This window comes from Bactrocera neohumeralis, unplaced genomic scaffold, assembly GCF_024586455.1.
Source record: "Bactrocera neohumeralis isolate Rockhampton unplaced genomic scaffold, APGP_CSIRO_Bneo_wtdbg2-racon-allhic-juicebox.fasta_v2 cluster09, whole genome shotgun sequence".
NCBI classification, from domain to species: domain Eukaryota; kingdom Metazoa; phylum Arthropoda; class Insecta; order Diptera; family Tephritidae; genus Bactrocera; species Bactrocera neohumeralis.
Window position 1 is genome coordinate 11,052,886 of NW_026089622.1, and position 144,179 is coordinate 11,197,064.

General features: G+C 36.6%; 2 protein-coding genes and 3 long non-coding RNA genes across 9 annotated transcripts; all 5 read right to left on the reverse strand.

The window, feature by feature from the left end:
• Window positions 1-18,418: 18,418 nt before the first annotated feature.
• LOC126764491 (uncharacterized) lies at window positions 18,419-21,809 on the reverse strand. Its single transcript, XM_050482199.1, has 5 exons — window positions 19,336-21,809; window positions 19,092-19,273; window positions 18,922-19,026; window positions 18,663-18,861; window positions 18,419-18,591 (listed from the first exon to the last, which is right to left on the reverse strand). The coding sequence occupies exon 1, from the start codon at window positions 21,336-21,338 to the stop codon at window positions 20,412-20,414; it is 927 nt and encodes a 308-aa protein (XP_050338156.1). The 5' UTR covers window positions 21,339-21,809; the 3' UTR covers window positions 18,419-18,591; window positions 18,663-18,861; window positions 18,922-19,026; window positions 19,092-19,273; window positions 19,336-20,411.
• A 19,334-nt stretch (window positions 21,810-41,143) lies between these two features.
• LOC126764515 (uncharacterized) lies at window positions 41,144-77,829 on the reverse strand. Of its 5 annotated transcripts, none has more exons than XR_007668028.1 (6): window positions 74,275-77,829; window positions 74,104-74,206; window positions 71,878-71,943; window positions 70,546-71,812; window positions 70,375-70,477; window positions 41,144-41,231 (listed from the first exon to the last, which is right to left on the reverse strand). It is a non-coding gene; the product is annotated as an uncharacterized LOC126764515 (long non-coding RNA). The 5 variants fall into 5 exon arrangements; XR_007668024.1 differs by lacking the exon at window positions 41,144-41,231 and adding an exon at window positions 44,424-45,131; XR_007668026.1 differs by lacking the exon at window positions 41,144-41,231 and adding an exon at window positions 44,424-45,131 and having other exon boundaries at window positions 71,868-71,943.
• A 6,875-nt stretch (window positions 77,830-84,704) lies between these two features.
• LOC126764524 (uncharacterized) lies at window positions 84,705-89,784 on the reverse strand. Its single transcript, XR_007668042.1, has 4 exons — window positions 86,847-89,784; window positions 86,762-86,779; window positions 86,658-86,695; window positions 84,705-86,600 (listed from the first exon to the last, which is right to left on the reverse strand). It is a non-coding gene; the product is annotated as an uncharacterized LOC126764524 (long non-coding RNA).
• A 6,163-nt stretch (window positions 89,785-95,947) lies between these two features.
• LOC126764490 (uncharacterized) lies at window positions 95,948-97,761 on the reverse strand. The gene is made up of 2 exons (XM_050482198.1): window positions 96,480-97,761; window positions 95,948-96,415 (listed from the first exon to the last, which is right to left on the reverse strand). Exon 1 carries the CDS (start codon window positions 97,583-97,585, stop codon window positions 96,650-96,652), a length of 936 nt encoding a protein of 311 aa, XP_050338155.1. The 5' UTR covers window positions 97,586-97,761; the 3' UTR covers window positions 95,948-96,415; window positions 96,480-96,649.
• Window positions 97,762-113,840: 16,079 nt separating this feature from the next.
• LOC126764533 (uncharacterized) lies at window positions 113,841-115,569 on the reverse strand. Its single transcript, XR_007668052.1, has 2 exons — window positions 114,024-115,569; window positions 113,841-113,963 (listed from the first exon to the last, which is right to left on the reverse strand). It is a non-coding gene; the product is annotated as an uncharacterized LOC126764533 (long non-coding RNA).
• Between the last annotated feature and the right edge of the window lie 28,610 nt (window positions 115,570-144,179).

Sequence of the window (144,179 nt, forward strand, 5' to 3'; positions counted from 1 at the left end):
TCGTGTATTTCGTACCAAGTTTCCAGTTGCATGTGGAAAACTGTTGTGATATTTGGATTTATTATTTTTTTCAATGTTCCAATTAAATCATTTTGTATTGTAAAGTGGACAATGAACCTTTTGCGTTTTGGAAATATCGTGCCTTGTATTAATTGTGGTTTGCTTGATTTTTTAGAATTATTTAATTTTTAAATTGATTTATAGGAGCGGCTACTTCCTTCATTCTTACTGGAGCTGAGTTTATGCAGAGTGCATGGACTCGTTGGTTGTTACAAAGACTACACTACATTTTGAGAACCTGGTTTATATTTTAATTTGGCTCTATATTCTTCTATCTGATTTTTCCATTTCTTTAGTTTAGTGTTCCGATTTTTTTGTGATATAAATGCAATTGGGTTTCTTCCCCAGGCAAATACAGCTCCTATTGCATAATTGCTTGCGTCAGTCGTGAGTTCGAATTCTTTCTCGAAGTCTGACTGATATAATTCTACTTGCTCTTTTATTCTTTAAATATTCAATTGCTTTAATATCTTCTTCATCTAATTTTATTTTTATGTTTGAGCTTTTGGTTTTAGATATATTTTCATTCTCGCCTCGCAAAAATGTTGTGAGTGGTTTTGTTCTTTGAACGAAATTTTTGATAAATTTTCTGTAATAAGAGGTCATGCCCAAGAATGATCGAAGTTTTTTTCGGTTTTCGAGGTTTTGTACTTATCTATGACTTCGATTTTTTTGGGGTCTACTGTATTCCTACCGTTTTTAATAATGTGCTCTGTTTGTCTCTGAAAATGTGACTTTTCGTCTGAGATTTTCATATCGGCTTTCTGTAGTTTGTGTGATATTGGTAATGTCTTTCATATGTTGTTCAGGTGTAACAGAATATATTACGGGGCATCTCGACAGGATAAAATCTATGTCTTGCGAACTGTATTGCCGTGCCTATTGCCTGTGGAGACTCCACATAGCTTATATCTTACAATATATCGCAAACTAATTCGTATGCCATATATCGTAAGCTATAAGCTGTCACTTCAGCAGTTTGACAGCGCAGTTTTCATTTCTATGAAAATTTCGAAGATGCAACATATCCCATTTGCACATATGCCGACGGCATTTTCATTTCGGTAAAATGAAAATTAGAAGAGCGAGTATTGAGACGGTTGTGTTATATTATAAAAATAAAGTACATTTTTAAAATAATATTTTTTCAAAAATTACTATTTAGTTTAATATTGTTAATTTACAGAAAAATTATGCAAATTAGTTTGGGAATAAGCGAAATCTTAAATTTAATAAACTTATAATAGCGAAAATCAAAATATCATTGCTCATTTTAAATTTATTGTTTTAATTGGTATATAAAATGTATGCCACAATTATGACATAGTAGTCCAAAAATATGAATTCTTATTTTTCCCAGAAATATACATTTAAAAAAAAAAGGATCTTTATCCTTTGTTATTATTTAATTTTTACCAGAAATACATTTGTAAACAAAAGGATCTTTATCCTTTTTTTATTTTCCACATAAAAGATTTAAACAGTTCAAGGGCTCAAAACATGGGTTACATCAGCTACCTACCCAAATGCTATCTTCGCAAATGATAAAATAAATTTTTCAAGAGCTCAAGCATGGTTCGAGCTGATGTAGAACCTACCTACCCTACGCCTTTGCGCAAATGATTATCTTATGATAACAAATGCCCACATACAGATGTGGCAATGGCAATAGCAATAGATTTGACAGTTCGCAAGACATAGATTTTATCCTGTCGAGATGTCCCGTTAGGACATCATCAATATGTACATATGCACAGGGTTCTCATTTACTACTCCGTAGCAGCAAAATTTCTAAAATTATTGCTATGCTATCGCTACCGCTCTCACTTTGTCGGGAGCCACAGCATAGCCTTAGCATAACAATGTAAAGTATGTGCTCTACTCTGCTCCGAGCGGTAGCACAGCAGAGCTAATGCAAATTTTCATGTGCTACAGCTCCCGCATGTGTTTGTTGTTTTTTTTCTTTTTTGCTATTTTCTCTCATAATATTTGAATTAATTGAATAATTCAAACAAAAAAATGTTATGCAAATCATTTTGGCACTTGTTGCGTCAAGTGACTTTATAAATCTAAAATCAAATATTTTAAGAAATATATTAATAAAGTGAATTAGATAATAATTGAATAAATTATAAATTTTTTTTTATTATGTAAAATATTTACCATTTTTATATTACCAAGAACATCATCTATTCCAAATGTATTACAATACACAATTACTGTGAATTTTCGAAATTAATTTTAACTACATATAGTTTCCCCCTTTTTATATACATTAGGGTGTTTTTATTTTTTTGAATTATTAATTTTGTTCGGTCCCGTCACGAAATTTCCTTGGAAATACCCCAAAAAAAAATTCCATGAAAATTTTAGCCCTACATATTAACATTAAGAACTGGACCGAGGCATGTAAAAATTTTCCATAGAAAATACACTACAATCTTGGTTTTTTATCTTTAAATTCCTACAGATCAGGGGCCCTATTCTGTATCTCGATTCAAAAATGTATTCTATTCGAAATTCGGATCTACTTTATAATTATCCGAAAATTGTACCACCCTGTGCCAGAGTAAATACGTACAATTTTCGTTTTTGCTTTCTACAACTCAAAAGCTAACGAATATTTTATTCCAAAATTGGCTTGAAAATCCGAAAATCGAATTACAGAATATGAAAAATCCGAATTCGAGTAAATTGTTTTTCGAATCGAGTTACAGAATAGGCCCCCAGAGGTATTTTATGGCATCGCTTTGACTTTAGACGCTGTAGCTCTTGTCAGTTATACAAAAAATGGGAATTTCGTGGAAAAATCAGGTTTAGATACCTCGCCTTTACCTTTTGCAATACACGTGGTTAATATTCATCTACTGATTACCAGTACCAGTTTTAATCCATTGCACTGCGTATTTGGAGTTCTATTCTACCATTCCCAATATTTAGTAATTTTATCATTTTTAGGAAGAATTAGTTTGAAATTGTACGCATATACTTACTTCAATGTATATTGCAAAGAATCGAAAAGATTTCTGTATATCTAAAATTATAATAAACCTTTTTATCAACACTCCAATTATTCCGCTATATCTTTATGTTAGATATCCCGTTTGGTTGCTAATGAATGCATTTGCGTCCTTGACCAATAATCTAGCAAAGTATCCGCAGTGCCTTGACGATGAAAATTTCAATGCCATTTTTTGTTGTGATATTAAATATATCGGACGGGTTCGTCTTAAAAGAAAACTACCTGGTTAAGGAGCAAAATCAGTATAACCCATATACTAAGCATGTTTGGATATGAAAATTTTTACTTATTTCTTTCTATTTTTGAATTGCTAAAATTTTCAAATGATTCTTACTACATAAATTTTGAACAAATGCTTATGATTTGAAATATAATTTTTGTATTTATGAGTTGTATTGAATTTTAGCATAAAGAGATAAAATGTATCCTATGTCCTTACCCTGCTTCTACGCTACCTCCCCACCAATTTTAAGCCAAATCGGTTCAGCCGTTCTAGAGTTATAAACGACTTTCTTTTATATACCAACTTGTACCATACTTGTAAATGACAGAAAATAGCAAAAAAGAAAAAAAAACAACAAACACATGCGGGAGCTGTAGCACATGAAAATTTTCATTAGCTCTGCTGTGCTACCGCTCCCAATTTTTTGCTACCGCTACGCCAGAGCATAGCGCAAAATTTAATTTTTTGCTCCCGCTCCAGCTATAGTTTTTTACCTAACAAAACTCGGAGCAGAGTAGAGCACATACTTTACATTGTTATGCTAAGGCTATGCTGTGGCTCCCGACAAAGTGAGAGCGGTAGCAAGAGTAAAATGAAATGCTACGAGAGTAGCGTAGTTTTTCAAACGCTGCATATGCACATTTGCCAATGTTAGGCCTAAGTATCTCATCAACACATCTCTTAGAGATGAGGGGGCGAATGGTAAACGAAAACTTGGTATTTCGCGCTATTTATTGAGAAGGCTGGATTGCTGAAATAATTAGTGTTACTTAAATTCTGTAGCATCATTATTATGTCTGGGATAGGATATCAGTCTGAGTTGGTTAATTTATTTAATTTTTGAAAGTCTATTATCATTCTCCTTTTTGCTTTCCCTCTATCGTCTGTACCTTTTTTTGATACTGTCCAAATAGGCGAGTTATATTGACTTTTATTTGGTTGGATTATTTTATTTTTCAATAATTTATTTTTTTCTTCTTCTACAAATCCTCTACATATCTGTCTGCAGGTAGTGATATTGTCTTACCCATACTGGTTCATTAGTTTCAGCTTCAACTGTAGATACGTATGGTAGTAATTCATTGTTATGATTGTCTTGCGTTAAAATTTGTATCTCTTCTTCATATTTTTGTTCTCCTACAGTATAGTTTAGGTTAACTGAATCTGTAATTTGTGAGAAACTAATGGAGTAATCGAAAATATTTAAGCCTTTAATGCCTATAATAAAATCATAATCTTTGAGTTTATCTAACTCCAAGAATTCCATATCGAAGCCTAGTAAATTAACTTCTCTTTTATGGGTTATTACTGAATTCTCATGCATTGTTTTTGTATTTAATTGTTTCACTAACCTAATTCTTTTAGCATACGGATAATTTATACTCACAAAATCTTCTTATGAACCGGAAAAAACTGGATTACCATCCGGAGATGTTCTCTGTAAAATGGGTAAGCCATTCCTGTTTATAAAAAATGTTTTTTGATTGTTGTATTCACTTGTAGTTGGTTTATGTATAGAGAATCGTTGTCGGATTGATCCCTGATGATTTGATTTAGTTTCCTATCCTTTATAGTACAGTCATTTAGTATTTTTACTTGTAAAGTTTTCCGGGAGTTTTGAAATTTGGCAATTTTATATATTTTGGTATACTCTTGCCAAATTTCAACTTTGCCACCTCGTATGGCGCCCAAAAGTAGTTTTTTGATAATAACTGGTAGCGACGCAATATTGAATTTTCTCTTATGTGCTGATGCTGTGAAGCATGCATATCTATATTTATTTAGAGACGTACCGACTTTTCACATCTCTGTAGCTGTATAATGCGACAAGGAAACGTTCTCCAGCTTTAGCAATGTTTTCTGTATCTGCATTTGGATTTTTAAATACTTCGATAACTTCGTTTAAATCTGGGTTTTTGGAGTACTTTAATAAATTTCATTTTTCCTTGATAAAATAATGTCGATGAGGTATCACAAACACTGAAGGCATGTAAAAATGAAATATGATTTGAGGCTGTTTTATCTTTTATACTGTTTATGGAGTATATTTGACGTGAAATTTTTCCTTTTCCTTGTTTAAGGATGTATATATTTGGATTCGTTGATAGCGCTGTCAAAAGAACGAGAAGTTTATTGCGATATTAATTATTAACGTATCCGCATCTTCGGTGGCTTGTTTAACCATGAAGTGTTCAGCTTCAAATTTTATCTTCAACATTTCAATGAGGCGGTTCTATTTGCATCGTTACCCAGTAATTTACTTTGGGATACAGTTGGCGTCATTGTTTCGTCGTAAAGTATGTCTACTGAAGCAGTTTTTCGTGATATACTTTGTACTACGAGCTGCTATAAATTCTGGATATCCGTCGAATACTATAATGACATTGGAGGTATAGTGCGATCGGACGTAATCAATGTATTTATTGCAAATAGATGAAAATGATTAGCCCTGTTGCCAAACGACTCGGTGTAATAAGTATACTCCATTGATGTGGTATATCGTATTTTCAAAATTGATATCGCCAGAATGGTGTTCAAATGCCTGATACATCGTGGATTTGATACATTTGCGCATGCCTTCGTCATTGAAAAGGGATAACGGAATTGGAGCAAGTTCGTACGTAAGAAAATTTTCAAGTTCATCTTCAGAATCTTTAGCGATGCACATTCTTTGGAAAATTAACAAAGGATTAATCGACACTAACTCGTTTTCTATCCGAATGCCTGTACTCATAATACGAAGCGATTTTAATCTGTCATTACGTTTAAATTTTACAGTATGGAAATCACTGCCAATGATTTTCGAAATGCTAGCACTGCCAATTTCTTGAGACATATGACAGTTAACTTTTTCATCTCCGATAATTCCAGTGCTTATTGACATGATTTCCTTCAATTCTGGAAAAGGTGGATGATTGGACAACCAATCCACCAATTTTTTGACGTCATCATTGTCACGTTTAACTCGTAAAGTTCTTATTTCGACATGCTGCTCGGATCTGGAAAAAGCCACATCGCAAAATGTCTCAACCTCGTCACAAATATTGTACAGAAATGCCATTCCTAACGTCCACTTGGATAGAACGCTTTCCTTGACTCCTCGACCATGAGTACGCCCACCCAGACATTTCATCGTCCTCAATAACGACTGCTCCGTTGTCATATCTGACCACGTACCTGTTATGAAATATTGTACATCTGGCATCACTACACTTCTTATTCCTTTTACACTGTTCTAATGTATGTATATTATATTCAATAAAGACAGTCCTCATCTTATATTGAAACTGCGTGTACGTAACTCTGTTCAACAGTACCACACCAAAATTTTTCAGAACGTCTAATTGTAAAATAACCTTTCCTTGTAAATAGTTCATATTCATATAAAAGTTCTAATCGGAAAAGTTTCGTTGGTTGAATAGTGGTCAGGAAGGCCATATGCGTAAAGAGTGTCGCAAGTCTCTGAAATTAAAGAAAGTAAATGAGAATGAAGGTAAAAGCAGGACGGCAATGTTTTCAAATTCGGTGTTAGCGAATTCGTGTAGGCGAAGTCAGCCTGGTTTTAAATGTAAACAGAAACAAATATAGAACAGAAGTCGAAACAAATATTCGAAATGCCGAATATGTTCCCAGTCTTTGGCAAATCTTTTGTCGGTTCGGCAAATAACAAAACAAATCAAAAGGGAATGTATGTAAGATCTTTGATGAGAAAAACAGATTAATTGCTAAAGCGTATACAGAAAATGGTTTGTACAAATTTATATTGATAATTTTGGCATCGAAGGTTAGGACACATTTGCAAAAACAGCATGAAGCAGGTACAGAATTCAACGCTTGGAGTTAATTAGAACTGCGCAAGTGAAAAAGAATGTATTGTATACGTATGTTGTAAGGGAAAGCAAACTAGAATAACAACGAAATCATCTGGTACTCGTGGACGTTGTACATTCGGACGTGCTTGGTCCAATTGGCACAAAATCGTTCAGCGGTGCAAGATTTTTGTTGGTGTATGTTGATGATTTTTCAAGAAAGGTATTTGCTTACCGATTGTATCCAAATCAGACGTATTTGAAAAATTTAAGCAATTTAAAAGCGAAGTAGAAACGCAATGTGATCGTAAAATAAAGTGCTGAGAACAGATAATGGCACTGAATATTGTAATTCTCAATTTATAAAATTTTTGCGTGAATGTGGTATTGTTCACCAAAAGACAGCTCCATATACGCCCGAGCAAAGCGAGGCGGCTGAGCGGATGAATGGTACGTGAATTGAATTGTGAGATGCATGTTGCTGGATTCTGGCCTAGGAAACATATTTTGGGCAGAAGCTGCAAATACAGCAGCGTACTTAGTAAATCGTATTCCATATAGAGGTAACAGTCGAAGTCCAGAAGAAATATGGTCTGGTGTTAAACCAAATTTGTAATAATTACGCATATTTTATTGTACAGCGATGGTTCATATACCAAAGCAAAAACATTTAAAGTTAGATGCGAAATCAGAAGAGTGTATTTTTGTTGGTTATGCCATGGAGTCAAAAGCATTTAGGCTTTACTAATAATCTGACTACAAGTTTATTGTAAGTCGTGATGTAAAGTTTTTAGAAAATACAGGCAATAAATACAAACGCACAGAGCCAAATCTAATAGTTGATATTATTAATGAAAACGAAGCTAATGACATTAACAATTCAGGGAAGCTAAATGAGAGCGAATTGTGTGATGTCAGTATATCTTCGGAAAGTGAATACGATACTCCTGATGATAGCGAGGTAGCTGATCAGTGTGGCGAAAAGTATGCAGTTCGTCGATTAGAGCGTATTGCTAACAAGGCTAAAAAGAGCTTATTGTTAAGCGTGGTGTCTGATGCTAATGATTCTGTGAATCTTGAAGAAGCATTGAATTGTCCAGAGGCAGATGACTGGAAACGCGCAATGAAAGAGGAGATAGAATCTCATAAGACAAACAGAACTTGGGTGCTTACGAAGTTGCCTGAAGGTAAAAGAGCAATAAGTTCGAAGTGGGTTTTTAAAACTAAGCGCACTGCTGAAGGTGCGCTGGTTCGTTATAAAGCAAGGCTCGTGGTTAAAGGTTGCTCACAGAAACAAGGCGAATTTTATACGAGAGAAGTTACGAGATAAGTCATTGCAGCTGGAACATATTTCAAGCGAAATGTTAGCAGAGGGCTTAACAAAGGCTATACCTGCAGTTAAGAATGAATTTATTAATGTTAAATTAGGCTTAATGTAAAGTCATGTATCATTTAACATAATTTTTGATTTAACTAATATTGTTAGTGTTGTCAGATTTTCCATTAAAAGGAAGTGTTATGAAAATTTGTATATCTGACATAACTATACTTCTTATTCCTTTCACACTGTTCTTATGTATGTATATTATATTCAATAAAGTCAGTCGTCATCTTACATTAAAACTGCGTGTACGTAACTCTGTTCAACAGTACCACACCAAAATTTGTCAGAACGTCTAATTGTGAAATGCCCTTTCCTTGTAAATATTTCATATTCATCAGCTGTCATTCCTTGCTTCAAATGAAACATATCTTGCAAATATAAATGACAATATTTAGCATATAAGAAATGACCACTGGCATAAAAATAAGGTATCTCTACCTCATGGTGGTGTGGAAATGAGTATTTCTGTCGAAGCGTGTATTGAATTACACTTTACGGTTTTTTTCTACCCATTTCAAAAGATGTATATTTAACATTAAGTATAGCATATCAAAATATCTTCTTTTTTACACAAATAAAAAAAATTAATGCTAAAGCTTAAAATGCGCCTAATTCATATCAAAAAAGTTTACATACACCAATGATTACACTGGTCAACAAATTTGTAACGTTGTAAGTGTGCGAGTCTGCAAGCGTACATTCCTTAACATCGAAAATAGCATAACTTTTCTCATTTAACACTGAAAATGCTCAATTCTGCAATTTTCGTGTCCCCTGATGTTAAATGTGGTGAAACACGCTAATAATTTTTCTGTGGTGTGGTGAAATACGCTCATCCAAAACAGTAAATATCCCAAAAGTGAAATATCCCTATTATAAACCTTCTCTATTATTTTACGTTCTCTGCTACATATAGACTACATATAGAATGCGTATCGCCCATATGTATATTCCATAATAATAATAATATAGCATGGTGATCGTAACCACGGCCTGTATCGCCACGGCGACAATCATATCTATACTTATGCCATTAATATCGTTCCTGCAAGAAGAACTTCAGTTGGAAATAAACAACAATCCGAGAGAATGTACTATAAGATATGGAACAACAATAGATATTGTATTTATTAGATATCTTGATAATGTGATGTCTAATACTTTTGTAACATACATACTTAAGTTATCATCGACCAATTGTAACAGTAATACCGTCAGAGGCAACTTCGAATGTAACTATTACGGAAGTCACTGATGAAAATAATTGATTTGACGTTATTTTAAACAAATATTTGGATAAAATTTTAAATATAAAGAAAATAAATGTTTATTGAATAAACTATCTGTCATCGTTTTCTGGAAAAAAATTCATAATATTGTATTATTTCACTGTGTACCATTTTCCTGTCATAATCTGTACTTTTTAACCCATTACTTGTATAAAATAATTTCGATGTTTCACATCTGCCAGCTGTCAACTGACAGCTCACTTTTTTTCTACTTGTGATTAGCACTGCTTCTGTTTTTTAGCTGCTAATTGGAGCTTTTTAGTTATGAGCCAGTTCTTCATCCTTTCAGAGGTTTCTTCACATAGGATTTCTAACTGGTTTAGTTCTTTTCCAACCACAGTTACCGCAATAGCATCGTACCCGATAATTTAGACCCCTTTTCCTAGTGGGAGTTTAAGCACTCCGTCATCTAGTATATTCCACAACAGTAAACCCAGAACTGATCCTTGGGGTTACCTCCCCCGTTACCATACACTCTTTGGGTCCATCGCCGGTATCAAAAAGTAACAGCCTATTCGACAGGTATTTGGAGATGATTCTAGGATGGTGCGAGCTAGGGTCTCCAGCCGGTTTGTTTGGTTTCTTCAAAAGAACCAATCGCTGTTTCTTCCATAATTTCAGCAGCAAAATCAATTTGCAACAGGATAACGACCCAAAACACCCATCTTATCTTTTAGGTGAATGGTTGTTATGGAATTAAAAATAACTCCATAGGTCCCGAAATCACCATACATTAAACCTATTCAAAGTATCTGGAACTTTTTGGAAAACCGTATTCGAAAACATCGAATTTCATCAAAATAAGGGCAAAAAACTGGATCATTGACTCAGAGGGTCAAAATATCCGGAAATAATACCAGAAATTGAGTGGGGAGCATACAGCGATGTCTAGGGACAATAATAGCAACAAAATGTAGGCCAAAATCAAAATTACTTTTGATTTATATAAACAATCATTAGTGTACATAAACTTTTTTGATATCAATTATGCTCATTTTAAGCTTTAGCTTTATTTTTTTTTATTTGTGTAAAAAAAAAAATATTTTTATATGCTAAATTTAATGCTAAATATACATCTTTTGAAATGGATAGAAACCCGAGAGGGGTTGCACTCCGGGAGTGCAGGTAGAAGTGAAAACTTGAACTTATATTTTTATTGTGTTCTCTGTCTCACATACCCAAGAATATGAAGACAATATAAGTATGTATGCATGCCCATGATGATACTCCCAACCACAGCATTGTGATATTTTCATGCTTAAATTTTTGCTTTGAACCAGGCAATCGCAATGTATGCAAATATGTACATATACTTTTGCGTTTGCCGTCGGCATTTCCATATTGGCATGTAAACATAATTATGATATGCGTACAATTTTGTATGAATGAATGAATAGTAATATTGATCTGCATGCTCATATACATTCATTTACACTTATATGTACATATGTATATTTGTATACACTTCCGAACAAATAATGCACAAGCATACAAACATACATATGCGTACACATGTGAATATGTCACCAACAAAAAATTGAAACATTGTTCTACAAAAACAATTGTCTCAAATAACAGAAGCATCAGAAGTCAATATGGCAGCCAAAGGACAAATGTAGTAAATTTTACAATAAAAACGATTCCATTCATAAACGCAGGCGCAAATTCCATAAGCGACCTCGCTTCATTCATAAAAACAGACGCCGTAACATCTCCCCGAGCATGCCATTGTCAACAAGCGTCTTTTCGCGACATTAGCGAATGCTAAAAATCATAAATTGAAAAACTTTCTGATGCTTCTTCACAGAAAGAAGTGAGAAAAGTGGCAACAACGCAGTTGTCGATTTATAATATTTATCTATTCTAAAATATTTTTCCGTAACTCGCAAAAATCTGCGTCAATATGTATTCACGCTCATACGTATACATGCATACATATTTACGCACGTTTGTAGGCAAAGCTGTTACAGCGGCAAGGGAAGCGTTGACATTCGGCGGTCATTCGTTTATTTTTTTCGGCACAGCTTGGATTTTCTATCATCACACAAATGCTGAACACAATGAGCGCGACAGACTGCAAACGACATCTGTCAAATATTAGAATACACACGTTCTTAGGGACACAGTTATTGAGGCAGCTGCACAACTACATATATTACTACATAATTAGCACCTTTTCTATGTCTTTATGTTCTCTGTCTGAGTATATATATATGTAGGTATGTAATCTCGTCTGTCGCGAAAGCACGAACGAATGCCCATGCAAAGAGCGCGTATAGTATACATACATATATTATTATAAGAATACATGCGGAGAATATCTGTGTAAAATCTCATCTGTCGCGAGAATGGCTGAAAATGCTCACCCACAAAAGTGCCCAACGCGCCATAAGAAGTTTTCACTTCAAAACCCGCAAAATTTATTCATTTTAAAACAAATAAACGTGTCGGAATTTAATAGAACTAGGTGTATGTAAACTTTATTGGTCCACTGTATATTTTCTATATACATATGTATTTTATATCAGAGCACACAAGCATGCACGTGCAAATTGAACTATTTCATGACGAATTCCTTAACGTCTTTGGAAATATATAATAAAGTCATGCATGCATTATTACCTAAGTATTTAATTAATGTAGGCTTAATAAATTATATATTTACATATTTATTTGCTGGGCATTATATGTTTGATGACATATTAAAATACCAAGCGGTCGCGCATATTCACGTATGTACATATGAATGTAATTATGCGTGCATGTAAGTAAATATGACAGACCCATACGTATAATATTTGTAAATTTGTCTATACACAACTTTGTATGTAAATGTGAACACTTATTCCCTACAAGAACACTGACAGTCAGCTGAACGTACATTTGACTGTCAGAGCTGAAAGAAATTCAGTCAGCGCGCAGAACAAAGTTTCTATCATTTTCTTAAGTGCCTAGTGAAAAAACTGATGTAAACAAACGCATGCGTGTGAGCTTGCATCTCTCTTTAACACACTGGTATTCGGAATTAAATCAGTATATATCTCTACTGCTTACCCTCATGCTTTTCTTGGTTCATTGCTGACCACAAATCTGTCAAAGCTGAAAATTGTCAATAATGACTGAAAAGCTAACATAGCTGCAATTTGTCATTTATGACTGTAAATCTTTCAATGATGACACATTTTTTTTTTCAAATTAGTTTTATCTTTATTCATTTATAATCTGAATATTAAAATAACATTTATGTCAAAAATGTTATACAAAATTAATATAACTCTACATAATAAGATTAATTACATCAGAATTAAATTCGATATCTTTTTAAGTCTATTTTACATTATAATATACTAAATCATAATAATTCATATTTCAAATCACAACAATTCATTAATTTTCAATCATATAATTCATGTTTCAAAATCATAATGGTAATAAAATAAAATTAAATTATTGAAAAATTATATTGATTGTTTCTTTTCCTATTAATATATTTTTTTTGGTTATTTCGGTGGTGACCCCGTTCAATAGACCTCCGTATACTCTTTTCCAAATTGAAAGAAAGATCCTTGTGGCTGGTAAACGACTATAAAATTGACATTAAGAAAGCATAGGTTAGATTATAAACCTTAAAGTTAAGTGTAGTCAGTTTTGTAATAAAGCTCAACAGAAGCACATAGTGCTGCTTATAAAAACGCATTGTTTTATTTTTTATGTGGCGCCCGAGCAGGGACCGTGAGGAAAAAATAATAATATTTTTTATACTCGCGGACGAAACCTAAATAACATTTCGTACTCGGCCCCTTAGTACCTTTCGGAAAAAGGACGGGCAGTATCAACCCAGCCGAACGAAAAGCATAAGCTAAATACAAATACATTGAACAAAAAGTGCCAACCAATACAACAAATACAACTCCTAGAGGAAAGATTTAAGTTAATTCATCAAATACAACCAATACAACAAATACAACTACAAGAGGAAAGATTTAAATTAATTCATCAAATACAACCAATACAACAAATACAACTACTAGAAGAAAGATTTAAACTAATTCAGCAAACACAAGAGGAAAGATTTAAATTAATTCATCAAATAGAACCAATACAACAAATACCACTACAAGAGGAGAAATCTAAATTAATCACACAAAGGAGGAAACATTATCAACACAGGAAAATGCAAATGATATTTATGTAAGTTTGATATTAAGATTATTAGTAAGTAAGGTTATGTGAAAGGAAATAATTATTGTTATAACAAAAGAAAAGTTAACACTGTAAAAAAAAAAAAAAAAAAAAAAAAAGTTTAATTTAAATAATCAGAAACAAGTGAACAAAATGAGTCAGGAAGAACAAATAGCATCGACATTGTCGAGATTAAATCTGCACTCATCCAGCACTAACGTTTCCCCTCCTAACATCCCTTCCACTTTCACTCCTAATCAAAAAAGAGAACTCGTTTCGTTAATATCGGAAACAGTTTCGACCATATTACACCCACAAATCGAAGAAGAAGTTGAACATCCTGTAGATTTTAGCATTAACGTGGACGCATCCGAAAGAGTTCCGGATGTGGTAAAATGTTTAAGAGAATTTTCGGGTAAAAACGGAGAATTCAGTTCATGGCGGAAATCGGTAGATAGAATATTATTAATGTACGGACAGAATAAGAACACCTCAAAATATTTTGCTATCCTGCATACAATAAGACACAAGATAGTTGGCGAAGCTGACACGGCCCTTGAGTCTTACCGCACCCCATTAAATTGGGGTAAGATAAAAAAATGTCTGATGTTACATTACTCAGACAAGAGAGACGTTAGCACGTTGGAATATCAAATGACAACACTTGCACAACGGGGTAGCACTGTTGAAGAATTTTATCAACAAGTTTATCAATATCTCTCGCTTATCCTAGACAAAATCGATTGCCTGGAGTTAGGTGAAGAAACTTTGTATGCCATGACAACGACATATAGAGAAAAGGCACTCGACACATTTATAAGAGGTCTGAACGGTAACTTACCCAGTCTGTTAAGTGTAAAGGAACCAACCAGTTTACCACAGGCTCTCAATATGTGTCTCAAATTAGGCAACATGAATTACAGGACGAACCATACAAATAGTATCAGTCGCTTACCGACCAATACCAAACCTATTAGCCACAATCAACCCATCAGCCACAATCAACCAAGGTCATACTTCTTCAAACCGCAAGTAAGACCCTTTTACCCAGAACTTACAAATGTTCACAACCAATCCCTTAGACCAAATTCGTATCAAAAGTACGAACAAAACCGACACTACGTCACAGTGCAACCAAACTTTAGACCACCTCTTCCTCCAAAACCTCCTACACCAATGGAAGTTGATCGCTCTGTTCAAACGAAGCAAATAAATTATCAGAATAGGCCTCAGTATCAACAAAATCAACGATTTTATAATAGGCAGCAAACATTCAGTAACAAACCACAAGCATTTAGTAATGGACCAGCGCAGGCTAATAATAATCAAGCTAGTAAGAGACCACCATCACAGATAATACAGACTCCTAATAAAATGCAACGGATCTACAATACTGAAGTTACAGAAACTGACCCAATAGAATACAATAATGAAATATTAGAATATCCTGAAGGGTACTACGAGTCTTCACAGGACTACCAACCCGAATACAACGAAGAACAAGAAGAGATCGAAGCAACCCCTAGTGACAATATCATTTTTTTAGACTAAACTCCTCATTGCCATACTATCGTTTCAAAATGAAAAATGGCAATGAACTAAAATTTTTATTAGATACCGGATCAAACAAAAATTATATTAGTCCAACTTATATTAGGAACCCCATTCCGAACAAACCCTTCATTGCAAATTCTGTTGGTGGACCCGTCAAAATTACTCATCATGCTAATATCAGTGTTTTCGGTGATGAAGTAGGTAAATTAAAATTTCACATTTTGCCCAAGTTAAGAACCTTTGATGCCATAATAGGTAACGATACAATGAAAAGTTTAAACGCAGTAATTTTTACTAAGGAGAACTATTTTACATTACTCAATAAATATGAATACCCCATCCACCAGTTAGCAATTAACTCTATTGCACACACTACATTAAGGCTAAATCATTTGAGTCCCGAAGATAACGAAAGATTAAAACAACTCTTTAACTCTTGCCCAACATTATTTGCTGAACCAGATAAAAAATTAACATATGTCATGAACGTTAAAGCCGAAATTAGGACTAAAAGCGATAGACCAATATATTCCAAAACTTACCCCTATCCAATGCCTTTAAAAAAAGAAATAGACAAACAAATTGAGGAATTACTTAAAGATGGCATTATTCGACCATCGAAATCTCCCTACAATTCTCCGGTATGGGTCGTACCGAAGAAAGAAGACGCCTCAGGATTAAAAAAAATTCGTATGGTTATCGACTATCGTAAATTGAACGAGGATACCATACCAGATAAATATCCCATTCCAGATATTACCACTATTCTAACTAATCTAGGATCAAATAAGTATTTTTCTACAATTGACCTTAAGAGTGGATTCCATCAGATTGCTCTCAACGAAGCAGATATTGAGAAGACCGCCTTCTCTATTGCCAATGGGAAATTCGAATTTACTCGACTTCCATTCGGCTTAAGAAATGTGCCTGCCATTTTCCAACGCACTTTGGATGATGTGCTACGGAAACACATCGGCGTTCGGTGCTACGTTTATGTTGACGACATAATTATCTTTAGCAAAAGTAAAGAAGATCATTTTAGAAATCTTGCAATTATATTTGACACTCTCGAAAAAGCGCATTTAAAGGTACAGTTCGATAAATGTGAATTTATGAAAAAGGAAATCGAGTTCCTCGGTATAATAGTTGGCCAAAATGGAATTCGCACTACACAAAAAAAAGATAGAAGCTATAATAAATTTTCCACGGCCCAAAACTGTCCATGATTTACGCTCCTTTTTAGGAATGACCGGACATTATCGCAGATTTATAAAGGCGTACGCACAAATTGCAAAACCCCTGACTGAAATACTGAGAGGAGAGCTTGGAAGAGTTTCCAAGAATCAGTCTAAAAGGACACTTTTAAATCTAACAGCACAACAAGTAGAAGCTTTTAAAGACCTGAAAAATTGCTTGACGTCAGACGATGTTATACTTCACTATCCAGATTTCGAAAAAGCTTTTGCGCTTACCACGGATGCTTCAAATTACGCTCTAGGAGACGTACTTTCCCAAGACGGTAGGCCAATATCCTTCCTGTCAAGAACTCTAAGCAGAGCAGAGGAAACTTTTGCCGCCAATGAAAAAGAAATGTTGGCAATAATTTGGGCACTACAGTCCCTGAAATGCTTCCTATACGGATCAAAAAAGGTTAAGATTTACACTGATCACCAACCATTGACCTTTGCTCTCAGCAACAAAAATACTAATGCAAAAATGAAGAGATGGAAGGCACAATTGGAAGAATATAACCACGAAATCATTTATAAACCAGGCAACACAAACATTGTCGCAGACCTACTCTCACGACCACCAATCGCTAACTTAAATTCAATGACTGTCCACAGTAGTGACAGCTCTTCCGAAAATTTAATTTCTTCAGTAGAAATACCCATTAACGTCTTCAAGAACCAAATTTTCATATCAGAAGATTCCAAAAATTCATACAAATTCGAAATAGTTTTCCCTACGTACCATAGGCACTTAATAACTGAAACAACCTACAATGAAGAATCGCTAAAATCGCTTTTAAAGAAATATCTTAATCCATCGGTAATCAATGGTATAAAAACCACAGAGCACATTATGCTAAAAATCCAATCAATCTACCCTCTACATTTCGCAAATTACAAAATTCGTTTCACACAAATAGTAGTTGAAGATATTACTCAGACCGAGGCCCAAGATAAAATAATAATACTAGAAAATTAAGAGGATCATATTTGATAAGAATCTTTAATGAAACTATAAGAATAAATAACATGAATTTTACAACTTTAGAACAACATTGCTTGAGACCACTGCCTGCTTTAATCCAACATTCAAACTCAAATTCAGAGTTCGAGGAAGTTCTATCCTTAAAACTTATGAAAGAGCTTAATATAAAAAACATTAAAAAAATAAGTTCTATGAATCTTTTAGTGAAATCCAGTTTATTCACTCATTTTGGGCTATTAGCCCTAGTACTTACCATAATTGCAATTTTCAGATGCAAAAAGCGCGTAAAGCCTGAAATAATTATTAGCAAACCGGAATCATTTCAAATGCCAGTAATTAAAAGGACGCAGCATAGAAGTCTTAACGACATCCCATTTTTTTAATTAATCAAGCGGGGACGCTTGATATTTCGGAGGGAGGAGTTAACACAATATTTTATGAACTTCTACATAAATTCCATTCCCACATTATATGCTAGAAACATACAAACCGTTTGCATACTTTGGAGTCCTATTGCAACCAAAAGTGCGACTGCGCTAAACGCGCATCCGCTAAATTCTTAAGTGAGCGAAACACGCGCAACCATGTCTTCTCCCCCAAAACCAAATAGCTGCAGGTGAGCGCTACACGCGCAAACCCTTTTAGCTGACCAAGCATCTTTGGTCACGTAGGCCGGCTCAAGCATAGGTTAGATTATAAACCTTAAAGTTAAGTGTAGTCAGTTTTGTAATAAAGCTCAACAGAAGCACATAGTGCTGCTTATAAAAACGCATTGTTTTATTTTTTATGTTATATTTGAAAGAGTTTTCAATATTGTCCGATGTCCCTTTAAGTTTGTGGACATAACTGGTCTGTAAAATAATAATATATAAATGTAAATAGTAATTTTTAAGATGTTGATATTATAAATAATGTTTTTTACCATAGATTGTGCGAACTCAGGTTTCTCTAACATTTCTTCCCTCAAAGTTTTGAATAGGTAAAAGGCTTGCTACCTGGTCGAGAGCCTCGTCTTTTTCCTCTCCGGTCATGAGGCACACCGATCGCTCAATTTTTTTTAAATGCACCTTACATTCCCTAATCAGGGAACTCTGTGCTAGCATTTCCGATCTATCTATCGACTGTGAAAATACAAATAAATTATTTTATTTGTAATTATATCTTTATATATAAATATTTACTTTTTGTTCCACTGTTTCCAATTTGTCCGTAATTTGTTTCTGATGCCCTGTTATCAACACTTGTCCATTATTTAGTGAACCTAATGTATCGAATAATATCTGTTGCTATGAATTTTAAAAAAGAGCCGCATTAATATCTAAATTGTAAAACTTATAGAATATTTACTTACATTTGATTCTAAAGTATGTATCTTATCCAATATTTCTCTCTGCTTTCCCAGAATTTGTCTTAGAATGGCCGTCGTATTTAATTTTTGAGTTGGTACATTCTCCTTATCTTGTGAAGGGGTTGAGGTTGTTGATACGTTGTCTTTTATACTATATAACTTCCTTGGGATCAATATCTGATGATCTGAAATATATATTTAAATATTATTAATGGAATACGACTGCCTTATATTTCTGTTTTCTCACCATTTTCTTCTTGGCTTTCAAAGATTGATTCGCCAAACATATTGCTTGTAGAGCTCATGTAAAATTAAAATTTTTATTAAATTTATGTTATTAAAATCATTTAAGCAGAATGTGCGGGTTGTTGCGAAAAATCGTGTAAGAGATGATGCAAAAGAGGAATGAGAAGAAACTGTTCGACGTGAGGAATGCAAAAATATTTATAATCAATATCTTCTCTTGAAATTTCAATAACGTCAGCACTTAACTGACTAGCCAAAACAATTCCAAGACTATTGGCAGACTCAAAAGGAGTCTCAAAATAGTTTTCTAACTTCTTAAAAGCGTTACATATATATTTATTAGCATTGGATGAAGTTTTAATGTTTATTACTTTCATTGGTCCAAATTTTTTGCTAAAAAATAAAAATCCTTTCCTTTATTTGGATTAATTTCAAATGATCTTACTTCTGAGCCCATATTAAAATCCCCGCTGAATATATGCCTTTCATTGAGGTGTAAGAATACTTGTTGCAAAATTTTGATTGGCTTATTAACTATTTTTTTAAGAAATCGCATATAATTTTCAAACTTATATGCTGAAAAGGAATCTAATGGACCAAACTGTTTTACACACTCAGACAAATGGAGCAAACCATGGATAGTAAAACTAACCAACTCATCTCCATATATGGTCCCAAAATAATTTACAAAATCATTTAATACTTCTTGATGCAACAGTAAAAAATGATAGTATGAATCGCCATTAACACAATCGTTTAGGAGATAAATTCCAGTTTATAATAAAAATTGCCGAAACTCAGTTGATTTCCAATGATTAATTTCGTCTAAGCTTCTAACTATACGGCCAAATTCCGAGGGGATAAATTGAGTGATATAGTTAATTTTTTCATTAATCCCTTTTATATCACTTTTTTTAATAGTAACTTTAAAAGTTTTTTAGTGACTCCTAGATCAACTAAATGCATGGAATCTAAAGGAAATTGTGACACCATTCCGAACCCCGATTCTTCCACAATACATTTTTTTTGTTTTAAATTCATTGAGATGATTAGATGGACTAGTCCTTAAGGCATAAGTTAAATCTGTCCGAGGTGAACCAACTTTTTTTGAGAAACATACTCGTCTGTCTTTGTATATACCCTCCTGACAACATTTTGGGCAACCATTTTTACCATTATGTGGAATAACACTTGTAACAAAACCCTAGCTGGTGTATCACATGAAAATAAGCTAACATAAAATTTTTTTAAAGTGCAGTTTTGACCAACTTGAATTCCCTTTTTCCTTAACAGCTTTACTTCTGAACAAAACGCTGCCATAAACGAATTGATATTATCAGGTTTTTTAAAACCAGAAAAGCAAGCAATCAGAAATGGTGTCACATTTGGTAAGTTTGAAATAGCACCAATTATGGGCCATAAAACTCGGTTAGAACTTTTAAAAAGTTTTAAACCATCAATACCTATATCAATTAATATTTCTTCTAAATTCTCAAAAATATTTGCGGTGTTAGAAAGAAAAAAGTTTTGTATGCCAATATAGAGGAATTCTCCATTAGACATAGTTTTAATGTTAGCTCTTTGCCTGCCTGTGTTCAAAAGGGGTTTTGCAGAAAGGGGTAAATCATTAACTCCTATCTTACGCAAAGTTTTTAATAAGTCTTCTAAAGAATTTTGAGAGATATTATTTCTAATAGCCCACAACCTAATCTCATTTGCTTTCTTCTCAATTTCTAACTTGCTATCTTGGGACAAAGAATCTCTTAAGGAAACTGAAGTATCTATTGCTAAATGTCTAAAAGTTTCATTTGAAATTTCGCAATTCACAACATCACTATTTTCGTCATTTTCTTTTGCAACATATTTCATCGTATTTATGAGTTCACTATTCTGCGCACTATTTAACTTCCCCGCACATTCCACTAAATTTTTATATTTTATTATTTTGGATTTGAAAATCCTTTTTTCTTTACATAAATGATTTTGAAATGTCGTTTTTTTCATTTTTACTTATCTTTTCTTGATAATATAGTAAACTGTAGATTTAATCACACAACATAAATCACTTAAACAACGCACGAAATATAATAATTCGATTTAGAATTCACTGAATTAACGCGCAACACTTCTCGTTTGTGGCAAGAATAACAGTAAACATTTTTTTGCGCAACATTTTATAAACGTACATATATTTAATTGTATGTATCTCTTTTTACAGGGTTGCTTTTCTGCATACAGATCAGTGTTGATAAACGATGTTTAGTGTTGAAAAGTGTTTATTTAAAAAAAAATCAACATTGACAGTCATTTTAAATTTCATTTTACTGTCAATGATGACAGTGTTGAATAATTAAGCTATTTCATCCTTACATATATACCAACCAATGTCTGAATCTCACGTTTTGTCGAAGAGTCAATGTGTCGAAGAACTGACGCGACGACAAAGCGTCACAACATTGTGTTGTTGGTGGAAAATCTGAGCTGTGCCGAAAACACAAACGAACGATCGCCAATTGCCACTGCTTCCCTTGCCGCTGTAACAGCTTCTCCAGCAAACCAGTGTAAATATGTGGGAGCTTACATACATATCGACACAGATTTTTGCTAGCGTCGTAAAAATATACATATGTATATATACATATATGCTACATATAGACTACGTATAGACTACTAAGTATAGACTGCGTATCGCCCATATATTCCACAATAATAATAATAATATAGCGTGGTGATCGTAACCACGGCCTGTATCGCCACGGCGACAATCATGTTTACCCGCGTCTATAGATGTTTCACATCAAAAAGTTAGAAAAGGCTACTCTTAATATCGACGGTTATAACATAACTTGAAATACCTAGGCGTTACAATAGACACTCGGCTCAACTTTTGCACTAACATTGAGAAAACATGTGAAAAAGCGGCTCGAATATCTTTATCGAGAATGATGGCTAATATTGGAGGACCAAGCCAGGACAAACGAGCACTCTTAGCTTAAGTCAGTTAGTCGGTGCTAATGTACGTGGCGCCTACATGGGGACTAGCAATACAAAGTAAAACATACGCTAATAAAGCAAAATCTGTGACGCAGCTGAATGCAATGAGGGTGATTAGTGGAAAGGTAGAGAGACAGAAAAGCATATTTGAGTGGCAGAGGCGCTGGGAAGTGGCAGAAAAAGGAAGGTTTACGTTCACACTAATCAGGAAGATCCAAGAATGGGTGGAGAGAAAACCGGACGCGGATGATTCCGACAATATTTGTATAAATACGGTCACGATGACGGAACAGAATGTTCATTCTGCTGAAATGGCAGTGAAAGCATGCAACAAATTTTCTCTTCCTGTTCAAACTATGAGGTAGAGTGGCAAACATAGAGACTCATATAAAAGAACGACTGACCGCAGAAAATATCGTGCACCACATATGTATATGTATGTAAATTACACATGATACAATGAAAATTCGTGTAGATAGAGTGAAAATTTGGTCAGCAATTGCTTTCCAGGAATTGAGAATCAGACGAGAAAAGTACCCATGAAAAGCCAACCTTGGCGGAGCCAGGTTCTAGGAAGAAATGCCGAACGGCGGTAGGATCAGTGAATTGTAGTCGGAGTTAAGGGTTTAGTACGTAGGTGTCATGTTACGCAAGTTCAGCATAGGATGATATTCTATGCCGGGCGTGGTCCGAAAAGAGGTGTACCTTAGCGTGTAGAAAACCTATGCTAACACATACTTAAAAATATGTCGCCCAAGAAAAACTACAAACATTCTTCTACAAAAACAACAATCGTCTCAAATAAAATCATAAACTGAACAACTTCTGATATTACTTCTATAAGGAAAAGTGTCAACCTCGCATACCCCACAAAAAGAAATGTCAAAAGTGGCAACATAGCTCGGGTCGATTTAAAATATTTTACAATTCTAAAATATTTTTCCGTTTTCTGCGTTTATATGAATGCAAGCTCGTAAATAAACATACATACTTACGCTGGTTTTAGGCAAAGCTGTTACAGCGGCAAGCGAAGCGGTAACAATCGGTGTTCGTTCGTTTGTGTTTTTCGGCAAAGCTACGGTTTTCTATCAGCAACATAATGGTGTGACGCTTTGCAACACTCTTGCAACCAGTTGCGAAAGAATATTATAGTTTTTTTTTACTAACGGTTGTACATATGAGCTAAAACTGATCGAGATAGCTAAAGAGTTATATATATATATATGATTAGAAAGACGAGAAAAGTTGAAATCCGGTCGACTGTCTATCTGTTCGTCTGTCCGTGCAAACTGTAACTTGAGTAAAAATTGAGATATTTCGATGAAACTTGGTATGTGGGTTCCTTAGTACAAACAAAATTTCGAGTTCGTAGATGGGCGTAATCGGACCACTCACACAAATCGCCATTAACCGAAAACGTATAAAGTGCCATAACTAAGCACTAAATTAAGATATAAGGCTTAGCTGTAATTTGGTGCCGAGCAACGCAATAGAAACAGGCACTTGCGGGCAAAATTTTTAAAAAGTGGGCGTGGCCTCGCCTTCTAACAAGTTTAATTTACATACATATCTCCTAAACCATTTAAGCTACAACAACAAAATTTGCTAAATACAAATTTTATAAGAACTTCTACCGACAGTGTGAAACGGAAATCGGAGGCTAAATCCCATATCTCGGGACCCTACCACCCGATTTCGATAAAATTTAATACGTGGCATTTTCTTACATTCTGATGTCACAGTACACAAATCAAGATCAAGACACCGCTTACGCGATTATAGCCGAGTTAACAAAAGCGCGCCAGTCGTTTCTTCTTTTAGCTACGTGGTGCCAATTGGTTATTCCAAGCGAAGCCAGGTCCTTCACCACTTGGTCCTTCCAACGGAGTGGAGGCCTTCCTCTTCCTCTGCTTCCTCCGGCGGGTACTGTGCCGAATACTTTCAGAGCTGGAGTGTTTTCGTCCATCGCTGTCTTTTAATTCGCTGAACTATGTCAATATCGTCATATATCTCATACAGCTTATCGTTCCATCGAATGCTATATTCGCCGTGGTCAATGCGCAAGAGACCATAAATCTTTCGCAGAACTTTTCTCTCGAAAACTCGCAACGTCGAATCATCAGTTTTTGACATCGTCCAAGCCTCTGCACCATATATCAGGACGGGAATGATGAGTGATTTATAGAGTTTGGTTTTTGTTCGTCGAGAGAGGACTTTGCTTCTCAATTGCCAACTCAGTTCGAAGTAGCACCTGTTGGCAAGAGCAATCCTGCGTTGGAATTCCAGGCTGACATTGTTGGTGGTTTACGCTGGTTCCAAGATAGACGAAATTATCTACGACTTCAAAGTTATGATCAATATCATCGACATACGCCAGAAGCTGTACACTCTTATAAAAGATTGTACCAGCTCGATTAAGTTCTGCAGCTCGAATTATTTTCTCCAGCGAATTATTTTCCCATTATCAGTTCTTCGCCGCCGTGTTTCAAAAGCTCGGCCGGCAATTCATCGGCTCCGCCGCTTTGTTGTTCTTTAGGCGGGTAATTGCTATTCGAACTTCTTCATGGTCGGGCAGTGGATTGTCTGTTCCATCGTCATCGATAGGGATCGGGTTCGCCTTCTCTTGGCGTTGTACGTTCACTACCATTCAGCAGGCTGGAGAAGTATTCCCTCCATAATTTAAGTATGCTCTGGGTATCGGTGACTAGATCACCTTTTTGGATTCTACAAGAGTATGCTCCGGTCTTGAAACCTTCTGTAAGCCAACGCATTTTTTTGTAGAATATTCGAGCATTACCCCTCTCGGCCAGCTTATCAAGTTCTTCATACTCACGCATTTCGGCCTATTTCTTTTTCTGTCTGCAAATGCGTCTCGCTTCCCTCTTCAACTTTCGGTATCTATCCCATCCCGCACGTGTTGTGGTCGATCGTAACGTTGCGAGGTTGGCAGTCTGTTTTCTCTCCGCTGCCACACGGCACTCTTCTTTGCATTTTCCGAAAACCAATGGTTGCGGTGCAGCTGTACGTAAAGAGTTTGAAACGCCGTCCCACAGTTCCCTTATACCTAGTTGTTGACGAGTGCTCTCAGAGAGCAGAAGTGCAAGCCGAGTAGAAAATCGTTCGGCTGTCTGCCGTGATTGAAGCTTCTCGACGTCGAACCTTACTTGTGTGTGGCTGGTGCGAGTCTTGGCTGCAACAAGATAGTGGTGCGAGCTTGATAGCTTGGTATATTTTCTTGTGCTGGAATAAGCATATTTCGGTCCCCGGCCAAGCCATTTGGGGATGTTTCGTCGTGGAGGCAGAATTTACCGACCGTAGTGCCAAAGATACCTTCTTCGCCCACCCTGGCGTTAAAGGCGCCAAGCACGATTTTGACATCGTGGCGTGGCAGCTCGCATAGGTGCGCTCCAAGCGCTCATAGAAGGCATCTTTGGTCACATCGTCCTTCTCTTCCGTCGGGGCGTGGGCGCAAATAGGCGATATGTTGAAGAACCTCGCTTTGATGCCGATTGTGGCAAGACGTTCATTCACCGGAGTGAATGATAGTACTCGGCGACGGTATCGGTCTCCCACCACGAATCCCACACCAAACTTGCGCTCCTTTATATGGCCACAAGGACCTACTCGTCTCTGTCCTTGTCCCGTCCATCGCATTTCTTGGACGGTGGTGATGTCAGCCTTTATTTTTTTGAGGACATCAACCAGCTGGGCAGCGGCACCTTGCCAATTAAGGGACCGGAAATTCCAGGTGCATTCGCCTCAATTCGTAGTCCTTATTTCGTTTGCCATGGTCGTCATCAAAAGGGGGGTCTCTCATCCGAGGCTGACTGTTAATTTTCATTTGTAAGATTTTGTACGTGTCCCAAACCCAGCGCACAACCCTGTGAAGGGGATGTTTCGCCTTCTCACTTTAGCTCGCGTTCAAACGGATGTTCTTGGGCTACCCAGAGGATACTTGGTCAAAGACCGGAAGTCGTGAATTGCTTGAGTCATATGTAAAAGAATCGTTTCTGGCCACTCCCTTAGCCCTTCCTTACTTGTTTTAAATTTGATTTAATATTTTTTATATGAAAAAATTATGTAGCATTACCAAGACGACCACAGACAGCAGCTGCACGAGAACAAACTAATGCATCGCAGCGTGAACGTAATGCATGAAATAGATCTGTACTGAATCGTGGAAGGCGATGACGAATACGTCGCGTAGATCATAAATTCTTGCAAATTTATTTTATTGGCGATTAAAATCGTGAAGTGGATCACGCTGTGCAATTGTTTCGTGCAAGACGAGAAATTTTTCGTGAGCTACAAAGGTTTTTCCATCAGCATTAGATCAATTGTTTAAAATTTTTCTCGGTCGTATGCCATCTGATAATCACAAAATCGTAATAAAGGCTAATAGCAAGGCGATTCAATGCAAAGACAATTGATGATGTTGCTATTCTAATTATTAGAGATCAGTTTCAATCCCGTGATCTAGTACTTCATCGCAGAAATAAGCAATTGCAACGTGTTTCGGAATTTCATTGTAATTACGATGCATTGCAAAACCCAATATTGCATTGGAAAGGTGACGATGGCTACCATATAAATGATTAATCCACGACCAGGTAAATAATTGCCTATTTTCAGTGTGTTAACATTGGGTGTATAACGTAATGCCGACTTAGAATCCCGACAGTCAAAATACCGAAATATCAAAATGCCGACAAATCAAAACACTGACAAATCAAAATACCGGCAAATCAAGAAAAGGTGGCGGCTTTCGGCTTTCGACCACGAACACGATAATCATAACCCTTAGCCACTAGAATTCTCTTTCTGCGTTTCGATTGAAATAAGGGCGAACAGGATAAACTATTTTTCATATGTCGGCATTTTGGTTTGTCGGTATTTTGATTTTTCGGTGTTCTGATTTTTCGGTGTTTTGACTTTCGACATTTTCATTTAGCTGCATATTTAAATCGTGTCGGCATTTCAAATTTGGGTATTTTAAGTGTGTGCCGTTGACATTTCATTTGTATAAATTTCTAAAGTTACATTTCGCACTTATTTTCAGGTCGGCATGTACAAAAAAGTTAGTGCCATAAATTTTTATTCGTACCGATGGATGCTTCGTCCATAAGAACAAAATTATATCTTGAGATGTGGTAAACTTTATCATCTTCATAGGTTTGCCAAAATAGGAAACGCGCCTTAACTTAGTGCGTTTCAACCAAGCAAAATTAAGATCTGAAGTGTATGTATGTACATATATTCATTTACAAGATGCGATAGCGAATAATGCTAATGTTAATGACATCGAATGTTTAACTACATATTTTGCCATCTTCGTATATTGGTAGCCCACGGCATATGAACAAATACGCACAAGACGCAACATCTTATGTACAAGAATATCTAATAATATTTTTATTACATTTACATGTAATCCGCAGTGGGATGATATCAAAAATAGTTTATTTGAAGGACAGTCGACAACTGATATCATTACTTATGAATTTAATTGTTAAATTATGTGTATTTGTACTCCATAGAATGGCAAAAAGGGGCCGCACACACATTCACCCTGTCAGGAAAGTATCGGGAATTCTTCATTTCCCTCTCTCATCTCCCGCTTATGTGGAAGGCAGGTGCATTTTCTTTTCCTAGGTTGGTACAACTGTCCTTAATTATGATGCCAAAAATTAGCGCGATCTGTCAACCAGCTGTTGTAAAAGCTGTTTATGTTAGTCGACTTCAGTAGTGTTTGACGAATTTTACAAAACTGTTTAACGTTTTTTTGTTAACTTTTGGCCAAATACTCAACAAATATCATTGAGCAAGCACCGTGCTCACCTGATTTAGCTCCATGTAACTCCTGGCTATTCTTGTAACTCAAAGAATCGCTCCGGGGAAACCGTTTTGAGTTAGTTGAAGACATCAAAATAAATTCGACGCGAGAGCTGAGGTCGACTGATGCATAGTTTGTTTGATGGTGAACTGCAACGTGAGCAAGAATTCAATTCTAATGATTTGCGTTTATTTGTACAATCGAATTTAACCAAATTAAATATTCAGCAAAAACATATGTATGAGACAATCATGCGAGCCGTTTCCAAAAATACAGGTGGATTTTATTTCTTAGATGATCATTGATTTTAGCGATTATTCGATCGGAACAGAAAATTGCATTGGCACTTGCACTTGGTGGTCGGACCGCACACTCTGCATTTAAAATGTCATTGAATGTACCGGTGATTTAAACTCCAACTTGAAATATTTCGAGAAATTCTGCGATTAACGTAAATTATTTTATGGGATGAGTGTACAATGGCGAATAACAAAGCACCAGAAGCATTTAATCGAACAATGCAAGATTTACGTGGTAATCAAACAGCTTTTTAGTGGTGCTTTGATATTACTGTCCTTGGATTCTCGTCAAACATTGCCTGTCCTTCCTCGATTAACCTCTGGTGATGAAATAAATGCCTGTTTGATGTCATCAGTTTTTTGGAGATATGTACAAAAATTGACACTGATAATTAATATGCGCACCTACAAAATGATCCAGCTGCCCTTGAGTTTTCAACACAATTTTTTGAAATCGACAAAGTACCAAGGGATTGATCCCTATACCGAACAATTTTTGTACAATTGCTCAATCGGCAGATGAACTGATTGAATGCGTTTTTCCAAATATTAATTTTCAAAATCAAACGAGACTGTCAGGAGTGGTTACGACATATAAATCAATCGACAATGTTATGAATCAAGATGAGGCAATTGGGGAACTCACAACGTGTCATAAAGCATCGTAAAATCACAAAATTATAAACTTTTACACTAGTTTACAAAATTTTTTGTTGGATTGCATACTAAAATAAGTTTACGCAAATACAACTCTGCATGCTATGTTTTCGGATCGTTATAACTTATAACTTTATGAAACTATGTGAAACCCCTAAATGAATTATCCAATTGCATTTTTAAATTCGTTGGAACCAGCTGGTTTGCCATCGAATTGCTTGAATCTGAAATTTGGTTCTTTGATTATATTATTGCGAAATATTAAAACACCAAAACTGCGTAATGGCACCAGATTTTTTTGTTGTGCAATATTTTTTTATTTATTGAATCTGCTTTTTGTTTTAAAAGCCGAACAATATGTAATAAAATCTTAAATCTATTTAAGAACTAAACAAATTCAAGCAAGTAACTGAGCTGTTTTGGTGATACGTTGCTCTTTAGTACGCAGGCATATCTCTTCTTTTAAGGCGTGTTTGATCGCCAAAGCATTAGCCAAAGGGTTTGCATGATCTCGGAGTTTAGATATATATTTAAGTCAACTGTCCTCTACTTCTTTCTTTACCATAGGAATATCCATATCTCTATGGATATTTTCATTACGCATGCACCATGGTGAACTTGTAATTGTTCTAAGCAATTTTGATTGGAAGCTTTGTATTATATCAATATTAGTTGCACAGGTCGTACCCCACAGTTAAATGCCGTACATCCAAATCGGTTTTATAACAGCATTATATAAAGAGCACTTTGTTGTCTAGGCTAAGATTGGAGTTTTATTTAAAAGTCGATTTACATTTGCAGCTCTTATCTTCATGCTCTTATCTTCACTTCATCGCTTGGGGTTCTAAAATAATGTTCATTTTTATTGCCGGGCATATTTTCGGTCTAAGCGAAAATGTAACATGCTTACACTTTTGTTCATTCACATTCTTACGCCAGTTGGCTAGCCATTCTTCGACAGAACTTATGTGCTCCGCTTTTTCTAAAGAGAGTGTTCCAGGTGTACGGCTGTGCTTTTATTTCTCTCCGTGAATTCCGTGTTTAGAAAAAGCAAACAAACAAAAAGTAAAAGAACAAAAAAAGTATTAAATTGAAAACCAACAAATAGCAAACAGTGCACACAAATTTTTATTCTTCTTCTTAATTGGTGTAGAAACCGCTTAAGCGATTATAGCCGAGTTAACAACAGCGCGCCAGTCGTTTCTTCTTTTCGCTACGTGGCGCCAATTGGATATTCCAAGCGAAGCCAGGTCCTTCTCCACTTGGTCCTTCCAACGGAGTGGAGGTCTTCCTCTTCCTCTGCTTCCCCCGGCGGGTACTGCGTCGAATATTTTCAGAGCTGGAGTGTTATCGTCCATCCGGACAACATGACCTAGCCAGCGTAGCCGCTGTCTTTTAATTCGCTGAACTGTGTCGATGTCGTCGTATATCTCGTACAGCTCATCGTTCCATCGGATGCGGTATTCGCCGTGGCTAACGCGCAAAGGACCATAAATCTTTCGCAGAACTTTTCTCTCGAAAACTCGCAACGTCGACTCATCCGTTGTTGACATCGTCCAAGACTCTGCACCATACAGCAGGACGGGAATTATGAGTGACTTATAGAGTTTGGTTTTTGTTTGTCGAGAGAGGACTTTGCTTCTCAATTGCCTACTCAGTCCGAAGTAGCACCTGTTGGCAAGAGTTATCCTGCGTTGGATTTCTAGGCTGACGTTGTTGGTGGTGTTTACGCTGGTTCCAAGATAGACGAAATTATCTACGACTTCAAAGTTATGACTGTCAACAGTGACGTGAGAGCCAAGTCGCGAATGCGACGACTGTTTGTTTGATGACAGGAGATATTTCGTCTTGCCCTCGTTCACTGCCAGACCCATTTTCTGTGCTTCCTTGTCCAGCCTGGAGAAAGCAGAACTAACGGCGCGGGTGTTGAGGCCGATGATATCAATATCATCGGCATACGCCAACAGCTGTACACTCTTATAGAAGATGGTACCTTCTCTATTTAGTTCTGCGGCTCGAACTATTTTCTCCAAAAGCAGGTTGAAAAAGTCGCACGATAGGGAATCGCCTTGTCTGAAACCTCGTTTGGTGTCGAACGGCTCGGAGAGGTCCTTCCCGATTCTGACGGAGCTCTTCGTGTTGCTCAACGTCAGTTTACACAGCCGTATTAGTTTTGCGGGGATACCAAATTCAGACATCGCGGCATAGAGGCAGCTCCTTTTCGTGCTGTCGAAAGCAGCTTTGAAATTGACGAAGAGGTGGTGTGTGTCGATTCTCCTTTCACGGGTCTTTTCCAAGATTTGGCGCATGGTGAATATCTGGTCGGTTGTTGATTTTCCAGGTCTAAAGCCACACTGATAAGGTCCAATCAGTTTGTTGACGGTGGGCTTTAATCTTTCACACAATACGCTCGATAGAACCTTATATGCGATGTTGAGGAGGCTAATCCCACGGTAGTTGGCGCAGATTGTGGGGTCTCCTTTTTTATGGATTGGGCATAGCACACTTAAATTCCAATCGTTGGGCATGCTTTCGTCCGACCATATTTTACAAAGAAGCTGATGCATGCACCTTATCAGTTCTTCGCCGCCGTGTTTGAATAGCTCGGCCGGCAATCCGTCGGCCCCTGCCGCTTTGTTGTTCTTCAGGCGGGCAATTGCTATTCGAACTTCTTCATGGTCGGGTAATGGAACGTCTGCTCCATCGTCATCGATTGGAGAATCGGGTTCTCCTTCTCCTGGTGTTGTGCGTTCACTGCCATTCAGCAGGCTGGAGAAGTGTTCCCTCCATAATTTAAGTATGCTCTGGGCATCAGTGACTAGATCACCTTTGGGGGTTCTACAGGAATACGCTCCGGTCTTGAAACCTTCCGTAAGCCGCCGCATTTTTTCGTAGAATTTTCGAGCATTACCCCTGTCGGCCAGCTTATCAAGCTCTTCGTACTCACGCATTTCAGCCTCTTTCTTCTTCTGTCTACAAATGCGTCTCGCTTCCCTATTCAACTCTCGGTATCTATCCCATCCCGCACGTGTAGTGGTCGATCGTAACGTTGCGAGGTAGGCAGCCTGTTTTCTCTCCGCTGCGACACGGCACTCCTCGTCGTACCAGCTGTTCTTTTGCATTTTCCGAAAACCAATGGTTTTGGTTGCAGCTGTACGTAAGGAGTTTGAAATGCCGTCCCACAGTTCCCTTATACCGAGTTGTTGACGAGTGCTCTCAGAGAGCAGGAGTGCAAGCCGAGTAGAAAATCGTTCGGCTGTCTGTTGTGATTGCAGCTTCTCGACGTCGAACATTCCTTGTGTTTGGTGGCGCGCGTTTTTTGCTGCACAGAGGCGGGTGCGAATCTTAGCTGCAACAAGATAGTGGTCCGAGTCGATGTTAGGACCTCGGAGCGCACGCACATCTAAAACACTGGAGACGTGTCTTCCGTCTATCACAACATGATCGATCTGGTTGGTAGTTTTCGATCCGGAGACAGCCAGGTAGCTTGATGAATCTTCTTATGCTGGAATCTAGTACTACAGATAACCATATTTCGGGCCCCGGCGAAGTCAATCAGCCTCAACCCATTTGGGGATGTTTCGTCGTGGAGGCTGAATTTTCCGACTGTAGTGCCAAATATACCTTCTTTGCCCACCCTGGCGTTAAAGTCGCCAAGCACGATTTTGACATCGTGGCGGGGGCAGCTCTCATAAGCGCGCTCCAAGCGCTCATAGAAGGCATCTTTGGTCACATCGTCCTTCTCTTCCGTCGGGGCGTGGGCGCAAATCAGCGATATGTTGAAGAACCTCGCTTTGATGCGGATTGTGGCTAGACGTTCATTCACCGCAGTGAATGATAGTACTCGGCGACGGAGTCTCTCTCCCACCACGAATCCTACACCAAACTTGCGCTCCTTTATATGGCCACTGTAGTAAATGTCACAAGGACCTACTCGTCTCTGTCCTTGTCCCGTCCATCGCATTTCTTGGACGGCGGTGATGTCAGCCTTTGTCTTTACGAGGACATCAACCAGCTGGGCAGCGGCACCTTCCCAATTAAGGGACCGGACATTCCAGGTGCATGCCCTCAATTCGTAGTCCTTATTTCGTTTGCCATGGTCGTCATCAAAAGGGGGGTCTCTCATCCGAGGCTGGTTGTAGCTCTTCACTGGGGGTGTTTTTATGTGGCGGGTCCCAAACCCAGCGCACAACCCTTGTAGGGAATGTTTCGCCTTCTCACTTTAGCTCGCCTTCGAACGGATGTTCTTAGGCTACCCAGAGGATACTTGGTCAAAGACCGGAAGTAGTGAGCTGCTTGAGCCATGTGTAAAAGAATCGTTTCTGGCCACTCCCAAGTGAATGGCGATCAGAGAACTTTCCTCACTTGCGTGAACTTCTACACATGACTCCATCCTCCAATAAACACAAAAATATTGTGCACGAAACAAAAAGTAAAAACAAAAAAAAAAAAAACATCAAACCAACAAAAATGAGTGCTGCTCAGCCGCACCAGCAAGGCCGTAGGTATTCTTTAAATGTCTACTTTAGCTTTGTCGAGCCAACAAAAGCAACTCCTGGCAAAAACAAAACTAAGGGTGATGACTCAAAATCAAAATTTCAATCAGGCACGCCAAATGGTAAAAAGCCAGAAATTTTTAATGGCAAGAGATTTGCCTTACTGAGCAAAGAACCTCCAATATATATACGGTAGCGTGAGCATAGCTCAAATGCGCTTGTTTCCAAAATAAAAAATATACTAACATAGATGAAACAAAAATTTAAACATAAACTGAAAACAGTTTCATGGATGTTGTAAAATGCTTTTGAAATAATAACAAGAATTACTACTCTTACCAACTGAAGAGCTCTAAAGGCTTAGTTGTTTTTATAAAAGGGATAGAGTCTTCAGTAGACTCTAACGACGTTAAAAAAGCATTCGAAGAATCCGATTTACGTATACAATCTAAAATATCTGCTCCAACGCAGAATATCAGTTGAGGAACCAGATAAAAGAAATGATCCAGTACACTGTACAAACTGTAAAGAGTATGGACATACGAAATCATATTGTACCCTATGCAGTGTCTGCGTGGTGTGTGGTGGTCTACATCCTACTTCAAAACATAATTTATGTCTACAATGCAAAATATGATTCAAGAGATATTCAAAGCACAGAACCAAATGTTGCAAACTTTTTTAAGTAAAAAATGAGTGTATTGAACATTTGTTTATGGAATGCTAACTGTGTTAACCAACATAAATTGGAACTTTTTAGATTTTGGATGAAACTCATCTTACGAATAAAAACAATTTCTCTATACCGGGTTTTAGACTTCATGTTACAAACCACCCAGATGGAAAGGCATATGGTGGAACAGCAGTGTTCATTAAAACACGATTAAATCACCACGCATAAGAATCTCATGCTACAGCGCAGTTACAAGCTACATCAATATCTATAAAAAATCGCTGCAGGGACTTAAACCTGACGGCTATATACTGCCCCTCTCAATTTAGAATTGTACACAACCAATTTAAGGAGTTTTTTGGAACACTATGTCTTAGATTTCTAGCAGGCGGATATTACGATGCAAACACACGTATCGTAATTAATCGAAGAGGACGACAGCTGTATCACACTATTGTAAATAGGAACAATAACCTTGACCTAATATCTCCTGGTAAGCCGACATATTGGCCTAATGATCGTAACAAAATACCAGATTTAATTAATTTTGCTGTAATCAAAAATATACATAAATCGCACATAACAGCTGATACATGTACTGACCTATCTTCTGATAACTCTCCTGTACTAATAAAAATATGTGAACAACCAATATTCGCTAAAGCAAAAGTGGGTCTAACATCTTATAAAACAAACTCGATAAAATATAAAAATTCCGTGAGTAGCCACATTAATATTGAGTTCAAAATAAATACGGGAAGAGATATTGACGAAAGCATAAGAGAACTCAATGATATAATAACTAACGAAGCTGTCTTAGCAACACCAAACAAAAACTATAAGCCGCTTGGTCCCAGAAAAATCATTAATAGAGAAATAGAAAAGCTTGTAAATGAGAAACGGCGTGCAAGACGTGAAAGGCAGATAAATCGTTCCCTTTACACTCAGCTTCAATTGAAATCTGCTCTACGTAAATTAAAAAAGCGCTTAAGTGTGAGGAAGAATTCAACACTGAAATGTATATAAACAAGCTGTCTCCAAATTCAAACAAGCAAAATTCCCTTTGGAAAGCCCAAAAGTCCATGAAGCCACCAATTCTAAAGGCAAAATGTTTTTAGTCTTATATAAAAGGCCTTCAGGCCCAACCATATCAAATGCCTGAGCCACGTCTAGAAATATAGCTGACCAGTACTCTCTGTGCTCTAATATTTTAGAAAGACCGGGTATACTCTTACATGGAGCGACTCTTTAGCTGTGTTGGGTAAGATTGACAGCTTAAAGTTGTTCTTTGGCAAATTAGGTTGAAATTCCTTTTCTGTGTGTTTTGCAAAACAATTAGCTCCATTTCACCCAAGTCTCGTATAGGCATGTTGGAGTCAGTTGGTGGCTTCATGGACTTCTGGGCTTTCCAAAATGAATTTTGCTTATTTGAATTTGGACACAACTTTTTTATATACATTTCAGTGTTGAATTCTTCCTCACGCTTAAGCGCTTTTTTTAATTTACGTAGAGCAGATTTCAACTGAAGCTGAGTGGAAGGGGATCGATTTATCTGCCATTCACGTCTTGCACGCCGTTTCTCATTTACAAGCTTTTCTATTTCTCTATTAATGATTTTACTGGGACCTAGCGGCTTATAGTTTTTGTTTGGTGTTGCTAAGACAGCTGCGTAAGTTATTATATCTTATCTCTTATGCTTTCGTCAATATCTCTTCCTGTATTTATTTTGTACTCAATATTAATGTGGCTACTCACGTATTTTTTATATTTTATCGAGTTTGTTTTATAAGATGTTAGACCCACTTTTGCTTTAGCGAATATTGGTTGTTCACATATTTTTATTAGTACAGGAGAGTTATCAGAAGATAGGTCAGTAAATGTATCAGCTGTTATTTGCGATTTATGTATATTTTTGATTACAGCAAAATTAATTAAATCTGGTATTTTGTTACGATCATTAGGCCAATATGTCGGCTTACCAGGAGATATTATGTCAAGGTTATTGTTCCTATTTACAAAAGTGTGATACAACTGTCGTCCTCTTCGATTAATTACGATACGTGTGTTTGCATCGTAATATCCGCCTGCTAGAAATCTAAGACATAGTGTTCCAAAAAACTCCTTAAATTGGTTGTGTACAATTCTAAATTGAGAGGGGCAGTATATAGCCGTCAGGTTTAAGTCCCTGCAGCGATTTTTTATAGATATTGATGTAGCTTGTAACTGCGCTGTAGCATGAGATTCTTATGCGTGGTGATTTAATCGTGTTTTAAAGAACACTGCTGTTCCACCAATTGCCTTTCCATATGGGTGGTTTGTAACATGAAGTCTAAAACCCGGTATAGAGAAATTGTTTTTATTCGTAAGATGAGTTTCTGACAATAGCATTACATCAATTTTATTTTCATCCAAAATCTAAAAAGTTCCAATTTATGTTGGTTAACACAGTTAGCATTCCATAAACAAATGTTCAATACACTCATTTTTTACTTAAAAAAGTTTGCAACATTTGGTTCTGTGCTTTGATTATCTCTTGAATCATATTTCGCATGGTAGACATAAATTGTGTAATACATTGGGTTAGGGTGAATATCATAGTTTCAACGCGTCCATGTGGATGGTTTTGGGGCAATTGCATTTACGCAGTGCTGCAACATCTGGTTGCGACGTGCTTGAATTCCGACGGACAGTTTCGATTTTTAGGGCAACCACTATAGTTTGTAGTGTGATTTCCTCCACAATTGCTATATTTTTAATTTAAATCCTCTTTTTTAAGAGTAATTTGGATGTGGGATTTAAATTACCACACACCACGCAGACACTATGTAGGGTGCAATATGATTTCGTGTGTCCATACTCCTGGCAGTTTGTGCATTGTACTGGACCATTTCATTTATATGGCGAAGGAGCAGATATTTTAGGTTGTAAATGGGATGTGTTTCGTTTTCTTAAGTTAAGGCAAGAATTGGAGTTGTAGGATGTAGTCATGTGTAAAAGTTCACTCAAGTAAGGAAAGTTCTCTGGTCGCCATTCACATGGGAGTGGCCAGAAACGTTTCTTTTACATATGACTCAAGCAGCTCGAGACTTCCGGTCTTTGACCAAGTATCCTCAGGGTAGTCATCTGTGTGAAAGCGAGCTAAAGTGGGAAGGCGAAACATCCCCTACATAGGGTTGTGCGCTAGGTTTAGCACCCGCCAAGTAAAAAACACTCCCAATGAAAAATAACAACCAGCCTCGGATGAAAGACCTCCCATTTAATGACGACCATGGCAAACGAAATAAGGACTACGACTTGAGGGCATGCAACTGGAATGTCCGGTCCCTCAATTGGGAAGGTGCCGCTGCCCAGCTGGTCGATGTCCTCACGAAAATAAAGGCTGACATCACCACCATCCAAGAAATACAACGGACGGGGCAATGACTGAAACAAGTAGGACCTTGTGGCGTTTACTACCGTGGCCATATAAAGAAGCGCAAATTTGGTGTGGTGGGATTCGTGGTGGGAGGGAGACTCCGTAGTCGAGTACTGTCATTCATCCCGGTGGAAGAACGTCTAGCCACAATCCGCATCAAAGCGATGTTCTTTAACATATCGCTGATTTGCGCCCACCTCCCCACGGTAAAGAAGGAGAATGTGACCAAAGATGCGCCTTCTATGAGCGCTTGGAGCGCACTTATGAGAGCTGCCCCCGCCACGATGTCAAAATCGTGCTTAACGACTTTAACGCCAAGGTAGGCAAAGAAGGTATCTCTGGCGCAACAGTCGTTTAATTCAGCCTCCAGGAAGAAACGTCGCCAAACACAAGGAAGGTTCGACGTCGAGAAGCTGCAATCACGACAGACAGCTGAACGATTTTCTACTCAGCTTGCACTCCTGCTCTCTGGAGCACTTGTCAACAACTCGGTATAAGGAACTGTGGGGCGGCATTTTTAGCTCCTTACGTACAGCTGCAACCGAAAGCATTGGTTTTCGGAGAATGCGAAAACCAGGTGACTCTCTTTCGTGTGTCACCTTCTTCTGGAGAAAATAGTTCGAGCTGCAGAACTAAGCCGAGAAGGTACAATCTTCTATAAGATTGCACAGCTGCTGGCGTATATTGATAATATTGATATCACTGGCCTTAACAACCGCGCCGTTAGTTCTGCTATCTCCAGAATGAATAAGGAAGCGAAGCAAATGCGTCAGGTGGTAAACGAGGGCAAGACGAAATATCTCCTGCCATCAAACAAACAGTCGTGACACTCACGACTAGGTACCCACGTCACTGTTAACAATCATAACTTCGAAGTAGTATATGATTTCGTCTATCCTTGAAACTGTATTAACAGTAGCGAAATGTCAGCCTCGGTATCTAACGTAGAAACTGAGAAGTAAAGTCCTCTCTCGACGAACAAAAACCGAATCCAATAAATCACTCATTATTCCCGTCCTGCTATATGGTACAGAGCCATGGACGATGACAACATCCGATGAGTCTACGTGTAGAGTTTTCGAGAGAAGAGTTCTGTGAAAGATTTATGATCCTTTGCGCGTTGGCCATGGCGAATATAGCGTTCGATGGAACGATGAGCTGTATGAGATATACGACGACACTGACATACTATAGTTCAACGATTAAACGACAGCGGCTTCGCTGGCTAGGTCATGTCGTCCGAATGGATAAAAACACTCCAGCGCTGAAACTATTCGACACAGTACCCGCCGGGGGAAGCCGAGGAAGACCTCCACTCCGTTGGAAGGACCAGGTGGAGAAGGATCTGGCTTCGCCTGGAATCTGCAATTGGCGCCACGTAGCGAAAAGAAACCACTGGCGCGCTTTTGTAAAGAAGAAGAAGATTTAATTATAAAACCACTTTCTTCCAAAACTTCCTTAACATCATTAGAGTCTACTGACGATTCTATATTTTTTATGACAACAACTAGGGATTTAGAGCTCTTCAGTTGGTAAGCGTAGTAATTCTTGTTATTATTTGATAAGAATTTTAGAATATCCATAAAACTTTTTTCAGTGTATGCTTGAATTTTTGGAAACAAGCGCATTTGAGCTACTGTCACGCAAATATATTGGAGGGGGCTTGGCATCCACGACTGTGGTGGTACCCTTTGCATCGTCGTTAGGATCTTTGCTCAGTAAAGCAAATATGTTGCCATCAAGAATTTCTGGCTTTTTACCATTTGGTGTGACTAGTAGAACTTTTTTCCTTTTTACATTAATGTAGCTGCTGTCAGTGGATTTGTTGTTGCCCGATTGCTGTTTACTGCTGCTTCTGCTGACTGCGAAATTTGCATGCTTTCCATTTCAGCTGATTGCTGCGATAACTCATCATTGCCGTGACAGTTTTTTTTATTGCCAGGCGTTGTTTTTGTTGGCTCGACAAAGTTGAAGTAGTAGTAGAAGTAGTTGTTTGTTGTTCTGTTCCAGTGTCGCCACCCCCACCTTAATGTTGCCTGTTCCACAGTCACCACCCCCAACCGTTTATTCATTCATGTTCAGAACTTTGCTTATCCAAATATTTTGGATTAGGTTTTAAAATAGCTAGCAATTAATAACAGATTTTTTTGCTTGAATAAATGAATTATATAATACAAGTATGTTAAAGTATTTAATTTTTTTATTTCTTCACTTTATACGTAACGAAGCACGTACCGTACGTAAATTTTTGTAATAAACTTTAACAATTTGTAAACGCTCAATGATATTAATAACATCGGCGAACGCCAGCAGCTGTACACTCTTATAACTCGATTACGTTCTGGAGCTCGAATTATTTTCTCCAGCAGCAGATTAAAGAAGTCACACGAAAGAGAGTCACTTTATCTGAAACCTCGTTTGATGTGGAATGGCTCGGAGAGGTGCTTCCCGATCCTGACGAAGCCTTTGGTATTGCTCAACGTCAGTTTACACAGCCGAATTAGTTTTGCGGGGATACCAAATTCAGACATCACGGCATAAAGGCAGCTCCTTTTCGTGCTATCAAAGGCAGTTTTGAAATCGACGAAGAGATGGTATGTCTCGATTTTTTTTACAAGATTTGCCTCATGGTCAATATCTGGTCGGTTGTTGATTTGCTAGGTCTGAAGCCACACTGATAAGGCCCAATCAGTTTGTTGACGGTGGGCTTTAATTTTTCACACAATACGCTCGACAGAACCTTATGCGCGATGTTGAGAAGTCTTATCCCACGGTAGTTGGAGCAGATTGTGGGGTCTCCCCTTTTGTGGATTGGGCAGAGCACACTTAAAGTCAAATCGTCGGGCATGCTTTCGTCCGACCATGTTCTACAAAGCAGCTGATACATGCTTCATATCAGTGCTTCGCCGCCAAGTTTAAATAGCTCAGCCGGCAACCCATCGGCTCCCTCCGCTCTGTTGTTCGAATTTCTTGGAATGGAAAGTCCGCTCCATCATCATCGATTGGGGAATCGGGTTCACCTTCTTCTAGCGTTATGCTTTCACTGCCATTCAGGAGGCTGGAAAAGTGTTCCCTCCATAATTTTAATATACTCTGGGCATCAGTCACTCGATCACCTCGGAGGGTTCTATATGAGAATGCTCCGGTCATGAAACCGTCTGTTAGTCGATCCGGAGACAGCGAGATAGCTTGAAGAACTTTCCTTTGCTGAAATCTAGTACTACATACAATATAACTATATTTCGGGCTCCGGCGAAGTCCATCAACCTCAACCTTCACTATGGAAGTTAAGGTGGTAGTCTGGTAACTTATGCCTATTTTCATGACTTTTTTGGAGGGTGGTTTTTATAGGCAAATAAAAATGAATTATTTTGAATATTTAGAGTGTTTTTATTTACAAATTAAAAATATTAAAAAAAAATGTATTTAAAAAAATTTAACACTTTATTACTATTATTACTGTCGCTCGAAGTTGGAACCTCAAAAAAATGCACGTGAGTGGCCCGGGTGAATTTGGTTCTTGATGTTATCTGAAATCAAATATTCTTGATTATTTTTAATCTATAGACATGTCATTCTGCTTGGAAATACTGAAGTTAAATTGCAAGGGTAAATAAAAAACTGGCGGATTTTGAAAAAAAAGTCCTTTTATTTTATCAAAGAAAGTGTTGTAAAATAAAACGTAAGGGGTGAAAAAAATTCTCGTTAGTACCGACAAAAACTATAAATGTGTAGGATAGCCTGTTAAAATTTGAAAGCAATCGGTTCAGTAGTAAAAATGTTTGGACCGGGGCCGAACAAAAAAACAATGTTTTGAGAAAAACGCGTTTAAAGTTCAACAATTCCGAGAAAAAGGTCTCCAAGGCTCTCTAGGAAACTCGTTATAACTCCCGAAATATTTCGAGTTTCTGTCCACAGTATACTCTCAAGACATTGTACTTTCAAAATAAGCAACAAAAATTTCGATTTTTTGAACCCAAGTTACCAGACTACCAACTTAAATTAACCGACTGTTGTGTCAAAGATATCTTGTTTTTCCAACTTGGCGTTAAGGTCACCAAGTGCTATATTAAGATGGTGGGGGGCAACTCTTGTAGGTGTGCTCCAAGCGCTCATAGAAGATATCTTTAGTCACGTCGTAATTCTCTTTGGTCAGGGCGTGGGCGCGAATCCGCGATATCTTGAAGAACCTCGCTTTGATACGGATTATGGCTAGACGTTCATCGACCGGAGTGAATACCAAGACTCGGCAACATAGTTTCTCTCCTACTACGAATCCCACACCGAATTTGCGCTCCTTTAAATTGCCGACGGCGGTGATATCAGCCTTTACTCTTACGAGGACATCAACCAGCTGGTCAGCGGCACCTTCCCAATTAAGGGGCCGGACGTTCTACGTGCATGCCCTTAAATCGTAATCTTAACACGTTTGCAGAGCTCTCTCATCCGAGGCTGTTTTGACCCTTTCATTGGGGGTGTTTTTTTACGTGGTTGGTCCCAAGCCCAGCCCAACGCTTTGGGATCTACCCCTGGTGGTTGAATGGGGAAGAATGATGGCAAATCCGAGGGGCACAGCCTTACTATCATCATTTTCAAATCTTAATTTAACAACTCTTAATAACGGATTCAAGCCGAGCTAGAGGAAGAGGTATCTTCGCGGAGCTCCCTTTAACCTTACGGAAAAAATGAAAGAACTGCGTAACCCATAGCCAGCAGTAAAAAAATGCGTTTAACCAGCTTATTTCAGGGGTACAAATCGACCCTTTGGGAAAAATCTAACTATTTGTATTGAAGAAATAGGTAGATCAAGAATTTTCTGTATGATATTCCATAGTTTGTTTCCAAGCTTAGAGTCTATACAAGTGCTAATTCTTTATACTAATTGGAATAAAATCACTGAAGTGCCGCATGGAGAAATATGATATGCGGTGAAAAGAATTAATATTGTTAAAGTACCCCACAAGCCGCCTGTAGAAAGGAATCTTTCTCAAATGTTGAAAGCGTCAACGACACGTTCTTTTCCCTAAAGGTGATAAAACTCCGGAAGAACCCTCCTCATTTCGGCCCTTATGTATGAACGGCTGCAAAAGTATTTGAGGCGGTTCGAAAAATATACGGAAGGAGATTCCGGGTTGCATTCTATACAATTCGGTACAACAATTTCCGACGAACTATTAAATCCCCTAACTATTTTCCCATTTAGCACGGGATATTATGCAAAAAGTAGTACTAGGAGACGAAATCGCTTTATGACCAAGAAGCTGCAAGACAAACGTATGACATCTTAAGAACTTACATATAAAAGAGCTGTTGTATACATATATGTACTCGTATGTCGGACGAAGAAGAGCGACCGTGCGGACTTGACGTTTTTGACACACGACAACACTGACTGAACGAAAGGGACCCGAACATAATATATAAGAAACCGACATAGCACTTGGATAACGGACACCGAAGAGTAAAGTTAAAATATTGTATTCGTTTTATACCTTTTAATAAGATAATAATAAAGGAATTATCAAACAAGGAATTGGTCTTTCCACATATATCGGGTGATTTTTTAAGAGCTTGATAACTTTTTTTAAAAAAAAAACGCATAAAATTTGCAAAATCTCATCGGTTCTTTATTTGAAACGTTAGATTGGTTCATGACATTTACTTTTTGAAGATAATTTCATTTAAATGTTGACCGCGGCTGCGTCTTAGGGGGTCCATTCGGAAAGTCCAATTTTGGGCAACTTTTTCGAGCATTTCGGCCGGAATAGCCCGAATTTCTTCGGAAATGTTGTCTTCCAAAGCTGGAATATTGCTGGCTTATTTCTGTAGACTTTAGACTTGACGTAGCCCCACAAAAAATAGTCTAAAGGCGTTAAATCGCATGATCTTGGTGGCCAACTTACGGGTCCATTTCTTGAGATGAATTGTTCTCCGAAGTTTTCCCTCAAAATGGCCATAGAATCGCGAGCTGTGTGGCATGTAGCGCCATCTTGTTGAAACCACATGTCAACCAAGTTCAGTTCTTCCATTTTTGGCAACAAAAAGTTTGTTAGCATCGAACGATAGCGATCGCCATTCACCGTAACGTTGCGTCCAACAGCATCTTTGAAAAATACGGTCCAATGATTCCACCAGCGTACAAACCACACCAAACAGTGCANTTTTCGGGATGCATGGGCAGTTCTTGAACGGCTTCTGGTTGCTCTTCACCCCAAATGCGGCAATTTTGCTTATTTACGTAGCTACGTCAAGTCTAAAGTCTACAGAAATAAGCCAGCAACTATTCCAGCTTTGGAAGACAACATTTCCGAAGAAATTCGGGCTATTCCGGCCGAAATGCTCGAAAAAGTTGCCCAAAATTGGACTTTCCGAATGGACCACCTAAGACGCAGCCGCGGTCAACATTTAAATGAAATTATCTTCAAAAAGTAAATGTCATGAACCAATCTAACGTTTCAAATAAAGAACCGATGAGATTTTGCAAATTTTATGCGTTTTTTTTTTAAAAAAAAGTTATCAAGCTCTTAAAAAATCACCCGATATAATACCTGCCCCTGCGAAGAAAATCCCACAGACAGGTAATTCCGCAGAGAAACACAGGTCTGTGATCAAAGGGGTGTATAGCACTTATGCGCTGTACAACCTTTGAACAGTATATCAGGCATAGTTGTTGGTACGAGCCACCAATATTTTTTGAAGATTACGACAACACCTTTTATAAAGAAAAATGTTTGTGAGTTTGTATTTTTGATACTTCTTGTTTTACATTTCATTGAAATTGCAACTAGTAACAATGCAAACTAATAAGCAATATTGTTCACAATTTATAATATAAAACAAAAAAGCTGTAATACGAAGCTTTTTTTTAAATTAAACTTAATAACTAAATTTTATGATATTTTTTATTTTCTTAGATTCTTAATAGATCATGATCATGTTCTTTTCAGTGTGCTTCTGCAATTTCTAGTCTCTCTTAGTTGTTGGGCTTTAGTGTTTACATGATTTTGTAATCTTTTTGCATGCTTCGATGCCGTTTCGCGAACGACTCCCCGAACCATTTTTATTGGTTGGTTTGTTTTTATATTCCGTATGTCCAAATAGGTTTCAACATTTGATTTTAGACTAAGATTTTATTTGATGTTGTTAAGTGTGATTTCTTCCCGATTAACCAGTTTATTTTGTTGCATTTTAGTTTTAGTTCTGAAACTTTTTTTTGTATATGCTCTCTGTGGAATATGCCTCTTCGATTATGCTCCTTATCCGATGAACTTGTTCGATTGTAAGTAGAATGTTGAGATCTAAAGCCAAATTGATGAATTGCTACTAGCCAACAGGACAGAGTAGGCTACAGTGAGATTGGACGATATGAGGAAGCCTCATGTGAGTTATGTGTACACTATCATCCCAACCAGACACCACACAACAAAATACTATAAATTGGACAAAATAAAAGATTAAAGAAAAACAAGTAAACATTACAAAAAATATAAGATAACAAGTAGAGATAAAGAACATAATGCAAATGTATACAAACATGTTTTGGTCCTTATGTTTGACTATAATGATAACCCAAACATTATCGGGTAAACCCCACAGTCATGTTTGTTTGCATTCAATAGAAAATAAGATTACATTTTACAAATATTGTATTCATAATGCAAATGCATACAAACATGTTTTGGTCCTTATGTTTGACTATAATGATAACCCAAACATTATCGGGTAAACCCCACAGTCATGTTTGTTTGCATTCAATAGAAAATAAGATTACATTTTACAAATATTGTATTTCATAAGAAAATAAACAAAACAAAGAAATAGATTAAGAAAATTGTAATCACTTTAGTAGTTATATAAGCAGAACATAACTTGAAACATCAGAGAATAAAATATAATGTCATAGAAACAACATCATTGGCATTTTTATTCCTCCGCTCGAACAAACCTAAAACTTGTGCGCTTTTTCCAGGTTTTTGTACCATAATGATTTCCATGACAATGGAACGTATCTGAGCAAGCGTTTATTATCGATATAAGCTTTGCTATTGCTTTTGCATTTCGCTTTCGTAACCATTTATTTTTTATTGTAATTAGTCTACATATGTATATCATACTTGAAAAATTGTTAGTGAAAAGAGGTAATCAGTGTTAATTTCAGTGCGCATTTCTTTTAGCCGAAAAGGTGGTAAAAGTCATTTTATTAAGAAATAAAGAGGTAATTTGAATTTTTTTTTTAGAAAAATATTAAAACTGACACTGCATGGACTTTTTGAGTTCGTCTAAGTTATTATGTTTTATTTTTTTATACCCTTTAAAGCCATGCCGAAAGGACCCTACTTGTCAAGTGAAGAAAAAGCTGTTATAACGGCACATAAAGAAAATGGCATGAGTAATGAGCAGATTGCTTTAAAAATTCAGAGATATGACAAAGTTATCAGAAATTATTTAAGTTTGGGCAAGAATTATGGTCAAAAGAAAAAAACTAAAGGTAACAAAAAAAAAAGAAAAAACGTTAACTTCGGCTGCACCGAAGCTAATATACCCTTCACACGTGCATTTCTTTTAGTAACTATGTGTTCAGTTTGTATGGAAGCTATATGCTATAGCTAACCGATCTAATCAATTTCTTCGGAGATTACATTGTTGCTTTTGAAAATAATATATACCAAATTTCGTGAATATATCTTGTCAAATGTGAAAGTTGTCCATACAAGAACTTGATTCCGATCGTTCAGTTTGTATGGCAGCTATATGCTATAGTTAACCGATCTGAACAATTTCTTCGGAGATTACATTGTTGCTTTAGAAAATAATATATACCAAACTTCAAACGTCAAATGTGAAAGTTTTCCATACAAGCATTTGATTCCGATCGTTCGGTTTGTATGGCAGCTATATGCTATAGTTAACCGATCTGAACAATTTCTTCGGAGATTATATTGTTGCCTTAGAAAATAACATATACCAAATTTCGTTAATATATCTTGTCAAATGTGAAAGTTGTCCATACAAGAACTTGATTCCGATCGTTCAGTTTGTATGGCAGCTATATGCTATAGTTAACCGATCTGAACAATTTCTTCGGAGATTACATTGTTGCTTTAGAAAATAATATAAACTAAACTTCGTGAATATATCTTGTCAAATGTGAAAGTTTTCCATACCAGCATTTGATTCCGATCGTTCGGTTTGTATGGCAGCTATATGCTATAGTTAACCGATCTGAACAATTTCTTCGGAGATTATATTGTTGCCTTAGAAAATAACATATACCAAATTTCGTTAATATATCTTGTCAAATGTGAATGTTGTCCATACAAGAACTTGATTCCGATCGTTCAGTTTGTATGGCAGCTATATGCTATAGTTAACCGATCTGAACAATTTCTTCGGAGATTACATTGTTGCCTTAGAAAATAACATATACCAAATTTCGTTAATATATCTTGTCAAATGTGAATGTTGTCCATACAAGACCTTGATTCCGATCGTTCAGTTTGTATGGCAGCTATATGCTATAGTTAACCGATCTGAACAATTTCTTCGGAGATTACATTGTTGCCTTAGAAAATAATATATACCAAATTTCGATATATCTTGTCAAATGTGAAAGTTTTCCATCAGGGGCGCAGCGAGGATCCAGATCATGGGGGGGTGAGTCCCTTTGAAATGCCGACTCATTTCAAGAATTTGCCGATTTAATGTATATGTTTATAAATATATATAAAATAAGGATATCTTCATTTCTGATAAGGTATTACGGAGAATTTTGACAACATAATAGCATAATTCATTATTTTATTCTCAAATAAGTATTGTACATATTAGTATAATCATCATTTTATATGTTTCTCTTAATATAAAATACATATATTGTTCAGCGACGTGTTACGCGGGAAAAAACAAGATTTTCTTAAGAAATTGAATTGCAAAAAATATAAATTTCTGAGTTATATTTTCACTCTGCGATGTTTCAACATTGACCATTTTCCAACAACATCGCGCAGATCGATTTCGTCTACTTTATCCTTTGAAGAAGAAAGCAGCATCAAAGAATTCAAACGTTCATCCCCCATTGTTGTACGCAAATCGTTGAAAACAAATTTCAATTTACTAAAGAAACGTTCACATGAAGCTGACGTGACAGGAGCAGTCATTATGTAATGAACAATTTTGTAAGCAGAAGGAATGACCTTTCACAATTTATACGCTACTATAGAAATGTCATCGAAAGATTTACACTCTTTACATGAATCAAAAAGAATTTGTGTTTCAGCAAAAATACAATCTAGATCTTCACTGAAGAACTTAGGTTCCAATTGCACAACAAATTGTATAGATTCTATTGTAATATTACTTCTGTTAGCTGGAATCCTGAACATCTCTTGAATGGGTTTGAAGGTTGACATAGTTTCTTGCAAATTATCTACAATTTGTGAAATTTTCGAGGACAGTTTTGAAATATTTTCCATAAAATGTCTGGAAATCAAAATTACAAGCAGTTGCTGGATTATCGTCATATTTCTTCGGAGCACGGCGTGTTCTGTGGTGTTTCGAAAAGTCATTTTCAGGGTTGATCTGACACTTTTCAGTAAATGCAACTGAACTCGCTAGCAATGCGTTAATTTATAATATATTCAACCACTGTTATTCGAACATTGTAGTGTTTTAATAATCCTCGTGGAAATTACGAAAAGGTGTCTTTTTAAGCTTGCTTCCGCAATTATACAGCTATTTATTGCGTTTTACTGAAGTTAGAATTTTCATAAATGCCGGCTAGTGAATTCGCAATGGATATCACGTAAAAATTAATGTGCAATAATATATTTTGATGAAAATCTTAAAAATATTCAATAAGTTTTGACAACAAATTTCCGGGTACTTGGCAACTCTTACTGGAATTGCCGAAATGAAATTTCGAATTTTTAGTTATGATATTAAAACGGCCGAAAATGCCGACTCGTTCACACCCCCCATACCCCCCTCTCGCGACGCCCCTGTTTTCCATACAAGCATTTGATTCCGATCGTTCAGTTTGTATGACAGCTATTCCGACAAATGAGCAGCTTCTTGAAGAGAAAATGTCGTTTGCAAAATTTCAAAACGATATCTTAAAAACTGAGGGACTAGTTCGTATATGTACAGACAGACAGACGGATAGACGGACAGTCAGACGGACATGGCTAAATCGACTCAGCTCGACATACTGATCATTTATATATATACTTTATAGGGTCTCCGACGATTCCTTCTGGGTGTTACAAACTTCGTGACAAACTTAATATACCCTGTTCAGGGTATAATTACAGAGCGCCAAAAAGGTCAAATTAAGGACCTGGCAACAAAAAAAAAAGCTAACCGCTTCACAAATTATAGCAGAACTTGATCTTCCCATTAAAAAACGTCGTGTCCAGAAAATTTCAAACACAACATAAAACGTTGTTTATAAAAAAGGATGCAAGGATGCAGTTCGCTAAAACGCACATAAAATGGACGTCAGAAGGGAGAAATACAAAAGAGGAACCAAGGTTGAGCAGGAACTTTGTTGGTGGAAGTGTTATGATTTGGGCAGCCTTCTCTTATTATGGAAGATCCAGAATATGCTATGTTCCAACAAAAATGAATAGCGAAATCTACACAGACATGTTGGAATCAGAATTAATATCATTTCTGGAAAATAACCAATTTTCCAACAGGATAACGCAGCTATCCACGTCTCGCGACATTCTATTCACTGGTTTGAAGACAAAAATATTGAATTGATGAAATGGCCTGCACGCAGTCCAGACTTAAATCCCATCGAGAACCTTCTGGAAAGAGGCGTCAATTTAGCAGTGTTTAAGGACATCTGAGAAAAAATACATTAAGATATCTTTAAAAAACTAATAGAAAGTATGACAAATCGCATTTTCGATTTAATAAAATGTAATGGTGGCAAAATAAAATATTTATTATTAACTAACTTTTTTAATTTTGTCTCTATTTAGCATTATTGAAACATTCGGCTGAATGAAATTCGCTCCTGTTTACCGTAATATCACTATTATATTAGCAAAAACATAATGAAATTCGAAAATCTTTGTTTAGTTTAATAATAAAATATATATTGAATTAGTTGTAAAAGGTTTGTTTTCTTGTTGGTAGAAATAAAAAAAAAAAATACATTCGTCTAAACGAAATGCGCACACTGTATTATTAGAAATGTTTTAGTTTGCAAATAATTTTATTTTGGTGCTGAGAAGCGTAGTTAAATTAAATAATGCTGTTTTATATTGAGGAAATCGCGTGATTTGCCATTTTTTACGTATTTTTCTTTTTTCCTTTATGACTTACGGTGGTATGTCGATTTCTTTTACTGTATATGGCCATTTAGGATTAAATATAAATGGTCCGAATTTAGGTTCAATCCATTTTCAATGGTAATGAAGGTCTTAGATAATTGTCGAGTGATGAAAAGGTCAGGTAGTTTTCTTGTGGCGAAAGACCAGTAAGTCGGCTTGCCAGTAATAGTCGCAACCAGTGTTCATAGCAGCTTTAAATAACTCTGTTCCCTTTGGTGTCGTAACTCTTGACCTCCATTGAGAGTGTTTTGCATTAAAGTCACCCCCCATGATGAATTTCCTATGGTGATTTAGTATAAGTTCTGAGTACAAATCCATTTAGATATTGTGTCTAGATGGGCTATAAATTACGGTAATATTTATTTTTCCGAAAGTAGATTCAATCGATATGGTCGTGGTTTGAAATTCTGGGACACTTTCACTTGTAAAATGGGTTTCTGAAGAAAAAAACTAAAGGTAACAAAAAAACAAGAAAAAACGTTAACTTCGGCTGCACCGAAGCTAATATACCCTTCACACGTGCATTTCTTTTAGTAACTATGTGTTCAGTTTGTATGGAAGCTATATGCTATAGCTAACCGATCTAATCAATTTCTTCGGAGATTACATTGTTGCTTTAGAAAATAATATATACCAAATTTCGTGAATATATCTTGTCAAATGTGAAAGTTGTCCATACAAGAACTTGATTCCGATCGTTCAGTTTGTATGGCAGCTATATGCTATAGTTAACCGATCTGAACAATTTCTTCGGAGATTACATTGTTGCTTTAGAAAATAATATAAACCAAACTTCGTGAATATATCTTGTCAAATGTGAAAGTTTTCCATACAAGCATTTGATTCCGATCGTTCGGTTTGTATGGCAGCTATATGCTATAGTTAACCGATCTGAACAATTTCTTCGGAGATTATATTGTTGCCTTAGAAAATAACATATACCAAATTTCGTTAATATATCTTGTCAAATGTGAATGTTGTCCATACAAGAACTTGATTCCGATCGTTCAGTTTGTATGGCAGCTATATGCTATAGTTAACCGATCTGAACAATTTCTTCGGAGATTACATTGTTGCCTTAGAAAATAATATATACCAAATTTCGTGAATATATCTTGTCAAATGTGAAAGTTTTCCATCAGGGGCGCAGCGAGGATCCAGATCATGGGGGGGTGAGTCCCTTTGAAATGCCGACTCATTTCAAGAATTTGCCGATTTAATGTATATGTTTATAAATATATATAAAATAAGGATATCTTCATTTCTGATAAGGTATTACGGAGAATTTTGACAACATAATAGCATAATTCATTATTTTATTCTCAAATAAGTATTGTACATATTAGTATAATCATCATTTTATATGTTTCTCTTAATATAAAATACATATATTGTTCAGCGACGTGTTACGCGGGAAAAAACAAGATTTTCTTAAGAAATTGAATTGCAAAAAATATAAATTTCTGAGTTATATTTTCACTCTGCGATGTTTCAACATTGACCATTTTCCAACAACATCGCGCAGATCGATTTCGTCTACTTTATCCTTTGAAGAAGAAAGCAGCATCAAAGAATTCAAACGTTCATCCCCCATTGTTGTACGCAAATCGTTGAAAACAAATTTCAATTTACTAAAGAAACGTTCACATGAAGCTGACGTGACAGGAGCAGTCATTATGTAATGAACAATTTTGTAAGCAGAAGGAATGACCTTTCACAATTTATACGCTACTATAGAAATGTCATCGAAAGATTTACACTCTTTACATGAATCAAAAAGAATTTGTGTTTCAGCAAAAATACAATCTAGATCTTCACTGAAGAACTTAGGTTCCAATTGCACAACAAATTGTATAGATTCTATTGTAATATTACTTCTGTTAGCTGGAATCCTGAACATCTCTTGAATGGGTTTGAAGGTTGACATAGTTTCTTGCAAATTATCTACAATTTGTGAAATTTTCGAGGACAGTTTTGAAATATTTTCCATAAAATGTCTGGAAATCAAAATTACAAGCAGTTGCTGGATTATCGTCATATTTCTTCGGAGCACGGCGTGTTCTGTGGTGTTTCGAAAAGTCATTTTCAGGGTTGATCTGACACTTTTCAGTAAATGCAACTGAAATCGCTAGCAATGCGTTAATTTATAATATATTCAACCACTGTTATTCGAACATTGTAGTGCTTTAATAATCCTCGTGGAAATTACGAAAAGGTGTCTTTTTAAGCTTGCTTCCGCAATTATACAGCTATTTATTGCGTTTTACTGAAGTTAGAATTTTCATAAATGCCGGCTAGTGAATTCGCAATGGATATCACGTAAAAATTAATGTGCAATAATATATTTTGATGAAAATCTTAAAAATACTCAATAAGTTTTGACAACAAATTTCCGGGTACTTGGCAACTCTTACTGGAATTGCCGAAATGAAATTTCGAATTTTTAGTTATGATATTAAAACGGCCGAAAATGCCGACTCGTTCACACCCCCCATACCCCCCTCTCGCGACGCCCCTGTTTTCCATACAAGCATTTGATTCCGATCGTTCAGTTTGTATGACAGCTATTCCGACAAATGAGCAGCTTCTTGAAGAGAAAATGTCGTTTGCAAAATTTCAAAACGATATCTTAAAAACTGAGGGACTAGTTCGTATATGTACAGACAGACAGACGGATAGACGGACAGTCAGACGGACATGGCTAAATCGACTCAGCTCGACATACTGATCATTTATATATATACTTTATAGGGTCTCCGACGATTCCTTCTGGGTGTTACAAACTTCGTGACAAACTTAATATACCCTGTTCAGGGTATAATTACAGAGCGCCAAAAAGGTCAAATTAAGGACCTGGCAACAAAAAAAAAAGCTAACCGCTTCACAAATTATAGCAGAACTTGATCTTCCCATTAAAAAACGTCGTGTCCAGAAAATTTCAAACACAACATAAAACGTTGTTTATAAAAAAGGATGCAAGGATGCAGTTCGCTAAAACGCACATAAAATGGACGTCAGAAGGGAGAAATACAAAAGAGGAACCAAGGTTGAGCAGGAACTTTGTTGGTGGAAGTGTTATGATTTGGGCAGCCTTCTCTTATTATGGAAGATCCAGAATATGCTATGTTCCAACAAAAATGAATAGCGAAATCTACACAGACATGTTGGAATCAGAATTAATATCATTTCTGGAAAATAACCAATTTTCCAACAGGATAACGCAGCTATCCACGTCTCGCGACCTTCTATTCACTGGTTTGAAGACAAAAATATTGAATTGATGAAATGGCCTGCACGCAGTCCAGACTTAAATCCCATCGAGAACCTTCTGGAAAGAGGCGTCAATTTAGCAGTGTTTAAGGACATCTGAGAAAAAATACATTAAGATATCTTTAAAAAACTAATAGAAAGTATGACAAATCGCATTTTCGATTTAATAAAATGTAATGGTGGCAAAATAAAATATTTATTATTAACTAACTTTTTTAATTTTGTCTCTATTTAGCATTATTGAAACATTCGGCTGAATGAAATTCGCTCCTGTTTACCGTAATATCACTATTATATTAGCAAAAACATAATGAAATTCGAAAATCTTTGTTTAGTTTAATAATAAAATATATATTGAATTAGTTGTAAAAGGTTTGTTTTCTGGTTGGTAGAAATAAAAAAAAAAAACATTCGTCTAAACGAAATGCGAACACTGTATTATTAGAAATGTTTTAGTTTGCAAATAATTTTATTTTGGTGCTGAGAAGCGTAGTTAAATTAAATAATGCTGTTTTATATTGAGGAAATCGCGTGATTTGCCATTTTTTACGTATTTTTCTTTTTTCCTTTATGACTTACGGTGGTATGTCGATTTCTTTTACTGTATATGGCCATTTAGGATTAAATATAAATGGTCCGAATTTAGGTTCCATCCATTTTCAATGGTAATGAAGGTCTTAGATAATTGTCGAGTGATGAAAAGGTCAGGTAGTTTTCTTGTGGCGAAAGACCAGTAAGTCGGCTTGCCAGTAATAGTCGCAACCAGTGTTAATAGCAGCTTTAAATAACTCTGTTCCCTTTGGTGTCGTAACTCTTGACCTCCATTGAGAGTGTTTTGCATTAAAGTCACCCCCCATGATGAATTTCCTATGGTGATTTAGTATAAGTTCTGAGTACAAATCCATTTAGATATTGTGTCTAGATGGGCTATAAATTACGGTAATATTTATTTTTCCGAAAGTAGATTCAATCGATATGGTCGTGGTTTGAAATTCTGGGACACTTTCACTTGTAAAATGGGTTTCTGATATAAGACAAATATAAATTTTTCCAACATGGAGTAATGTCTCTAATTCTTTTCTACGTTTGAGCAAGCCATTTGCATTCCAGGTCATAATTTTTATCGGTTTCACTTTTGCGCCTCAAAATCGTTTTGCTGTTGCTCTAGTTAATTAAGACGTTCGTGGGTAAGTTTATTTTGCTCTTCTAGCTTAATAAGCCTGTTGAGAATTAACGAGAAATTATTGGTAATATCACTAATAGCATTCGAGTTTATTTGATTTGCAGACGTATGTTGTTGAACTAGATTAGTACCTTTGATTATGCTGGCAAATGAGGGTTTTCCAGACTGCTGACTTACATTAGTAACTTCGTTCTGAGGACCAGTAGAAGCGGTTGTACTTAAGCGTTTTGGTTATTGGTTATGCTCTTTGTTTTTCTCGAACGCGTTTTTAATTTTTTGAAGTTGTTTTGTCACTTCACATGCTCTATAGTTCGCAAGGTGATTCTGGTTGCAGTTACAGCATTTTGGCGGAAGTTCGGCAGGCACTTCATACACCTTGGTAGTTTACAACCATAATTTCTGGTGTGACCGAATACCTGACAGGACTTACACAGCGGCACAAGATTCGATGGCTTGATAGGCTCGAGTTTGACGACAGAATTTAAAATTCGTTTGATTTCTTAAATTTTCTTGATGTTCTCTGTTGATTCAATAAACATATTTAATGGATTTTTTGTTTTATACATATTGAAGTGTATTTATGACCATCGAGACTTTAAAACCCAGGCTCACTTTTTTTCAATATTTCTTTTTTTATTGAAGCTGCTTAGTAAAGTCTTACAATAAGTATTCAAATCTTAAATCTATTTAAAACTAAAGAAGCTCAAGAATGTGGTTGAGCTTTTTTGGTAAAACGTTCCTCTCTAGTAGGCTAGTAGATCACTTCTTTTTAAACGTGTTTGATTGCAGGAATTTGCCAAGGCATTAGCCAACAGGTTTGGATGTTCGCGAAACTGGTTTTGACTGAGACCGTTATGGTAACCCTATATATCAATGTTGATTGCACAGGTCGTAGCACACATTTGATTGCCATACATTCAAATAGGTTTTATGATTGCAATGTATAACTTGGCTAAAATTAGAATTTTTGTTTAAAAGCCAATTTAAATTTGCTCCTCTTGACTTCATGCAGGTTATTTTACTCGCTATATGTTTGATGCTCTGATGCGGCATTTGTTACGGCTTACTAGAGCTGTGTCATCCGCGAAAGTGGATGTCAATACGTTAGTAGCTGTTGGAATGTGTGCTGTACAGTACAGAGTTGGACCTAGCACGCTACACTGAGGTACACCAGCCCTTATTATTCGTTCTTCTGATATGAAGTCTGCTACTTTAACTGTAAATTTCCTGTCTTAGAGGCAAGTTGGGGTCTACGGGTGGCTTGAAAGACTTTTGGGCTTTCCAAAGGGAGTTTTGCTTGCCAGAATTTGAACACAGTTTTTAAAAAATTTTCAGTGTTGTGTTCTTCTTCTCGTTGTAGCACTTGTTTAACTTTCAAACAGCAGATTTCAATTTAATCAGATTTAAATTTTAGCGATTTAACTGCCATTCACGTCTAGCTCGCCTTCTCATTTACTCGCTCTCATTTACAAATTTCTCTATTTCATTATTGGTGATCTTTCTAAAACCAACTGGTCTATTGTTTCTTTTTTGTGTTGCCAATACAGCTGCATTAGTTATTACATCATCAAATTCTCTTCCTGTATTTAAGGAATCTATCTATATTTTTGCCTACAGAAAAATCTATTAAGTCTGGTATTTTTTTCTATCACTAGTACAGCTATTGTTCTTTCGGATTAATAAGATGTGAGCCCCAGTACGTGTGTTTTGCGTTGTAATCTCCACCTGCTACAAATCTTTAACTATCTGTAAGACGAGGTGGACAGTATATAGCCTTAAGGTTTAAGTCACAACTCTGTTTTTTTTAAGATATTGTTGTAACTTGCAACTGTGGTATGCTTTAAATTTCTAATCAATACTGCCGTGCCACCATGCGCTTTTCCATCAGGATGATTAGTAACGTAGAATCTAAATCCCGGTATATTAAAATTATTTTTATTTGTTAGGTGATGATGTTTCTGATATAAGCATTACATCTATATTTTTTGAGACAGAAATCTAATAATCTCTAATTTATGTTGGCATTCCATATACAGATATTTAGTAAGCTCATTTTTTACTTAATAAATTTTGCTTTTATTAAATCTTGGATCATGTTTTGTATGGTAGACATAAATTGTGTCATACACTGTGTAAGATTTATAATCATAATTTCAATACCTCCATTTGGGGGATTTTGAGGCAGTTGTATTTGTATAGTGTTGCCTTTCACCATATTTGCCTAGCTTCCTTGCACATTATTATTGTTAGAAGTAATACGAGTAGGATTTGAACTTTTATCTGAGGTTGCTAAATTTCATTACGGGGTTCTTGTAACAATTCGACAACATTTCAATTTTAAACATTAGCTGTGGTATTTTGTTTCTATTAAATATATTTACATCAGTTTTAATACCAAAACCGCATTCTTGCAATGCTTCTTTGACTTCGCTAGAGTCTACGGCGGACTCTATACCCTTAATTACAACAACCAGGCCTTTAGAGCTCTTTAGTTGATACGATTAATAGTTCTTGTTTTTATTTGACAAAAATTTAACAATTTCCATAAAACTTTTTTTAGGGTAGTACTGAATTTTTGTTTTATCTATATTGCCTTTTCGCAAAGGGACTATATGAAAATTGTTAATACATACAATTTCACTTAATTTAGTAACAAGAGTATCATGGCATTAACGGCTGTGGTGGTACCCTTCGCATCGTCGTCTGAACCATGTGGTTAACCTGTTGCCATTTAAAACTTCCGTTTTATTCTTATTTGGTGTGCCGATTTGAAATTTTGTAGAATTGACTGCTGACTTTGAAGGACTTTATTTCCTTTTTATATTAACGTAGCGATCAATGCTAGTTTGTACAGACTGGCCTTTTTTTATTAGTACGATTTGGCCGATTTGGGTGGAGAAGGAGGCGTTTCATTGGTATATTTGATTAGCGATTTCCTTAAGTTTTCAATTTGGAGTTTAAGTGTCGCATTTTAATTTTTTAGCTCATTGTTCAATGTTTCTATTTTTTTAATTCGTTCGAGCAACATACCAATTTGATTACATGGTGATCGGCCACCAGAAGGCGACCTTATGGAAATTTGGTTACGTTAAGTAATATAAACTTATCAACTCCTTTACCGACTGTAAGTGCACAGAATGTACCGCCCCTGGCCACCTACAACTACAGAAAAAGCTGATAACCACTTCAGATGTGCAAAGGAGAATTTTAGTGCGAAAATTAAGTGAGTGTTTTTTTAATTTGGTATTATTTTTTGTTATTGTTTTCAAACATTAATGCTGATAATTTGGAGTAAATTAATATACCGCGTGATGTCAACGATGTTAAAGACCTCCGGCGAATCTGCCTGCGAATTTTCACAGCCTGGTTTGCATGTTAATTAAAATAAATTGAGGAGCACATTTGACTGTTGACCGTACTTAAGCGATTTTAATTACTAACATTTAGGCTAACATATAGGCTATATTGTTTCCACGGGAAAATCGATGAAAATGAATTCGCAGATAATATATGGGCAACTTAAGAAATCACTTTTTAAATTAGAACACGATAGCAATATTGAAGAGTACGGTAAACATGTTAAGATTTCAATATAAACCTGTGACGGATAAGTCGCCTATCGTGAAGTTAAAGCCGCGTGGAGTGTCAGGGGGTTCACATCAAAAAAACGTTTATTTGAACGCGCGGGCACTTGAGGGCAGAAGTCGTTGTTGGACGCATGCGATTTATATATTTTTGTGTTCTATTTATAGACTTTTAAACAAAAAGGATATTCTTTGTATTTATATACTATACTTTTGCAACATATTGTTATAGTTTTTTCTTGAGTAAAAATTTAGATATATTTAAAAAACTTGGCAAAACAAGAAGGACGAGTTCGTAGATGGCCGTAATCGCACCACAGCCATAACCACAAACCGTAACTAACCGAAAACGTATACATAATGTACCATAACTCTGCACTAAGCCAACATAAAAGTCCCTTATTTTCCACAGGAGGTCGCAGTTCCAAAGGTACTTGCCGGCCAAGATTATTGAAAAAGTGTGCTTCGTCCCGACCTCTAATAAGTTTAATGTACGTATCTTCTAAACTAATAAAGCTACCAAATTAGCTCAGCGCAAATATTATAAGAACTCCTACGAACAGTGTAAAAATTGGTGAAATCGAATGATAACCCCGCTTACTAGGGTGGATCGATTCCGGACTTTTTTCGATTCGGGATTTCTAATAGTGCGGAAAAGTTGCCTTAGCACTTCCTGATTCCAATGCAACTTTTTTTTTTGAGATCGGATTGCATCTCCTAAAATCGTGAAATTGTCTACCTAGCGCCTGAAATACGCATCTCATGGCAAAATATATAAAACAAAAGATATTTGTCACGTCATTTGCTACCGAAATGGTATATGTGATCATGGCCGTAGGACGAACCGTTCGAGAGATACGAGCGAAAAGGCGGCGCGCCACAGCGCAAGGTGAAAATTGTTGCAGCTCTCAGCTAACCTGTATTGGTCACCCAGAAACCACCGCGTGGAGGTGGCTGCTCTTCGGGTTCCTCCCAAGCCCAACCCAACCAACCAACCATATGTCAGGCTTGTTTTAGTCTGAATCTGTGTCAAATTTATTGATAAAATCAGATTTTGTACTAAACTTTGGCACTTGTTGCCTAGATTTCAGTGTAGAGCGTAAAAAACGATCACGAGATTCGGGGCCAATAATGCCTCTGTCACCAGTTTGACGGTTCTCTCGACTGCAACGGTATGAGAGGGGAATTCACTAAATTTCCATACCTCTGCAGTGCCTCCCGACAGCCCTTTTATGAGTTCTTCGTTAGAAACTGAACAAAGAACTGGTGGAACAGTCAAGGTAATAGTCTTCAGTTCCATTTCGTGCTCTTTTCGAACACATAGATGGTGTCTCAAAGAGTCCAAATACATTCTCTGGCGACATAGGTAAACTGCTCCCTGATTGTGAGAAGTTGCCTGTTGACAAATTTGAAAGATTTCCATCCTACCAATTACCTACTGAGGTTATTAATCCGACCCAACTTAGCACAGACCAAGCTTATCTCTATAAAATATCAGAAGCTGTTATTTCCGGTCAATGTTCCTCAGACTTAGCGTCGATGCACCCAGCTGGCTCATCTGTGCAAATAGAATTCTGAGATTATACATTTCTACTGACAAACCAGCAAAGGAAATAAAGATTTTGATCAAGTACATACTTACAGTTTACTCACCTTTGTGGTTCTCAATAAGATTCAACAGTTCAATCAAAGATGGCTCGCGCCATCTCTATGCTGCGATTCAAAGGTCGAGATAGTTACCTGCTAAACTGCGCAAGGTTGTCGATTCATCCATTCAACAGAATGCTTTCTTTGCTCTTTCAGAAAACATTCTCCTTAGTATGATGACTGACGGACGGATAGAAGTCAGAAAGTTGGCCCTTGACCGTCTTCTGGCAGCCAGAGAAGCAGAGTCTGACACTGTAAGTGGAAGGGTTAGATGTAATAAAGTACCAAAGCTGAATTTCAAAGCTAATAATTATTAAGATATGATTAACTGGAAGACTATTACCTTGACTGTTCCACCAGTTCTTTGTTCAGTTTCTAACGAAGAACTCATAAAAGGGCTGCCGCGAGACACTGCAGAGGTATGGAAATTTAGTGAATTCCCCTCTCACACCGTGGCAATCGAGAGAATCGTCAAACTGGTGACAGAGGCATCTTCTAAAGTTAGTGGCCCAAAATCTCGTGATCGTTTGATACGCTCTACACTGAAATCTAGGCAACAAGTGCCAAAGTTTAGTAACCAATCTGATTTTATCAATAAATTTGACACAGATTCAGACTAAAACAAGCCTGACATATGGTTGGTTGGTTGGGTTGGGCTTGGGAGGAACCCGAAGAGCAGCCACCTCCACGCGGTGGTTTCTGGGTGACCAATACAGGTTAGCTGAGAGCTGCAACAATTTTCACCTTGCGCTGTGGCGCGCCGCCTTTTCGCTCGTATCTCTCGAACGGTTCGTCCTACGGCCATGATCACATATACCATTTCGGTAGCAAATGACGTGACAAATATCTTTTGTTTTATATATTTTGCCATGAGATGCGTATTTCAGGCGCTAGGTAGACAATTTCACGATTTTAGGCGAATTTCCGAAATTTCAAGGCCGGAGTTGGGATTGAAGATGCAATCCGATCTCAAAACAAAAAGTTGCATTGGAATCAGGAAGTACTAAGGCAACTTTTCCGAACTATTAGTAATCCCGAATCGAAAAAAGTCCGGAATCGACCCAGCCTACCGCATACTCCTCATATAATGGTACTGCTAAAAACTACTAAATGCGAGATAAATCAATAACTACTGCCAGAGACATTCAATTTTATCATGAAGATAGTATGAGATGACTTGAAAGCAGCCCGTCAGAATTGGATGATCGGCGTGACACCACCCACTTTTGGTTGACACGCCCTATCATTATACCCTGAACAGGGTATACAGATTAAGTTTGTCACGATGTTTGTAACACCCAGAAAGAAGCGTCGGAGACTGTATAAAGTATATATATAAATGATCAGTATGTTGAGCTGAATCGATTTAACCATGTCCGTCTGTCTGTCTGTCCGTCCATCCGTCTGTATATATACGACCTAGTCCCTCACTTTTTAAGATATCCTTTTGAAATTTTGCAAACGTCATTTTAACTTCAAGAAGCTGCTCATTTATCGGAACGGCCGATATCGGACCACTATAACATATAGCTGCCATACAAACTGAACGATCGGAATCAAGTTCTTGTATGGAAAACTTTCACATTTGACAATGTATCTTCACCAAATTTGGTACACATTATTTTCTAAGGCAACAATGTAATCTCCGTAGAAATTGGTCAGATCGGTTAACTATAGCATATAGCTACCATACAAACTGAACGATCGGAATCAAGTTCTTGTATGGAAAACTTTCACATTTGACAATGTATCTTCACCAAATTTGGTATAGATTATTTTCTAAGACAACAATGTAATCTCCGATAAAATTGTTCAGATCGGATTACTATAGCATATAGCTTCCATACAAACTGAACACATAATTACTAAAAGAAATGCACCTGTGAAGGGTATATTAGCTTCGGTGCCGCCGAAGTTAACGTTTTTTCTTGTTTTAAAATAAATTTAGTTCGTGACATTATTCTCATATACCTATACAGCAGTGCGAAAATGGACAAAATATACAGATGAAATTCAGAGATAATTCCTTCTTTATCTATCTGTATTTCTGTGTATCAAAAATTGGTTGAATCGGGTCAATACTTCCCTGAGCCTCCATATACCTACTATAAAAAGTCTCGAATTTCCAGTTGAGTTTATCATATATATGCGAATATGGGAGTTATCACAATGAAAATGAGAGAGCTGTTTTACCCATAACCATGTATCTTTATGCCAAAGTAGAAAAAATTTTGCGAAAACTTGACCTAGAACTCTCAACAACATATGATTGGTGATTGTATGCGAAGTACTTAATGAACATTTTTTAGTATTTTAAGTGTGTGATATTGCCAAAAATAGATAAAATCGGTTCTAAACTAACCGAACTCCCTTATACAACATGTACTGATTTTCGTTTTTCTGACAAACCTTATGCCTTAATATGTTATTCATATATACATACATACCTATAGTATACTATATGAATATATGTATGTACTTCTATTAAATTGCATGGGTTTCGATCCTCTGGTTGACGTTGAAAGAGCATAAAATGCGCGGTCGCACCCGAACTTAGCCATTCCCTACTTGTTATTGTTTGTTTTTTGGCAGTTCTAAGAATCTTTAAGTAGTTTAGAGTAAAAATAGGTATTTTTTTATTTCAATAGAATTATGTTTAAAAATATTCTGGTAATAAGCAAGCAGTAGTTATTAGTTCATAATAGTTGTTTAATGTACTTAATTATTTGTTTAAGTAGGTACCAACCCCAGTCAAATAATTAACAACTTTTTTCTAAGATACCATAATTAAAAGAACTGAATATTTCGCAACAAAATTATATTCAAATAGTTTTCTCAGTTAAAATATTTGTATATGCAAAAAATTATTTATTTATATAAAATTATAAATCAATTAGTATTGAATTTTTTATAAAGAGATTTCACCAATTGGAGACTATGAGACATTCACTTCATCAGTTTTTTGGCATGCACATATGAATTTTGTCTTTATTTGTTGCATTTTTTGTTGTTTAAAACCGTCATATTGCTTGAAAGATGCATACCTTTTGCCTGCAATAATTTCCCACAGATCTTCGAGCGGATTCAAAACTGGGCTTAAAGGACGCCACTCCAGCAATGCAATTTTCCAAGGGTTGAAGAGAAAAATCAATGAGTTTGTTTTCCATATTTTGGACTTGCCGTTTGATGAAAATGCTGTCCATACCATGAGTCAGGGAGAGCATATTAGCCCTCAGTGGCATTTTGCCCATGCGGGCACGAGTGCACATTTTTGGGGATCATCGCGGGCAAACATGAAGAGGGAAGTGAAAGCAACGTATTTTACCACTCCATATTTACAAATGAGAGCAACGTATTTTGCCACACCATGTTTACAAATGAGAGCGCGCGCATATATGGGAAGTTGTACTGTGGGTAATAACTGTAAAATTGCCTAACAATTTTAAGTTTCTTTGTAACTACTATAAATTTATAAAATGTAAGACAAATAACAATAAGTATAATAAATATTTTATTTTAGTAATAACTTTTTTAATATGTCTTTATGACAGCATTTAATTTAGTTTATTTGACATAATAAATTCTATGTTTGGTTTTATCTCATTTGCTGTAGCTACGCGCATTATTGTACCAAAATTTAAATCAGATAACCTACTTCTTATTTTATGTTTGCTTAACTTCATTATTGAAAAAAATTGTTCACATGTGTATGTGCTTCCAAACATAGATATAATTTTCGAAGCAAAAAGTTTCAAACAAGGACATTTCTTTACAAAAAGATCTTTATAAAAATTAATTCTGTCTGAAGTTTGCGCAAACTTATTTTTTAAAATAGTAGAGCACTGCAGATCTATTAGCTCAAGCTGTAACTCCTGTGGTGCATTGCGAACATTGAAGGTAAAAGGAGCTACGAAAATGTCAAAACTTTCTTGAAGTGTGTTTAATACTGTAAATCTTTCACAGAATTCAACTAATACATTTGAAAGCTCACAACAATATTTTTCAACGTTCAGCGGTTGTTTTTCACCTAATGCCCTTAGACGAGGAAAAAAATTAAAATTGCTTGCAGCAAACTGCTCTTTCCAAAGTTCAAGCTTCCTTTTAAAGCTTTTGATTGCGTCACTCATGTCGAAAATTAAGTTATGCTTTCCTTGCAATATCAAATTGAAATCATTAAGATGTTGCGTAATATCAGCTAAAAAGGCTAAATTTTTTTTAATTCCCATAGAATAAAATCAAAACATTATACATATTATATATATCCGTTTACGACGTACACAAAACATTACCAGAAAGTTCGAAATTGATAACCTTAAATCGTAGAATCTTGAAAGTGTTTTCCCACGACTTAGCCATTGTGTTTCTGAGTAATATGGTATGTCCCCAAAATCACGCTCTATACTTTCAAGAAATTCTTTAAACTGACGATGATTGAGGCCATGAGATTTCACTAAATTGACACATTTAACGACAACATCCATTACATGTGCAAAAGATAATGACTTAGCACATAGGGCTTCCTGATGTACCAAGCAATGTACCGCAATGAAGTCGTTATACTTTTCTAGACTAAATTTGCTTCTAAGCCTGCCTATAAACCCGCTTTTGTGACCCGTCATTGATTTAGCACCATCTGTCGCCACACTATGCACTTTGCTCCAGTCTAAGCCCTTATCAGCAGCGCAATTCATAACGGCATTAAAATGTCTTCTCCTGTTGTAGTCCCTTTCATAGGTATTAGGTCCAGCAACTCTTCTGTGATATTGAACTCAATATCTGTGCCCCGAATGAATACAGCCAACTGTGCAATATCATTTACATCCGTACTCTCGTCTAGAGCCAAAGATACAGAAGTAAAGGTGGAAATTCGGTTCTTTAATTGCCGTTCACTATGACTTGCCATATCCTGTACTCTTCGTGCAATGGTTCGGCGGGATAAGCAGATTTTTTGATACTTCGGAAGATGTTCTTTAGTTAAAGTTCCAGCTGCTTCCAAAATGTATTCTTTAATGAAATCTCCATCGGAAAATGGATGGTTACCTAACACCATTTTAAGTGCAATCGCATAGCTAACATAGATTGCACCATTACTATCAAAAGAACACTCCTAAAAGTACAATATTCCAGATAATACCATATTTGGAACAACTTAATAACCTACAAACCTTTGCTTTAATGTTGCCTACGACTTTAAGTTCATTAAAAAATTGGTACGGGATTCGCTTGTATACCTATCATATTCTTCGTGATGCGCTTCATAATGCCTTTGAATATTGTATTTTTTCATCTGAATATGTTTTTTACATATCAGACATTGTATGCTACCAGAACTTTCCTGACATAAATACTTTTCTTCCAATTCCACATTAAATGGATTAATTTTTCTTTTTAAATTTTGGGCACTGCTTTCCCCACTGATGACATTTCGGCAGATTTAAATTATAATAAATTCAGTTTCTGAACCACTGTCTTCAAACGCATATACACAAATGAATCTTATGAGAGCGCAATGTAAATAATTACCCAACAACGCTTCTACCACCCGCTTACCGTCGAATTTCTAACGACTTGCGATTTTCCCCATAGAAACGACTGAGCTGATTGCTCTCTCACAACGCAGGGTTGCCAAGCTCGATATACTGTAGTAATTATAAAAAAAATTGTCTTCAATATATTTGAAATTTTCTTAAACTTACTCAAAATCAGAATCGAATGCTATTATTTATAAATATATAAGCTAGTTTTACTAGTTTGATTTCAGTTTTGATATTTTATATTATAAAAAATTATAATTGAAAAGTTAGATGTGTGCAAAACTACATATGCGTATTGAGTAATGGCAACATTGTTCGAAATCAAAACGCTTGCCGCTCGTAGCGGAGGGAGAAGCGAAATACGATGTTTCTGCCATCAGCGTTTGTATTCTATTTGTGTGCTTAGCCACTCTCAATCAATAATGCCATACCGCGCAAATATATTTTTATTTGATGATTTCTTATATTTTTGAAAATACTTACATATGTGTTCCCTTTCTATAGCGCGTGTTATTATTTTAATACATTTCCAGAGGCAACTTAAATTTTTAAAATTTAACAGAACAATTATAGAAAAAAACCTCAATTCTTTGAATATTTTGATAATACAACCAAACTGAAAATATCACAAATAATATATTTATATGAGCATTTTCATAAAATGGAACTGCAATATGTTTAAACAAAATATATAAATTGGTCACAAGTATCTTTCCTTATGCAGATATGCAGATATATAAAACTGCCTTGCATATGTACGTATAAAAGCCCACAACTAGATAAAAGTTTTCCCAATTGTAGCTAAAATGAATTTTTACAACTGGCATCACCACCATTAACAGCTCTATCACATGTACAATGGTGTGAACAAAATAGGAACTACCATAAGGTGTAGTGAAGTTTTAAAATGTGCTGTTTTTTTTATTAAATAAAATAGTTTTTAGATACAAATATAACTCATATAATTTTTACCTACCAGTGATTAGAACTTCCCACCATGCAAAGGCAAATAAAAACAAGTAAGGAAGGGCTAAGTTCGGGTGTCACTGAACATTTTATACATTTTTTATATTTTTTATCTCGCATGATAAAGTGATAATCGAGATTTCATTATCCGTCATTTACCGCAATCATCATTGGTTCCTAATGTATATATTATACAGAGAAGGCTTCAGATGGAATACAAAATAGCGTTATATTGGAAGAAGGCGTGGTTGTGAACCGATTTCACCCATATTTCGTACATGTCATCAGGGTGTTAAGAAAATATTATATACCGAATTTCATTGAAATCGGTGAAGTAGTTCTTGAGATATGGTTTTTGGTTTGGCGGGGCCACGCCCACTTTTCCAAAAAAAATTACGTCCAAATATGCCCCTCCCTAATGCGATCTTTTGTGCCAAATTTCACTTTAATATCTTTATTTATGGCTTAGTTATGACACTTTATAAGTTTTCGTTTCGAACTTAACCTTCTTATGGAGCCAAGAAATACGTGTACCAAGTTTCATCATGATATCTCAATTTTTACTCAAGTTACAGCTTGCATGGACGGACGGACAGACGGACGCATGGACAGAAAGACATCCGGATTTCAACTATACTCGTCACCCTGATCACTTTGGTATATATAACCCTATATCTGACTCTTTTAGTTTTAGGACTTACAAACAACCACTTTTGCGAGAGTATAACAAATATTAATGCGAAACTCCAAAACCTGCAATTTTGCCTCTTTTTGTTCACACAACTGTACAGTTCCGATATGAAGTAAACTTCCGCTCTTTAATTTGTGTACAATGTCAGTATTGCCGCAACCATTCTGCCAGGAATAAGAGGATGTTAAACTTATTCCAGTGTGAGAGCGCCTCAAAATTAGCGTTTTTCATGACATTTTTCATTGTAGTCAGATCAGAAAAAAGCTATTTTTCTGGCATTTTGAATAAAACACCCAATTCGCACTTTCCACACCACCTATAAGGTATGCAAAAGGGCGCGTTACCGAAGTTATTTTTGGGTGCTCGGTTCCCCAGTAGGCCTATATCACCCATTAAAAATTTATTTACATAAAAAAACAAAACGATAGCAACTCATATATAATAGTATAACAAAAAATAACAAAAAAATATCACTTCATATCACAGTATCTTAATACTATAATACTTAAAACTATAAAAATAGACGTATATACAAATGTCAATATTTAAGCCCCAAATTCTAATTTGTAATTAAAAACTTTCTAATCTTTATCGTTCTAACTTTAGAGCCTCTTAATGCGAATCTGCTTAAAAAATCTTATTTTAGTATAAAATATTTAGCTCATTGCAACCACTAAAAAAGGAAAATAAAAACTACAAATGTGAAACACACAAAATTTTATTCTTAAAATTGGGTAAAGATAAATCTTTATTTAAAAATTTTGTCACAAAAGAAATTCTAATTCTAATAAATAGAGCAAAAACTACCTTTGGGTCACAGTCTTCACAACACAAGAAGGGCCTAATATCTTTTAATTTAATAAAAAGAATTTCTCCTAATCCTTTTTTATGACAATTTCTGTCAAATTCCTCAACAAATTTTATTTCTAAATTATTAATAAATGCAACAAATTCTTGAGGCGGCTTCACTAAGTTGCATTTATCGATCTGGTTTTGGTGTATGAAGATGAATTCATCAGAAAGAATTTCATCTCCTAAATAAGGTAATGGCAGGAGGCAATGTGTAAGGTAATGTGCATTTTAAAAATTTTCAAATAAAGGTAGCCGCAAAAATAATTAAAAGCATTTTCCTTTAAAAAGTTAACTTCTAAACTACTATCTAAAGTAATGGATCTAACAATGGAGTGTTCGGGCCGTGGTAAACCCTGGAAATCCTGCCAAGAAAGGTTACTTAAAACGAAGAAGAACATTATGGCTATGTTCTGAAATAACTGTGGCTTCGGGTTCTAAATGCAGCTCACAGTTACCTTTTGCTACGATATTTACGTAACGTAAACCCCACGACTTCCTAAATAAACTAGAGAACATGAAAGGTGTAACTCTAGTACCTCCCCTACTTCTAATCTGACCAAAAAATGTTCTAAGCTGTCCTGACATAGTCGTCTTGTCTTTAGGTAAGGAAATCCTGAGTGTGACAGCAATCGCCACAATCGTCTTAAACTATTAATATTAATTAACCACCCCTTAATAAAATTGAAATTATTTGTTGTGTTGTTTCCTTACTCATCTACGACCCGAATTGTTTTTAAAACTTTTTCTGCCTCATCTAAAAACTGGTTTTGCTCTGGGGAACTTATAAAAACTTTTTAGTGGGTACAATGGCCCCAGTGAAATTACTATTAAAAATATCGAATAATTTATTGAAAAAGGAAACGAAATCCGCGGTATTAATAAAGCTGTAAAGAGAAAGCATACCTGAAGCGACCGTATTCATTTTTTGAAAGGTATTGGAGTAAATATGAGAATCGGTTAATTTATGCGCACACCTATAACTCGACTTAGAGAGAAAATTGGTACCCTGGTCACAAACAAAATGGCAAGGAACTAGCCCTATATTTTGAAGTTGGGTAATGGCTTCAAGAATATATTTCTTGAGGACATCCCCTTTACATGAGCCTCTAATAAAAAAATAAGCTAACGGTAAGGTTCCCCACATAAACCTTGCACCATTATGGTCATTGCAGTTGTGGCTATTCTAGATGTGCGATTTTCATCGCCATAATCTTCAAGACCTATCACCCTATCAAATTTTCTATCATACTGTAAATGGCATTTCATCACAAGAAACTGATATGAACTTTTGTTCGAAAGAAAATCCCTTACTCCTAATTTGTAAAGACGTTATGCTGCTTTGGGTGCAACCTGGGAAACGAGGCCAATCTGCGACAAAATTATGTAATGTAATTTCCGAGGGAATACTGAGTTGGTGCTTTAGGTAGCGGTAAGCGATTGGCGAAAAAAAAAATACACCCAAAGTTTTAAGAAAGCTTTCATATCGCCGACCTTGACTTTGGCGATTACTATTAAGAAAACTACTCCTAATACAAGCACCTAACTGAGGAGGAACTTTGCTGCAAACTATCTCAAGCGGATCTGACTTTTCCCTGAATGAACTACTTCTTAACATTTCCCTACATCTTTCTAATTCAGTAGCCATTTGGACCAACTGAGCTTTTAAACTCCTATTCTCCTGTTCTTTTTCATCTAATTTTATTTTTAAAATCCTATTCTCTTCCCTCAATTTTTTTTTCTATCTGTCCCTGCTGTCAGACCCCTAACTGTTTGCGCGGCTTTTTCATTACTATTTAGTAGTTCCCCCTCAAGAAGTTGCAGAGGCTCTAAAATATTATCGCGGTCTTCCCTTTCTAAAAGCGGAAGCAGCTGCCTCGATGCACCGTTTGAATTTGAGCCAGATCCTTCCATTTGGGGAAAAAAATCTTCAACGCCCATTTCAATCGGACGCAATTTTTTTGCGTTACGCATTTCTTCAGAAAAATGCCGCTCACACGCAAAAATGTGTTTAGGTGTTTTTTCATTTTGATCTTCAAAAACACCTAAACGTTTGAGCCAACACTTACGCCTATTAAAATAAACAAAATAAAATACGAAATGTTATATAAAATCATAAAATATGTATAATAATAATACTAATAATAATAATAGTGCAAAAAGTCATATATAATGAATATTTTAAAGTACGATATTTTTATAAATATCATAAATATTCAAAGATAAATCGTTACTTTAAAATAATTTATTTAGTTAATTAAAGGCAATGGCAACAAATTGACAATTAAGCTCTGAACACGTAGAGCGCGACAGACTGCAAGCGACATTTGTCAAATTTTAAAATACACACATTCTTAAAGACACAGTTATTGAGGCAGCTGCATGACTACATAACTGTGTCCATAAGAACGTGTGTATTTTAATATTTGACAGATGTCGCTTGCAGTCTGTCGCGCTCTACTTGTTCAGCACATAACACTTAAAAACACACGGAAATTCAATCCAATCCGAAATTACTATTTTCATTGCACAATCGAAACACTAATTTCATCGAAATTTTTAACAAATTCACAAACACTTTTTGCACTATTTAATGTCTTTCACTCACCGTTCGAGATCCGTTCCACTGTTTGAAAAACTAAATGTTCTTCCTCCCTCGTTGCAGCCAACAATACATTTTCTCCAACTGCTGGTTGTTTTCTGCATTTTATCTGTAAAATAAAATAAAAAGGTATAATATAAATGCAAATTTATTTAATAAAAGTTAAAATATACTCACATCTTTTAACTTACGTGCTGCTCCGCTTTCGCTATTCTTCGAACTAATGGCCGTTACAAATGGAGTCAAAAAATGAAAAATGTCTTCCTTCGAATAATAATTTGGCGAGATTTTGATCTGGTCGTCCCTCTTTTCCAATTGCTAAACGTCAAAACCTCCTGAACTCGATCAACTGTCGAAGTTTAGGTGGTTTTGACGTTTAGCAATTGCTCTCTCACTTCCAGTGAGAGAGGAGTTAAACATCTCTTTATCTCTGATTCTTCGATGAACATTAAGTTACGGAGAAACGTAATTGACTTTTTTTCGAAACTTCTTATGCCCTTCCCTCCGTAAACTGATATTCCCCTCAACTAACCCTCGTGCGCACTTTGCCAACTTTGCGGGCTAAAAATGTGCCCATCCCTGCCATGAGTGATCCATGTTCATAGTCGTGTTTATGGCATGCCTCTAGTGGGCGTCTCAAATCACTTCAATATTTACGGAAATCATCTGTTAAACCATCTATTAAACACTTTTGCACATATGTACATACATACAATTATATTACTGAGTTATTTTTTGTTATTCAACTGGATTTAGATAAAATTATTAATAGTGGCAATATTTTAGCCACAAGTTCTATAGCTGTTTCGATAGATTCATATTTCATACATATTTTTAGGTTTAAGTTATTTTTGACATTTTTTTTGAGTACCTAGTTATGATTCGCAACGTAAATGGAATCTTTCTTAGACGTGAGCAAGCTGCACTTCAGGCAGAAGTCTAAGCTAGAGAAACTTTTGTACAAGTTTATGCTTGACGTCAGGGGAAATGCTATGCAAATAGCTTCTCAGGGTGCATCAGAAACATCTGATGAAACAGCTTTTCGGAGTAAGGCAAACGCACAGCGTATAGGTCAGGGGTCTGAAATTCTTAGAGCGTATTTGAAACATGTGGTTTTGAATAGAACGCAACATTGGATTACAGTAGCCACGGGTGAAACTGATAAATCTCGACAGTTCCTAAACTTTGTAAAAAAATACAACGAATGCTTTCATATGGTATCATTATTTTCCACGACGTTCACAGTGCGGGGCCAAGAAAACCACAAAATTGGATCTCTGTTGCCAATACTTAATGAACAGCCACAATTTTTACAAGTGTATTTTATGGTCAACGACGATGCGACGACTAACGGACGAGGTAGCGGTTGTGGTTGAAGCCGCTGATTCCACAGCACCGACGAATGTTACCGATATTTTGATGCCATAAAGTACCCATTGATTTACTGGAAGAGACAAGAGTGGTATCACTTTAATTTCACTCAAACCAACGCAAATAACCTGCATTTACTTTTACTCAATCCATATAATGTCCCGAGAAAATAATTTTAGTTTGCTGCTACGTTGTAGGACTCTACTATCTCCATTATTGGTGGATACAAGTTAGCACATATACAAAATATACAGACAATTTTGTAAGTAAAATCTAATTCAGCAATATTTTGCATTGCTCAAGTAAAATTAAACCAAATAAAATTAAAGTTAGCACATATACAAAATATACAGACAATTTTGTAAGTAAAATCTAATTCAGCAATATTTTGCATTGCTCAAGTAAAATTAAATCAAATAAAATTAATTTCCAAAAATTGCAATAACAAAAACACATTTCGTCGGCACTATAACAAGCGGAAACCGAAGCGGAAACCGTGCCGCCGCAATGTGAGCCGTTTCACAACCAAACTGAGGTTCGCACTGGTTTTAGCTTACGTTATGATTATTTGATGTATAGAAATAAGTTCTAGCTAGTAAGAACTCGTACATATGTAAGTTTTTAGTAAGTAAGCAAAATTTGATTATAAAAACTAAGTAAATTTGTTGAATAAAGAGAGTTCAATTTTTGCCAGCAGCAAAGGTGCGTGTTGATATTATTGGTGGGCAGCATTAACTGACGCCCGAGACTTCAAATTTAAATTGTCTATATCGGTTGAAAAAAGCAGCGTTAGAAAACTCAAAATCGCGCATTGATAAAATTGTTGTTGCCCGCGAGCAGAAAAAAAACAGCGTTAGGAAACTGCTGTTATATAAACAAAGTGTTTAAAGTAACTCTAAACGCACATTGATAAAACTTCTTTTATCCGCGTGTAAGTAACTAAGCAGCTTAACAAAACTGCTGTTATCTAAAAACGTGCTCAAAGAGACTCAAAACTGTGCATTAATAAAAACTATTGTTGCCCCTAAACAAGAAGGAATCAACGTAGAAAAGCTGACATAACACCAAGTGCTCAAAGTGACTCTAATGCGACAATAATAACTGTGTAACTGAGAAAATTATTCTCGCAGCATATTCAACTGTGTAGACAAAAGTGCAAAACCACCAAGACAACAATCAAATCCTGAACTGTGACGTCATCCACTCCCAAGTAGCGGAGTAAAACACCTCAAAAAGGAACAAGTGGACCGCCCGAAATCAGGATGCAGAAGCTGATACTCCCGATACTGTTGTAAGAAGTAAAATTAAGTTATTCACCTTTTTGTAATCAAATTTATGTATTGAGCAATTTAAAATAAATTGTAATAAGAGCAAGATTATAACAATTAGCAATAGAAAAAATTGTAAAAACTGGTGAGCCTCAGTATGGAGCAAGTACAAGAAGCCATCACACACTTGACAGGCGCTATAAGCGCGCAAATCGAGCAAGCTAAGATATTGAACAATAGAATAAATCAAATAACCTTATTCACTTAACAGAGGCAGACCTAGCCGAAATTAGCAGATTGCCTGATAGTTTAAAGAACCTACCGACATTCGAAGGAGACCCGATCCAATTTATCTCCTGGATCCACAATGTAGAATCTATTTTACAGGACTATGAGGTGATAAGGACGAAGCCACTCTATAGAGCCATCTTACGGCACATTAGGCAAAAATTGAAAGGTCCTGCGGATACGGCCTTAATATCATATAATATATTTGACGACGACTGGGGGACAATCAAGAGTTGTTTGTCACTGCACTACGCAGACAAACGCGACCAAAGGATCCTAGAACACGAACTAGGATCTTTATCTCAAAAGCACTTTAGCGTAGAGCAGTTCTATGCTCGAATTAATCACCAATTATCTTTGATAATCAATAAAATAAAGGGACAGGACTATTCCAGAGAAACTAGTAGCGTGCTACTAGAAACTTATAGGAACCGAGCCCTTGACGTATTTATCAGAGGCCTAAACGGTGAACTATCCAGGATGCTAGTCATCCAACGACCCAAGAACTTACCCGAAGCATACGCTTCCTGTCTTGAAATACAAAACATTAACCTAAGAAACTATTCAATCAACCCAAGGAATATAGGTAGCTTAAGCCAAACGCAAAGAAACCAAATGAACCAAAAACAAGTATTTGTACCAAGGGAATTAAACTCGTTCGAAAAAAATCAAATCTATAATAAAAATATTTAAACTCAAGTGCTACCTCCACCTAGGCCAACCCAACCCAAGCCTGCGGTCCCGATGGAGGTAGACCCTTCAATACATTCACAAACACTTTTTGCACTATTTAATGTCTTTCACTCACCGTTCGAGATCCGTTCCACTGTTTGAAAAACTAAATGTTCTTCCTCCCTCGTTGCAGCCAACAATACATTTTCTCCAACTGCTGGTTGTTTTCTGCATTTTATCTGTAAAATAAAATAAAAAGGTATAATATAAATGCAAATTTATTTAATAAAAGTTAAAATATACTCACATCTTTTAACTTACGTGCTGCTCCGCTTTCGCTATTCTTCGAACTAATGGCCGTTACAAATGGAGACAAAAAATGAAAAATGTCTTCCTTCGAATAATAATTTGGCGAGATTTTGATCTGGTCGTCCCTCTTTTCCAATTGCTAAACGTCAAAACCTCCTGAACTCGATCAACTGTCGAAGTTTAGGTGGTTTTGACGTTTAGCAATTGCTCTCTCACTTCCAGTGAGAGAGGAGTTAAACATCTCTTTATCTCTGATTCTTCGATGAACATTAAGTTACGGAGAAACGTAATTGATTTTTTTTCGAAACTTCTTATGCCCTTCCCTCCGTAAACTGATATTCCCCTCAACTAGCCCTCGTGCGCACTTTGCCAACTTTGCGGGCTAAAAATGTGCCCATCCCTGCCATGAGTGATCCATGTTCATAGTCGTGTTTATGGCATGCCTCTAGTGGGCGTCTCAAATCACTTCAATATTTACGGAAATCATCTGTTAAACCATCTATTAAACACTTTTGCACATATGTACATACATACAATTATATTACTGAGTTATTTTTTGTTATTCAACTGGATTTAGATAAAATTATTAATAGTGGCAATATTTTAGCCACAAGTTCTATAGCTGTTTCGATAGATTCATATTTCATACATATTTTTAGGTTTAAGTTATTTTTGACATTTTTTTTTGAGTACCTAGTTATGATTCGCAACGTAAATGGAATCTTTCTTAGACGTGAGCAAGCTGCACTTCAGGCAGAAGTCTAAGCTAGAGAAACTTTTGTACAAGTTTATGCTTGACGTCAGGGGAAATGCTATGCAAATAGCTTCTCAGGGTGCATCAGAAACATCTGATGAAACAGCTTTTCGGAGTAAGGCAAACGCACAGCGTATAGGTCAGGGGTCTGAAATTCTTAGAGCGTATTTGAAACATGTGGTTTTGAATAGAACGCAACATTGGATTACAGTAGCCACGGGTGAAACTGATAAATCTCGACAGTTCCTAAACTGTGTAAAAAAATACAACGAATGCTTTCATATGGTATCATTATTTTCCACGACGTTCACAGTGCGGGGCCAAGAAAACCACAAAATTGGATCTCTGTTGCCAATACTTAATGAACAGCCACAATTTTTACAAGTGTATTTTATGGTCAACGACGATGCGACGACTAACGGACGAGGTAGCGGTTGTGGTTGAAGCCGCTGATTCCACAGCACCGACGAATGTTACCGATATTTTGATGCCAAGTAAAATTAAATCAAATAAAATTAATTTCCAAAAATTGCAATAACAAAAACACATTTCGTCGGCACTATAACAAGCGGAAACCGTGCCGCCGCAATGTGAGCCGTTTCACAACCAAACTGAGGTTCGCACTGGTTTTAGCTTACGTTATGATTATTTGATGTATAGAAATAAGTTCTAGCTAGTAAGAACTCGTACATATGTAAGTTTTTAGTAAGTAAGCAAAATTTGATTATAAAAACTAAGTAAATTTGTTGAATAAAGAGAGTTCAATTTTTGCCAGCAGCAAAGGTGCGTGTTGATATTATTGGTGGGCAGCATTAACTGACGCCCGAGACTTCAAATTTAAATTGTCTATATCGGTTGAAAAAAGCAGCGTTAGAAAACTCAAAATCGCGCATTGATAAAATTGTTGTTGCCCGCGAGCAGAAAAAAACAGCGTTAGGAAACTGCTGTTATCTAAACAAAGTGTTTAAAGTAACTCTAAACGCACATTGATAAAACTTCTTTTATCCGCGTGTAAGTAACTAAGCAGCTTAACAAAACTGCTGTTATCTAAAAACGTGCTCAAAGAGACTCAAAACTGTGCATTAATAAAAACTATTGTTGCCCCTAAACAAGAAGGAATCAACGTAGAAAAGCTGACATAACACCAAGTGCTCAAAGTGACTCTAATGCGACAATAATAACTGTGTAACTGAGAAAATTATTCTCGCAGCATATTCAACTGTGTAGACAAAAGTGCAAAACCACCAAGACAACAATCAAATCCTGAACTGTGACGTCATCAAGTCCCAAGTAGCGGAGTAAAACACCTCAAAAAGGAACAAGTGGACCGCCCGAAATCAGGATGCAGAAGCTGATACTCCCGATACTGTTGTAAGATTTAAAATTAAGTTATTCACCTTTTTGTAATCAAATTTATGTATTGAGCAATTTAAAATAAATTGTAATAAGAGCAAGATTATAACAATTAGCAATAGAAAAAATTGTAAAAACTGGTGAGCCTCAGTATGGAGCAAGTACAAGAAGCCATCACACACTTGACAGGCGCTATAAGCGCGCAAATCGAGCAAGCTAAGATATTGAACAATAGAATAAATCAAATAACCTTATTCACTTAACAGAGGCAGACCTAGCCGAAATTAGCAGATTGCCTGATAGTTTAAAGAACCTACCGACATTCGAAGGAGACCCGATCCAATTTATCTCCTGGATCCACAATGTAGAATCTATTTTACAGGACTATGAGGTGATAAGGACGAAGCCACTCTATAGAGCCATCTTACGGCACATTAGGCAAAAATTGAAAGGTCCTGCGGATACGGCCTTAATATCATATAATATATTTGATGACGACTGGGGGACAATCAAGAGTTGTTTGTCACTGCACTACGCAGACAAACGCGACCAAAGGATCCTAGAACACGAACTAGGATCCTTATCTCAAAAGCACTTTAGCGTAGAGCAGTTCTATGCTCGAATTAATCACCAATTATCTTTGATAATCAATAAAATAAAGGGACAGGACTATTCCAGAGAAACTAGTAGCGTGCTACTAGAAACTTATAGGAACCGAGCCCTTGTCGTATTTATCAGAGGCCTAAACGGTGAACTATCCAGGATGCTAGTCATCCAACGACCCAAGAACTTACCCGAAGCATACGCTTCCTGTCTTGAAATACAAAACATTAACCTAAGAAACTATTCAATCAACCCAAGGAATATAGGTAGCTTAAGCCAAACGCAAAGAAACCAAATGAACCAAAAACAAGTATTTGTACCAAAGGAATTAAACTCGTTCGAAAAAAATCAAATCTATAATAAAAATATTTAAACTCAAGTGCTACCTCCACCTAGGCCAACCCAACCCAAGCCTGCGGTCCCGATGGAGGTAGACCCTTCAATACATTCACAAAAAATAAATTATATGAACCGACCGGTAAATATACCTTTAGTAAAGCCATCCAACAGTTCTTCAAATATTCCTAGGAAACACCCAAAATTATTTAATATTCAAACAGAGGACCAAGAATTTACTGAAGGTGGAAAGTGCGAAGAAATAAATTTTATGACAGACGCCTCTCTAGTTTACCCCATCTAGAACTCACCTTAAAAAATGGGGGTACCTTAAAGTTCCTTATAGATACAGGAGCTAATAAAAATTTTGTGTGTGAAAAACTTTCAAGGAATTCCAGTAAACTTAGATGTCCTTTTGAAGTCCAATCAGCCGCGGGTCCAGTAAAAATAACCCATAAACTGTGTGGATCATTTTTTAAAAGTATAGGTATAACAAATAAGATTGATTTCTTTATATTACCTAATTTAAAGTCCTTTGATGGCATCATAGGTGATGATACCCTCAAAGAATTGGGAGCGATTATAAACAGAAAAAATGACACGCTAACCCTCGGGGATGTGGTACTGCCACTAAAACAAAAAGTATCAAAACAAATAAATAATATTCAAGAAACGACCCATGAACAGGAGGTTAGGGAAATAATAAATAAGTACTCGGAACTTTTCGGACCAGTCTCTGACAGTGGGACAATCAATACAACCGTGTTAGCAGAAATAAGAACAACAAGTGAAGAGCCGATCTATACAAAATCATACCCTTACCCAACCAACCTCCGGAGTGAGGTAGAAAGACAGATAGCAGAACTTCTGGACAATGGTGTAATAAGGCCTTTAAAGAGCCCATATAACCCACCATTGTGGATTGTACCAAAAAAATCAGGACCGACAGGGGAAAAGAAGTACAGAGTTGTCGTCGATTTTAAACGACTAAATGCAGTAACGACACCTGACTCCTACCCAATACCTGATATAAACAACACTCTTGCTAGCTTAGGCGAGTGAAGTTATTTTACCACACTCGACCTTACATCCGGATTCCACCAAATCAGGATGAAGGAAAAGGACATAGAAAAGACAGCCTTTTCAACAGCCAATGGTAAATACGAATTTACTAGGTTGCCGTTCGGCTTAAAAAATGCCCCTTCCATTTTTCAGAGAATGATCAATGACGTTCTCAAACCTCTTATAGGGAAGTCCTGCTAAAGAAGAACATCTAAACAATATTAAAGATGTATTCGCGCTCTTGTGTAAAGCAAATCTAAAGGTCAATCTAGAAAAATCCAAATTTTTCAAGACGAAAGTGAAATTTTTAGGGCATATCGTTACAGGAGAAGGTATTTTGCCAGATCCTGAAAAGATATCCGCTATTAAAAAGATAATTCACGAAGAACCTCATCCAAGGTACCACAGGCACCGCATTACACGTGAAGCTTACAATAAGGAAAAACTAATTGAAATCTTAAAAAGCGTTCTCAATCCAAATATAATCAATGGTATTAAAATCCACGAAAAATATATTTCATTATTACAGCAGGTATACCAAGAATATTTCTCACAATTTCGTATCAGGATAACACAGAAAGTGGTTACTGATATCCCTGATGAGGAAGTTAAATTTAAAATAATAGAACAGGAACACAAAAGAGCTCATCGAAACGGTAAGGAAAATAAAACCAGATATTGGAAAGATATTACTTCCCGCAGATGACTAAACTTATTAAAAAATATACTAAGTCATGTGAAATTTGTGGATGTAATAAATACGACCGACATCCACAAAAACCCAAGTTACAAGCAACTCCCATACCTTCATACCCAACAGAAATACTGCATATAGACATTATAGAAATATGCGGTGAAAAGTTTATTACGTGCGTTGACAAATTCTCTAAATTTGCGAAATTTTTTACAATCAAGAATAAATCAGTATTGCATATCAGGGATAAGCTGATAAAGCTTCTTCACTATTTTACTGTACCAAAGACATTAGTCATGGATAACGAGGGCAGCTTTATAAGCCCAATAGCATTGAATTATTTAGAAGGATTAGGAATAGAGATCTATTTAGCACCACCCCAAAAGAGTGAGGTTAATGGTGCAATAGAACGTGTGCATTCCACTATTGTTGAAATAACCAGATGCCTCCAAGTGGAATACTCTGAATGCTCTATTAAAGCAATCATCAACATTGCAGTTGACAGATACAATAACACTATACACTCAGTTACGAAAAAAAAGCCAGCCGACATTTTCTTTGGAAGAACGCAGATAATTAATTTCCAAGATCTAACAAACTTTAAAGAAATAGTTAATTCTGACCTCCGAAATGAAATAGCCAGAAACCCAAAAAATATGTTAAGTTATCATAACAAAAAGAGATCAAAAATAAAGAATTACGAACTAGGTGATACTGTATTTAAAAAGAACAAACAGATTAAGGGTAAAACTAAACCTATTTTTATAAAAGAAACTGTCGCTAAAAACAATACCGTAACAATAACTACTAAAAATAATAGAAACATTCATAAATCGCATTTAAGGAACTAACAGGCTTTTATCTTTTAGACTCTTACCGTACTGGACGACTGCGACGGTAGACACTTACGAATATAACAGCCCGCTCGTAACGATCAAACAAGTTCCTACCAGGTCTTACCCGCAATATTTCAGAATAACCTAACAGAAAATGAAATTAAATTAGATCTAAACTATTTACATCAACTTCATTTAAATAATGTAAATAAGCTAGAACGCATAACAGCAAAAAACATTCTTTCAGTTAGCTCAAGCTTCGTAGCAATTCTTGTTGCAATAACACTATCATTAGCTTTGTATATCATACTAAAACCAAAAAATAGGAATTCGTTTTTTATTCCACCAATAGTAGATTATCCACAGATTTCAGTAGCAAATGAAATTTTATCAGCGAGACGCTGATGCTTAAGAAAGGGAGAGTTAGCATATATACAAAATATACAGACAATTTTGTAAGTAAAATCTAATTCAGCAATATTTTGCATTGCTCAAGTAAAATTAAATCAAATAAAATTAAAGTTAGCACATATACAAAATATACAGACAATTTTGTAAGTAAAATCTAATTCAGCAATATTTTGCATTGCTCAAGTAAAATTAAATCAAATAAAATTAGTTTCCAAAAATTGCAATAACAAAAACACATTTCGTCGGCACTATAACAAGCGGAAACCGTGCCGCCGCAATGTGAGCCGTTTCACAACCAAACTGAGGTTCGCACTGGTTTTAGCTTACGTTATGATTATTTGATGTATAGAAATAAGTTCTAGCTAGTAAGGACTCGTACATATGTAAGTTTTTAGTAAGTAAGCAAAATTTGATTATAAAACCTAAGTAAATTTGTTGAATAAAGAGAGTTCAATTTTTGCCAGCAGCAAAGGTGCGTGTTGATATTATTGGTGGGCAGCATTAACTTACATATGTATGAAAAGATAAGGAGCGAGAGCCTGCGCTACATACAAGGAGCTTTTCAAAGTATACAGGACTTTAAAAAAAAACAGAACAAATGTTTTTTCGGCAAAATCAATCATTTTTCCTACAACACTTATGTGACTGTCAATATATGAGTTATATGTAGTATATGTATGTTTATATATGGTTAACGTTTTACATCTTAACCCTTAATAACCCACTGGTACCGCCAGGAACCAACCACTTAAATTCAAAATTCTGTTTAACGAATTTTATTTTAGAATTTGCTTATCATTATAAGACCATTAATTGATTCATGCGCCATATGCTAATTCTATCCCCACTTGTAATAAACGTCAGTTGGCATGTTTGTATTGAGTTGAGTGCATCTACCACATTTTTAGTGAACTTTGTGAAATCGCGTTTTTGCAATAATTTTTTTGTGAATAATTCGTTAAAATCGGAACGGGAAAAAATCTCAAAGTTTAAATAATAGTGTAAATAAGCTAAGATAAGTTTTATAGGTAAGTAAATTTTATTTGTTTGATTTTTTGGTTGGTTCCTTGCGGAACCGTCAGGCACCCGGAGTATGAAATTTTGCAAATATGAAAGTATATACAAAATGGTTATACTATGGCTTTTTTGTAGTTTTTTCAGCAATGTCTCGTATAAATACGTGATTTTCGAACTGAAGAAGAGCTAAGCGAGTTCGTTAATTCTATTGCGTTGTCGGAAAGCGAAGACGGCGGCGATTTTTCTGCTGATGACCGTGATGTAGACCCCGATTTTGACTTTAGTGCTGCTTTGCGTAGTGAAGATTTAGAAGACGAAGTAGCAGATGTTCAGAACATTGCTGACTTAGCTGTTGTTCAGAATGTGGCAGATATTGCAGATGTAGATATCGGCAATCCAGTTATAGAAGACAATAGGGTAGCAAATCAATGTAAAATATCCTTTTCTCTTATACGAAAGCTTTTTGTTTCTAAATAAGATTTTTATTAGGCATGGATGTTGCAGAAGAGCCAGTTGTTGTAGGTGATCACGCCCGATGGCTAGAGTATGCCACAATGTTTGAAGGCGTATGGATTGACAAAGAGTCTGATGTATTCAAAAAACCCGTTGTGGCGAAAAAGAAATCTTCAATTATACGCTAATTGGATAAGATTTCGAGGTGATGAGGCTTTGACACCGGAGATATTGGCATTGCATTCGCCGCTTCAGTTTTTTACATTTCTTATGTCAGACGACATTATTTCAAATATTGTGGAACAGAGCAATTTGTACCCAATACAACAAAACATTGAAAAACCATTGAACACCACGCCTGATGAAATAAAACATTTAATGGGAATCAGTTATTATATGTCGGTGTATAAATATCCCGGAATTCGATCATATTGGGGTAACTATGGTTTCAAGCCAATCATGGATTGCATGCCAAGGAATGGCTACGATAAAATTCGCCAATTCTTGCATTTTAATAATAACGATGAAATGCCACGCTCTAATCGTGACAGGCAGCCTTCCGCGTCATGCCAGCAACTGCCATCAACATCATCGGATGCTGCGCGCAGTTGCAGACGTAATCGGGTCTCTGAGGCAGTTGAAATGTATGGACAAATACCACAACACGATTCGGGATATGATCGTTTGTACAAAATACGCCCAATACTCACGGCACTAAATAGGAACTTCAAAAAGGTTCCAATGCGAGCAAGATTATGTGTTGACGAGCAAATCTGTGCGACGAAAATAAAGCACTATATGAAACAATACATGCCAGATAAGCCACACTCATGGGGTGATAAATTATTCCTACTGTGCGATGATTCCGGATTTTGCTACGGATTTGAAATTTATTCCGGCGATGACGACCACCGTCAAGACAATGAACCAAACTTGTGTGCGTCAGCAAATATTAGTGTCAGATTAGCCCGCTCGGTTCCGCGATTTGTAAATCATGCAATTTTTTTTTGACAATTATTACACTTGATTCCGTTGATGGTATATTTGCGAACACAAGGCATCTATTCACTTGGGACTATTCGCCGTTCACGAATTCCATTGTGCAAATATCTGCAAAACGTCAACGCCTCATGTCTGGTCCGCTACCACCAGGTGACATTCGCCTAGATAACGTTGGGCATTTACCAGAGTATGTGAAGGAGGGAAAGCCGCGATGTAAGAATCCCAATTGCACATCTCGTACAAAAGTACGATGTCGAAAATGTGGAATACATTTGTGTTTTACAACCAGAAAAAACTGCTTTGCTGTATTTTCATTACTAAAGCCAATAATGGTGTAGTATATATTTCTGTGGTGTATCCTGTATATCCTTGTCTTATAATAAAAAAGACAAATCGACATGCAACAGCACACAAAAACATTGACCAACATCGAAATAAAAATGTTTTTTTTTTTAATTCATCCTGTTTATTTTTGAAGTTCGGGTGCCTAGTGGTTCCGCTAGGAACCAACCAGAGTTTTTCTACCTAGCTGAGGTAAATTTCACTTGCAAACAAAGTTATAGAACAAAGCTTGTTCAGAATCGTAAGTTTTATAACATATATTTTTTTGAGCTCAAAAACAAAATCAGGCTATTAAGGGTTAAGGTATTTCCCTTGCTTTGATTCCTGCAAGTTGCAAGTTGCTTCCTTACTTGTTTTATTTGAATTTTGTACAATTAGCTGGTTTGTTATTTTTAAGATTTACAAGTCAAGCTTCAGTTTTATTTAGTTTACAAAAAATTTACTTCATTTTATTTTATACTACGGGATCCATCCACGCGTTGCTGTGGTATAAATTTTACACCATTATTCATACATATAAAAAATTATTCAATACAGTGAAAGTTTTATTTACGAATGAAGGCGAAAACGATTTTATCGGTATAAGAATCCAAGGGATTGTACTTGAGGTTTAATTTTTATGTCCAGTCAATAGAGTTGTCTGCATAACAGATTGTACTTAATAAACATTAACAATGTGCAGCATTGTTAGTGGAGATGTTCGGTCCATTAAATGAACGCTCTATTTCATTTATAAGAGCTTTCACTGTATTTTTATACTCTCGCAACAATGTTGCTAACGAGAGTATTATAGTTTTGTTCACATAACGGTTGTTTGTAAGTCCTAAAACTAAAAGAGTCAGATATAGGGTTATATATACCAAAGTGATCAGGGCGACGAGTATAGTCGAAATCCGGATGTCTGTCTGTCCGTCCGTCCGTCTGTCCGTCCGTCCGTGCAAGCTGTAACTTGAGTAAAAATTGAGATATCATAATGAAACTTGGTACACGTATTCCTTGGCTCCATAAGAAGGTTAAGTTCGAAGATGGGCAAAATCGGCCAACTGCCATGCTCACAAAATGGCGGAAACCGAAAACCTATAAAGTGTCATAACTAAGCCATAAATAAAGATATTAAAGTGAAATTTGGCACAAAGGATCGCATTAGGGAGGGGCATATTTGGACGTAATTGTTTCGGAAAAGTGGGCGTGGCCTCGCCCCCTACTAAGTTTTTTGTACATATCTCGGAAACTACTATAGCTATGTCAACCAAAGTCTACAGAGTCGTTTTCTTCAGGTATTTCCATATACAGTTCAAAAATGGAAGAAATCGGATAATAACCACGCCCACCTCCCATAAAAAGGTTATGTTGAAAATCACTAAAAGTGCGTTAACAAACTAAAAAAAAACGTCAGAAACACTAAATTTTACGGAAGAAATGCCAGAAGGAAGCTGCACCCAGGCTTTTTTTAAAAATTGAAAATGGGCGTGGCGTCGCCCACGTATGGACCAAAAATCATATCTCAGGAACTACTAAACCGATTTCAATGAAATTCGGTATATAATATTTTCTTAACACCCTGATGACATGTACGAAATATGGGTGAAATCGGTTCGCAACCACGCCTTCTTCCAATATAAAGCTATTTTGAATTCCATCTGATGCCTTCTCTGTATAATATATACATTAGGAACCAATGATGATAGCGGAATAAAACTTTACAAAAATACGGTATTTGAAAAATATGTAAATGACGTATTATGAAATCTCGATTATCACTTTACCATGCGAGAGTATAAAATGTTTGGTGACACCCGAACTTAGCCCTTCCTTACTTGTTTATTTTTGAATTGTTTTTACTATCCTATCTTCTTAGTTGGTTCGAACCGGACATAGTGTGCTAAATTTTACTAAAATCGGTTCAGTAGTTTAAGAGTCCGGCGCGGTCAAAAACGTGACATGTACTTTTTATATATAAAGAAGATGAAGATTTTGTGTGAAAGAGTTGTTGCAGGAAGCTACTTGTTTTATAATAAAAATTTTGCCGTTATCATTTGAGATTGATCTTGCCTCAAAAAGTGCTAACTAAATTTTTTAATTATTGGATATTTGATGTAAAAGACTTCTTTATCTGAATCTTAAATTATTTTGAATGTTCGTCTAAAAGGTCGGTTATTGTCAAGAGTTTTAATACGTGCTTAAAGTTTTCTTTTGTCTCGTCATTGTGAAGGATATGAGGATGTAAGATATTTGATTTTGCCAAAGTTTTGCTTTATAAATTATTTTGTTCATTAATAATTAATAATAAGTTTCATTCTATATGTTCAAACAATTTTTTTGTGGCAAATTCCTGCAGTAGTCTTTACTAAATTTTTCAATCGTCGTATTTTCTTAAATGTTTCAGAGTATAATGTAAACTGTCTGTTTATTTTATTTGATAACAATGTGAAGTCGTCATGATCTGGGGTTCCGGCAATCTGTTTCGAAATTGTACCTAGAAGTATTTATTTAAGGCCTCGCTTTACTATATTTCTTTTCAGTGAAAAAAATTACTCTATTAGGGTCTAATTCCGTTTCGAAAGAAACTGCGTGAGAGTATATTGTTGTTTTTCTTCGTGCCATAATGGTGTGTAATAAGTTAAGCTTGTTATGTAGAATATGTCTCCAAGAGTATCGTATATTACAACTTGTTTCTTTCGTACTATACATACTTTATTCGTCATTTGTGTAATCAATGATGTCGGCCAATGTCCATGCCAAAAATTTTATTAAAGTTAATGTTATAATTTTTTTAGCTAGGAACAAATTAAAGGACTTTGTGGACGAATCTGTAACTATTCTTCTTCTTCTTAACAACAGCGCGCCGGTCGTTTCTTTCCTTTTCGCTACGTGGCGCCAAGAGAACCCTGGTCCTTCCAACGGAGTGAAGGTCTTCCTCTTCCTCTGCTTCTCCCGGCGGGTACTGCGTCGAATACTTTCAGATTTGTCTTTAATTCGCTAAACTTTGTTAATGTCGTCATATATCTCATACAGTTCATCGTTCCATCGAATGCTATATTCGCCGTGGCCAACCCGCAAAGGATCATAAATCACTCGCAGAACTTTTCTCTCGAAAACTCGCAATGTCGACTCATCAGTTGTTGTCATCGTCCAAGCCTCTGCACCATATAGCAGGACTGGTATTAGGAGTGACTTATAGAGTTCGGTTTTTGTTCGTCGAGAGAGGACTTTGCTTCTCAATTGCCTACTTAGTCCGAAGTAGCACCTGTTGGCAAGAGCAATCCTGCGTTGGATTTTCCAGGCTGACATTGTTGTTGCTGTTAAAGCTGGTTCCAAAATAGACGAAATTATCTACACCTTCGAAGTTATGATTGTCAGCAGTGACGTTATTTATTTTACATCGGGAAGGCTTTGCAATAGCTCTAAAGTTTTTTCATCAATGTTAGTTTTACCAGCAAATGATTTCAGAAGAATGAGTTCTGAGAATGCGTCGATATAAGTAATAAATTTCTATTTCTGAGCATAAAAATATCTACCTAGATGTAGTTGTCCCTTTTCTTTCTGCGGTATTGGGCTGTGGAATTAATTTCGGGTGACGTTGAATTTATTTTTATTACAAATAATGCAATACCATATTTACCAGTTTTTTGAACTGCTTCTTCATTTCAGGCCAGTTGTAATAATGTGTTAGTTTATAAGCACGTTAAAGATTTCGCGGCACTTACCTTGTATGGAAAAAATTAATATGCGCAACGAAAATGGATAAGCGGTTAGATGCGGGATTTAAGCGAGGCTTGATGCTTGCGTCCGTCCCTTTTGTTCCTTTGTTGGGTATGTTGAAATCGTGATGTTGTAGTATTTGTGTGCGTGTGATGTGGAATGTAATGATGATGTGGTGTGTAGTTAAGATGTGGTGGTGAATGACGATGTGGTGTATGTAATGTGTGTGGTGTGGGAGTGTAATATTGTGAGGGGGTCTGAGACTCATTTAGACATCCCGCTGATGCACTGCTCGACTTCCGGGTTGATGCCTTGTTGCGTGGCTGCGAGGTATAGGTGACCGATTCACATCGCGCATCGCGGTTCGATGAAGCAGCGTGTGATGTGGTCTGTTGCAGATTTGGCATAAACCCCTCGACCCACACTTTTGATGCCTATGCGTCTGCGATAGGCAGTTTAGACAGTGCGCATGTGCCTGGGCCACTTGCTGTCGTTGTAACGGTCGCATTCCTCTAAATATCCCCCGTGATGAACGATTGCCTGTTGCCGGTGCTGTTGCAACTGCAGCTCGGTAGGCCCGGTTGGGGTAGGCCCGGTGCGTTGCACGCTGGTAGCCGACCGAACGATTGGCGTGGCTAACACTGGCGTATCTAGGTCCATGGTAACCTACTATGTATAAAGGAGATTGTTAATTATAAATCTGTCATGGTTAGATATGAGCAATCGTGCCACGATATGTGGCATGAATGGGCCATCGTATTGATCGACCATTGTGATTAGTTTTTTTTGTTAATTGCTTACGGAATATTATTTTTAACGGTTGGTATTAGCGTGTTTCTTGTTTTTTAACGTTTTATTTAATTAGTTAATTGTATCGCGGGAACATCGGCTTGTTGTTTGCGGTTTGCGGATTCGCGATCATCGGAGGTTGGCAGAAAGCACAGCTTCACGAGCGGTCAGGTCAGCGTTCCGTTTTGCGTACGGATATCAACGATTCGTATGTGACCGTCGGAATAGTAATGCAGCTTTGCTATGCGGCCGCGCCGCCATTCTGTAGGTGGGAGACAATCATCGTTAATAAGTACACAATCTTCAGGATTTGGCGCATTTTCTGATGTTTTCCACAGATACCTCATGTGGAGGTCCTTTAACTAGTCTTCTTTCCATCTGCGGCTGAAATTATGATGGAGAATTTTAATTCTCTCCCATCGATTTAATAAGGATAGCGACTCCACGCCTGGCTCAGGTGTGGCCAGAATGGGTGCTGCTTTAAGAAAGTGCCTTGAGTTAGGGCTGTGAGATCTGAGGGATCTTGCGAGAGTGTTGTGAGTGGCCGTGTATTGAGAACGGCTTCAATGCGAATTAATAGTGTTGTAAACTCTTCGTAATTAAATTAGTAGTTTCCAGCTACCTTTTTTAAATAGGATTTGAAGCTTTTTATCGCTGATTCCCATAGAGCTCTTGGAGGGATGAATTGCCAATTAATGCCATGGGGAGCGTACTTTTGTACAATCTCAGGGGAGACTTGTTTAATAAAGTCCACAAACTGTTTTTCTGTGGCTTTTTGAGTCCCAATAAAAGTTTTTCCATTGTCGCTCATAAGTTTGGACGGAAAACCGACGAAGCGAGCAAATGCCGCCAGGAAAGCCTCTTTTGTCAGATTAGTACATAGTTCGAGGTGCACTGCTTTTGCCGTAAAACATACAAAGCCAGCCACGTAGCCTTTCATTAGTGTGGGAGACCTTAGCATGGACGCCTTTATCTGAAAAGGCCCAGCAAAATTTACACCTGCAATAGTGAATGGCAGAGCGAAGTTGCAGCGTTCCGGTGGAAGTGCTGCCATAATCTGCATCCTCATCTTCTGTTTATGCATAGTGCAGATATTGCACATGAAAATGCACTTTTTTATTTGAGGCTTAAGTCGGGGAATATAGAACTCCTGGCGGGTTATATGTTGCATTAGGCGATGTTCCGCGTACAACATTAGTATGTGTATATACTTGAGTAGCAGTGTTGCAAGTCGAGTCTTCTCTGGTATTATTAGCGGATGGCGTTCGTTATATGTCAGGCTAGAGTTGGCAAGCCAACCATTAGCACGAAGCAGACCTTTTGTATCCAGAAATGGATTTAGTACTAAGAGTGAGCTCCTTTTTGTCAATCGGCTTCGATTCTCTTAGTAGTGACATATCGCAGCTGAAGTGGCGCGACGAGTATAAGTGATAAGAGCGACCTTTGCCTTTTCTAGGTTTAGGTGCGTCAATACATCGCCTTGGGAGAACAGCGGGGGTTCTCCCTTCACTCTAATTATGAGTCGCTTGATGAAATTTATCATGGAAGCGTTTACCCTGAGAGCTCGGGGGTATGATGAAAATCGCTCAAGGATGTCAGTATCATCCAATGTCGTGTGAAAGGAGTCGATTTTTCGACTTTCTGTTAACCATAGCGGACTATTCCACCAGTAAGGGTTTCAAGCTCTCGACCAATCTCCTTGAAACCATTGCGCGCCTGCTTAAAAACTTTAAACAATTCAATTTCAGTTAGTCTGCATTTCAAGCAAGACCAGCGCAAGCCCTTACTGTCAAGAATGGAATCCAAAATCTTACCTGTCAGTCCAGCACATTTAAGATGGGCAAGCCCATCACAAAGCCAACAAGAAACATAGCGTTCCTACTCGCCTTTCACAGAGCAGTTCGGAAAAATACAAGTCATAGTGAACAAAAACAGTATTAAACAAAAATATAAAAAATGTTAAATAATAAAAGTAAAAAGCGCGATGACAAAAATATTTATAACAAATGAATGCAATAAAATAGTTAGTTATCAAAGATAAAAACCAATGTAGCGAGCAGTTTGAGATGCACTGTAACACACGAAAAGTAAGAAACTCGCGATCAGCTGTGGACAAAGATGGAAATGAATAAAAACAAGAAAGAAATTTAAGTAAGCAATATAAATTAACACTAACAATTGCACTATTTAAAATGTAGCAACAAAAACAAATTGAAAATGACTCGGCACAATAAATTAAAATTAGCCAGAACAGAATAAAAGTAAAATCAATTGCTTCACTAGCACAATATAACACTGATACTTATCTTAAAAGATCACTTAATACAGAAATTTTCACAATAAAGTTTTAAATATAAATTAAATAAATTCGCCAGAGCACCAAATTCACAGCTGAGCACGAGAAGGGTTGCCAGATATATCTAGGTCAAGGATTTGAGACGTTCGATTGGAAATATACGTCTCTCATGCATGTGGAGGTTTTTCTAGCCAGGCTAATACAATTTCGGAATCAGACCAGAGATACAATTTATATTTTGCCATATTTAGATGCGTTTGCACCATGGATACTAGTTTAGCTACTAGTAGGTGACTGGTGGTCGCTGTGTCGGATTGTGTGTTCACATAAATGGTGGCACAATATGCCTTTTCAGTGGCATGACAGAAGCCATGTAGTTCTACTTTGTGCTCTGGGGCATAATTTATCAATCATGGGATTTGTATCTGTGAGATATCATTCAGATTACCCGCGAACTGGGACCACTTTTCTAAACGAAGTGGTTTCACTTGTTCATCCCAGTCAGTTCCTTCTAGCCACAATTCTTGTATTAGAATTTTTGCTTGTATCATTATTGGCGAAAGCCATCCTGCGGTGTCGAAAAGTTTTGCCATCGAGGATAAAATTTGCCTCTTTGTTATAACTGATAGTGCGGATATTGACTCATTAGTGTATGAAAACTGGTCAGATATCGCATTCCATTGTATCCCCAAAGTTTTGGTTGTGCTTTCCTTTTCGAATTTAAGGAAATTAGTGTCTAATAGATTTTCTTCAGGTATGTCCTTTAAAATATTAGGGTGGTTCGCCGTTATCTTTTTCAACGGAAACCCTGCTGTATTGGGTGCTTGTGTCACTTGTGCTAGTGACTCGTATGCCTGGGGAAGACTGTGGCTTCAAGACAGAATGTCGTCCACATACGTTTGTGTTTTCAACACTTGTGTTGCCAGAGGAAATTCTGACTTTGTGTCTTCTGCCAATTCGTGGAGTGTACGAATGGCTAGGTATGGGGAACAGTTTACGCCAAAGGTTACTGTTTTTAATTTAAAGTCGCGTAGTGGACTACTGGGAGATTTTCGGAAAATAATTCGCTGAAAATCTTGATCCTCTTTATGTACGACTATTTGTCGAAACATTTTTTCAACATCCCTATTGAAAACGTATTTGTATATACGCCAGTTTAGTATGAGGAGCATTAAATCTGAGTGAAGCGTGGGTCTCATAAATAAAATGTCATTTAGCTGACTTCCTCCATGTGGTCTAAATTTAGGTATTCTTCTAAAACCCTATCGTATTCTGGTTTTACCTCGCCTTTTTTAAGTAGGTTTTTTTCCATACTTAAAAACTGTTGGATAGCAGAGGTGCGGGAATGACCTAAGGCAAGTTTGTGGGGGAATTCTGGCTTTGGTGGTAGTCGTACGACGTACCGGCCATTATCTAATCGAGAAGTTGTGGATTTGTAAAAATCCTCACAATATCGATCTTCTGGGGTTGTGATTGATATGAGGGGGAGTTCTTCTAACTCCCAAAATTTCTTCAGTTGTGTATTGAGGTACTCGTTTGAGATTTCCTCAACTTGAGTTGTCATTGTTGTGACTGGTTCCGCAACTAGTTCACTTAGGACCCATCCGAAAATGGTATTTTGCGGCAGAAGTGTATTTGTGATTTTCTCAACACCTTCTAGTATAATTTGCGATAAGATCGCTGGCTAATAGAAGGTCTATTTGAGCGGGAGTGTTGCAGTTGGGATCTGCTAACTTTAGGGTGTAACCTTTTGCCAATGTTTGCTATCTATATGATGGCTTGGAAGCATGTTGGTAAGTTGCGGTAAGACAATAGCTTTTGCTTGAACGCGCTTATCCGCTTGAGGGAGAATTAGGGTAATGGGACAGATTTTATTTGAGTTTTGTACTACTCTTCCGCCCATTCCCGTAATTTCAAAATTAGCTAGTTTTGTTGGCAGTTGTAGCCTACTTTGTGCCCTAGACGCTATAAATGATCGTTGAGATCTTTGGTCTATTAAGGCCCTAAGTTTAAACAGTTCTCCTCGGTGCTCGATGGAGACCACTGCTGTGGGTAATAATACACTGCTTTGGTTTTCGCTGTGTAGCGTGTGAGTTTTTAAAGCCTTTGAGCAGCATGGTGCTTCTTGGCAATTTTCGGAATTTTGTAAGTCGGGATTTGCTGTTGCAACTAATCCCGCAGCTCTTTTACCATCAGCGTCATTTTGAGCGAAGCTGGAAAAATTTGTAATGTGAAGCATTGAGTTATGTCGTTTATGGCAATAAACGCAATTAAATTTGCTTTCGCAATCTTTAAGCCCATGAGCATCTGACAAACAGTTGGAACAAAGTTTTTTCGTTCTTACGAAATTGTTTCTTTCTTTATAATTTAGTTTTTTAAATTTCTAGCAAGATTTCAGCCTGTGCCCTCCTTTACAAGGTTCGCATGACGTATTTTTGTTTTGTTCGGATGTGAATGCTTGTGTTTTGAAAAAACTACGATTTAAGTTGTTGTTGTTACTCGCTTGGGGTCTAATGAAGCTTCGATTGAGGTCATGTTGAACGTGTTTAGTTCTGACCAGTTTTTAATCTACCCTTTCTGCAATTTCATATTGGGTAGTAGTAAATTCTTTCATTTGCTGTCACGTTGGGCAATTTCTTCGCGATGAGAGCGATTGCTCCCACAAAAGTAACTATTTTTCTGGTAATGCGGATGTGCATATATTTACCAGAACGGGGTCCCAATTGTCTGTGGGAATATTCTGTGTCGCTAGAACCGACAAGCAATTTGAAACAGTGGATTGAAGTTTTATAAATTCTTCACTTGTTTCTTTCTGAATTTTTAGTTAATTCATTAATATTGTGACTGGTTTGTCGACTAATATTCTTTCGTTCTCGTAAAAAGCTTTCAGAGCTTGACAAGTAAAGTTGAAATTTTCGTCATTAAGAGCGAACTGTTTGATTATTACGCCTGCTTGCTTAGTATCGGAGGTGATACAATTTTTGCGCTTGTGATAATTTTGGATGGTTTATGTACACGGCTGTAAACATGTCCCGGAAGGACGGTCATTGTTCATAACCACCATGAAAAATCTCAGTATCACATGCGGGCACCTTGAGGTGGACTCCTGAACTCGCCTCTTGGCTTTGAACTTGTGGCAGCTCTACTCTCGGTTGTGGAGCAGGTGCAATTGCTTTAATTAAATTCAATTGATAGGAGATCATAGCTTTCGTCTCTTCGTACTAGTCTAAGCAGTTTTCATATTTGGAGTATGCTGAAGATTTGAAATTTTCAGGTTGATCTGATTCGTCAGACTCTACGATTGCGTCATACGCAGCTTGGAGATGTGTCCAGAAATTGCTCAAACTTTCTTTTTTGATTTCTAATACCGATTCAGAATTGTCTTGAATCGGTGAAGATGAAAATCGAGTGCAGTATCGAATTAGACTGTCACTCTCAGAAATAAATTTGGTGTATGAGATATCTTTCATCCTTTTTTGTTTTGTAGCACCTTGCTTTGAGCGTGCGGCATCTGCAGGTGTACACGGAATTTTTTCGTCTGTAATCATTTTCGGAACTTTTAGTGACTGTATTGCTTTAGATTCTTTTGAATCTGAGCTCATTTAGAAAATGTTTTGAAATAATTTAAAATGTCTAAAATGTCTAAAAGTCTGTGTAAGCTAGACTGGTAGATTTACAGAAATTGCTTTGTATATAATATAGAGAATAGAAAACTCTTTTGTATGCAAGAGTTTCAAAGAGAATCAATAAAACCAATGGCTTTTGATAACCGAGCTTTCAAAATATTTTCGTATATATGTACAAGTATATGTACTTATGTGTTTGGACGCGACCTCTTTTGCGTAAATAAGAGTTTTGAACGAAATTAATATAACAATAACGCGTTCAATTGTAAGTGAAGCCGAAAACCGAAAACTCCTGTAGGTTAATAACAGTTTTTCAAGCGAACTACGTAAATTACGCGTGTTCAGTATTTAGTTCAATTTGGTTTTATCTAGTAAGTAATAACCGCAGAAAATTTATTTTTTCTATATGCATATATAGGTAAGTAGGTAGGAGTGCAGCCCTGTCGGGCTCAATTAGCACTTGATGTGCCATTTTGATACACTATTCGTAGAACCTCCTGTATCTGCTATTACGTTTCACCTTCTCTCTCAAACCATTTTGAGGTTTCGATGAAACTACTTATGTCCGATATGCTTTTGGTGGAAATCCATTCAAGGTTTGGTGCTTGGTGGATTCCGAGTGTTTTGTGTCGAATCTGTGCTAGAGCTGGGAACTCACAGAGAAAGTGGAAGATTGTTTCCTTATTCCCTGCTACTCCGCAGCCACGGCAGATGTCGTTGTAGGGCATACCCATTTTGGACGCATGTTCCCCAAATGGTCAGTGCCCTGTTGTTGACCTATTTCTTTACCTATTTAATAAGTCGTTGGTTCTTTTCCCGTCATATGTTGGCCATAATTGTTTAGTTATGACGCATTTTGTAATGTTTTTCCACCTGTTGTTTGCAATTTGTTGAAATTGTCTATTGATCTCTCCTTTGATCGATTCTAGCGGGCTTGGTATTAACTCCGCCTCGGATTCATTGAGGAAAGCTCCTGTCTTTACCAGGCCGCCTGGCTATCCGTAAATATAGTTGCTTTATTTATATTCCCGTGGTTTTCTAATAGAACTTCGCAGGCTTTTTCCACGCCTAGTACTTCTGCTTGGAAGATGCTAGCCGAGTTCGGTAGACGTATAGAGAGAGATATGCCTAGATCAGCGGAGAATACCCCCGTGCCTACTCCGCAGTCCATTTTGGACCCGTCGAGGTGGTATCTTCCTTTAATATTGAACCTCTTCACCATTCTCGTCTAGGTGGTATCCTCACCTGGAAGTGTCTATTGAAATCCAGCTTTGGGAGAATATAGTCTGATTTAATTTAATGGTGAGCTTGTTTAGGATTACACTATGTCCGTAGTTCTGCTGATTCCAACCTCCCAATTATTTTATTCTTATCCGCAATAGCTGCTGTTTTGTGAATAGAAATGTCCATTGGTAGTTGATGCAGGATCACATTGAGCGCATCAGTCGGACATGACCTGATTGCACCCGTAACACCCGCACATGCTGCTCTTTTCACTCCATTTAACTTTCTAATGTTGTATTGTTTGTTTAGCGCTGGCCACCATACCAGAGCTCCATATGTAAGTATAGGTCTTATGACAGCCGTATACATCCACATGATTATACTTGGTTTGAGGCCCCAATTCTTGTTGACGATTTTCTTACAAGTATAGTAGGCCATGTATGCTTTGTTTATTCTTTTTTCTATATTTATTATCCAGGACAGTTTGGTGTCAATCTCCACCCCAAGTATTTAGCTGTGGGGGATAGAGTGAGGGTTGTACCGTTTAGTACCGGAAGTTAAAACTGAGGTATTTTGGTTCTGCTTGTGAATAGGATCAGTTCTGTTTTGTTCGGGTTAACTCCTAGACCATTGTTTTTAGCCCATAGGTTTAACCTACGAAGTGCTCTTTCCATAATCTCCCTGACTGTTGAAGGAAACATACCTGATACCAACAACACTATATCGTTTACCTCTTTTGCCGAGGAGGTCCAATCACTTCCCTCCGCCCTAATGTAGGCAGTATTAATGTGATGTTTGGATAGCATTTTACTCAGCCTAGCGGCTTCTCTGCAACTTTCTATCGATGGGCAGAAAGATCGCCATGAGTCGTTCTTAGCTTTCCTGACTGCTTTTTTGTATTCTTTTATAATATCTTTATATCACTGCCAGATTTTTGTTCTAAAACTCTCATTGAAAGCTTTCCTTAGTTGTGTTCTCAAATTCTTGAGTTCACTGTTCCACCAAGGGGGAGACTTTCTCTTTTTCAAAACTGTTAGCGGAGTAGATTTATTGAAAGTTGTGGTTAAGATTTTTTCCAACTTCTCTACTTCTGAATCTAGTTCTTGAGGATTTCTGATACTCTTATTGCCTCCCTTTTCAAGGTATTTTGTTGCTATACTGGTAAATTTTCCCCATGCCGTTCTTCTACGGTTCCGGTATGTGAGAGAAGCACTGTATTTCTCGTGGATGCTGAAGAGTATCCAGGAGTGATCATGGCTCATCGGATACCCTCCAGTTATCCACAACGAGACTGTCTGTGTCTGTTGATAGCGTGATGTCAAGTACTTCCTCCCACCCCGGAAACCTATCAGATCTTGGGAAAATAAAAGTTGGCTTATCGCCTTTGTTGCATATACTTAAATTACTATTCAGAATATACTGCAAGAGTGACTCACTTCTGGTGTTTATGCTGGAGCTTCCCCATACGGTGTGCCTTGCGTTCGCATCACACACTATTAGGACATCATCCTTCCTGTTCTCCTCTACTAGTCTGGTGAGCGGGGCCGGTGGTATGTCTTCGTCATGGGCCAAGTAGGCCGAGACCTAGACGAAGGGCTTTTCCTTCTGTTCCACCTTTACCACTGTGATATCTGCTGTGCTGTAATTAGGACAAAGAAATGCATTTATACTTTTAGTGATAAGAATGCATGCCCTAGGTTTACCTCGTTCCGTGTGTAAAACGGGTTATAGTTGCTGCTGTTTAGCCCTTTAATGGTATCTTCATTGACCCAGGGCTCCTGTACTAGGCTGATGTCGATGCCCCCCTCGTTCACGAGGGTTGTCAGATTCGCTTTAGCAATCTTCGAGTGCTGCAGGTTTATCTGTACGCATCTTATGTTATTGGGCATCTCGGATTTCTTCGATGCCCACATTCCTTGGCAACTGCCTGGCGTCGTCGACCTTTTTCCGTGTCGTCTTCGTCAGCCGCTTTGTCACCTTGGAAGATTTTTAGTCTGGCCTTGCGGATTCCGAAGCTGATTTTGTAGTCAGTATTCTTCAGTGCCTCAATGGACTCATCACAAATGGCCACTAGTATTGGCTTGCTTGCTTTATTCGGTTTTTCCTCCTTGATGAGCTGCCACTCATCTATACTAGGTATAGATTTGTTCTGCAGCTTAATGCACCTCAGGAGTTTTTCGCCTGGCTCCTCTAGAGGGGGTAGCCAAATGCGAGTACGAGGTCTTTTCGGAATGTCCCTGGCGGGTATAAGCCTCAATTGGAGGCCTACAAAGGCGTTGGTAATTTTAGCAACACTACCCGTCAGGAAATCTAGCGAGGCATGGTCCGCGCACTTGATGACCCTGTAGCCCCTGACGTCGATCTCCACCCATCTCTCCTGTATGGTGCTCGGAGAGGAGGAATTTCCATCTATGATTGCCACCTGCAGGCTATCCCTGGCTACATCGCTGAAATGCCTTGCCGTTGTTGTGCTGCTGTGTTCACCTTCATTTCGCCTCGGTTTTTTGGGCTGAGTTCCAGGTACTTCTGTGATGGAGCGATTTCTTTTCTGAGAAGAGCTCTCTCGTTTGCTCTCTTCTTGAGGTTGTGATTGCTTCCTTTTCAGGTAGCTTTCATATTCCTCTACGATAGATTTGAGGCGCTTTGTTTCAGCCTCATCAACTGGGGTACCGGCTGCCTGGTCTTTGGCTATATTCCCTAGTATGAAGACCGCCCTCTGGTACCGGTTTTTCCTCAGCTGATTCTGGGATTTCTTGCGCTTCTTTTTGCTCTCTGCTTTAGCCGCCAGTGTACTTTGGTTGATGCTCATGGCAGCCTTGGAGGTGGACCCTTCCTCCCTTATATCTGAGGTACTGCTACACTGCTGTATCTACCGGTATACTTTGGTTGGTATGTCCGGTAGTACTCTTACTCGTCTCCTGGCTGGAGGCAAGTAGTTCGTCTTCTTCGGATTCCGTAATAGGATTCTATAGTTCATGTACTTAGTCGTCGCTGTTGTCGTCAATTTGGTTGATGTAGTTGTTGTTGCATATATGAATATGTATATATATATATATATTTTTTTTTTTTTGTATGTATATATGTATATATATAACATTTATTTATTATTATTTTTATACTCTCGCAACAAAATTGTTAAGGAGAGTATTATAGTTTTGTTCACATAACGGTTGTTTGTAAGTCCTAAAACTAAAAGAGTCAGATATAAGGTTATATATACCAAAGTGATCAGGGTGACGAGTAGAGTTGAAATCCGGATGTCTGTCCGTCCGTCCGTCCGTCCGTGCAAGCTGTAACTTGAGTAAAAATTGAGATATCATGATGAAACTTGGTGCACGTATTTCTTGGCTCCATAAGAAGGTTAAGTTCGAATATAGGCAAAATCGGCCAACTGCCACGCCCACAAAATGGCGAAAACCGAAAACCTATAACCTATAACTAAGCCATAAATAAAGATATTAAAGTGAAATTTGGCACAAACGATCGCATTAGGGAGGGGCATATTTGGACGTAATTTTTTTGGAAAAGTGGGCGTGGCCCCGGCCCCTACTAAGTTTTTTGTACATATCTCGGAAACTACTATAGCTATGTCAACCAAACTCTTCAGAGTCGTTTCCTTCAGGCTTTTCCATATACAGTTCAAAAATGGAAGAAATCGGATAATAACCACTAACACCTCCCATACAAAGGTTATGTTGAAAATCACTAAAAGTGCGTTAACCGACTAAAAAAAAACATCAGAAACACTAAATTTTACGGAAGAAATGGCAGAAGGAAGCTGCATCCAGGCTTTTTTAAAAATTGAAAATGGGCGTGGCGTCGCCCACTTATGGACCAAAAACCATATCTCAGGAACTACTTCACCGATTTCAATGAAATTCGGTATATAATATTTTCTTAACACCCTGATGACATGTACGAACCAATGATGATAGCGGAATAAAATTTCACACAAATACGGTATTTGAAAAATATGTAAATGACGGATAATGAAATCTCGATTATCACTTTATCATGCTATCATACTTTTGTAATTATATATTAGGCTCCTTGCCTCGATCAAAAACACAAATTCCTCCGCGTCAATGTTCATTTTAACAACTTATATGCAGAATAAAAGCACAAAGAAAATGCGCAATTTTGACTAAGAAAACCTTCGGTTCAGCTATATGCAACGAAATATGTTTTTCTGTCGGGTCTGTTCCATTCGGTGTGGGTTGCGCCGTAGCTTAGCATGTACATTCATATGTATGTATCAACAACAAAGACGGTTTTGTCGCATTTGGTGTGCGTTGGCTGTATGAAAATACATGACAAGTTCGACAACAGCTCTTCAAACAAGTCAAAGCACGTTCGTCTTGTTCGGTGTGGGTTGTCACATATGAAGCTATGGGCAGTTGCGTATGAGACAAGAAAAATTGTTTTGCCTAACCCTTAGAGATCAGTGCACTTTGTACATACATATGTATAGATGTATGTATGTATTATGCTTTATATGCAATCCTGCTTGTTTTTGACTGTCAAATAACAAGGGGTATTGCGAGATGGATGCCAAAGTGGACTTTGAAGCGATATTTATGTAGTGTGGTGAATTTTATATTAACCCGCGTAATTTTTGTTGGTTTTCCGCAATATGTTCACCGTGAGAGAAGATATAAATTATTGCCGGTTACATTAAAACGACAAAAAAAATTATTTTTTTGGTCAAAATGACCTTTATTAACAAACGTTCTGCTAAGACTAATTACAAATTTTCTTTATCCCTTATTTATAACTTAAAAATTACTTATGCTAGCACTATTAACTTATTTACTTGTGTCGCGTTGTTCCGCGAATGCCGGATGTTGATTTGCAATTGTTGCAATGCTTGCATTATTGTTGGTCAACCTGGCTGTAGTTTGACTGCGCGTGCCGGATGTTATTTGGTTAATTGCTTATCCAGCATTATTCTGCTTATGGCAGTTAACTTTAGTGTTGCTAACTCCTCCGCCGTCAAAAACGAACGTCCTCGTTTGTTCAAACTATTAGGGTTATTGGCACTTGTGACGTGGGAGTTTCCGATGTGTCTTCTTTGTTATTGGCCACATTCACGTTTACATTGTAGCTCGATGGTTCTATTAGTTTTGTCTTGCAATTCTTCCTTATGATTGGTGCAGTGCCTATTGTTGCTAGACTGATCAGGCAAATAACTACTAATGAAAAATTTGTTATTAGAGCTGCTGTGTGGGTTGTCTGCAGTGTTTGTAAATGATTGGTGTTATTTATGTGGAGTTCCTTCATCATCTCAAGGCTTAGAATTTCTTCCTCTTTGTTCGAAGGGATATTTGACTGTAGGATTGCGGGTAATGGTTTGCTAGTTAGTATTTCATTAAAGGAGTGTTTTTGGTTGTCGATTAAAACTGTGGAATTGCGATATTGAACGGCGTATGATCCCACAAGATTTATTTTCTGATTATCAATTTGAATTGTGCCATTATACTGGTTTAATAAAATGATGCCAGGGAAGATGTTTTCTATCGATGGTATGTGCTGGTTATTTATTTGAGTGCATTCTGCTGGTTCGCTTCTGAGTAGTTGCGGGACACAAGTAGTGTTACTAATATCTATCATATTCTTATAGTTACAAATTCTTATATGATTATTTTCATTACATTTTTTTTTTATTCCAAATACCTTATGTTTACTACATGTTACGATATCCTCATAGGGAATTTTATTAATATATTTATTTTTCTTTATGGGTTTGATTACAATTGAATCGCAAATTTCTTCGTTTATTAATGGTATTCCTATCATATAAAATAACATTGTTTCATTTGAGGCTACTTTTATATTCGCAAATTCTAGCGATTCTTCTACATTATTTAATGTGAAGTTATTTTTATAAAAATGGATTTTGCTAATGCTAGTTCTTCATTTGATAAAATATACGAATTGACGATTCCGGCTTTGGCCTAATGAATCGCATAATCAATATTAATAATTTCTTCTTTTACAATCTTTAATTTATATTTTAACTCTATGGCAAAATTGCGTTGTACATCTTCATTAGATTGTACCGTTTTTAAAATCTTATTTGATACTCTCGTAATATTATTTATCCTATCAAAAATTATTTTATTTATTACTACTTGATTATTATTATTGTTTATTATATTATTTATTTGATTATCTAAAATTACTAAGTCTTCATAATCGGGATTTCCCGCGATCCATTTTCAGACTTCTCCTATTGTATCTATGGATTTTTTAAATCTTTTGGGTCGTAGTCTATTTAGGTAAGTTTGGGTAAGGGTTAATTCATTTATCAAGATGGGTAAAAAGGGATTTTCTGGTGTTATCTTGGTTTTAATAGTGTTGTCCATTTCGTCGAGTGTCATTTGAAATGCGTCTAGGTCTACTTTATGTATTATTCGGTAGGTTCCTGTTTGTATTCTTGTCAATCCTGTATCAAATGTTGCTAATTGTGAATTTGTGTAGTCTATTATTTTAAAATCTGCGTACACTAGGTGCACAAAAAACCTGCAAAGTAAAAGAAAAAAAATTTACTATTGTCTGATGTTGCTTTTATGTACCGTCCGTCCTTTTTCAGTGATTACTACACTGGATTTGTCTTCCTTAACGGTTTCCTTTCTATATTTTGCTGTAAGTTTTGACCCTATTCGTTTGTTTATTCTGACATAAATTACATCTCCAGGAGTATATATTTTCATAGGTTTCGGTGTTTTATTATGGTTTTCTAAATCTTTTGCTTGTCTTCTCCGAAGGGTTTCTATATTTTCCTGTCGTGCATTTTCATACTGCTCTGGGTCTACTGTAACACGTCTGCCAAAAAATGTCTCTATAGGCCGTTTCCCTGTTGCGGAATGTATGGTGTAGTTATATTCGTATGTACTTCGGTCTAAGAGTTCTTGGAATGAGCGGTATGTGCGTTCCGTTTGAAGGCAGCGCATAATTTCAGACAGGGTAGAGTGAAATCTTTCTACTTGTCCGTTAACTGTGCTTGTGTATGGGGGAGTTTTAAAAATTTTAATACCGAGTTGGTCTTCGACCATAAATTGTATGGAGGCTGAATTTAAAGATTTCTCGTTGTCGATAACTATTGTTTTGGGTATACCGAAAGCGAAAAGTATTTGTCGTAAAGGTTCTCTGATATCTTCTATTGATTTTGACTCTATTATTTTGACTTGAGCATATTTGGAGAATTTATCTACTGCTGTTAGAACTAATTTTTTTTCCGTACTGTAAATATCTATATGCACAATTTCTCCAGGGTATTGAGGTATTGGGGTTTCTAATAGTTGTGGTTTATTAGGGTTGCGATCATACTTGTTTTCCTTGCAAACTCTACACTGTTTAATTATATTTTCTATTTTTGCTTTCATCTTTGGAAAGTAACATCTTTGTATTAGTTGTTTTTTATTTTCGTCTCTGTTCCTATGAGCTCGCTTGTGTTCGTTTAATATTTCCTCGTTTTGTGCATCCTCGCTTGTTATGTCCTTTACTTCTGTTTGGGTGTAACGAATTTTATAATTACTAAAGTGAAGTGGGTAAATTTCCTGAATTTTCCCTATTATTTCTTCAGAGGTAAATATACCATTTATCACTGAGGGGTTAAGGTATCGTTTCAATAGTGAAGTTAAATTCTCTGTTGAAAAGTTGGGTTTGGTTATTATATGTCTATGGTAGGTCGGGAATGGTATTTTAAACTGATAGCTGTCTTTGTCGGCTAACGAGATCCAAATTTGGTTTTTGAATGCATTTATGGGTCCTTCTATTGCTGGAATTAGATTGTGTGATGAGCTTTCGTCGGAATGTGTAGCAACTGATAGGGAGTTTACTTCAAAAGGCCTGGATAATGTATCTGCAACTACATTGGCTTTCCCAGGTTTGTATTTTAATTCATAGTTGTATTCTTCGAGTATGGCTTTCCATCGCTTTAGTTTGGAGTTATTGTTTTTATTACTGAGAGCGTATGTAAGTGGTTGGTGGTCCGTATGTATTACAACTTTTGCTGTACCGTATAGATAGTTTCTAAATGAGTTCAGTGCCCTTATAATGGCAAGCATTTCTTTTTCGTTGACTGCGTAATTTTCTTCGGCTTTGTTCAATGTTCTTGATATAAAGTTTATTGGTTTGCCATTTTGCTCTAAAACGGCGCCTATGGCATACTTTGAGGCGTCAGTAGTTAGGTCAAATTCTTTCTTGTAATCAGGATATTGTAAAATTAAGTCTTTAGATGTCAGTGTGGATTTAATTTTGTTGAATGCAGATTTAGCTTCCTCGTTTAGATTTATTTGGATTTTTTTCGAAGTTCTTTTCGACATTCTTCCTTCCTCACCTCTAAGAAGGGATATAAGTGGCTTGGCCAATTTGGCGTAATCCTTGATAAATCTTCTATAATATCCGGATAAGCCTAAGAATGATCGTAAGTCCTTGATCGTCTGGGGGTATGGAAAATTTAATATTGATTGTACTTTGGAAGGGTTTGTAGAAATTCCTTTGGAAGATACAACGAATCCTAGGAATTCGACCTGCTTTTTGAAGAATTCGCATTTATCGATTTGAACCTTCATGTTTGCTTTACTGAGGGTATCAAAAATTGTGTCTATGTGTTCGTAGTGTGATTTTTCGTTTTTAGTAAATATAATTATATCGTCTATGTATACATAGCATATTTTGCCTATGTATTGTCTTAGTATGTCGTCAAGCGTCCGTTGAAATATGGCCGGGGCATTTTTCAAACCAAACGGAAGTCGGGTGAACTCGTATTTCCCATTGTTCACTGAAAATGCTGTTTTTTCCACGTCAGATTTCTTAAGAGGAATTTGATGGAAACCGCTTTTTAAATCAATCACAGAGAAAATTCGGTTTTCTCCTAGTTGGGAGAGAACTTCATTTATTTCAGGTATTGGATACCTATCTGCAACTGTAACTGCGTTTATCTTCCTGTAATCTATAACCATTCTAAATTTGTTTTTGCCAGACGCGTCCTCTTTTTTAGGCACTACCCATACAGGTGAGTTATAGGGTGATCTTGATTGTCGTATGATACCGTCGTCTAATAATTTATTTACTTGCTTTTCAATTTCCTCTTTAAGGCTAATAGGATAAGATTAGGACTTGGAGTATATAGACGTGTCTGAAGTTGTTCGAATTCCTGCAACTACTTTTGTTGTATAAGTTAGTTTTTCGTCCGGTTCCGAAAATAGGTTTCGGTGCTTTTGTACTAGTCTCCTAATTGCATGTTTTTCTACTGTACTCATGTGTTCGTCACGGATATCTATTACGTTAACGTCCTGTACACTATATTGTCTTAGATAGATTCTTTTCGTATTTGCTACTACCATGTAATTTTCTTTTGTGTGTATGATTGCTGAAAGTGCTTTTAGGCTATCGTTTCCTAATATGGCATGGAAAGTGGTGAGTGTTGGCAATAGGAAAAATTTTAATTTGCAATTTTCCAAATTGAAAAGATTTAGATATGTATGGTGAGTAATTTTTATTTTGCCGCCTACTGAGTTGGCTAGAAAAGGAGTATTGTTCGCTATTGTGTTTTCTACTAAGCTTGATTGTATGTAATTTTTATTGGATCCGGTGTCTACTAATATTTGCATTATTTCGCCGCTCTTCGTCCTGCATCTGAAATAAGGTAGCGAAGAGCTATTTAGTCTAAAAAATGTACGTCAGTGAAGTCGAGTGTTTCTTCAATTGTGTCCTTGTGATTGGGCTCATTGTATATTTGCTCATTGTAGTCGTATTGGTTATTGTGGTTGTATTGGTCATTGTAGTTGTATACGCTTTCGTTGTATTGGTCCTCTGGTGGTTCGTTAGAATTTATGTGAAAGTTTCTTTGCATTTTTTGTGGGGGGTTATGTATCATTGAAGCGTTTGATGGTCTTTTACCGAATTCTTGGGGTTTTGGCCGATTTGCGTAATTAACGGCTCTTGTTCTTATACTCTCATCCACGTCCATCGGCTGAGGTGGTTTAGGGGGTCTTGGAGGAGCAATGTTTTGCTGTGGATTATATAGATTCTGGTTTTGTTGCCGATATTGTTGACTAAATTGATTTGGATTCCGATTTGAATGTTGTTGGATGTTAGGATGATTAAGGTTTAGTTGGTTCCTATGGTAGTTTTGTGGGTTAGAATATGTCAAGGGATTTGGTAGATAAGCTAGTTCAGGATAAAATTTGAATGTAGTTTGAGGATTTAATGGTTGATGATATCTGGGTTGGATGTATTGCTGTCGTGGCTGTTGCTGATTTATGAGTTGTTGACGAGAAGTTGATGGTGTGATAAAGGTTTGGTTATTAGCGTGAGAAGCTCTGAAGCTTTGGTTTTCTAATTTGAGACAAAGATGGAGGGCTTCGGGTAGGCTTTTTGGTTCTTTAATGCCAAGTAGCCGGGGAAGATCACCAGAAAATCCTCTTATAAAAGTATCGAGGGCTTTAGCGCGGTAATTCTCCGTTAACAAGTGGACTGCTTCTTCTCCTATCTCCATACATCCTATCTTGTTCAGAATTAAAGATAAGTGTCCATATACCTTTTGGTAAAATTCGTTAATTGTCATTCGTCCTTGTATGAGACATGTCATTTGGTACTCTAGAGTGCCTATGTCTCGTTTGTCTGCGTAGTGAGTGGTTAAGCAGCGGGAGATTGCTGTCCAGTCTAGAGGGGTGTTGTAGGATTCTAAGGCTATATCTGCCTTTCCAATTATCTTATTTCTGATGACATTTAAAATGCCGAAATATTTAGGTGTGCCTTTTGAGGGTTCGTAAATTCTTAAAATGCGTTCAACACTTTTTTTCCAGGAACTAAATTCTGAGGCATTACCTGAAAATTCTCTTAGGGATCTCACAACATCTGGAATCTTATCCATTTCATTCATGTTGTTTTGGAATTGTTCGTCTATTGTTTGGTCCGTAATGACCGGGTTTATTTTATTATTAAGAATATTATGGACTACATTAGGTACACTTGCCTCTATTGCTAAAGTTACCATGTTTTTTATCATGTTCGCCAATTCTGGCGGAATTGTGTTATTAGGGCCTGACGGTGCTGTTGATGCAGCCGGAGGATTAATCCCAAGTACGGGGGGTCTAATTAGATTGTTTGGATTTGCCATTTTTAAATTTTATTATTATCTTTTCTTTCAAAATTTTTATACCACTATTTTAGTTTGAATATTTATATTTTTTGTTATCCCTTCTAGGAAGGGGGCTTTTTTACCCTGGAGGGTCTGGTCAACTCCTGAGTTGGCTACGGAATCGCAGAGTTAAGCAATATTATTTTCAGTTTAGTTTATGTTATTGGCTGTACAAGCCGTATTTTATTTTTTGGTTATTAATATTTATACTACACTATAGCTAAAACGATAATTATGTTTGGTTCTTGATTTATTAATATAAATGCATAAAGTTTTTGATTAATTTAAAAATCTTTCCCTTTTGTTTTTCGGAAAATTTACGTTTCTTTTACAATTTTTCTGTAACTTAATAATTTATTAAAATTTTCCTTTCACTTAATAATTTATTTATTATTAATAACAAAATTTTTTCTAAACTTTTTCTTTCACAATTTTTTCTTTCTGTTTTTCCTTATTAATAATTATATTTCTTATGCTACTTACACTATATACAGCTTCATGATGATCCTCGAAACCGATGAGTGTGTATTTGTCCTGTTCCGTGTTTGTACTGAGGTACACCTTCTCACACTGTTTTTGTTTTGTAGGCTTTTTGCTGCTTTTCCTTGTCGGTGTCGGTGTCGTTGGAGCGTCCAGGAAGGATTTTCCTATCCTTTTCACGCTCTTAATGTGTTGGTTATTTTTTTATCCTTTAATCCGCTCGGCCTGTGAGACCTCTTGTCACCAGTTAAAGGCTAACCTTGTCTTTTTCGCGGCGTTTTTTTTCTTTTTTTTTTTTAACGGCACTTTTAACTTTCGCGAACCGAACAAGCTTTTTCTTTAGCTCGGGCGCCAATTATTGCCGGTTACATTAAAACGACAAAAAAAATTATTTTTTTGGTCAAAATGACCTTTATTAACAAACGTTCTGCTAAGACTAATTACAAATTTTCTTTATCCCTTATTTATAACTTAAAAATTACTTATGCTAGCACTATTAACTTATTTACTTGTGTCGCGTTGTTCCGCGAATGCCGGATGTTGATTTGCAATTGTTGCAATGCTTGCATTATTGTTGGTCAACCTGGCTGTAGTTTGACTGCGCGTGCCGGATGTTATTTGGTTAATTGCTTATCCAGCATTATTCTGCTTATGGCAGTTAACTTTAGTGTTGCTAACTTATACCAAGAAAACGCAGGTTTTCTTGCCGTCTGCACTTATGCTTACGGCTTCTGTATAGATATGTATGTAAATGGATATGTAAATATTCAAATATGTATGTAAAAGCAAATTACATCCTATGCCAATAGAATGTATATATGTATATGTATGTTTGTATTATATTAATTTTCTCCTTTTTTTGTTATTATTTTTCGCTTTGTTATAGATCTGCCTTAGCTGCGTTTTTTATAAGCAATCCTGCTTACTGCTTTAAGAAGCAGAAGAGGTATCGCGGAAGAATGGTGCAAGTAGATACTTGAATTTGTACTTTCATATTGTGTTTGTGTTATGTGTGTATATGTACACAAATGTATAACCGCATGAAAAGGAAGCAATGATATTAGTAACGTGATATGTACATACATATGTATGTATGTTTTAATCTTTTTTTTCGTATATCGGTTTTTTCCGTTTGCTGCGTTAAAGAGCTGGGGAAATATAATACCGATAGGTTTTTTTTTATTTTACTGGCATCCGTGTTTTTTAAACCTGCTTAAACGGGTTTTCCTGGTTTTGCCAGTACAAACATACATATGAATATATAGTATAATATACATATATAATAAAAATGCAAACGATACACTTACTTTGACGCGCTTCAAGGGTCTTTTTTTTTGCTGGGGAGGTATATGTAAGTGTATGTGCTATGTTTTTCCTTCTGTTCCGTGGCCTTCTCTCATTCCTCCTCGTTAGTTGGTAGTGTGCAGGTCTCTGTGATATCCAAATGTTTAGGTGCGTAGTTAGTGTTGCTCCCGCGTTGGTATTTGTTGTTTGTATGTTTTATATTGATTTAGTTTCGCGCCCGGTTTTTATTATTTTTTTTGTTCTGTTTATCGCGACTGTTTTATTTATTTGTTTTATTTTTCTAACGCGGCCGTTTTTTATTATAATTATGATATAAATTTGCCCACCCCAATTTCACCTCACTTTGTACTTGTTTCTTGTTGTTATGTATATGTGTTTGTGTGTTATTTCTCGCATTTTTTTTTTTGACACCTCACTTTTTTATTTTTTTGCACTTTTGTTCACTTTTAATATGCGTAAGATTTGATTTTACGAGGGCTGTCTGATAAATAACCGACCTCAACGTGAAGCTAGCGGCACATCTGAAAAAAAGTTTCTACTTCAAATTGTGCATATTATAATAGCTACTCGCCAAAATTTCAGAAATTTATCTTGCGCAATTATCTGTTGACAGTCGTTTTTGTGAGTCTATTTCGGTGATTTCCCCAAAATGGAAAAAATTTAATATCGAGCTGTAATTAAATTTTTATTTTTGAAAAGCAATACGCCTTCACAAATCAAGGATGAGTTGGACTCTGTGTATGGTGACTTTGCACCATCGTTTACCACCGTAAAATTTTGTCAGCTGAATTTAAACGTGGTCGCAGGAGCTTGGAAGATGATGAACGTCCTGGGCGTCTAATAACTGTAACCACTAACGATAACATCGCTAAAGTTCATCAATTGGTACTAGACGACCGCCGGATTAAAGTTAGGGAAATAGCTGAGATTATGAAGATGTCAAAAGAACGTGTTTGTCACATATTAAACCAAGATTTGGGCATGAGAAAGCTGTCCGCGCGTTGGGTGCCGCGTTTGCTTACGCTAGACCACAAACGTGCGCGCATGAACATTTCCAGCGCTCTGTTTGGAAGGGTTGCAGAGATGAGAGAATCGCTGGGAGAAGTGTGTGGAGTTACAAGGAGACTATGTAGAAAAATAAAAAAAAAAATTTTGAAAAAGTCGCGTGCATCATGGTTAGGTCGCTTATTTATCAGACAGCCCTCGTATATGCATGAATACTTTTTTCCTTACGAATTTGTTATCATTTCACTTTGTCACCGCTTTTTTTCTACTTGGTCACATATGTATGTAGATATATAGTATACATATATAATATATATATATATTTTTTGGTTGTTTTTGGCACTGTCGGTACATTGATTTTTTAATTTTTTTTTTTGTTAAAGTTTTGCCCCACCGGTACCTTTTGCTCTTGTCACCAACTGTTGGTTTTGTTTTTTTGTTACAGAATTTTTTCACCCATTTATATATGTATGTATATATTTTTTTTTCCTTTAATCACCACCGTTTTTGTTTTTTTTTTTGTTACAAAATTTTTACAAAATATTTTTTTTGTTTTAATTTTAATTTGTATCACCACTAGTGCCGTCCCCGAAAGACCATGTAATAATGTGTTAGTTTATAAGCACGTTAAAGCTTTCGCGGCACTTACCTTGTATGGAAAAAATTAATATGCGGGACTTAAGCGATGCTTGATGCTTGCGAGTTCGTAGCGATAATGCGAAAGAGGCTGGTGCCTTGTCCGTCCGTCCCTTTCCTTCCTTTTTGTGGTATGTTGAAATCGTGATGTTGTAGTATTTCTGTGCGTGTGATGTGGAATGTAATGATGAGGTGGTGTGTAATTAAGATGTGGTGGTGAATGACGATGTAGTGAATGTAAAAAAAGTTTCTTTGAGGGCTTTTTGTATTTCATACAAATCCTGTAACTAAATTGGGTTGAAGGAATTGTTTTAATATATTTAGTAAGTTTGATAAATTTTATCAATAAATTACGAGGTTTTCCAAAGTTTTTAGTTGTTCATGAATAGTGAATTTATTTCTATAAAGCAAGATTCGTTCTGGAGTTTCATAGTTTCTGGTATTAAACAATTATCAGAACTTTCAGCAAAATATATTATTTCTAACTCTAACGAAACGTCAGTTAAATTGTTTAATAGTTGCCTTGATAAGGCATCTGCTACCATATTCATTTTTCCAAGCTTTTTTTTAAGCCGAAGTGCGGAACTTTAATCCGCTAAACCTAACCTACTCCCAACTCAGGACTCTCCCACGGAACCACGGGCTAGGTATTCGTGGGAGGGACAAGACATTTAAGTCTCCTCTATTGCGCGGACTGAGTCAGTTTGGTCATTATGAAAGCTGACGCTTCGCTGACAGCTTTCCATTTATCAGTCGACTGACACATGAGTGTCGTCAAGTTATCGACCGTAAAACTACCACCGAGTGTGGTTCTTAGCTGTTCCCTTGTATTCGAAAATCGAGGGCAATGAAATAATACATGTTCAGAGTCTTCTATATGCTCTGTACACGTCGGACAGTTCGGACTAATGTCATTGTGGAATCTGAAAAGGTAGCTTCTAAAGTATCCATGTCTACTAAGTATTTGGGTCTGATAGAAATCTAAGTCCCCATGTCGTCTGTCTATCCACGAGTGGATGTCCGGTATAAGTCGATGGGTCCAGCGCCCTTTGGATAAGGAATTCCACCGCTCCTGCCACATTTTAGTACTCTTGTTTCTCCCCTCTGTCCTTACCGATACTGTTTTAGGCGTTGATAATTGATATATGATATTGATACCATACTGGTGCCGCATACAGTATTACGGAACTCATTGCTTTCGCTATTAAGAGTCGCTGGCTGGAATGCACACAGCCTCTATTGGTCATCATTCTCAATAGCGCATTATAAATTATGTTTCCCTTGGCGGAAGTATATTCCAAGTGTTCTTTAAATTTTAATTTGGAATCTAATATTACCCCCAGATACTTTCAATTGCGGCTGCGAGGTAATCTTGCTTTCCCCTATGGTGAGCTCTATTCGTTCTTCTAACTTCCTAGTGCTTATCAGTAAAACTTCTATTTTTTCCTCCGCCAGTTTCAGACTCATAGATGAGAACCATTGGCGTAGACTATTTAACCACTCATTACATTTATGTCTGTTGGTTGCTGTCTTCTTAGCACCCCGTCATACATAAGGTTCCATAATAGTGGGCCTAACACTGAGCCTTGTGGTACTCCACTTGAGATAGAGTAGCTCTTGGTGCCTTCGTCCGTCTCAAAAATCAGCTTTCTGTTTTTAAAATAGCTCGTTATTATGTTTATGAGGTACTCAGAGGCCCGTATTTCATCCAGGGCTTTAATTATGTCTGCCCATTTTGCTGAGGTGAACGCATTTTTGACATCCAGGGTAATCAGCGCACAATAATTTTTGTGCCACCTTTCCATATTTTGCCACTTACTGGACATTGTGCAATATCGACGACTTCTCGTAGTGCGTCAATAGTGGATCTCTTTTTTATAAAGCCGTATTGTCTCTCTGATAATCCGCCGGCTTTTTGGATAGCTAGTTCCAAGCGGTTTCTTACAATGCTTTCGTACACTTTCCCAATCGTGTCGAGCATGCAAAGAGGTCGATATGGTGAAGGTTCTTCTGGTGGCTTTTTTTGCTTTGGGAGTAGAACCAGGCGCTGAATCTTCCACGGATCGGGGAACACCTCTTCTAATATACACGCATTGTACATGTTAATAAATAAACTAGGTCTAAGAGTTATGGCTTCTTTAAGGGCTCTATTTGGTATACCATCTATTCCAGGCGCTTTAGAGTTTTTGATTTTTTTCGCAATAGCCAATAGTTCGTCTTCTGTGACTAATAGAGGTGGCTCCGTAGCTTCGTTTCTTTTAATGTAGAAAATGGATGCATTTGTGGGGAATAACGCTTCGACAACATTTTTCATAAATGATGCGTTCTTAAGTTGCTGCGACTTATTTTTGAATTCCGACATACAAATTTTGTATGCCGATCCTCAGGGGTCTATGTTCGCTTCCTCACATAGCTTTTCCAAACAGGATCTCTTACTACGGCTAATGGCTAACTTCAGGAGCTTTCTTTGGCATTTAAATGCTTCTCTGAGGAGGATTTCGTTTTCCCCTCCCTGGTTCTCGTCCTGCGCATAGTTGCGTCGCATGCTGCAACTAGTTCCTTCTGCACAACGGATACAAAGTGGGTGGCGTCTTCGCCTGGTGCCTTTGCCGCACTCCAGATGCTCTCAAAGACGTCGGTATCGAATTCCTTTTCACGCCAACTACGTTTTCGAGAGGGATTTCTGCGAAACAGTTCCCTTTCTTGGGAGAACGAAACTTCTGCGATTATAGCCATATGGTCGCTATTTGTGTAAATATCTGATACCTTTCACTTAATACGTCTGCTAAGCGTGTCGTTAGCAAACATTAGGTCTATTATAGAACCTTTATTACCCTTTTGAAACGTATTTTTTGTGCCATTGTTTAGAATCGTGAGGTTTGTTTGACTCAAAAATTCTAGAATGAGGCGACCACGGTGATTTGTAATTTTGCTACCCTAAGCAGTAGACCATGCGTTAAAATCACCCGCTATTATTATTGGCGATTTGTTTCTGGTCTCTAGAGACAGCTCCAGGAGAAAATCTTCAAATTCTCTAATTGTTGCGCTAGGACGAGCATAACAGCTTACAAAATATATACCTTGCATCTTCGCCCATGTAAAGCCGTTATGGACTTCTTTGGAGCGGGATGAGAAATCTTGTCCTTTGCAGGCCCATATTGCTGCCTTGCCACTTCTATCTTTACACCAAGTGCTCTCCGAATGCAGTCTATATGGTTCGCTTAGTAAGGCGACATCTATATTCTCTTCTTGAACTGTTTGTTTTAGCAGATCTTGTGCTGCAGCGCAGTGATTAAGGTTTAGCTGTAACAACCTCATTTTTTCATTGTTTTCATCATTTGTACGTACTTCGGACATGTCGTACTTAAGACGGAGTGCTCTCCTTTGCAAAGCACACAACTCTGAGCATTTTTGCATACTTTTGCTACGTGACCTGCAGCTCCGCAGCGTGTACAGAGGGCTGACCGATCAGTCTGACTGACACATTTGTGTGACCCAGTTGGAAGCACCTAAAACATCGGGTAATGGGTGAGTATTCTCTAAGACGACAGATAGACTACCCTATCTTCATTTTGCTCAATTTTAGTTCAACTTTAGCGTCTTGAGCGCGCAGACAAATAAGAGCTGTTTGTGTGCCACTTCGGGTTTTCCTCATATTTTTGACGCTTGATTTCTCCAGGTTTTGGAACCCACACTCTTTTTTTAGTGCCTCGCAGATTTCTTCTGGTGTTGTAATTTCGTCTAAGTCCTTACACACTATTGTAACGTTATGGGTTTTTGGCTGTATCAGCGCCATTTCACCCACCGCTCCCTCTAAGACGGTTTGAAAAAATTCGGCTCTCTTGTCTGCCTGATTTTTTAACTCGATGAGTAGGTCTCCTTTCATCGTCTTCCGTATGTAGGTCACGTTTGATCCCAACTCTTCAAGACCGCTGTCGCTTTTTATCTTCCGGAGAATATCAGCATAAGACGCACCCTCCTTTTTGGTTATTATGATGGCGTCCGGTTTCGTTCTAATTTTCTTCTGAATTGGCTTCTTCTTTTTCACAACATCCACCCATTTTTCACCTGCGCTATGTTGACCCGTAATATTTTCTTATATTATTTTCGTTGGCTCACTGTTTACTTGTTGCAACTTCTCAGTAGCTTTTTTCAGTTTTTTCGTGGGGGTAGGTCACCCGATGCTTCACGCAGCCGTTTTGGGGTATTCATCTCTTTAAAAATATGAGATATCTGGGTTGCTTTCTCAACCATATTCTTTTTCTCCGGTTTCTCGGCTTTTTTATATAGGCTCATATGCTACTCAGTAAATAGCGCATAGCTTGATTTACGTGCCTTTGCCCAGCCATCATATTTTGCAACTCTTTAATTTTACAACCCAGCTTGTTAAAATGGTCGGAAGTTTCATTATTTAGAGAATTCTGTGATTTGCTGTTAGTAGGGGAAATGGAAAAAAACTTAAAACTACAAAAAAATTGCCACGAAAAAGTACAGGTATGTACAAATGAATTTTTATTTAAAACAAATTGTACTTAGCTATTTCTCAACTATATTTATTATCCACTTGAATCCTCTGGACTTCCGGTAAGTGCCAAGACAAAATCTATGTGCGCTGTCTCAGTGAAAATTGGGATTAATCCGAGAAAAATCAAGAGCGTAAAAAAAACACTACCACTTCACTCGACTGCCTTCTTCCTTCAGCTTCCAAGCTTGTAAACTATTTTTGTTGCGAATTCTTCGATTATAGCATGCCACTTTTTCGTTTTTACATTGGGATTTTTGGATGACACAGCAAAATATAAATGTTGATGATCGATATAAAATTCTAAAAGTACAACAAGCGAATGTGAACAAAATTTATCAACAGTTGAACCCGTACTGGCAACAATTTGAACAATGTTGCCATTTCTCAATACGCATATATAGTTTTGTACGCATCTGACTTTTTAATAATAATTATATTTATAAAATAGCAAAACTGAAATGAAACTATTAAAAATGGTTTGTGTATTTATAAATAACAACATTCGACTCTGATTTAGAAATAAAAGTAAAAGGTTTATCATTTTGTGATATTTGACACATCAGTTGTTACAACACATTTTTTTTTTGAAATCTGGTTTAACTAACTAAGTTTAGTTTATAAGCAACTTCTTTAGCTTTTCAAATGCTGAAAGTGCATCTTTCTTAAAATATATTTAAATTTTCTTTGACATGTGTTGTGAAACATGGCCATTTTCGCTAGGTAACAAGGTTGTTAAGGGTTTTGCAACTGCTGCATAATCTTGAAAACTTTTCGATAGCAGCCAATCATGCCTAAAAAGCTTCAGAGTTCTATTGTTTTTTGGTTTTTAAATTCAAAAATTGTTTCCATTTTCTTGGCAACAGCTTTTATTGTGTTTCTTACCACAATATAAACCTAAAACTCTAATTCTTCTTTATAAAATTCTAATTTTTATACTGATATTTTCATGTTGACAAATCCAAAAGGTTTTTTCAATTTTTTCATCAACGAATTTGTAACCAATGGATGGATATTGTTTACAGCAAACCGGGGAGTGTGTCGTTGTACGAATTTAAACCCTTTTATCTGTTCAAAATAACAACCCTGTATTTCTGAATGAAGTTTTTTCAACTACTTTCCATTTTCATTTCCTTTTTTTTACTGTTACTTTGTAAATGAATTTCATATTCAGAGTATGACTTAGCATTAAATAATTGCAAAATTCATTTGTCGGTTTTTTAAACTCTTTTTAATTTGGAGAAAAATATTTTTCTAAAATAATATTTGCCGGTAATTTCTTCGGCTGTCGCTGTAGAACTGTTTTGTTCCATAATTTTAATATTTTTTTTTTTTAATATTTCCGGTAATTCCGGCGCTGCCGCTATACAACTTGTAACAAACAATAATAATATTTAATATTTTCTTCATCTTTAATATTACCGGTACTTTCTTCGGTTGGCGCTTTAGGATTCTTTTGTCCCAACGTATATTAACACGTTGACTGCCAAGGCCATTTTCTGAAAACTGTCCAAAAATGACATTTTGATTTTTTCACATTATATTACTAAAAAACTCTATTTCTAGATCATTGGTATCGTCAAAAATCAAAAATGATGTTTTTTAAGGAGAAAAAGGACCTACGAGTTATCTCGAAGTTGGCGTCTGGGAAAGAACGCTACGAATTATCTCGTAGTAGGCAGGTCCTTTTTTTCCTAAAAAACATTATTTTTGCTTTCTATAGTATTTTGTTTTATAGTTATTATTATTTATTAAAATTATCATAATATTATTAATATTTTCTTTCTTTTTAGATTTATAAACATTCTCTATAATTACTGTTATAATTATCAAGAACCCAATATGGATAGGAAAAGGTCACTGAATCAAAGTGAAATTGAGTACAACGCAAATCTAAGTGATTCAGAAGATGATTGCAGCGATGGTAGTAACGACATTTATGAGCCTTCTGAGAATACAAGTGATAAAGTCATCTCCGAACCTGAAAACGTCCCCGAATCTGATAATAATGACGATGATTTTCAAGCAACAAAGTCAAATGAGAATGATGATTTGTGGACAGAAGTTTAACACAATCCTGAATTATTTCTTTTCGAAGAAAATGTTGGTGTGAAATTAGATACATCAAATTTTACAGTACAAACGCTGGTGGATTTATTTTTTCGGATGAGTTTCTTGCATTACTGGTAGAACAAACTAATTTATATGCTGCGCAAGAAATTGCAACATTGGAAAATGGGAATCAAAATGCTATAAAAGGATATCAAATTGGCAATACGTACGTAAGTGCTACAGAGATGAAAGTTTTTATTGCACTTTTATTGCAAATGGGACCTTGTACTTTTCCAACAACAGAACATTACTGGACCACAAACAAGCTATATAATGTAAACTTTTAACGCACACATATGAGCCGCAATCGATTCCAGTTGATACTTCGTTATTTTCATTTGGTTGATAACTCACAACCATCTACCGACAGATTATACAAGGTGAGACCAATCCTAAATCATTTCAACGATGTTATGCGTGAAAACTATGTACCAAGTAAAAATATTTGTATTGACGAATCCATGATGCTATGGCGGGGAAGATTGCTTTTCCGCCAATACATAAAAAATAAAAAACACAAATATGATGTCAAACTATATGAACTATGTATGTGAGTCCGACGGTCTTGTAATAAAAATAAAAATTTACAGCGGAAAATCTGAGGGAACTACCCATAATGTAGGTCACACTACTGACGTTGTTTTACATTTGCTTGAGGACTATCTCGATAAAGGCTACGCGCTTTACATGGATAATTTTTATAATTCAGTTAGTCTTACAAAACTGTTATATACACGAAAAACGTATGTGTGTGGAACCCTACGAAGTAACAGAAAAGGAAACCCTAAAGATGTGGTAAATCGTAAACTAAAACAAGTAAGGAAGGGCTAAGTTTGGGTGTCACCGAACATTTTATACTCTCGCATGGTAAAGTGATAATCGAGATTTCATAATACGTCATTTACATATTTTTCAAATACCGTATTTTTGTCAAGTTTTATTCCGCTATCATCATTGGTTCCTAATGTTTATACTCGTATTATACAGGGAAGGCATCAGATGGAATTCAAAATAGCTTTTTATTGGAAGAAGGCGTGGTTGCGAACCGATTTCACCCATATTTCGAACATGTCATCAGGGTGTTAAGAAAATATTATATACCGAATTTCATTGAAATCGATCTAGTAGCTCCTGAGATATGGTTCTTGGTCCATAAGTGGGCGGCGCCACGCCCATTTTCAATTTTTAAAAAAAGCCTGGGTGCAGCTTCCTTCTGCCACCTCTTCCGTAAAATTTAGTGTTTCTGACGTTTTTTGTTAGTCGGTTAACGCACTTTTAGTGATTTTGAACATAACCTTTGTATGGGAGGTGGGCGTGGTTATTATCCGATTTCTTCCATTTTTGAACTGTATATGGAAATACCTGAAGAAAACGACTCTGTAGACTTTGGTTGACATAGCTATAGTAGTTTCCGAGATATGTACAAAAAACTTAGTAGGGGGCGGGGCCACGCCCACTTTTCCAAAAAAATTAGGTCCAAATATGCCCCTCCCTAATGCGATCCTTTGTGCCAAATTTCACTTTAATATCTTTATTTATGGCTTAGTTATGACACTTTATAGGTTTTCGGTTTCCGCCATTTTGTGGGCGTGGCAGTGGGCCGATTTAGCCCATCTTCGAACTTAACCTTCTTATGGAGCCAAGGAATACGTGTACCAAGTTTCATTATGATATCTCAATTTTTACTCAAGTTACAGTTTGCACGGACGGACGGACGGACAGACAGACATCCGGATTTCGACTCTACTCGTCGCCCTGATCACTTTGGTATATATAACCCTATATCTGACTCTTTTAGTTTTAGGACTTACAAACAACCGTTATGTGAACAAAACTATAATACTCTCGTTAGCAACATTGTTGCGAGAGTATAATAAAAAGAGGGGAGTGTTTTTGGCAGACAAATGGTCCTGTTACTGTATGCAAATGGAAAGACAAATCAAGAAGTCCTTTAGATTTCAAACATGCACGCTTTTGAAATGGTAGAGGTGCCCAATCGCAATGGAACAATTTCTATGAATATATATAATTCGAGATTACAATAATGGAATGCCTGGCATTGACCGATCAGATCAAATGATTTCGTACTACTCATCTCTAAGAAAGACTATTAGATGGCACAAAAGGGTTTCACTTCATATTATAGAGAAATATATACAAAATGCTAACAGAATTTACCAAAAAGTAACTTCATCTAAAATAAAACTGATAAAGTTCAGAGAAGAATTCGTCTTGGCGTTGATTGGAGATTTTCAACCACTTAATAAAAAAAATAGATTTAAAGAGCTCCATTATTTAGAGTGTTTACCACCAACGGAAAAACCAGCGTCCGACAAAGAAACGTCGTGTGTGTACCCGAGAAAAAAAACGCCGAGAAACGCGTCCAGCCTGTCCAGAGAAGCCAGCCCTTTGTGTGGAAAATTGTTTTAAAAACTACCACAAACAATAATATATTGCTTTATTTATTGTATTTGAGTTAATTTTTCCATTATATTGAATGAATTTTTGCATTACAATGAATGAATTTTTCCATAAATTTTTTTTTTTATAAAAAAAAAGCTCACGGAAGCCAAACCAAAAATTTTTTTATTTTCCCAGAAGCCATTTATCGATACTAACACTATTATAATACGGTTTTACTCGTAGCTACACAAAAAGTGGTAGTTTTAGGTAGTACGAGATAACTCGTAGTTAGCTTCCTGGAAGGGAAATCATACTACAAGTTATCTCGTAGTTGGCAGTCAACGTGTTAATTTTCCTTACTAGATTTTTCATTCAAATTTTTAAAATACATTTTTTCCTATTAAGTTCATATTGGGATTCTTATTGAAACCATGATTGAAATTTGTTGGGGTTTAGGGCCTATTTGATGGGAATCGTACATTGATTTAAGGATTATTGTAATTGAATCGTAAATTATTTTGATGGTTTTATATTGCTTGTATTATTTTATCGCTGATTCCTGGTGAATTGTACATATAGCGAAATTAGCTCAAAGTTTGTTATACTCTATTTCTTGAGCCTTTGCTAATGCATTTGGCAAATCTGGTGGAGCCACTGAAATGATAATACAAGGTGCGTTGGAAAATAAACAGGACTTTAAAAAAAAACAGAACAAATGGTTTTTTCAGCAAAATCAATTTATTTTATTCAAATAATCTCCTTCTGCTTCAATACAGCTTTTTGCACGGTCCAAAAGCATATCGATCAAGTATTTTAGATCGTTGGCCGGTATGGCCGCCAGTATGCCGGTGCAAGCCTTTTGAATGGCCTCTACGTCTGCATAACGTTTTTCTTTCATGGGCAAATCCATTTTTCCGAAAAGGAAGAAGTCTCACGGTGCCAGAACAGGTGAATACGGGGAGTGGTTAATGGTTAAAATGTGATTTTTGATCAAATAATCGGTCAGAAGCGTCGATCGATGAGAACAATTTTTGGTCGTCAGTCAATTTATGCAGAACAAACCGTGCACACACCTTTCGTAAGCCCAAATGTTCAGTCAAAATGCGATAAATCGATGTTTTGGAGATGTTCGATTCCATTTCCATGAATTTCAATGATGATTTCGGCTGATTTTTGATTAATTCACGCACAGTTTCGATGGAATGATTTGATTGGCCCACATGTTGATCATCATTTATGTCCTCACGACCACTTTGAAACCAAAAAAAAAAAATCATTTTAACAAGAAACCGCGTAGCGGACAAGGGAGCATTATTTTTTTGGACGCACCAGAGGGAAGCCAAAGCTTTCCTGATGAGTTCTCCTCATCTTGCTGCTGGCACAGTTGCACTAAGAAAAAGCGTTGGCTGTTGCGTCCGTTAAATTCAGAGTTGGTGGCAGAACGTGCATTAAGTATTGAAGTTCCCACTGAACCTTGCAAGTGAAGAAACGCCCATTTGCAACATCAGCAAATGTAGTAGTCGCGATGCTATATTGCAATAGTGTAAATTGATCGTGTGGGACGAATGCACAATGTCGCACAAGCGAGCCATTGAAACACTGAATGACAACTTGCAGGACATTAAAATAAAATATAAACCTTATTAATGAAGTAAGTATTTCCGAGTTTACAAAAAATCCTAAACACGGATTGGTAAAAAAATAAATAAAATAAAGCAAGTTTCAGATGAGGTAATGACAGAGAAAGTATATTTATAGAGAAGGTCCAACAACGGACAAGCGTGTGAGCTGTCAAAAGCTAACAAAATGCGATGAGCGTGTTTCACCACAGCTAGCGCAGAAGGAGAAATGTTAACAGTGGCGCGAGAACAGAGCTGAACATTTAATGGAAATTATGCTCAGAAATATACATTGCTATTGCAGATATATGTTGGCATTTTGCTTATGTTTTTATACGTTTACATGCCATCATATTAATTGATGATTATCATTTTGCGTATTTTTATGAACACATACATGCAAAACTGATAATATTATAATTAAATTATGCTATTTTCAAAACTGTAATTGAAGTTAATATACGAAAAAGAGCTATTAAATATTTTAAATATTTCTTTTGTTTGATACTATAATATAATTTTTATATGTGAATATGTTTGTATATATGCTATATATGTATGTATATTATGACATACTATCATAATTTTCTAAAAAACTTAATATATTACTATAATATTGTATGTAAATTACATTTCTTCACTTAAATTTTCATACGCATCTAGATATTAGCACATAGTTACAAATGTATACTAGAAGTAGAATTCAAATTCAAATCGTGATATTATCATTTATCAGTAAAAAGTGTGCGCGCACTGCTCTATATGTACATATATGGGTACGACATTGCCGAACAAATAATGTATACACAACCCAACATACAAATATGCGTACACATGTAAATATGTGCGTATGACATTGCCACACAAATAATGTATACACAAACCAACATACATACAAATATGCATACACACAAATAATGCGTACACAACATACATACATACATATTTATATGCGTTCACATGTAGATATGTCACCCGCAAAAATTACAAATATTGTTCTACAAAAACAACAATGGTATCATATAGCGTCAGCAGCGTCACAGGTCAATATGGCAGCCAAATAGTCGATGCCCAAATTTGTAGAAAAACATCTAACAACAATATTTTCATTCATAAACGCAAGCGCACTTTCAGCAGCCAAACTAGCTTCATTCATAAAAGCAGACCCCATCACATCTCCCCGAGCATGTCTTTGCCCACAAGTGACTTTGCGCGACGATGGCAAAAGCTAAAAATCATAAATTGAACGATTTCTGATATTTGTATGAGAAGGAAAAAGTGACAACCCCGCAAATATAAGTATTCAATTATATTAGAATAAAATTGACAACATAGTTTATTTGTCGATTTTTAAGTCAAGAAATGTGTCAAAGAAAATATTCAATATTACTCTGATTTATGTGTACAGTGGATCTCGGTTAAGTAGTACTCGGCTTAAATTAAATCACCCCTCTTAACTGCCTATATCTTGCTGCATCTCACGGTTTGTTTTTTGAAATACATCGTAATTATTGTTTTAAGTACCACTCGCTTTAGTATCCGCACTCGTTAATGTGCCATATTATATTTTTATTTTTAACAAACCACAAAAATCTGTATCTTTGATTGTGGCACTAACAAGGATTGACTGTGTTTGTCAAGGAGTGTAAAAAATATTTAAAAAAAAAAAAATATCTGCGTCGATATGTATGCAAGCTCACACACAAACATACATATCTACGGTAGTTTTTGGGCGAAGCTGGTACAGCGGCAAGGGAAGCAGTGACAATTGGCGATCGTTCGTTTGTGTTTTCGGCACAGCTCGGATTTTCTACCAACAACACAATGTTGTGACGCGTCAGTCTTTCGACACATTGACTTATTGACATGAAAGCAAAAAATATGAGCTACGCCATTGGTTGTCCGCGTCAACGGAAATTTCGCATGAAGCATTGAATGTACATTGGTTGCATGTAGGCAAATTTGCAAACATTATGCGTATGGTTGTTGTATTTTTTTACATGCACACATGATTATATATGGGCAAATGTGCGACCGCTTGGTCTTTTAACATGATATCGAAAAGTTTAATGACCAAAGCAAATATTTATTTAAGTATATAAATATACATACATATGAATGTCGTTCCAAACCTATATAAAATGCATAATTAGGTAGTAATACAAATCTTATTGAATTATATATTTGCAAAGATTTTATGGAATTCATCATAAAATAGCTCAATTTTAAAATATATACTTACATATGTACATACTTATGTGCTTTCATGACAAATATATGTATGTATAAATTATATGCAGCATGTATGTATATAATTATATGCGAATCTGTAAGCGTACATTCCTTATCATCGGAATTATCATTATTTTGCGCATTGTAAACACGCGAATCTGTAAGCGTACATTTCTAAACATTGAAATAAGCATCACTTTCTCATTTCACACTGAAAATGCTCAATTCTGCTATTTTCGTGGCCCCTCATGTTAAATGTGGTGAAACACGCTAATAATTTTTCTGTGGTGTGGTGAAACACGCTCATTCAAAACAGATAATATCCCGAACGTGAAATATCCCTAATCGTGAACCTTCTCTATTATTTTACGTTCTGTGGAGAAGGTTCATGGTGTGCCGATTGTCATCACGTTCCTCTTTTTGGAAGGGTTGAGTTTTCTATTAGTGGATTTCACCACAAAAATATTATTAGCGGATTTCACCAATATTTAACATGAGGGGGTCGAAAACAGCAGAATTGAGCATTTTCAGTGTGAAATGAGAAAATTGATGCTAATTCCAATGTTTAGAAATGTACGCTTACAGATTCGCGTGTTTACAATGGGCAAACGATTATGGATATCATTTGTAGATATTATGAAAGATATAAATATTTGATATCAAAGCACATAAGTATTCATGTATGTACATATGTGCAATTTGACCTATTGAATGATGAATTCTATTAATCATATTTGCATAATTACCTAAATATTATAATTAATATAATTATAATTAATAAAGTTTTGTTAAGTTATTATATAGTGTTGTATACACATTTATGTACATATTTGTTTGCTTTGGTCATTAAAGGTTTTGATAACGTTTTAAAAGACCATGGCGTCGCACAGATTCACATAAGCATGTAAAAAGATTTTATAAAACCATACGCATAATGTTCACATATTCACATACATATGTATGTACATATGTAATTTTGTGTGCACGTAAACAAATTTGAAAGAATCATTCGCATAATTTTTGTAAATTTGTCTACACACCAATTTGTGTGTAAATATATACACCCATTTGTCTAAATGAGTCTCAGACCCTCCTCACACTATTACACTTCCACACCACACACATTACATTCACCACATCATCATTCTACACCACATCTTTATTTCACATTCCACATCACACGCACACAATACCAACATCACGAATTTAACACACATGAGGACACCGCACGAAAAAGAACAAAAGGGACAAGGCACCAGCCTCTTTTTGATTTCAACGTATTCCGTGCCCTCTCTTTTACATTCGTTGCGCACCATCATACACATTTCATACTGTGAGGTAAGTGCCGCGAAATTCTTAAAAAAAACTCTAAAATTATCTATGGTCCTTCGAAGCCGTACCGGACGGCACCAGTGGTCAAAGGGATAAAAATTAAAAGTGAAAACATTGTGAAAAAAAAATAAAAATAAAAATTTTTGTAATATAAATTAACAAATACATACATATATTAAATATAAAATTAAACGCGCGGTGAAGAAAAAAAAAATAGAAATTTAAAGTGAACACAGTGTGAGTGAGAGAAAACAAAAATTATATTATAATTAAAGAAATATATAATAAATAAAATTATACGAAAAAAAAAACAGTGAAGTGACAAGAAAAAAAAACAGAAAAAAAATTTAATTGCACATACACATATTAATGCAATACATAAAAGTGCACAAACAAAAAAAAAAAAAAAGTTGTGAGACGTCAGGTGACAAAACTGTGGACAATACCACCACATACATACATATATAATACATCAAACAGTGAAGTGAATATATAAGGGGAAAAAGTGCAGTGAGTACAGTGACAACAAAACCAAACGAAAAAAAAGTGGTGAGTAAGTGTATCGTATCCATTTTTTATATCATATATGTATGTTTGAACTGGTAAACCCCGTTTAAACAGTTCCAAAAAACGGGTACCAGAACGATAACAAAACAAAAAAACCAAAAAATATCGGTGTTCTCATTTCTCCTACATCTTAACGGAGAAGACGGAAAAAACCGATATTCATAAAAAAAATACAAATACAATAAAAATTTAACTAAGTACTTACAGTATTTTCCGCAATACCCCTTCTGCTTCTTAAAGCAGTAAGCAGGATTGCTTAAACCGTAAGCGAAGGCAGATTTGTAAAAAACAAAAAGTACACCCTAAAGCGAAAAACAGAAAAAGAATAAAAGATAAAGAACAAAATAAAAACATACATATATTATATTCCAATTATATTTACTTATATACACGTATATATTTATTACATACATATATATTTACAAAATATTTTTTGCACCATATATGTATGTTTGTACTCATATACCCCGTTTAAACAGGTTCAAAAAACGGGTATCATAACGTTAGCGAAACGCAAACACAAAAACTATCGGTATTCTCATTTCTCCTACATCTCAACGGAGAAAACGGAATAAGCAAAAAAAACCGATATTTAGAACAAAATACAAACATACATACATATTTTAAAAAAAATATATATATATATATAATATGTAGTGATAACTACAAGAATTGTTTGTTGTTTTATAATATGTAGTGATAACTACAAGAATTTTTTTCTGTAAATAACAAAATTTTTATTATTTTATACAAACTTAATTATACTTAGACTAAAATAACAATATAGAACTTATCCTACCTGTAAATAACAAAAAAACAACATTCAATGTTAATTATTCACTATTGTTTTTTTGTCCCTTTTTTTTAACAAATTAATTTTCTTATTCGAGTTACAACGATGTGTCCTCTAAGACTCGCAACGTTACACTGAATTCGCATATGTGGCTCGTGGCTCACATCGGCTAGCGCGCAATGCTGCGTAAGCATTCCGATCCGAACACCGACTTATGTGCTAATAATTTCTTACATCTCCCCGCTTAAAATAGAAATTTTGGTACAAAATTTCAGTAGTAAATTACATATAAGATCAGGTTACACGTTGTTTGTATTTGGGATGTTCGGAGTCGGAATAAGTTTAGAGATATGAAATAAGTTTGATTCTGATTGCCTATGTCCTGTATCAATTTCATACATTGATGTCGATATTTTCTTTAAAATTTTGTATGGTCCAATTCTTAGTTCATCTAATTTTCTTCGGTTTAATCGGTTTCCATTTTCAACATACACCAAGTCCCCAACATCAAAATTATAATCTTTCCTATTTTTATCATATAAACTTTTATTATAATTGTGGTTCCTTATGCTATTTTCAAGAGCCTTTATTCTATCGTTTTCTAGGGCATTATCGTCTTCTCTAATTCTCAATTCTTTTGGTAATATTGCAGTATTTTCACCTTGTAATAAATATTTTGGACTGAACTTAGTGACTGTGTGTTCTGTTTCAAAACTAGTCATCCACTGACCTGCATTTGAATTCTTTCCATTAAAATTCTCAATCGTAAATTCTTTAGCTATTTTGCCGACATGTTTTTCTTCAGTTTTTTCTTGTCTTTTTTCAAGCAACTTTTCTAATACTTGTATCAATGATTGATTTGAACCATTTACAATATCATTACTTTCAGTCTCTTCTTTTTCTTCCAAATATACATCTTTGAATTGTAAATTATTTGTTTCATCTAGATACACATTCTGCAATTCCTTAGCTAAATCAATCCAAACTTTCCTATATTGCCCTTTTTTACTGATCGATTTCTTTACCTTAGTAAATGCCGACGTTTTTCTCAATTCCTCGTGAAATGCTGAATCGAGGTAGTTGGGAGGCAATTCGAAAGTTCGGCCATCTGGAGTGGCAATGCTGGTTACGCATAGTACTAATGTCTTTGGTTCATCTGTAGTAGATAGCACCGTGAATGTGAACTGCAGCTTGTCCATTGTGAATTACAACGAGAATGTTGTTTTATAATATGTAGTGACAACTACAAGAATTGTTTTTCTGTAAATAACAAAATTTTTATTATTTTATACAAACTTAATTATACTTAGACTAAAATAACAATATAGAACTTATCCTACCTGTAAATAACAAAAAACAACATTCAATGTTAATTATTCACTATTGTTTTTTTGTCCCTTTTTTTTAACAAATTAATTTTCTTATTCGAGTTACAACGATGTGTCCTCTAAGACTCGCAACGTTACACTGAATTCGCATATGTGGCTCGTGGCTCACATCGGCTAGCGCGCAATGCTGCGTAAGCATTCCGATCCGAACACCGACTTATGTGCTAATAATTTCTTACATATATATATATATATATATATATATATATTTTATATGCGCTTTCTTTGGATCTCACGTTAGGCGAATATGCATACGTTATTGCGAATACGCATATTCATATACACGTACATATACATACTTACGTGCATACGGCACACGATTAGTGCTAAAGCAAAACGACCAAAAATTACGCGGTTTAATACATTAATTCACCACACTTACGATACATAAATATCGCTTTAAAGTCCGCATTGGCATACATTTAGCAATACCCCTTGTCCTTTGGCCGACAAAAACGAGCAGGATTGGATATAAAACGTTATACATAAGTATATGTATATGTATGTACAAAGTGCAGTGATCTCTAAGCGAGCTCTTATTAGCACATAACCAATAAGAATTACGGACACAAAAAAAAATATAAAAATACACATACATACATAAATAAAACTCGTTGAAAATTTTACCGGCATATATATCGACATCGGGTACAACTTAAATGTAACATAAAATATTATTTAACATACTTAAATTTTTACATACGCGTATTGTCACATATGTAGATACGCTCACTACTTCAAAGTCCACATTGGCATATATTCCGCAATTGAACAACAAAAACAAGCAGGATTGTGTAACCAACCAAAGCGTAATACATATGTACATACATGCATATGTACAAAGTACAGTGATCTCTAAAACGAGCGCTCATTAGCACATAATAAATAAAAAATCCACCTATAGGTATAACATCAGGGGCACGACAATGACAGAACTGAGTAGTTGTTAGAGCCAATGGGAAAAAATATGCTAATTTCAATGTTTATAAATGTACGCTTACAGATTCCCTATATATGCGCAAACGATGCTGCATAAGCCCATAAAAGGCAACTTCTTTGCGGCAACTCTTGGTTTATAGGCGAGGGGGCGACAGGAGAGATAATATATATTCCATAAAACTCGATTTGTGTATTCGAAAAATTCGCTAACGTTTTTCGGCATATTTCTTTCTTTCGTAGTACATAGTTGCATTTGCGTATCTTTTTTTGAAATTAATATTTTGAATACGCGTAATATTTTACTTGAAAACTCTTATTTACTTAAAAGAGTTCACGTCTAAAAATTTCGTTCAAAACTCTTATTAACTTAAAAGAGTTCGCGATTACACACATTATCAAATACGTAAAGCTTCTCGTCATATCAAGTTCATTCAAAACTCTTATTTACTTAAGAGTTCTCGTCTAATCATATACATAAATATATACATATATAAACGAAAATATTATTTGATTCTCGGTTTATCAAAAACCCATCGGTTTTATTGATTTTTTTGAGACTCTTGTATACAAAAGAGTCTTCTATTCAACATTTAATATACGAAATATTTTCAAAACATCTACAAGTCTAGTTTTCACTAAGACGTTTTGATTTATTATATACATCTTTTAAATGAGCTCAGACTCAAAGGAATCTAAAACAACTCAGTTGCTAAAAGTTCCAAAAATGATTACAGACGAAAAAAGTCCGTGTACACCGGCTGAAGCTACACGCTCAAAGCAAGGTGCTACAAAACTAAAGAGGGGTAAAGATATTTCTTATACAAAATTCATTGCTGAGAGTGACAGTTTGATACGATACTGCACTCGATTTTCATCTTCACCGATTCAAGACAATTCTGAATCGGTCTTAGAAATCAAAAAGATAATTTAGACAATTTCTGGACACGTCTCCAAGCGGCATATGACGCAATCGTAGAATCTGACGACTCAGATCTACCGGAAAATTTTAAATCCTCGGCATACACCAAGTATGAACACTGCCTAGACCAGTTCGAAGACACAAAAGCAATGATTTCTGATCAACTAAAGCTTTTAAGAGCAATTGCACCTACTCCACAACCGAGGGTAGAGCTGCCACAAAGACAAGCCCAAGAGGCAAGTTCAGGCATTCACCTTAAAGTGCCAGTATGCGACACAGATATATTTCATGGTGGTTATGAAAAGTGGCCGTCCTTCCGGGACATGTTTACAGCTGTGTACATAAACCATCCTAAATTATCACAAGCGCAGAAATTGTATCACCTCAGATACAAAACCAAAGGTCAGGCAGGCGTAATAGTCAAACAGTTCGCTCTCAATGACGAAAATTTCAATTTTGCTTGGGAAGCTCTTAAAGCACGTTACGAAAACGAGAGAATATTGGTCGACAAGCAAGTAACGATACTAATGAATTTACCAAAAATTCAGAAAGAAACCAGTGAAGAATTCATAAAGCTTCAATCCACGGTTTCAAATTGTTTGTCTGTTTTATCAACACAGAATATTCCCACAGATAATTGGGACCCCATTCTGGTAAATATATGCACAGCTGCATTACCAGAAAAATCGTTACTTTTGTGGGAGCAATCGCTCTCATCGCGAAGAAAGTGCCCAACGTGGCAGCAAATGAAAGAATTTCTTACTACCCAATATGAAATCGCAGAAAGGGTAGATAAAAAACTAGTCAGAACGAAAAACGTTCAAAACGACCTCAATAGAAGCTTCAATAGACCCCAAGCAAGTAGTCACAATAATTTAAATAGAAGCTTTTTTAAAAATCAATCGTTCACTTCTGAACAATATAAGCAAACGTCATGCGAACTTTGTAGAGGAGGTCACAAACTAAAATCATGCGAAAAATTCAAAAAAATGAATGTTAGCGATCGAAACAATTTCGTAAGAACGAAAAAATTATGTACAAACTGTCTGTCACATGCGCATACGCTTAAAGATTGCGAAAGCAAATTTAATTGCGTTTACTGCCATAAAAGACATCATTCTATGTTACATATAACAAATTTTTCCAGCTCACCCCCAAACAATGCAAACGTAAAACGAGCAACAGGATTAGTTGCCACAACAAATTCTGAAAACTGCCAAGAAGCACCATGCTGCTCAAAGGCGATGAAAACCCAAACGCTACATAGCGAAAACCACAGTAGGGTACTATTACCCACAGCAGTTGTCTCCATCGAACACCGAGGAGAACTGTTCAAACTCAGAGCCTTAATAGACCAAGGATCACAACGATCATTTATAGCGTCTAGGGCACAAAACAGGCTACAGTTACCAACAAAACTGGCCAACTTTGAAATCACGGGAATGGGCGGAAGAGTTGTTCAAAACTCAAATAAAATCTGCCCCATTACCCTCTTTTCCCCCAAAGCGGATAAGCGCATACAAGCAGAAGCTATTGTCTTACCGCAATTAACCAACATGCTACCAAGCTATCATATAAATAGCAAGCATTGGCAAAAGGTTTCACACCTTAAGTTAGCAGACCCCAACTGCAACACTCCCGCTCAAATAGATCTCCTATTAGGCAGCGATCTCATACCACAAATTATTCTCGAAGGTATTGAGAAAATTACCAAAACACTTCTGGCGCAAAATACCATTTTCGGATGGGTCCTAAGCGGACTAGTTGCGGAACCAGTTACAACATTGACAACTCAAGTTGAGGAAGTCTCAAATGAGTACCTCAATTCACAATTGAGAAAGTTTTGGGAACTAGAAGAACTCCCCCCCATATCAGTCACAACCCCTGAAGATCAGTATTGTGAGGATTTTTACAAAGCCACAACTACTAGATCAGAAAATGGTCGGTACGTCGTACGACTACCACTTAAGCAACAATTTCCTAACACACTCGCCTTAGGTCACTCTCGCACCTCTGCAATTCAGCAGTTTCTAAGTATGGAAAGAAACCTACTTAAAAAAGGCGAACTCAAATCTGAATATGATGGTGTGTTAGAAGAATACCTCCATTTGGATCATATGGAAGAAGTAAACTCAGGGGAGAAAATCGTCAACGGCAAATACTACTCCTTTTATCTGCCACATCACGCAGTAGTGAAGCCAGACAAAAAAACAACAAAAGTTAGAGTTGTTTTTAATGCCTCGAAAACCACTAGTTCAGGGAATTCCCTAAATGATATCCTATTTACGGGACCCACACTCCAACCAGATTTAATGCTTCTGATATTAAACTGGCGTATATTCAAATACGTATTCAATGGGGACGTTGAAAAAATGTATCGGCAAATAGTCGTACATAAAGACGACCAAGATTTTCAACGTATTATGTTCCGAAGATCCCCCACCAGTCCTTTACGCGACTTCAAACTAAAAACAGTTACATTTGGCGTTAACTGTGCACCATATCTAGCCATTCGCACACTCCACGAATTGGCAGACAACACAAAGTCAGAATTTCCTCTGGCAACTGAAGTGTTGACAACTCAAACGTATGTAGACGATATTCTGTCTGGAAGTCACACTCTTCCACAAGCATACGATATATCTAATATTTCAGTTATGAATTATTTAAATATTTCTGAAGAAAAACCCTTTTATTTGCACGAAGGTTCCAAGATATATTGTTTATATGACTATTGCCATCTTTTTAAGTCCGTCCGAAACACATTTATGAAATATGATATTTCAACTCCAGATGGAATAGCCAGCTTTAAAGTTATAAAAAAACTTTACTCCATAGATCAGGACAATACATGTTTCAAGATATGTCCAAAACTCACAGAGGCCCACGTATATCCTAGCGTTTTTGAAAAAATGTCCGTAAAACGTGCAACCCAAGTTCTGAGCAATTCGGTTGCGGCTGGCATAGAAATGGCCGATAGCCAAAATTTATTCGGCTCCGACGAATATATATTAAAATGTGCAAAGCCTACGCAGTTATTTGTTAAAAAAATGAATGATCTGTTCGATGATCTAGACTGCAAAAATTTTGTTTCAAAAAATCCCTTAAAATATCCGTTATTAAAGAACGACTCCGGGAAGGTCCAACGCCTCTATGAATACATTAATTATTTCAAATCAATCAAACTTCCGAGCATTGCTCAAAGTAGGTGTATAGGTGGGTTCTGTTCCACAATTGTTGGAATGATTCAGTTGAGCCAAGAATTATCGGGTGATTTTTTAAGAGCTTGATAACTTTTTTAAAAAAAAAAACGCATAAAATTTGCAAAATCTCATCGGTTCTTTATTTGAAACGTTAGATTGGTTCATGACATTTACTTTTTGAAGATAATTTCATTTAAATGTTGACCGCGGCTGCGTCTTAGGTGGTCCATTCGGAAAGTCCAATTTTGGGCAACTTTTTCGAGCATTTCGGCCGGAATAGCCCGAATTTCTTCGGAAATGTTGTCTTCCAAAGCTGGAATAGTTGCTGGCTTATTTCTGTAGACTTTAGACTTGACGTAGCCCCACAAAAAATAGTCTAAAGGCGTTAAATCGCATGATCTTGGTGGCCAACTGCCCATGCATCCCGAAAAATGCACTGTTTGGTGTGGTTTGTACGCTGGTGGAATCATTTGACCGTATTTTTTCAAAGATGCTGTTGGACGCAACGTTACGGTGAATGGCGATCGCTATCGTTCGATGCTAACAAACTTTTTGTTGCCAAAAATGGAAGAACTGAACTTGGTTGACATGTGGTTTCAACAAGATGGCGCTACATGCCACACAGCTCGCGATTCTATGGCCATTTTGAGGGAAAACTTCGGAGAACAATTCATCTCAAGAAATGGACCCGTAAGTTGGCCACCAAGATCATGCGATTTAACGCCTTTAGACTATTTTTTGTGGGGCTACGTCAAGTCTAAAGTCTACAGAAATAAGCCAGCAACTATTCCAGCTTTGGAAGACAACATTTCCGAAGAAATTCGGGCTATTCCGGCCGAAATGCTCGAAAAAGTTGCCCAAAATTGGACTTTCCGAATGGACCACCTAAGACGCAGCCGCGGCCAACATTTAAATGAAATTATCTTCAAAAAGTAAATGTCATGAACCAATCTAACGTTTCAAATAAAGAACCGATGAGATTTTGCAAATTTTATGCGTTTTTTTTTAAAAAAAAGTTATCAAGCTCTTAAAAAATCACCCGATATAAGCCAACATGCGTCTGTAATAGCAATGTATATTTCTGAGCATAATTTTCATTGAATGCTCAGCTCTGTTCACGCGCCACTGTTAAGATTTCTCCTTCTGATCTTGCTGTGGTGAAACACGCTCATCGCATTTTGTTAGCCAAAAATATTTTTTACGCTCTCCGCGCCGTGAACCTTCTCTATTCTTTTACGTTCTCTGGGTTCACGATTACGAAAATTTAGGGACATTTCAATTTTGGGATATTTACTGTTTTAGATGAGCGTGTTTCACCACAGAAAATTATTAGCGTGTTTCACCACTTAACATCAGGGGACACGAAAATAGCAGAATTGAGCATTTTCAATGTTAAATGAGAAAAATAATAATTCCAATGTTAAGGAATGTACGCTTACAGATTCGCATATTTACTATGCGCAAACGATGCTGTATATATGTATGTATGTAATTTATAGATCGGTATACATATGTTTGTATGTATGTATATTTGTTATGGAAGCACATAAGTACATATGTCCATATTTATTTTAAAATTGAGCTATTTTATGATGAATTCCATAAAATCTTTGCAAATATATAATTCAATAAGATTTGTATTACTACCTAAATATTCATTTTATATAGGTTTGGTACGACATACATATGTATGTATAATAATATTGGCTAAATGAGCACCTGACCCCCCTCTTAGTATAATAAAACTACACCCCACTCATACACACCACACTCAACACGACTACACCATCTACATCATCCACACATCATTTCATCACACTCTCATCTCATCATTATCTACACCACACCTTTCACACCACACCCGAGGACACCAAACACAAGTAACAAAAGGGACTGGCGGACGGGCCAGTCGCTCTTTTCGTTTACGATCCGTGCGCTTATACGTACATACGAGTTTCCCGCTTTGAAATCGTTTCGCCAACACCAAAGGGTAAGTGCCGCGAGGTTTTTTTTGCGAAAAAAAGGAAGACTTCTATCTAAAACATGGTCCTTCGAAGCCGTACCGGACGGCAGTAGTGGTAACAATAACAAAATAATAAAAAATATAACAAAAATCGGTCACGGTAACGCGGTAACTAAATCAAAAAAGTGAAGAAAAAAGAACCCGGAGTATAAAATGGGTGAAACAAAAAAGTGACAAAATTTGTGTAAAGACACCGGTAGTGAAGTGACACCTTTTAAAAACGGTTACAAAATAAACCGTTGGTGGACATACATATGACAAAGTGAAAAAAAAGCAAGAAAAAAATTAGAAAGTGAAAAAAAAGTGAAAAAAATTGAATATAAGTGTGGAAAACGGTAGTAATACCTGATCGTTGGTGACAAGAAAAAGAAAAAGTCCCGGTAGAACATAACCAGTAGTGTAAAACAAAAAAAAATCTTCAAACGGTAGTAACAACTGGCCGTTGGTGACCACGAAAAAGTCCCGGTGTAGAACAAAACCGGTAGTGTAAAAAAGAAAAACCAAAAGTGAAAAGCTGTGAAACTTTGGACAAAAATTGAGAAAAAAGAGGAAAGCGGTGGTGAAGAAAAAAAAAAAAAAAAAATTGGAAAAAAAGGGAACAACCTGTGTGAAAAAATTTACAAACAACGTAAATACAGTGATAACAAAAAAAAAAAAAAAAAAATATATACATATATACAAAATCTAATATACATATGTACATACGTATATTGTATATGTTAAAAAAGTGAATACCTGTGGGCAAACCAAGTGTGAAAAAATTGAACAAAAGTGCGGTGCTAAACATAAAATACATATATAATACATACATATACACATGTATGTAAGGTGGAAAAAAAAAAAAAAAAAACAAAGAGTGAGGTGACAAAGTGTGGTGCGCAAACTAAAGGTTAACATAACAAACAAATTTCACAGTGCGGTGAAAACAAAACCAAATCGAAACAAAAAAGGAACCAGGAAAACCCAACAACACCAGCAACACAAAGATTGGAGAAAGACGCACAGGCACAAGCACAGGCACAAGCACAGGCACAAGCGCTATCACAAGCGCAGGCAAGAGCACAGGCACATACACATACTCTCATATTATCCCCAAAAGCCCCTGGCGGAAATCAAAGTGAGTTGTATCGTCTCCTTTCATTTTAATATATCATTTTCATATGAATATGTATGGTTTAAAATCTAAAACTTAAATTTACGGTTCAGAACAAAATTCGGGTCGAAAAATAAGTGAAAACCGTTGCCAAACTGTTTTCGGTATTCGGTTTATTTTCCGGTAAAAACCGAAAAACCGCTAACAAAGCAGTTTGGTACTGTATATAACGGATTAGTGATTGCCGGTAAATGCTTACCGTTGTGTTATAACACAAAAATTACCCCAATAGCAATAAAAACAAAAAAACATGCAAGTATTTACTTGCAGAAATTTCCAGCGTTGACCCCTTATACTTAATCAAGTATAACAGGAAAATAAGCTACGGCAATCACAAAAAAAAAAAAAAAAAACAAAAAAAAAATCAAAAGCATATTTGCGAAATAAAATTTTATATCATACATACATATGTACATATATATTCACGTATATTATTTAAAAAACATATAAAGAGCATAACTTGCTCATTTACTATTTTAACCAAATCATATTCAAATTTATTTCAATATATATATATATATATACATATATATCTAAAAGTCAGAATATCATTCTATTTTCTTTTCGCGGCCTCTTCTCGCTGCGTACATATAGTATACATACTTATGTATATGCGGCGCAGTTATAAAAATTATATACATACATATACATAACTAACAAGTGAACTTGAGAAAATTACCTGCGGTCGGTTAATTCTCTTTTCGTGGTTTTCGTACAAACATATATATATATATATACGCATATATATATATATATAAATACATACGGGCGCATATAAATATATTCAATATATAGTATACTGGAAGATATACCCAATCGACATTGGGTACAAATTATATAACAAAAAGATTTTTTTTATATAACAACTTTCTTTTTCATAATTAAATATTTGTACAAAAGTGTATTGTCACATATGTAGATACTCTCACTGCTTCAAAGTCCATATTGGCATATATTCCGCGATACCCCTTGGTTTTCGTCTAACAAAACCAAGCAGGATTGCGTATAAAATATATTCAAAGTCCACATTGGCATATTCCCGCAATACCCCTTGATTTTTGATCAACAAAAACAAGCAGGATTGTGTAAAAAACAAAAGCGTAATACATATGTACATACATGCATATGTACAAAGTGCAGTGATCTCTACAACGAGCGCTCATTAGCACATAATAAATAAAATATCCACCTATAGGTATACCCTATAGGACATTTGGAACATAAAAATATATAAAAGAAATATATATAGAAAAATAAAATAATATAAAATATTTCCGGTCATTAATAAATAATTAAATCAAATTTGAGTGATTAATTATTTATTTTATTTTAAAACTCTTATTAACTTAAAAGAGTTCGCGATTACATATATTATCAAATACGTAAAGCATTGATTTTTATATCAATTTCGTTCAAAACTCTTATTTACTTAAAAGAGTTCTCGTTTAATCATATAAATACATACATATATACGAAAATATTTTTGAAATCTCGGTTTACTAAAAGGCCATTGATTTTATTGATTTTTTTTAGGAAACTCTTGCACACAAAAGAGTATTCTATTCAACAATTCATATACGAAATTTTTTCTAAACATCTACAAGTCTAGTTTTCACTAAGAACTTTTGATTTATTCCATACATCTTTTAAATGAGCTCAGACTCAAAGGAATCTAAAACAACTCAGTTGCTAAAAGTTCCAAAAATGATTTCAGACGAAAAAAGTCCGTGTACACCGGCTGAAGCTACACGCTCAAAGCAAGGTGCTACAAAACTAAAGAGGGGTAAAGATATTTCTTATACAAAATTCATTGCTGAGAGTGACAGTTTGATACGATACTGCACTCGATTTTCATCTTCACCGATTCAAGACAATTCTGAATCGGTCTTAGAAATCAAAAAAGATAATTTAGACAATTTCTGGACACGTCTCCAAGCGGCATATGACGCAATCGTAGAATCTGACGACTCAGATCTACCGGAAAATTTTAAATCCTCGGCATACACCAAGTATGAACACTGCCTAGACCAGTTCGAAGACACAAAGGCAATGATTTCTGATCAACTAAAGCTTTTAAGAGCAATTGCACCTACTCCACAACCGAGAGTAGAGCTGCCACAAAGACAAGCCCAAGAGGCAAGTTCAGGCATTCACCTTAAAGTGCCAGTATGCGACACAGATATATTTCATGGTGGTTATGAACAGTGGCCGTCCTTCCGGGACATGTTTACAGCTGTGTACATAAACCATCCTAAATTATCACAAGCGCAGAAATTGTATCACCTCAGATACAAAACCAAAGGTCAGGCAGGCGTAATAGTCAAACAGTTCGCTCTCAATGACGAAAATTTCAATTTTGCTTGGGAAGCTCTTAAAGCACGTTACGAAAACGAGAGAATATTGGTCGACAAGCAAGTGACGATACTAATGAATTTACCAAAAATTCAGAAAGAAACCAGTGAAGAATTCATAAAGCTTCAATCCACGGTTTCAAATTGTTTGTCTGTTTTATCAACACAGAATATTCCCACAGATAATTGGGACCCCATTCTGGTAAATATATGCACAGCTGCATTACCAGAAAAATCGTTACTTTTGTGGGAGCAATCGCTCTCATCGCGAAGAAAGTGCCCAACGTGGCAGCAAATGAAAGAATTTCTTACTACCCAATATGAAATTGCAGAAAGGGTAGATAAAAAACTAGTCAGAACGAAAAACGTTCAAAACGACCTCAATAGAAGCTTCAATAGACCCCAAGCAAGTAGTCACAATAATTTAAATAGAAGCTTTTTTAAAAATCAATCGTTCACTTCTGAACAATATAAGCAAACGTCATGCGAACTTTGTAGAGGAGGTCACAAACTAAAATCATGCGAAAAATTCAAAAAAATGAATGTTAGCGATCGAAACAATTTCGTAAGAACGAAAAAATTATGTACCAACTGTCTGTCACATGCGCATACGCTTAAAGATTGCGAAAGCAAATTTAATTGCGTTTACTGCCATAAAAGACATCATTCAATGTTACATATAACAAATTTTTCCAGCTCACCCCCAAACAATGCAAACGTAAAACGAGCAACAGGATTAGTTGCCACAACAAATTCTGAAAACTGCCAAGAAGCACCATGCTGCTCAAAGGCGTTGAAAACCCAAACGCTACATAGCGAAAACCACAGTAGGGTACTATTACCCACAGCAGTTGTCTCCATCGAACACCGAGGAGAACTGTTTAAACTCAGAGCCTTAATAGACCAAGGATCACAACGATCATTTATAGCGTCTAGGGCACAAAACAGGCTACAGTTACCAACAAAACTGGCCAACTTTGAAATCACGGGAATGGGCGGAAGAGTTGTTCAAAACTCAAATAAAATCTGCCCCATTACCCTCTTTTCCCCCAAAGCGGATAAGCGCATACAAGCAGAAGCTATTGTCTTACCGCAATTAACCAACATGCTACCAAGCTATCATATAAATAGCAAGCATTGGCAAAAGGTTTCACACCTAAAGCTAGCAGACCCAAACTGCAACACACCCGCTCAAATAGATCTCCTATTAGGCAGCGATCTCATACCACAAATTATTCTCGAAGGTATTGAGAAAATTACCAAAACACTTCTGGCGCAAAATACCATTTTCGGATGGGTCCTAAGTGGACTAGTTGCGGAACCAGTCACAACATTGACAACTCAAGTTGAGGAAGTCTCAAATGAGTACCTCAATTCACAATTGAGAAAATTTTGGGAATTAGAAGAACTCCCCCATATCAGTCACAACCCCTGAAGATCAGTATTGTGAGGATTTTTACAAAGCCACAACTACTAGATCAGAAAACGGTCGGTACGTCGTACGACTACCACTTAAGCAACAATTTCCTAACACACTCGCCTTAGGTCACTCTCGCACCTCTGCAATACAGCAGTTTCTAAGTATGGAAAGAAACCTACTTAAAAAAGGTGAACTCAAATCTGAATATGATGGTGTGTTAGAAGAATACCTCCATTTGGATCACATGGAGGAAGTAACCTCAGGGGAGAAAATCGTCAACGGCAAATACTACTCCTTTTATCTGCCACATCACGCAGTAGTGAAGCCAGACAAAAAAACAACAAAAGTAAGAGTTGTTTTTAATGCCTCGAAAACCACTAGTTCAGGGAATTCCCTAAATGATATCCTATTTACGGGACCCACACTCCAACCAGATTTAATGCTTCTGATATTAAACTGGCGTATATTCAAATACGTATTCAATGGGGACGTTGAAAAAATGTATCGGCAAATAGTCGTACATAAAGACGACCAAGATTTTCAACGTATTATGTTCCGAAGATCCCCCACCAGTCCTTTACGCGACTTCAAACTAAAAACAGTTACATTTGGCGTTAACTGTGCACCATATCTAGCCATTCGAACACTCCACGAATTGGCAGACAACACAAAGTCAGAATTTCCTCTGGCAACTGAAGTGTTGAAAACTCAAACGTATGTAGACGATATTCTGTCTGGAAGTCACACTCTTCCACAAGCATACGAGGCCTTATCACAGGTAATAAAAGCCCTCAATTCCGCAGGGTTTCCATTAAAAAAGATTACGGCAAATCACCCAAATATAATCAAAAATATTCCAAACGAAAATTTGTTGGACACTAATTTCCTTATATTCGAAAAGGAAAGTACAACAAAAACATTAGGCATCCAATGGAATGCGATATCGGACCAGTTCTCATACACGACAGAGTCCATATCCGCATTATCAGCCATAACGAAAAGACAGATTTTATCCTCGGTGGCAAAACTTTTCGACCCCGCAGGATGGCTTTCGCCAATTATGATCCAAGCGAAAATCTTAATACAAGAACTATGGCTAGATGGAACCGACTGGGACGAACAAGTGAAACCTCTTCGCTTAGAAAAATGGTCCCAGTTCGCAAACAATCTGAATGATATTTCTCAGATACAAATTCCACGATGGGTAAACTACTCCCCCGAACACAAAGTCGAATTACATGGCTTTTGTGACGCCTCAGAAAAGGCATACTGCGCTACTATCTATGTGCGCACGCAAAGTGACACCACGACCACAAGCCACTTATTAGTAGCAAAAGCAAAGGTGGCACCTTTGAAAACTATAAGTCTCCCACGACTTGAGTTATGTGGCGCACTACTACTGTCAAAATTAGTAGCCATGGTGCAAATGCATTTAAATATGACAAAATGCAAACTATATATGTGGTCCGATTCTGAAATTGTACTAGCCTGGTTGGAAAAACCACCACATGCATGGAAGACGTATATTTCTAACCGAACGTCTCAAATACTTGACCTAGTGGGATCAGCCACTTGGCGTCACGTAGCCAGTGCTGACAATCCTGCCGATCTAGGTACAAGAGGGTGCAAGCCACTGCACCTTGCCACCACCACTCTCTGGTGGAATGGCCCCCGATGGTTGATAGAATCTCCTGATTCTTGGCCACAATCCCCCATGCGCAACATTATCGCACCAGAAGGTCGAAAAATCGCCACCTTTCACACATTATTGGATGATGCCGACATCCTTGAACGATTTTCATCGTTTCCAAGAGCTCTCAGAGTAGTTGCTTATATGTTCAAATTTATAGAACAACTCAAAAGCAAAGTTAAAGGATCACATAATTTCCCATGCAACACAGTGACGCACCTAGAGTTACAAAAGGCAAAGGTCGCACTAATAACATATACACAAGCGCGCTATTTCAGCCGCGATATATCGCTACTAAGAGAATCGAAGCCGATTGATAAAAAGAGCTCACTCTTAGTCCTCAACCCATTTCTGGACACGAAAGGTCTGCTTCGTGCCAATGGTCGGCTTGCTAATTCGAGCCTAACATACAATGAACGCCACCCCATAATAATTCCAGAGAGGTCACCATTTGCCACATTATTCCTCCATTACATCCACATCTTAATGCTACACGCCGAACATCGTCTCATGCAACAGATGGTACGCCAGGAGTATTATATCCCCCGTCTTAAGCCGCAAATCAAGTGCATCTTCACGTGCAAGATTTGCACTATGCACAAACAGAAGATGCGAACGCAGATTATGGCAGCACTTCCACCGGAACGCTGCAATTTCGCTCTGCCTTTCACCACAACAGGTGTTGATTTTGCTGGGCCTTTCCAGGTAAAGGCGTCCATGTTAAGGTCTCCCACTCTCATGAAAGGCTATGTGGCTGTCTTTGTATGTTTCACGACAAAGGCAGTACACCTTGAGCTATGTAGTAATCTGACGACGGAGGCTTTTCTCGCGGCATTTGCTCGCTTCGTCGCTCGACGTGGCTACCCATCAAAAATCATGAGCGATAATGGCAAAACCTTTATCGGAGCTCAACGAGCCACAGAAAAGCAATTTGTGGATTTTTTAAAACAAGTGTCACCCGACATCGTACAAAAGTACGCCCCTCAAGGTATCAATTGGCAATTTATACCCCCAAGCGCTCCTCATATGGGCGGTTTATGGGAATCAGCTGTAAAAAGCTTCAAATCCCATTTCAAACGGGTAGCTGGAAATTATAAATTCAATTACGAAGAGTTCACGACGTTATTAAATCGAATTGAAGCCGTTCTCAATTCACGGCCACTCACAGTACTATCGCAAGACCCCTCAGATTTCACCGCCTTAACTCCAGGGCATTTTCTAAAGGAGCACCCATCCTGGCCATTCCTGAGCCAGGCGTGGAGTCGCTATCCCTATTAAATCGATGGGAACGAATTAAAATTCTCCATCATGATTTCAGCCGCCGATGGAAGGACGAATACATAAAGGATCTCCACAAAAGATACCGCTGGAAGACTCCTGAACAAGCGCCTAAACTTGGAGACTGTGTCCTCATTCACGATGATTGTCTACCCCCCACCGAGTGGCGGCTTGGCCGCATAGAAAAGCTACATTACGGCTCCGACGGTCACATACGAATCGTTGATCTCCGTACGCAAAACGGAACGCTAACCAGACCGCTCGTGAAGCTATGCTTTCTGCCAACTTCCGACGATCGCGAATCCGAAAACCGAAAAAACCGAACCGATAATATCGCGATATAATAAAATCACTAAATTAAATACGAAAACGAAAAATACGCAAATATAAACCGTAAATAAAAATAATAAACCGTACGTAAAAATAACAAACCGTAAAGAAAACTAACAAAAAATGGTCGATCCATACGACGGCCCATTCATGCCACATATCGTGGCACGATGGCCATATCTCACTGTATGACAGATTTATAATTAACAATCTTCATTTATACAGAGATTACCATGGATGTAGATACGCCAGTTACAACCACGCCAACCGCTCGGGCTACCAATGCGCCACGCCCCGGGCCCACACCAGCGCCCCGAACTGTGGTTGCAACAACGCCGGCCGGCAACTGCACCGGCAACAACGCCGGCACCTGTACCGGCAACCGCGCCTGCAGCGGTCCTTCAATCCGCACCTCGTGGTGGCACTCGACAACCACCACACCCATCACGGACTTCGGAGACCCGTCAGATAAGGTGCCCCATCTGTCGACGCCAAGATCGTCTGCACCATTGTGGCATATTTCGGGGTATGCGACCCGTGCAACGGCAGCAAGTTGCCCAGGCCCACGGGCATTGCCATAACTGCCTGTCACATACACATGTGACTGCAGCGTGTGAGTCACGAGGGCTGTGCCAAATATGCCACAGGCCGCATCACACGCTGCTACATCGCAGCGCGGCACGCGAAGTGAATCGGCCACCCATCCATCGCGGCCGCATACCCCGATTCCAATCCGCAGCTCGTGGCGCACCCCAGTGGAGCGCAACCTCATTGCGGCGTCGACAGCCTGGGCCACCACCTCGTCGGTCTACGGAGCTGAGCAGCGTTGTGGCTACGCTGCAACAGCTGCAGCGCCTTTTAGGCTAAACAGTCGTTTAGGGGGCCGGGATGGCTAAATGAGCACCTGACCCCCCTCTTAATATAATAAAACTACACCCCACACATACGCACCATACTCAACACGACTACACCATCTACATCATCACCATCTACATCACCATCACACATCATCATTCCACCACACCTTTCAATACAAATATGCGTACACATGTAAATATGTGCGTATGGCATTCCCACACAAATAATGCATACACAACATACATACTTATATGCGTTCACATATAGATATGTATGTCACCCGCAAATATTACGAATATTGTTCTACAAAAACAACAATGGGTTCAAATAGCATCAGCGGCGTCATAAGTCAATATGGCAGCCAAACAGTCGATGCCCAAATTTGTAGAAAAACACCTAACAACAATATTTTCATTCATGAACGCAAGCGCACTTTCAACAGGCAAACTTGCTTCATTCATAAAAACAGACGCCGTAACATCTCCCGGAGCATGCATATGTAAGTTAAGAAATTTGATGTAATTTCTTTTTAAAAAAAATTTTTATTTATTGCTCGTTTCATTACAGAGCTAAGACTAAGACTAAACTTAAGAATTAATTTACTTAAAACCTAAGCTACGTTGCACCGGCCAACTGCTGACTTTGTTGCCGATTCTCCGAATTGGCTTATTTCGGTTGCGCGTGTTGGATTTCCGCTTCATGCCGAAAAATGAGCTTTTATGCTGATGAAAGCGTCTGGCTTTTACTGTGGGAAATGTTGTGCAACTAAAGTTGCATTTCCGCTGGCTTTGCTAATTATTGCTGATTATGTGTTATTACTTATTTAGTAATTGTTAACATTTGCCATGTTAACACTTCCCCTCTTAAAAGCGATCGTCCCGAGAGCCTATCAAAAATAGGGGAGGTTGTTAAAATTGATGTAAGTATTTTGATCATTGGAAAGATCTTTGATCTCCTTAGGATCAATATTCGCTGGGGCATCTGGTTAAGGTCCAGGCTTGAAGATATGATTATTCTGTTTTGGTGCTTTTTCCAGAATTTTCGAAAAAATATTATACCGAGAATGATAGTTGCAACGGCTCCAAGTGAAAGGGAGCTATTGGATATCGTTGCTGTCTTCAGAAGATTTATTCTTCGTATGTTATCAATGTGAAACTCCTTTAAGGCCTGGAGAGAAAGTAATTCAATTCGATTTCTTTCGATTGGTGCTGGTTGCAGGGCTGCTGGGATTGCCGGCAGTGGAACCAAATCGTAATTAATGTAAAATTGATGATTTATTTTTAACGTTGAGTTATGAAAATTAATAAGGTGTGTCCCTGATAAATTTTTCTGCATTCCGTCAGCATCTATTATCCCTTGAAAGCCATTAAGTAATATGGTGCCGGGTTTTACTTCTTCGATTTGTTGGATATGTTGGCCGTTTGTTAAAGTGCAAGATGAATTTAGGCTATTTACTACTCTAGGTATACAACTACTATTACTTATATTTACTAGTTGAGTTTGCTTACAAATCTCAATTTTCTTATAATTATTACATACTTCTTTAATTCCATAGGTATCTTTTGTACCCTTTAATATTTTATCAAATTCGACATTAATTATAATTTTGTTTTGCTTAACAACTGGTCTTATAATCATTTTTTGAAAATTTTCCTTAATAGTTAATGGTATTTTTACCAAGTAAAATATTGTCATA

What these genes read in the sequence shown, in the direction of transcription:
- LOC126764491 (XM_050482199.1), bottom strand. Translation starts at nt 21,338, where the DNA reads ATGAAAAAAACGACATTTCAAAATCATTTATGTAAAGAAAAAAGGATT.
- LOC126764490 (XM_050482198.1), bottom strand. Translation starts at nt 97,585, where the DNA reads ATGAGCATCAACCAAAGTACACTGGCGGCTAAAGCAGAGAGCAAAAAG.